The sequence below is a fragment of the Lepisma saccharinum genome, chromosome 18 (assembly GCF_977018435.1).
Source record: "Lepisma saccharinum chromosome 18, izLepSacc3.1, whole genome shotgun sequence".
Taxonomy (NCBI): domain Eukaryota; kingdom Metazoa; phylum Arthropoda; class Insecta; order Zygentoma; family Lepismatidae; genus Lepisma; species Lepisma saccharinum.
In genome coordinates this window covers 53,058,698-53,202,876 of record NC_139246.1, presented here as the reverse complement: position 1 = coordinate 53,202,876, position 144,179 = coordinate 53,058,698, and the positions used below count along the sequence as shown (strand labels likewise).

The 144,179-nt window shown below is 38.2% G+C and overlaps 3 protein-coding genes across 3 annotated transcripts; all 3 read right to left on the bottom strand.

The window, feature by feature from the left end:
• Positions 1–20,407: 20,407 nt before the first annotated feature.
• On the bottom strand, positions 20,408–28,340 carry LOC146002078 (uncharacterized). The gene is made up of 2 exons (XM_083139793.1): positions 28,268–28,340; positions 20,408–22,835 (listed from the first exon to the last, which is right to left on the bottom strand). Exons 1-2 carry the CDS (start codon positions 28,277–28,279, stop codon positions 20,547–20,549), a joined length of 2,301 nt encoding a protein of 766 aa, XP_082995919.1. The 5' UTR covers positions 28,280–28,340; the 3' UTR covers positions 20,408–20,546.
• Positions 28,341–66,664: 38,324 nt separating this feature from the next.
• On the bottom strand, positions 66,665–78,368 carry LOC146002077 (uncharacterized). Its single transcript, XM_083139792.1, has 2 exons — positions 78,301–78,368; positions 66,665–68,533 (listed from the first exon to the last, which is right to left on the bottom strand). Exons 1-2 carry the CDS (start codon positions 78,313–78,315, stop codon positions 67,352–67,354), a joined length of 1,197 nt encoding a protein of 398 aa, XP_082995918.1. The 5' UTR covers positions 78,316–78,368; the 3' UTR covers positions 66,665–67,351.
• A 6,764-nt stretch (positions 78,369–85,132) lies between these two features.
• On the bottom strand, positions 85,133–126,199 carry LOC146002076 (uncharacterized). Its single transcript, XM_083139791.1, has 3 exons — positions 126,126–126,199; positions 100,183–100,272; positions 85,133–86,094 (listed from the first exon to the last, which is right to left on the bottom strand). The coding sequence occupies exons 1-3, from the start codon at positions 126,171–126,173 to the stop codon at positions 85,216–85,218; spliced, it is 1,017 nt and encodes a 338-aa protein (XP_082995917.1). The 5' UTR covers positions 126,174–126,199; the 3' UTR covers positions 85,133–85,215.
• Between the last annotated feature and the right edge of the window lie 17,980 nt (positions 126,200–144,179).

The window sequence follows — 144,179 nt, the reverse complement described above, 5'->3', positions numbered from 1 at the left end:
ACACTAATGATTGATAATTTTTTATTGGCACCCAACTGGTTAGACTGGAAAAACAGGCACTTGTATGTCTTCTCTAAGAGCTTAGAACAATTAAAATATCAGCAGCTGATGAAGCTATATGATGGACTGGATATAGCCACTTTTGAATCAGATGTTAAGCCACTCCATGAATGTCTCGATAATTCTGTTGTTGTATTTGATGACATTATACTGGATAATCAAAACAAGGTTAGAAATTTTTTTACACAGGGCCGACACAAAAACATAGATTGCTTCTACCTGGCACAGACGTTTTCTAAAATACCGAAGCAGCTGATCCGAGACAACTGCAATTTTATATGTGTGTTTCATCAAGATCATACCAACCTCAAACACATACATGATGAATATGTAGGTGGGGACTTGAGCTACAATGATTTTTCCAAGTTTTGCAGTAGGTGCTGGAACCAGGACAGCTATAGGTTTGTCACAATTGATATGACAAGAAAACCCAATAGTGGCAAATACAGAAATAAAATCAACAATTTTCTAGACATTGAAACATATATAAATAACCATGAAAAGGCCAATTATTGATGAACTTAAATTAAGAGATTATCTTGTAAAAAGATTTAAGGGATGGAAATCAGAGAACCGAGGAATCTATGAACAACACAAGCAAACAGAACAGCCTATTATTGATGCTATTAGTGAATTAGGTAAAAATATCAAAACTGTTACAGAGCAAAATCAAAATTTGATCACAGAGCTTGTACCTGTAGCTGCTAGGAACATATTAGATTATCCAATCACCCCACTATCTAGTATTCATACACCTAGTCCTGTTCCTCCTCGAAGAATTGAAGCTACTCAGGATCCTATTGAATTGGGTCTTCTTGCTCAAATATATTTAAGCACACCTAAAGACAAAAAAGATGAGGTTTTTGGCTTATATGCTGACACAGAGCGTCATGGTAGCATCATACATAGAATTGGCAATTTCAGAGTAACATTTATGGGAGATGATCTGATTGTATATTCAGAATCTCATCTTGGAGAAAGAGGTGGTTTTGTTAAGTACCCTGGCACACCTGGATTGTGGGAACTGATGACTAGGAAGAGACCTGGCAGCTATACAGATCAAGATTATGAGCATTACAAAGAAATATTAATAAAATCAGATGCTCTATACCAGAACAATGATCCCACACAAAAAAGAGTCAAGTCTAGCAGTGGAGCAAAATACAACAACTTAATCAAGCCCATATGGTCACAGATCAAGACAGGTAGTGGAATCAAACAATACAACACCCTGCCTAAAGAATTCGTCTGGGTTGATGATGTCAGGAAACTTGTAGATAGGTTGCTGGTGATAGCTGGGGAGGTTAATGCTGGCAACCACAATTTTTACAATGAAAAGGTTGGAATTATGGACATGATAAGCACCAAATTGTCTAATTTTATAGTGAATGACACTAAGGGGATTGGATATCTTATAAAAATTATTAATACTTTACCACCTAAATTTTGGAATATCTCTGAGGGTCGGGGCTGGTTAATGACATCATAAACAAGCTGCCATTTGAACTACACATTCCAGGCTTATCAGTATTGTGGTCCAGGCACAAAATTGGACCATAGATTAAACAGAGGGGACCCTGGTGTTAATCCCCTAGATGCTGCTTGTAGATACCATGACATAGCATACAACACACATTCTGATCTTGATAGGCGACATGTTGCAGACAAGAAATTAGAAGAGACTGCATTTGGTAGATTTGTAAGCAAAGATGCTTCTTTAAGTGAGAGAATAGCAGCATTGGGAACCACCATAGCTATGAACACCAAACAAAAACTGGGGTGGGGGTTGTGATAAATTAAATAAATTTAAGCCACTTAATTAAGCTATGTAAACCCAGAATATGTATATAATAAACCTAGGATGAAGGCCAAGGGTGTTATGTATCAGATACCTTATGCAGGTCTTAAATCTCTTAAAACTATTGATAGTCTTTTAACCAAAAAGCAGCGCAAGAAAAAAAATTCTTGTCTTGCCAAGGGCCATGGTATGAAATTATTACTTAGTACCCCTCAATTAAAAAAATTACAGCAATCTAGAAAAAAATTGCATACAGGTGGCTTCATATTTACTATCCCGGCCATCTTAGCAGCACTTGGTGCTGTTGGGAGCTTGGCTGGGGGATCAGCTGCTATAGCAAAAACAGTAATAGATGCCAAAAAGAATAATTCAGAATTAGATGAATTGAAGCGCCATAATCTGGCTATGGAAAAACAAGGCAAAGGTGTTAAGAGAGCCATGAATAAGTTTAAAAAAACAAGAGCCGCTTACAAACCAAGATATTGAAGCTTTAATCAAGCCACTGGGCATCAAAAATTTTAGAGGTGTGTACATGTCTGATTCTTTACCAGAACAACCACTCAACAAAGAGTGTGGCATAGTTAATTTGGATAAGTACAAAAATCAGGGCACTCACTGGATCTGTTATCTTAAATATTTAAAAGATGAGGCATTTGTGTTTGATTCATTTGGAGGTACTCCACCTGAAAATTTAGTAAAATATATAAAATCAACTAATCTTTATTACAATAATGCCCGTGTTCAAAATTTCAAAGATGTTAATTGTGGACATCTGTGATTATCTGTTCTTAGATATCTGTCTCAAATAAATAAACCATCAATTGAAGATTTTCAAAAGGCCCTGTGGTATCTGAAACATCATGGGAGTATTCCATCTCACCAGCCAAAATTCAATATTGAAACTTAGATTACATGATGATATAATGTATCCTAGAACAATAGCTCTCAGTGCATTTTAAGGCATGTACTTGATCCCTAATATTACACACCACAACAATACAATTGCAGTTGGTGATCAAAAAATTGTTATCACTCCAGGGTAGTATAATCTTTCCACTCTAAATGCTCAGTTACCCAGAGGTATAGTATTAACTCAAAATTCTGTCACTCACAGAGTAGAGATTGTGTCTGCTACAGAAACAGTGGATCTGGGTACTATAGGAGAGCTGTTAGGCTTTGAGAACAACACAAAACTTGAACCAGCCATCAAACACACTGCTATTAATATACCCAAATTCTTAGCCATAGAAACTCTAAATATTCACTGTAATGTGGCCGAGGGTAAGATCACCAAATCAAATGGCATAGGCACTCACAAACAAACTGGCATCATTGCAACATTCAAACCTAACTCTGAATTTATGGAGCCCATCATCTACACTCCATCACCAAAATTATATTTTCCTGTGTGCCATAATAGAATAGATTACATTGAGTTGATGGTCACTAATGAAAAAGAAGAATTAGTTGATTTTGCTGGAGCCACAACAACTGCAATCATAGAAATTAATATTTAAATAAAAATACATACAAAAAAAATGGAAAATATTGAGAGTTATGAGCTACAATCATTCCCCCCAAACAGGAGGACCTTTGCAAATTTAAATCAACCCAACACAGAGATTGAGGTTGATCTTGATGTAGGGGATGGCTTTATACACCCCCACAGAGCAGATCTATACATCAAATTTGATGTTGTAAAGCTCGATGGTACAGATTATCCGGCAAATTCAAATATAAGATTGGTAGACAATTTTGTGCCACATCTGTTCTCTGAAATTGAGATCAGAAAACATGGTGTTGTTATAAACAGAGTAGATTACCCTGGCATTACCACTACAGCTTTGGCCACACTAAAATTATCCAAAACCGAGGCTTCTTACTAAAAAATAGGTGGATTTGAGGCTGGTGATAAAATATTATCCAAGAGCCATACAGTATTGTTCCCCATTTGCCTGTTGCCAGGATTCTTCTCAGATTACAAAGATATTATGTGGAAGGGTGGTTTAAGAATCACATTTAGAAGAGCTGCCAATGATAATAATGCTTTGATGAGGTACAGTACATTAAACTCCACTGGGGAAGCTCTGCCTAATACCCTACCTGATGAAGGCAAATGCCTTATTCAGACTATGGAGCTAAGAATCCCGGTTGTTGAATATGAAGCCAGTTATGCTCTTAAATACAAAGCAGATATACTAAAAAATCCACAGGTGCCTTTACAATTTTATACATATCAATGTGTGCAGAAGCCTGCCACTGGTAGCTATTATGAGTTTGATGCTACAAATTCATTCTCCAGTATACAATATGACATGCCAGATTTTGTGGTGGTACTGTTTCAGACTGGAAGACACAATAATCAGGAAAAAAAATCAAGTAAATTTGATAGCTGCAACATCAAGAACATATATCTTAAAAATGGCAGAAATGAGGTGTTTCCTAGAGAAAATAATAATTTAAACATGTCCAAGGATGATTTCCTTAAATTATACGAGGCATTTACAGCATACAAAAGGGTCACTACTGGCAATACTGACATGTATTACTCACCAGATGAATTCAAAGCACATAGACCCATGTTTGTCATCAACACATCAAAAAGGAAACAAGTTGTGGTTAATGACAGGACAAACATTAAAATTATCTGTGAATTCCATGATACACTCCCTGATGATACAATATGTAGTGTTATTCTTATAGGTGAAAAATCATATGTATATGATGTAAGAAATGAGAGAGTCACAGAGCAATTCTAGAAGGCTTCTGCTTATTACATTGTTTTTCGTACTAGATATGCAAGTTGAGCCTGGTGCCCAATTGAACTTAAACCGGAAGTGGACCGGAAGTAAATATGTGTGGGTGTGGGTGGGTGTGGGTGGCTCTTTGCTCTAGTTTTAAGTGTGGGCAAAACAATATCAAGAGGGGCATATTTTTGACAAGCTTATGGACAACAATCTGGCAGATGTAGATTTTGTAAATGTAGGCAAATCAATCTGAGGGGGGGTCATACTTTCTCGGGTTTATAATAGTACCAATTGAGGCGTTGCGGACACGAAGGGCAAACGTACATAGTGAGGGAAATGCGTTTCAAGTTGTCAGGCACAGTGCGAACTTCACAAAACTATGGAAATCACGCATGAAACATTCCGATCTACTGTTACCAAGTTTTCGTGGAGTTTGCACTGTAGCTGACAACTTGAAACGGATTTCCCTCACAGTGTACGTTCGTGGAGTTCGCCCTTCGTATCCGCAACGCCTCAATTGATTTCATGCAGGCGGTCTTTAACCCTACCGTAAGACAACTGAAAAATACACTTGTTGCCGTTGGTTCGTGGAAGAGATAGGACTATGTTAAATTAAATCGAAAGTTCATGAAAACTATTTAAACACTGCACAACTTTCTGGAATATTAAATGTCAGGAAGGAAGTACGATTTTCTACCATCACCAAATAATTTTCATTGTTCAGAATATAATTAGCACCGGAAATACCGTTGCCTTTGAAACTTAACAGTCGTGCCTTCGACACCTAATTGTTAATAGCTAACAATTATTATTCAAGGACATGCACTGGTTTATATAGGGTGGAATGCCTTTTCTGGCTTTTAATCCAATATAATTTATAAAGGAGAAGGCTGTGGTGTCTTGTGAACCATTGGCAGCACAATGAATCCTTTGGTATGTTTGTTCTTATTAATATTAATATTATATTAATCATTTGGGGACACAAGTGTATTATCGAATCCAAATCCACTATTTTGTGGAAGAATTATATTCGTGCTTAATACAGGATATTTCACGTTCTTGGAAACAAAATCAATGAATCGTGTAGAATTTGACATCAGAGTGTGGTCAGAATCCAAGAATAATATTGAATGGCTCAAAATTTACTTAAATTAATTCAATCAATCTGAGTGGATTCAGAATTTTATTTTGCTATTGTAACAAGTTACATCATGCATACGGTTTGAAATTTTGATGTTATCTATTTCTGGAAACTTCTTCAATGGCTTTACATTGAGATCAAAAGAATTAGAAAACCTACAACAAATCCAAATTAGGATTTATTTGAACCAATCACGTAACTGAAATTCATAATCATTGTAACTTTAAAATATCAGCGTCTTGATCCAACTACATCTGTGACACCTGTACAAGACGTTCTTGGATTTTATGAAGTGAACATGACAAAATATTTCATTTTCAACTGGATGGTAAGTCTAGAATTAATATTATTATGTACACGTAACTGCTATACGCATTTAAGAATGATAATTGTTATGATCTATATCGCTTTCACCGATATTTTCCCATGTTAAATTAATCGAAAATTATCTTTCCCTAGCTATATTTCAATGTTTTAATGTCAAAAAGTTTGTTTCAAATCTACTCTATGCTCAGAGGCTAATCGGGAGTGTACCTACTGTGTGATCCGAATGATTCCAAAGCTGCAGTGCTAACCGCTACGCCGTCAAAGAGGTCTATGTATTTATAAGTATGCAACGTCCCTCTAGTGCACTTCTTAAAATAAACTTATACCACGGCTACAGATGTATCTTAATCTTAGGGGATAAATTCTTTATTCGAGAATTCCAAATAAGAAAGCGTTTTATAGCCAAGAGGATATAGTTAAATGCGGATCTATATTCTGACAACTGTACACAATACAGAGAAAATATATAGCGAAGCTTGTATATACATAGAAATATATATATATATATATATATATATATATATATATATATATATATATATATATATATATATATATATATGCTGATTCGAAATTTACGTCGGTTATATTCTTCTTATAAACATATGTATAATTGAAAGGAAAACTTCTTCTTTTCTTCCTTCTATTTTGTTAAAAGGCTTCTTCTTCTTTTCTATCTTTGATTAGGGAAAAAGCTTCTTCTTCTTTTCTTCTTTATATTTATGGAAAAGGCTTATTCTTCTTTTCTTTCTTCTAATTTATTGTTATTGCCTTTAAAGCGTAATCTCATTTATTACATGTATGCGCTCATTTTCCCCGCTTCTTTGGCATTATACAAACGACACAAGCTATACTTATAGAAAGATTAGGGGCGACTAAACTGACAATAGCGCCACCTCCTATGTAACGACCAAAAGGGAATAGCCCAGGATCGCTAACAGCAAGCGCTGCCTATGGCCCAGTGCGTCTAATAAGGAGCGCAACCGTAAGTGCTTCGGGGCGTCTAATTTGGACACAGCGCCACCGAGGGACGGACAAACACAAAAGCTGACGATGTTCTCCTCGTCAGATATATTAAATCAAATTTTGATCACTAGGATCAAAAAGGAGATACATTTCTGAATTCCTTTGGAAGCGGTCCCGGCGCACACCCAGCGTCGAATAACATGGGTACCTGGGAGAAACCCGGGGGGGGGGGGGTAAAGGCGGTTACATCACCCCCACTCACGACCGGATCAAGAACGTGTGGGGCGTTACCTCCACACCCCCTATACGCCTTCATGGCGTGGTGCTATGCACAGGGGAACACTTTTTTATTCCTTTGCTCACTTATTAACTTTCATAATATTTTCATATACGAGCATATTCTTATTTATCTTAATTGGCTATTTACAATATTTTATTCACTCCTTCTATAATTTTTATACTCTTCCTTTATGTATTTTTCATTTACTATAATATATATAACCACTCTTCTCCGCTCCTAGTTTCTACAATGAACTCTCCTCTTCTTTATATGTCATGCTGCCATCTATCGTCGCTCTCGGGAAACATTTCTTCCTTGCATTTTTCATTGTGACGTCGGAACTGGCACGTGACAAGTATGTCACTCGTGCTTCATATTAATATTTTCTCTGCAAATCACATTTTTTCTTTCGCGTCTCAATTTTGAAATGCATCGAAATATCAATGAACTTTAGAAGAAAGATACAACCGCAGGGAAGATAATAATACAGAACTTAGTTTTGCGGGAGGGACAAGAAGCGAATGTGGGGAAGAGAAAAATACTTGTGGGAAGTATTTTTCTTACAAACACTTTTCTGTTCTGGGTACTAAATACAAACTAAGCAAATTTTAGATTGGTGAAACAGTAATGAGATTTTCCATCACAACTTGAGTTGTTACTTCTTTCCAAGAATTAGCAGGAATGTCTCTTAGCAGCTCCGTAGCTACATAGTTGGACTGTAGTCCCCCCCCCACAAGCACCGACATTTTATATGCGTCCTTCGATAGTTTTTCTTATACCATCGTTTATGATTTTCATCGTACATATTTAGAAATGAGGAAACAACGAAAAACTCATTAAAAAAGCATATGATGCGCTCGGGTGTAAAACATAGTAAGTGACATTTTGGTCATTTTTGAGTTACAAAGTAAAATGTTCCATCCTTCAATTTTTGAGTGAAATTGCCATGTCATACAATTCGCATTGGACTCAGTGAAGCCTTCTGATATTCGTAAACACAACACAAAAACAATTTATCTACAGTATAGTTTCTAGTAACCTTTTTTCTTAATGAACTCAGAAATTACCAAAATGTCACTTAGCACGTTTTACTCCCGAGCCCTTCATATAGGTTATTTTAAATATCCATAGTTTGATTTCTATTTTTTATAAAGGTTTAGCATATTTAAGAATATTTCAGTCATGTTTTAGTGTCTGAAGAACATCTTTTAAAATGTATTATTAGTACTACTTTGGGAGACAGAAAATTCTAACAGTGTGTTACAGAATGTAAAGCGATTATGGGGCTCAACCAGACTCAAACCTGGGGTCACCCTTGTTGGGGTAAGGGAGGCCGAAGCGTGGTGCTGATCATATCACTTCCAAAAATGGCAGAGATCGAGAATGTGTGGGGCCCTACCTCTACATGCCATAAATGTGTCTTCATGGCATGGAGCTATCTATATGCACGGGGAACTTAACCTTTTAACACCTTGTACGTTATCCTTCTCTCCTTGCCTCTGCCAAGTGTAAATTTCTTTGAATGGTGTACTCTGTACGTGCGCCCTAATCTTCAGCCCCCCCCCCCTTCCCGCACCAGCCTACACCTTGCTACGGGCATGTCTCTTAGGAATTCCAAAAATGTATGTTCAAGTAGAATTACATTAGCTGTAGAGCTAATACCGATACCAATGTCGATGTATCGGTATTGACCGATATCAGTGGTATTGGTATTGGAAAGGATCGGTTGAAATTCATCTTCCGATACCAGCCGATACTTTCCCGGCATTTTGGTATTTCACGGGGTCCGCAAAAATGCCGCGTGACACTTTCGCCGAGTCTAATTATGCTGGGATTTACGCAAAATTGAAACTTTCTTTATATTTGTACCAATTTTGCCCAAAAAACTATATTATGTGATTACGTAGTATCTATTTTAACCCTTGAACGGACGGGCTGGGTCTGTGAGACCCAGGTGGTAATATTTCTCTGAATCCCCGATAAAGTTTTGCAGATACTGTACTGTCGTTTTCAGTACCTTTGGTCTACATTCTGTAGGTGTCACTAGTTGCATCATCGAGACCGGTATTGTAACAGCCATTCTGCTACATGCGTTGAAACTCTGTCCGGGTCTGGGAGATCCAGCCCGTTCACTCTCGTAACATTTTTTTTGTGCGTTTTGCGAAACCGACATTGTTCTCAGCCCATTTGTTTCGTACGTTTTGTCAGTGATATTTTGTAAACATTGCGTGCTGTAATCTGTGTTTACGAGATCACCTGACAGAAAAAGAAATTTATGAACTTTTGTCGAGTGAATTCTGGTGAAAAAGAAATTAACGCAAGCGGACGGGTTGGGCCTCTCAGACCAAAAATGAAATTTTCGGTTCAGAGATACTAAAAACTTAATTTTATTAAAACATATATTCTAAAACAATATTATGCTCTATATTATACACTTGTAGTACTAAAACTGAAATCAAGTTTCTTATAACCTCTGAACCAAATATTTCACTTTGGGTCTGAGAGACCCAAGAGGTCTGCTAACGTTACTTTTTACACACGTCCGTTTTGGGGTTAATATTCTGATCCAATTCTTGAATATTCTAAAGCAAATTTCTTGGTAAATTGATGAATATAATTGAAGAAGAATATTGACACCAATATTGATCAATACTTTGAACAAATTTTAATCATTGCATTTTTCAAGTATCGGTATCGGAATCGGTGGGAATAGGTAAGAGTATCGGCATCAGAATTGGTATGGATTCAAAGTGGAATCGGCTCAGCCCTAATTAGCTGTAAATCAGTGAACACAGGCTAGTCTTAAAATATTTGTGTGTAAACTGTGATCATGAAATTTCCTGTGAAAGAAAATTTACGGTATACGTTATTCTGATTGTGTTTTCCATTTCGTTTCAGATTTGCGTGCTTTTCTTGGCAGTAGCTGCAACTGGACAGTACTACGCTCGTTCGAGTGGAAGACTGTCAAGCACAAGTGGCCAATCGGGGACTGGCGGCAATGCTTCTGGTCAAGATGTACGATCAAACACAGCGTCTTCAGCAATCGGCACCAGCCCGTCCATTCAACTCGGATCCACCCAAATAGGCATTCGAGGAATTTCCGGCAACGTCCCGCCATTGCCGAGAGACAGCACCTTCGGCAGGGATTCTAGCGACGTCTCCGAAAACCTCGGGAGGTTAGGTGCAGTGACTTCCGGTGGTAGCCCTGTTCTCGTCCTCATCGTCGACGGTCCGAGCGCAAGTAGTGCTGGAGGGAACATCGTAGGAGCCGGAGGGCAAGGGCAGGACATCCTGCGGACCCTTGGCGGTGCTGTGCGCAGCAGCAGCAGCACAGGAGGGCCTCAGGGATCGTCCTTTGGGGCCGGAATCAGAGGATTTCGTGGAGGAGACGGTTCCCGCTTCAATTCTGATGACAGAAGTGGACATCCAAGAGGTTCCAATTAGAACTACAGATGAGCTTGCTTCCTGAGGAATGACAAAAATAGTTATATTGTTTACAAATACTGTCCCCTTATCCCATCTATATGTTTTTAGTGCTAAAAATTGAAAATAAATAATTGTTTGTTGATATTCTGGTAGAGGATTGTTTCACTGAATCCAGTGCTGCTCATCGTTCACTGAGACTGTCACTCTTGTGTTGAAAATCTGATTATTAGAGTTGAGCCAATACCGATGCTGATGTATCGGTATCGGTGTCGGATAGTATCGGTTGGAATTCATCCACCGATACCAGCCGATACTTCCCCGGCATATTAGTCTTTCACAGGGTTAGCCAAAATGCCGCGTGATGGTTTCGCACAGTCTAATAATTATCCTGGACATTATGCAAAACCCAAGCTTACTACTAATTTCAGCACCAATTTTGCACAAAACTATATTTTGTGATTACGAAATATTTATTTTAATATTCTGGTGTAATTCGTAAATATTCTAAAGCAAATTTCTTTGTAAATTGATGCATATAATTGGAGAAGAATATTTATACACGAATATTGATCAATATTTTGAACAAATTTTAGTTATTGCAATTATTAAGTATCGGTATCGGTATTGGTTAGAGTATCGGCATCGGTATCGGTTGGAAGTGATATCGGCTCAATCCTACTAATTATTTTCTTGCTTCTTATAGTGGGAATGCCCATAGGGGCCAAGGAGGCTCAGCGCCCTCTCCCTCCCTTAGATCTGTGCAAGGCGATCATGAGGTGAGATTTGATTTACCCATTCTTTCCAAATCTCCTTCCATAGTAATCCTTCATTATCTCTTCACCAAATTTAAAGAAGTGGGAATTCTCCATTCACTGATACAAGACAAATTAATACCAGAACGCGGGATGTTTTTCAATCAAAGGGAGACAACTAGGACTAAAAGGTATCATCTCTTTTCTCCTCAGGCATCTTCATTTGTTTCTCTGGTTTTTATATTGAAACAATTTTCGCAACTTTTATAAAATTTATGTATGTATGTATATATATATATATATATATATATATACAGGGTGTCATTTTCGTATACATTACAGATTCGTATAGAGGACATAAAAACAAACAACATTTCCCAGTAACATTTTTCTCGTTGGTGCGTCGGTTCGACGCTACAGCCGTTCAAAAAAGACCGTTTTGCCGCCTGGATGCTGGCAACCCAACACAACATTTGATCGCACCTGTGACCTCATATCCTGCGGCGAAACAGCGCACGGCAGGGCTGCAAGGAACACACAAATTTTGTGAAAAATGATAAACTACCAACCACATTATTAGCTGTAAAACGAAGCGAGAAACGCGTCCAGCAGACCGAACACCATAGCCTACCAGCCAAAGGTTCAGCAGTCATCTCAGGGGAAGAGGGAAGTGAACCAACGATATGAGAAATGGTAAAAATGAAATGTCAATGTCGGATTTTGTCTCAGTCTACATCTAAAATATCAACAACAATAAATTTTATTGGACTTGCAGCTTACACGTGGCTGTTTACGCCCAACTACATGTCAAATATTTGCAAATCTCGTTGCAAGGTTGATATCTACAGGTTTGTGTCCAGATGCCATGCGGTACTTTTGTGCTGATAACGGAAGTATCCGAGGTTCACGTTGTTACATTACGGCTAAAACAAGTACAACCACAGTAACAATCTAATGATGAATCAGTACCGAATATACTGCCCTGTTCACATTTGCAAACTATTACATGTGTATCCGGTGCATAGATAAACACATAGTCGTCTTAGAGCTTGTATTACTAATACTACTTATATCCCTGTATTTTCAATCATTTTTGACACTTGCCTCATAATGCTCTGAATATACATTTGCATTATGTGTTGCTTACCTTTGGAATTTTGAGTTTTTTCATTTCTATTTTGTCATCTGTTCAGTGTGTCACAGACAACTAGTATCAGAAGAACGAAGTGGATAGACTAAATTGTACATGCGAACTTGGTAACTATATTTGCAAATATTTGACATGTAAGCTGAGACAAAATTCGATATGACCACTTCCACTTGAATTCTATTTCCTTTCTACTATTTTTCGTATCGTTTGTTTACTTCCTGTTAGGTTACAGAACGTGTTTTCTCGTTTTGTGTTACGGTACATAATGTGGCTGATTGTAGCTATGTCATTTTTCACAGATTATGTGTGTTCCTGGCAACCCTGGAACGCATCGCTTCACGACGGGATATGACGTTACAAATGCAATAAAATGTTGTGTGTGGTTGCCAGCATTCAGGCGGCCAAACGGGCTTTTTTGAACGACTGTAGCGCCGAAACGACGCACCAACGAGAAAAATGTTACTGAGAAAAGTTGTTTGTTTTGATGTCCTCTATACGTTTCCGTGGTCCGTGGGCGCCATTAAAATGACACCCTGTATGTATATATATATATATATATATATATATATATATATATATATATATATATATCCTTAATTGATTTAACCCTAGAACACTAGCGTGTTTCCATATTAAAGTGTAACTAGCGCTACGTAAATTTTACGTACATGAAGCAATCGATTCACGACACAACCTCTACATCATGAAAACAAAATGGCGATTCTTTTCTAAGATTATTTTGTTTATTTTCCATATATTGGGGTTTTATTCTTCATTTTAAAATGTATAAACATGTTTTTTTTAAACATAGAATATTTTAAAATAATGTCTTGATTGACAAGCCTATACGTAGCTACATTAAGAATGAAGGCGAAAAGTTCAAACAATGAAAAACAAACAACAATAATAATCATAAAACTGTAAGTAAGCAACCAAGGCAGTTTAAAAACCTTACAAGGAAATAGTACATGCTTCTAAACTTCTTTTTCAAAATATAACTATCCAAGTCGAATTTGCGAATGTCAAAATTACGTGAAAGATTTTTCTCGTTTTACTAGAGCTACGTAAAATTGACGTACAGTGCACAACATAACAAACAATATCAAGACGTTCAACGCTTGCATTCTCTATACCACAATGCTGACTTACGACTGACAGACTACTCGAGGCACTGCTAGGTGGAGGAGTGAGTAGGTGAGAGGTGGGAGGTAAGGAAATTTTACGCAAATTTTACCTACACTAGTGTTCTAGAGTTAAAATTGTTGAATATCAGTGTATTAACCAAAAATGAGAACTGGAGAATTGTTGGGTGAACTACTTGTAGCTGCATTTAGTACGCGATATGCCGCATGTGTAAATTGGCGTAGTACTTTGTTGATAAGTTATGGAGTTTCCAAGAAATAATAATGAAGATAATTTATATCATTAAGGCTAGAATGTACAATATAAAGAAAGTCTCTAATTCACTTCATACTTCTTATACTTACTTCTTATGCACTCCTAGAGACGTATCTCGAGTTACGAGACGGGGGTCGCGTGTTAAAATTGTATATTTATTTGTAGAAGTTGTAAAATAACATTGTTAATTACCGCGATAATTATCCATAAAGAAACACGGGCACCATCTTCCATGTCAGAACAAATGACGTTCGAAATTCCTTGCGCCGTCTACAGCGTTGCCACACTGTTCAGAGCATTGGTCGTTGAAAGTGATAATTTAGGCGGGAGAGAAAATTATTAACGTGACATAGCTACACGAACCATCACGGGGACGAGGTATGCCTACTAGGTTAGGTTAGGTTCCATTAGCACTCCTTTCGTTCAATTTAACATATACGGACAACTACAGGTAAGTTTGGCAACAGTGTTTTTAACGTTGATTTCAGGAAAGTATGGCGTCTCCTGTATTGATGAAACGTTGTTGGTCAGTTACGTGCTACAAAACTATAAATTTCTTATTGAAAGTGATCAAATCCACAACTCATTCACGGATAACCATTTCAGGTAATGTTAGGTTAGCTTTAGTTATGTTAGGCAAGCATAGTTATAATATTTCGTTTGTAAAAATACGCAAATACTCCACCGCTGATTTTAGGAAAAATGGCGTGTTTTGTGAAACATTGTTCGTCATTTACGTGCTACAAAACTACGAATTCCGTATTCAAAGTGATTATTCGCCCAAAAACCATTCACGGAAGGTTCGGTTAGGTTAAGTTAGGTTAGGCAAGCATACTTATAACATTTCGTTTGTAAAACTTATAAAATTTCGTTCGTAAAACTACAGATATAAACCTTCATAAAAATTGGAAAAAAAATATTATTTTTTTCAAATTTCCGACTTCGCCGCCGATTTTTATTAACACATTCCTGATTAGGAGGCCAAAATTAGTTAGTAAACCAAAAATTAAAAAAATTGGAGACTTTCTCTATATTGTAAATTCGCTCCCTTTGAATAGATATCAGAGCTAGAATAAAGGTTTTTAGAAAAAAACCAATTATGGAATATTGTTACTATGGTTATTATGAATAAGTTTGTAATTGTAAGTTTCTTCATATGGCTTTTAGTTTTGGTTGCTATCAGGTTTTGTTTATTTCCCGAAAGTAAGGTCGAGTGTAATCTTTCCCTTGTTGGTCTCATCGATTCAATTATTAGTAATAGTAATCATTACTATTTGAATCAGATTCATTACACCAAATTGTTTATTTCTAGTATTCGAAGATACATAATTTCTTGAATGCGTAAATCAAGATAACTGAGTTTTTAAAATTATTATCATATCGACATTTTACTCAAAAAATAGTTTTTATTATTAGTTGCAGATAGTTTGCAATAATGTCAATTCGATCCATCTATTAAATGTCACGATCAGGGCCTGGTATTTCTTTCAGTAAACGAACTTTTATCTATCTGTAGTACTTTCTGAGCAATCAACAGATGTCGAGTGGCTCGATTGTTGGCATAAACAGACATATGGTATCTTTCTAATCACCTAATTACAAGTGTGTTACCTTATTTACTTCTGAGATATCGAAGGAACCCTTGAATGCGCAGTTTTTGAATTAAGCTGATCATTTTTATGTTAATTTTTGTGATGTTGGAATGACTTAAAAAATAGTTAAAAATTTATATGTTGTAAATTTAATGTTTTATTGACATTTAATTGAACTTTGCATATGTGCAAAGCTACGCGTTTAGGTTACTTTTGCATATACATTGCAGTTCAACATGTAGTGTAGAATAAGATAATTATTACATATTTTTGATAAGATTCACTACATATGATATTCTGTCCACACATATTAAACCCTGCTCACTACTCATGGAAACCCTTAAATCCGGTTTTTTCTTTGTTGAATCATAAATTAACCTTAAACTTTTCACAGGCTGCATATGTATATCCTCTGCAGTTAGTGTATTTACAAGTTGTCCTTTTCTCTTTCCATTAAGGCCAGTGACCATGCAAGTCCTTTCTAATTTCTTTACTTGGTAGAGTTACTTTGTATTTGACACTCAGTTCATCACCAATGTCAGTACTTCTAGGTCTACCTCTTTTTTGACTCTTTGGTCCAATTCTGCAGAGTGTTTGCTAATTTGACTCTGAAATGCTTCTGTTACAATATTGCCATTTGCCTTAGAATGGATTTTCCGCTGCAATGTCCAAGCATTTATAATTGTAATGTCCACAAGGTGATAAAATAATCGAAAATACCAGTTTCTAGATTTCATTTTGATATGAATTCTTCCTATGTTACTATCCAGGAGATCAACATTTCCCATGTGCTTGTTGTAGACACAACTGCTGGACATTCTTTCTTCTTTTTGCCATACCTCTGAACTAATTGCTTCGGTTCTTCACCAGCGAATGTTGAAAGCAATGAAACATTGCTATTATCCTTGAACATAACTGTGGAGATCTCTACAGAATCAACATGTGCACATAACTCCTGAGAGAATCCACGAGGATGCTTCTTCATATCTTCGTCCTTTGGAAACTTACAGTTAGGTATTCTGTTACTTTGAAAAGTGCCTACACACTGAATTTCTCTTTTATGAATGTACCTAGTCTTACCATAAATACTGTCCCAAAGTTGTAAGTAAATAGACACAAAATGGTGAGAGATATTTTAATATCAGAATAACATGAGGTGCATGGATGCATTATGAACCAAAATCACAAATAATTATTCGAAATGGCCACCTTTAGCACTGACACACTTCTGAAGTCTTCGTGGCCACGCATCAATTGAATTACGCAACACATCAACTGGAAAATGAGCAACTGCCTTCAGAAGAGACCGACCACTTTAAACTTTCAATATTGGGATGTCTCTTCTTACAAGCCATCTCCTGAAGCTTGGACCACAATTTGTAGTCCAAAGGGTATAGGTCCGGACTTGCAGAAGGTCAATCTGAAGTGGAAATGAAGTCTGGAACATTTGCTATGAGGGCACGCTCCATTTCTGTGAAAAAGGGGTAAAAACATCAGCCAAAGTGTACCAGCAGACAGTGCTTGAGAAACTATGCAAGAATCTTACCGACACCATCTTCCATGGAGAGAACTGGAGCTTCCAGCAGGACTCAGCCCCAGCACACAAAGCACGCACCACCCAGCAGTGGTTGGAGGCAAATGTTCCTGACTTCATTTCCACGTCAGATTGGCCCTCTGCCAGTCCAGACTTAAACCCTTTGGACTACAAATTGTGGTCCAAGCTTCAGGAGATGGCTTGCAAGAAGAGACATCCCAATATTTACAGTTTAAAGCGGTCTCTTCAGAAGGCATCTGCGGAGTTTCCACTTGATGTGTTGCGTAATTCCATTGATGAGTGGCCATGAAGACTTCAGAAGTGTGTCAATGCTAAAGGTGGCCATTTCGAATAATTATTTGTGATTTTGGTTCATAATGCATCCATGCACCTCATGTTATTCTGATATTACAATATCTCTCACCATTTTGTGTCTATTTACTTACAACTTTGGGACAGTATTTATGGTAAGACTAGGTATATTGCAAGGACCAATGAAGTGTAATAACGATCAAAGTACAATTTATAATTTTTATAATTTGGTATTTATTTTGCCAATCTTACAACAACATTGCCACTTGCACCAATGTCAGGTTCAGACTGAAGCCTAAACTTTGTATGACCTTATTTCCAACACCAACATGCCTTGTTCTGACAAGAAAGCTGAACGCGCAGCTTTGCAGATATGCAAAGTGCATAAAGATAGTAAAAATCAAAAACAATGAACAATAATGCCCTGCTCTATAAATAATTGGCGAGGTAAACAGCAATGTTGCCCATACAAAAATTGCCAGGATTGCATGTTGAATACTATGCCGACAAAAGCAGCACCGTGTACATCAAAGAAAACAACAATCGAAACTTTGCACATAAAGGTAAACATTGTTTAATTGTTGACTCAGTGTGTGCTTTTTGATAAAGTCGGTAACAACTATTGAATGTCGACATCTTCAAATTTCTAACACTCTCACGTGAAGAGAACTGGACGAAAACCGGAAGTTTTATGGGTATTTAAAGACAGCTTTGCATATGTGCAAAGCTGTGCATTTAAGGGTTGAGCATATATCGATTCTTGGCATTTGATTGTTTGCTGCAATGGATTGACAATCAGATTCAGATTCTTTCTGTCACGTTAGGTAGTATTGGGTACATGTTTCTGCCACTGATTGTTTTTGTTTCCATTGTTAGTAGCTTCTGATAAATATATATATATCGACTTGATTTCATTTTTCGCTATTTAGCCTCGAATTCTGCCACATTTGACTAATCCCATCGATAAGGATGAATGATATGATAAAATTGATGAAGGGACACTCACAAAGAACACTCATGCACAGGAGTTTTCAAATTCAGATACAGGGTGATTCAAAAAGTATATACGTATGTCAAACATATTTGAAAGAATAGAAGTAGTACAACTCTGAAAGTTTTGACACTTATGAATATCTAAAGATGCTGAATATGTCCACCAGCGGCACGAACAACATCACAGAGGTACTCAAATTCATTTCAAACTCGGGAAAGCAAGTTCATCATCACTGACGCTACAGTAGTAGTGATCCGATTGTTCCGCTCTTCCAGGTCATTTGGTAGTGGTGGTACACCCAACGGCGAAAGAAACAGTAGGCGAATTGTCCACCACCATTTTCATTCGGTCTGAATTTCACAATGTGTTGGCAATGAATTGAAATAATGACTTCAATAAGCGGAGAACAATGCCTGCTTCGAACCAACATAGTTTCATTCCTTAAAACAACACATGATGTAGAATAAAAAAGTAATGAAAATAGCGGTGTACAATTTGCTTACCATTATATTTGCTGTTGACTGTACAGAAACGGTTTCCTTAATGTTTCCCCCATACGCGAATGTCACAGGGATACAAATCCGGTGACCGTGGAGGCCAACTGAAAAGTGCCACATTTTTAGCTGCTGACTTTGCATTTTCATTCTGACTGAAGTAGTGGGATCGTGAAAACAAACAGCGTTCCACGAGCGATCTAGCGGCAATTGATTGAAACTAGTCAGGGATAACTGTTCAGTGATCAGTAGTTTCGACAGCTTACTGGTTTGGAATACGTATATTCTTTTTGAATCACCCGGTATATCGATTGAATTTCATTGTTGACTACAACAGGAAATTCATCGATCCGAAATGGAAAGTGTATATCGTCTTTCTACTCACTAAATCTCATATTGGAGTTTGAGTTGTTTCAATATCTAAAATGTGTTAATTGTCGATTTTCGGATGTTTATCTCCCATAGACAGACAGAAGGGTCAATTGTCGCGTTGAACTAGCACTTAAGGGTTCACTTACAGAAAATTATTAGATCTTCACACTTCCTAGTTTCCGAGGTACCGAGAAATTTCTTTCGGTCTATTGTTCTCTCTCACAGCAACACGGAAAGGGCTGATCGACTTGGTTTTTGTTACTTGGAGTTATTTTTTGTATATTTATCAGTCAATCAAAATTTGTTTTCATACTCTCTGACGTATTAGTAATTAACACGATTAAGTGATTAATATGCTTTACTTCGCTTTTTGTGCCACTTTTGGCTAATTTGCGAAGTTGGGGATGAGTGATGAATGTACACTCACAAACATCCATGCCCAGGCCGAGATTCAAACCCGGGATCATTATCAGATTAGGAGTAGAGGAGTACGAGGAGGAACCTTTTTAGAATATTAGTAATTCCAAAATTAAAAACAGAACTAATCGCGAAAACTAACAGTGATTCCACAAGTTCATGAAGCTAGTCTGCGGTTCTACCCTGCCGAATTAAACGTTGAGTCCGGAATAGGTGACTGTTTTCGTTTGATGTACTTCTTGTTCATACATACACAAGGTGAATCACTTAATATCCGTTTCGGAAACTCAGCGAGATATTGAAATTCTTTTTTGGCAAGAATATAACCACGAGAGGAGAACATGACGCTCAAAATACAATGAAGTGATAATTTGAAAGGTGTTTCCATCTCATTAAAATTTGATTAACTTAAATTCAGACATTTATAGTTTTATTACAGATGTCCACCTTACCTTGCAGAGAAAATTATTACTATACTGCAAAACCTAATTATGATTATAAAGTGAAATAATTTATTAATCTTTATTTCTTGTCATAATGGTACTTTTTAGATAATCTGAAATCGAACACATAAATAAATTCCTACTATTAGTACAATAATTTAGTGACAAAATAGGCTGAAAATTGGAGTAAACTTTATTAACAATTCTGCTCTTACATTTCCACAAAAGCAAATATTTGATAACGTTAATAATCAAGTTAATATGTTTATATTAACGTCAATAAATTTAAAAATACAGATCTTAATTTCTATATAGATGTCATAAACAAGGTGTGCATCCAGTCTCACCAAAATCTGTATAATTCTTGGGGATTAGCAGGTGACGAATCAAATGAAGATATTCTTTGGTCAAAAGTTAAGCCTTCGTTCTTCGTCAAGTCTTCAAGTTGCTGATAAAGGGAAGCTATCCGTCCGTCATAGCTTGAACTATACGCTTGTGCCCTACCTTGTGCATGAATTTCAGGATTTCTTATATCATCCGTCAGCACATCAACAGGAAAAATTATTTCACCAGCTGATGAAACTCTACGTTGTGCATTAGGAGCAGGTGGAATTCTTACGTCATCAGTCAGCACATGAAGAGAAGAAATTCTTCCACCAGCAGATGGTACTCTACGTTGTGTATTAGGAGCAGGTGGAATTCTTACGTCATCAGTCAGCACATCAAGAGAAGAAATTCTTCCACCAGCAGATGGAACTCTACGTTGTGTATTAGGAACAGGTGGAATTCTTACGTCATCAGTCAGAACATCAAGAGAAGAAATTCTTCCACCAGCTGATGGAACTCCACGTTGTGTATTAGGAGGTGAATTTCTTACGTCATTAGTCAGCACATCAAGAGAAGAAATTCTTCCCCCAGTTGATGGAACTCTACGTTGTGTATTAGGAGGAGGTATTCTTACGTCTTTAGTTAGCACATTAAGAGAAGAAATTCTTTCACGAGCTGAAGGAACTCTACGTTGTGTATTAGGAGAAGGTATTCTTACGTCTTTAGTCAGCACATCAAGAGAAGAAATTCTTCCACCAGCTGATGGAACTCTACGTTGTGTATTAGGAACAGGTGGAATTCTTACGTCATCAGTCAGAACATCAAGAGAAGAAATTCTTCCACCAGCTGATGGAACTCCACGTTGTGTATTAGGAGGTGAATTTCTTACGTCATCAGTCAGCACATCAAGAGAAGAAATTCTTCCACCAGTTGATGGAACTCTACGTTGTGTATTAGGAGGAGGAATTCTTACGTCATCAGTCAGCACATCAAGAGAATAAATTCTTTCACGAGTTGAAGGAACTCTGCGTTGTGTATTCGGAGGAGGTATTGTTACGTCTTTAGTCAGAACATCAAGAGAAGAAATTCTTCCACCAGCTGATGGAACTCTACGTTGTGTATTAGGAGAAGGAATTCTTACGTCATCAGTCAGCACATCAAGAGAAGCAATTCTACCACCAGCTGATGGAACTCTACGTTGTGTATTAGGAGGAGCAATTCTTACGTCATCAGTCAGCACATCAAGAGATGAAATTCTTCCACCAGCTGATGGAACTCTACGTTGTGTATTAGGAGAAGGTATTCTTACGTCTTTAGTTAACACATCAAGAGAAGGAATTCTTCCACCAGCTGATGGAACTCTACGTTGTGTATTAGGAGGAGTAATTCTTACGTCATCAGTCAGAACATCAAGAGAAGAAATTCTTTCACGAGCTGATGGAACTCTACGTTGTGTATTAGGAGGAGGAATTCTTACGTCATCAGTCAGAACATCAAGAGAAGAAATTCTTCCACCAGCTGATGGAACTCTACGTTGTGTATTAGCAGGAGGAATTCTTATGTCATCGACAGGAGATATTCTTCCACCTATTGATGAAACTCTGCGTTGTGTATTAGCAGGAGTAATTCTTACGTCATCGACAGGAGAAATTCTTCCACCACCTGGTGGCAGTTTATGTCGTGTATAAATAACAGGAATTGTTCCATCTACCAACAGCACACCAACTGCAAAATCTCTTCCACCAACTGACGAATTAGCGGAAGGCAATCTTCGATGATCAGGCGGCGTCGTTGGCTGCTCATTTGAGAGTACTTTCTGTCTCCTGGAAGGTTTTACAATTGCAGGACGGATTGTGGGGATTGGGTCAAATACACTACCAGGAACTGCCGGAACAACCAATGGAACAGCGAATGTGTTAACCTTTTTTCTAGTCCTCCCTGTTAACAAATTACCTACTGAGTCCGCACAAATTGCAGGGGTACCTGCATCTTTACCTGTTGCCATAACCGTCCCTGGAGTAAAATTGCGCACGAGAAGAGTTGTTCTGGTTCTGGGATCGGCACGCTCTGGACTTGTCACGCCCAAAAAGGATGCCGCTTGCTTGGTCTGGCATATTATGCTCTCGCCAAAACTTGGATTGTCGTCAGATAAACTTAAAGGTACTCTGAATACTCTGTTTCTTACTTCACGAGGCTGGATATTTCCTTTTCTAGCAGGGGATCCAGTTGACAGTCTCAATGGAACATCTGGTAGAAGGTTCTGTCCTGTGACGCTAGGTATCGCAAGGGCTAGGAATAGGCAGACCTGCAGGAAAATATAACACAGACTATACTTTATTTCCTCTGAGTATAAAATCTTTTCTAACATATTTCTTGTATATGATAAATTGATACAGTATACGAGGGCTATTCAGAAATCAAATTCCGATTAGTTCGTACAAATGTTATTGAGAAAAGTTGTTTGTTTTGAAGTCCTCTATACGAATCTATGGTCCGTGGGCGCCATTAAAATGACACCCTGTATAACCCCAGCGACATGGCAATGCACAGTAGCCTGCAGTAATGTGTAATCGAACTCCATACACAACCGCAGTCCATTTGCTTCAACAGTGAGCGAGTACGAACTGACGAACTGATCAGATATATTGGTGCTACTACGGTAATTATAGAGTAAGACTGTTGTTACTACAGCAGTGGAATTCTGTGTCTTTTAGGGTTAAGCAATCAGCCAAAGGTTTTGTTTCAACAAAGTGCCACTAATTCAATCATGTGTGTAATTTATGTTATTGTCTCCGTATTTCTTGAAGAAAGCAATTCGTGTGTATCGTCGTGTGAGAAAGAGAGGGACGTAATTCCAATTTATCAAATTTACAGGGAAGAAAATACAATGTATGTACACGTATTCTTAGGAATATAACTCTTAATAAGAGTCAGTAAATTGGAAATGCATGACTCCACCTTAATATTAGGGATGAGAAGTGTAGATATGTCGACCTGATTTTAAATATACCTCTTCACAGGAGTTTATTTAAACAAAACTGAAAACCGTATTTGTCTGGTTCTCATACGAAGTATGAGAGTATTTCCTGTTTTAGGAAATAAAATGTAATGAAAATTCTCTGGTTTGTTTCTCTGATCAGAGAACTCACAACTCATCATTGCCATTTTTTTCATTCTGATGTATTTTTAAATTTTCTATCTTTTATTTATCTCTGCATTAGGCTTCAGATTTGTCAGTTTAATTTGTGCCGAATAGAACTACATTATATTAGAATAATATTTCAAAATAGTTAAAGGAAATTAATTACTTAATATTGGTTCCCCAAACCTACTACTAGAGGTCGAGGCACATAATGATTCGGATCCCACAGTAAACTGTAGGACCAGTCCCGATTAGTCTTTCTGTGCATAGAGTGGACTTAAAACAACAATTCAATCAACAATCAAACCCAATTGTATACTCTAGACTCTTGATATTTTAACTTAATAAATGTATTCATAAAGACATGGCTTTATATTATTCAAAACAGTACAAGAAAATCTAACATATCCATAGTGCAGAACATGAAATGTAATATTTATTCAATAGTTATTCAGATGCTTTCGGCCTTCAGAGCATGCACGAGTAGGCGTAATATAAATGTTTCACGTTCCCAGTCTTTATCACTAAATATACTTACTATTAATCCATTTCGGAGAACAGAAGATGTCCAAACCTACTCTGAGTCTACCTCAGACGTCAGAATCACTTCACGTTTTCTTCTTTTATAAAAAAATCTTAATCCACAAAACTTATGTTGATCTTAATTCACACAACTGCACTCACAAGTGAACTTCTTGTGAGAGATAAAACTCTATTAATCCTGAAATTATTGCTTGAGTACACTAGCAAAATCAATTTTGAATTAACTTACATCAGCCATCCATCAAATCAATAATCTACATCGCCTAGCAACGAAAACTGAAATCTTAAGGTTAGTCAATAATCATTGGAAAATATTACGAAGTTACGTCAAAGAAATTGTGACATACTATGACACAGTTATTTCTTTTATAATTACCATGTTAAACACTGAATTAGTAAATTATGTGGGCGCGTAACAAGTGACACGAATATGAACAAATTTGTAAAAAGCCTGTCCGGTAACAGACGAAAGTGCTTTATGAATCACTCTCTTTTCTTATCTTCACCTACGTACAATTTACGCGGTGAAACGTGGTAAAAGGGCGCCACATCGGCGAGAGAAGGCAATTAAGAGTTTACTTATGGAATTAGCCGACATATGTATTGTCTATTTAAAATCACAATCTCATTGTGTTTATTATATGAAGTCAGCTCGGTTCCGATAAAACATGATCCATGCTTGTTTTATCTAGAAAATAAGATGCCTCAGTGTGCAACATATGCTTGGAGCACTGGTGTTTTATACCATTTTTAATTAGATTGGTCAAGTCAGAAACACCATACACCATTCGGAGTATTTTGCTCCACACATAACACATGTGTAGCAAAACAATATTTTATAATCAAGGAAATCTTTCGGCATGACGCAAGTAATTAAAAAAACCTACCTGAATCACAAGCGCCTTTAGACACTAGACTTCATTGTTGTGGATGAAACAACTATTGATTGATTTGGTTTATTTTACTTCGCTTTCTACCACTTTTGGCTAATCGCAAATGTGAATATGATTGACGATATTGATGAAGTTAATGAAGAAACATTCACAAAGAACAAACATGCGTGGGCCGAGATTCGAACCGGACATCTCTGCCGTCTTAGCGCGCTGTAAAAAACACTCTGACACGAAGGTGGATGATCCAACAATCGTACACTCTACTGACGTAACAGTGCCTATTAGTAGTAATTCAGAATTTCAGACCACTGGTTATTGTATATTGAGAATGTTGATAAACATTTTGAAATAATTTTGTCAAGAGATCATACGATGTTAAGAGTTTTGAAACGAATGCTAAACATTTCCACTGGCACAATATTAGGCAGTTAGATACTAACGAAAAAATATTTTTTTAAATAAATAGTTTTGCGGGTTAGGTGGTAGAGCCAGCCACGGGCTGAACTTCTACCACGAGGACTTTATCAACTTGTTTGACAAAAAACTGTTTTGTTATTTTAGTTTTTAATGCACTTCACTGTTCTTGCGATAAATTACACAATGCAGTAGTCATTAATGGTACGTCAGTCAATATTGCGTATTGTAGCATCACACTGCACAAGCAGAGGCACGAGGTTTGTCTATGGGCACGAGCGCGAAAAACTGGGTAGGAATTCTAATTCTGTCATGTGCATCGGAAGTACAGCGCCTTGAATCGAAATGCAGGAAAGGTCACATGGGCCCTAGAACCAATCAGGTGTTCCGTACGCCAGCGTATGGAGAGAGCATTTCGCCCGTGCTGTAGAGATCCAAGCCACAAGCTTGGTCCTGTACGCCAAACCTAGTCCGTATTCGGCAAGCAAAGACATTACAGAAATCCTACAACGAGAGCTGTTAGTGGAGGGTTGTATACGGATCGAGAAAATAGCTTTTATAATGCCACAATGCTCAAACATGTATATAATTAGTCACGTTTTACTTTATATTTACGGCATTTACGCATTTTTAAAATTTTAAATCAGGGAACGCCGGGCGTATGGGTGTACTAGGGCACTACACTACTGATAGAATGCCACCAGAGAATCACATGTCTCATTCACACTGAACCATTGCATTCAAATAGGAAGCACGAAGCAATCCAGTGTAAAATAAATCATGGATTTCATAGAGCATTCAAAAAAATAAATCATGTAAATATTACACAAAAAAATTGGAAAATTTTACGAAATTGCGGCTTGATTCACTCACTGGAGACAAAACAGAAACTAAACAATGCCCATTGATTAAAAACTGTCCTCAACAATGACGTCATGAATGAACTGAAATAGTATCACACATACAATAAAACGACAGCTGTTGAAAATTGTTTTGTTCGCCTTCTAGTATACTTACCGTCTCAGTGGCCAATGTTGAGTGCTACATTCACGGTCTCCACTAACTAACTAACTAACTTCTTAAACCCGAAGGTTTATGGCTGCAGCAAAACAAGCCTTCCATCTGTCCCTATCTTGGGCAAGATCAATCCAATCTTTTACATCCGTAGCGATTTCCTTTAGGTCCATCTCAATGATATCCCTCCATCTTCGTATTGACCTTCCCACAGGACCCTCGCGGACTCCACCGGAAGGATTTAGGTTTGAGTCCCTTTAATTTCATCTAATCGACGTTAATATTTTTCGTCGTGATTTATTTAAGGGGGCAGACAAGCAATGTAAAATCAGTAAAACAGAAAAAGTGCAAAACGCGCCGAACAGAAATTCCTGCCAAACTATTGAAGAGAATGGAGAGACTGTAGGCTTTTGTGTTACCTTAAACTTGTGCACTTCAATCTAAACTACCAACAAATTTAAATTGATTGATTGATTGATTTGCTTCATTTTACTCCGCTTCTTGGTCCACTTTTGGCTAATTTGCGAAAATGGCGATGAGTAATGACATGATGAAATTGTTGAATGGGTGCTCACAAACATCCATTCCCAAGCCGGGATTCGAACCCGGGACCCATGGCGTCGTAGCGCGATGTGCTAACTACTCCTCCAATGGGGCCGGAAAAAAAATTTAAAATTCAATCTGGAATTCATATCTCATTTGATCTGTCTTTGTTTGACACTACTAGTTTTGAACAAATTTCAGAGAAGTATATTTATACTACTTGAAACGTAGGTGCATCGTTAAAAGTTTGTTCAACAAACGGCTCGTGAGGCAGAAATTGAGGGTTAATTAATAAATTATGTCATGTACCTAAGAGATGTTTGGGGACCAGAAGAAGTTTTATTTCCAGCAAGATGGAACACCTCCTCATAACGTGAAGATCAAACTTGATGAAAATCTACTGAACAAATAAATTAAGTGAAGAGGTAACACTGAAAACAGTGTCTTCATCAGGCCTCCCCGATGGCGCAGTGGTAGCGTCGTCGCCTTGTAATCAAGGGGTCCCGGTTTCGATACCAGGTGCAGGTACATATTGGTTCGGATCCCACTTTAAACTGTAGCTCCAGTCCCGATTAGCCTTATTGTACATAAAATTGACTTGAAACACAAAATCAATCAATCGTGTTCATCAGATCAAACAGCACAGAACTATTTATGGGGATACATTCAAAATGAGGTTCTTGTACAATAACGGTGGAAAGCAATAGTCCCTTCTATTTCGCTGCACTTTTTGTCTCTCTCTCCACTCGCGCGTCTAGTTGGTTACACGGTGCAACACCGACTCGTCTACTTCGTTGATCTGGTGTCAAGTAGTGTATTTGGTGTCTGCACCGTTTGCACTACGTTCTGCAACGGTGTAGCGTGTAGTTTATGGTCACGTGGTGTGTGCTAACTAATCAAATGAACGTTTAAAGCAGCAGACAGACATTTGTTGAATCTTCTGAACTTGAACACCGCTCTTCGACTACTTGGTTAAACGTCATTCCCCTGCACCAGCCTGACACCGGAATAAACCAGCAATACACTAGCGTCAACAAGTGCATCGAACTAAACGGGGCCAATAAATTCACAACACGACAACGAATAGAACAATAACGTCACTAATTGGCTCAGCATGCGACACGCATCTTGTAATTACACACACGAACGCACCACACCACACACACACTCACAAAGTTTATAACGTACCACTGATCTCATTGCGACATATTTTTTATCCTCACCTCACACTTGTCCGGTAGCGACTACTGAGACCTTTTCTCTGTTTACGCTTACATCAACATAATTTCCTGCTTTTAACAGGTAAAAATGTAGTATGGTATTCCTGGAATATTAAGAAAGTACAGGATTTCTACTCGGCAACACAACAATTATATTTCCAAATCACAATCGCTGAAGTTTCCTTTATAATTGGCCAAAGATCCTTGCCATTATAGTGACATTAAAAAGTCTGCCAATCAACCATTTCATCGGAAATGCATAAAAATTTGAATTTATGCCAAGGAGTTACGAAATGGTCAACCAAACTAATTTCCATATTTTCACAAAGCCAATTAGCACGATGCAATGGTTAGCGCATCTCATTATGGAATCAGTACTTTCAATCTGGTACAAGGTCAAATGATTGAATGCATTTTCACTGAAACCAGCAGGTGGAGAAAATTTATACTAGTGCACTCATGCATGAGCTAAGAAATCAGTAACCACTCAGGCTCGATTTCTCATTGCACCGCCAAGAATAACACTCAAGCCCGTCAAACCCGAAAAAAAGGCAGTTACACAGATACATTGTAGATCTCATTAGGCCTACCCAATGGCGAAGTGGTAACGTCATTGCCTTGTAATCGAGGGATTCAGGGTTCCGTACCAAGTCGATGCACTTTAAACTTTAGGTCCAGTCCTGATTAACCTATCTGTGTTTAAAAAAGCTAAATAAAACTCAGATAGAACTCATTACGATGTAGAAAATCTTCTCTCGTATACTTATATGTATCCTTTCGTCATGCTGAATACCAGAAACAGAACAATGATCCAATATTAATCACGTGATTTCCTTCGAATTTTGCTAAAAAAGGATGCAAATGACACAGTTCTGGGCCAAAGTTACCCCAAGTTTTGCTACCTTAGTTTTCATATTTACTTTAAAATCAATTTCGGTTACTCTTTGTGCACTAGAGGCACTATATCCAGGTTCTACTCATTAGTTACTACTTGATTCCGAAAACAATAGTTGTTAAAAAGTAACATGTGGACACTAAAAAGCACCTAATTTAAATTATTAATATTTTATGCATTATTCTGGAAGGTTTTGTTTTCTGAATTGCATTAGATATGCCCATTCAGGGTAACTAAAGTCGTTTTCATGTTCAGAAGACATGGACAATGCTTTTCTTATGGGAAATACAAGCGCGCTGTTGTGAAATTTCTCGATTTACAAATTTAGCTTACGTAAAATCGGTACCTGCAGTTTTGCAGGAAATTTTGTAGTGAATACGATGGTGAGCACACAAAACTGGTAACTTGCTTACATATTTTTAGATAAATTAAAAACACAAATTTTCTGTGAAAACAAAATTTTTACATTGTTTTCATTCCTAACGTTGAAACATGCCGCAAAATTGAAGCATTCATTATGAAAAAAATTGACACTGTTTTTTAATTGTCATAGGTGATGGTGGTGCTCAGAATTTATCAATACTTTAAAGCATATTCGCATTAAAAAATATTCAAATAAAGTATGTGGAGATTTTTTATATACGTGCAGTAGAAAATGTCGTCGCTGGCAATTTTTTGTTCTGTAATTCCAAGTAAAAACTTCCAGCGACAAAGTTGTGAAGAAAATAATGAAATTATTTTTTATAACCACTCAAAGGTTCCCAGAAATATTACTTCCATGCATTTGGAGTTTTTTTTTTTAACCCGAACCGCGCGCGAAGTAAGGGGACGTTGTCTGGCCATCTTGAGCCGACTCACCGCAGCATTCCGGCTAATCACCACCAAGTTTTCGAGTTGTTATTTTATTTCCATTCAGTAAAAATATTAACTTCATTCAGTTTGTTATAATAGAATTGCAATTACTTTAATTTAATAATTGACAATTATTTCCAATGCTGCTGTTGTGAGCAACATTAGTGCTGTCGCAAATACACGTTGTTTTTGTTAACATTACTGTCGACATTAATACTGAAATGAAGATCACCTTTAAGTTTCCAACGTACACATAAATTCATAGACAATAATGAATTTATATATATATATATATATATATATATATATATATATATATATATATATATATATATATGTAATACATTACCATATCTCAATGTTATTCTATGAAATAATTACAGAGAAAGGCGAATGAATATTAAATGTGCCTGTGTATTAAATTAAATCTAATGGGAAAATGACATGCTAATGAACTGTAATGTTCACAGTATAATATTAATATTAATCATTCCATATAATAATCATTTTATATAAAATATGTAACACCTACATTGTGAAGGAAGCTTTTTATTTCCCGGCGACATGAGCTAGCGCTGTATTGGCAACACTGTACGGTTTCTCCATAAGCGCCGCTGTGTCTTCTGAACGTGAAAACGACTCTAGTTTTACCTTAATTAAATGGCGAATAGACACTTTACAATTGGAAAAGAACTTAAGAGATTTGATACGATAAGTTACCAATTCGACATTGCTTGAGCAACCCTACAGCTAATCAGAGCAGAGTAACTGAACATTAGCTATAAGTGTGTGTACATCTTCTAATACATGCTAGCTTCAGTACAATAGATTAAAAAATGAAATATCCTTGTCCTGCATCTCCTAGCTCGTAATGACGGGCCAGAAGAAGGCGGAAATATTTTCTGAGGGGGCAATCTCATTTTGTATAGATGTAACTGGCACACAAAACATGAATATTTGGACTCATAGACCATTTATCATTTATGTTTCTTGTTCGCACGCAGATAAGCAGTAGGTGTCCCGCCCGCATGTCCCTCTTTGGCGTCGTCACTGTTTGTTTGTAAGTTGTTTTAAAAAACAAGCATGTTGTTGATATTTACATTAGTAAAGAATTTCAACTTTAAAAGTTTAGCTTACATAAATGTTAACAGATGGTGCTAGGGTCATGTTTAAGTAAGACATCTGCAGGATTTATATAAACAAAACCTTTGAAAACAATACCTAAATATTAAAAGTCAGTCATTGAATTGTTAAAAAAGTGATCAGAAATGTAACTTTTATTCACTTACTAATTAGAATTCAGAACTAAAGATCATCATTCTGTAGGTGTATGTTTATGTGTAGATCTTTTACTCTTTCGGCAACATAAGCAATTCAAGGTCACGTATTACTACAACATCCGAAAAGAATCCCGAATAGAAAGAAAATTGCAAAATCTCATTTTGTAATTCAATATAACTTTAGTTATATATCAAGAAATCTCGAAATAATATACTAACAGAATTCGACGGAGTGTTCACATTAACGTAATTACAGTTCTAATTGAGAACAGTGGCGGTTGGTGGTCTGACTTTATGGGTGTGCACTTCAGCATCACGTCCAGAAGAAGTGTTTTATCACTCCTCTCAAATACTTGCTCCCTTTTTTGCGTCCATAATGATGCTAAATGTATTGGTAACCCAAGTTATGAACACGTTTTACTGAAAATGAGGCTATGGAAGAGTTTTATTTCATATAAAATATTAATTTTTACCAATTTGAAATACCGCGGCGAATTTTCCGTCGATCACAAGGAGCGATGTTATTGGGTATAGATAATTCAACATTCGATAATCTGACAAAATCACTATAAACATGGAAATGCCGATCTACAATATTCAATATTATTGTCGATTTGCTAAATATTTAGTAAAAACTTTCCCCTTCGCTGCGCTGATAAATGTGAACAAGAATAACAACATTTGCATACATCAAACAAGCAGGATCGGGCGACTACCCAAGGCGCCAAACAGGGGCATCCTCCTTGATAGAGCCAAATCCTAAGAGTGAGTTTATTTTTCTGTTCACTTTATGCACATAAAAGCAAATAGAGACAGACGATCTACAATTTAAAAAGGGATCTGAACCACTATGTGTCTCCACCGGCTGCGTGGCTATTTGTTTTAAGACGAGTTGTATTTATTGTTGAAGAATTAATTGAAGCTACTGCTGAATAACTTACTACTGCAAAATCATCTAAGCTAAGAGATTATTGTTGCTTTGATGTCATTATGTAGGTATAAAATAATCATATACCTACAAAAAAAAGTGTTCTTTAACAGCATTATAGTATTTTTAAAATATCATTAACACCGCATATATAACATGGTTATGATTTATATTGGAGGAATGTGGAAAGTAGGGCACGCCAACATTTCATCTCATCCGGGTGAAAATTTTATCTTGAGCCACTCCAGCAAACAAGGTAGCCGCTTCAAAGTGCAGAAAATCAGTTGTAATCTCTCTAGCAGTTGTTTATTTCTAAAGAACAAACCAACAAACTGAAGAGAAATCAAGAAAATGAATAAAAAATATTAAAGATAATGTCAGCACTCACTCAGCCCACACTGCCCTGCTTAGTATTTCAGAATTTGTCTTGTCCTTCCACCTTATCTGTCTTATTACTGCAGTCGCTGCGCGCTTTGTAGAGTCCGAGTACATTCGGAACATGTCCAGCCGACTGCTCTAGTCTAGCCAGCGAGCCTACGAGCAGTGTACAGCGCGAGCAACAGAGTTAGCTATAGGCGCAGAGTAGAGATGACGTCAGCGGTTTCCTTCTTGATTGGAGGCGTCGGGAGTTATGACTCGCTCCCAAGGTGAAAGCGCAGAACGGCCAGAGCTGTTACGGAAATAATCTCACTCTACGTACGAGTAGCTAACTTCCCTCCAAATATTCAACAACGTTAAATATTACGTCTCTGCTTTCGCTATGTACAGTTTCCCCTTTCATCATGCTCACTTTGCAATGAAACAGGAACGAGCATTTGGAACAATTTTGCCACACACTGGAAACAGCTGATTGGTCCACGTCTTCCTTCTTCCCCCCTGGTGGATAATTCGACTACAGCGCCACAAGAACAGTTTATTTTGGCCAAGCAAAGGCAACGCAAGACATGCGTTTCGCTTTCAGTTGTCCTCCCCTCCCTCCTGTCTTCTTCCTTGCCCCTGTCATGCTCGGAACAGGGTGGGCGAAGATACCATAGAAATGTCCCTTTTCAAAAAAAAAAAAAAAAAAAAATCCCTCGATTTACGATGATGTGTGCACTACCTCTACTCCGCCACATGATCTCGAATGGAATGGGATTGTAACACTGCTGTGTCGTGAACACAGATATTGCAGTGTGCGTAAAGCCTATAAAACTGCAAGCTACAGGCGCCAATCTCTTGCTTGCTGTAAACAACGGCAGACGAGCACACGACAACTTGTGTTCAGAGCGAACGTATCTCAGCGGCAGGTGCTGGTAAATCGAAAAATCGAATCCGATGGGGCGGTAGGGTGTGGGAACGTTTGATGTGAAGGAGATAGTATTCAGTGAATAAGTATACTAAAAAATAACTGCATTGCAGATTTGTTTGGGTGTGCACGTGCGAATGTGCGAAGAGGCAGAAGCCGCTACTGATTGAGAGTACGAGGAACCTTACAAAATTAGTAAGATTTTCTATCTATATGTGAATACAGCAATAACTGAATCCATTTTTAAGAATTGTTCCCATGAAGTAACTATTTGAGCAAGGACGTTTTCGGCAGTGATCAGGGAGGATCAAATAAATATTTTAGCGTTCCACCCCCGCACTACCAAGATATTTTATGTGGTGTTCCCCCAGAGGAAGTATGAAGGGGTCACTTAACCGCTTAAAAATCTTCAATGGGAACAAGGGTTGAGTAACATCTTGTGTGTTTTACTTTTCCCCTTACCTCTGCAAAGTGTACATTTTTCCATTGCATATTCTGAGTTTGTTGTCTTTAACATAGAAAAACTTTCAATGGCTCCCTCTATGCATGGTGCTCTAGGCTTCAGCTCAACTACCCTCGCTACTCCACACAGAATGTAAGTTTGTGGGCGGTGCAATCTTTAGTATGCAAAATAATCTGTGCTTACACATTGTTTAGGAAATCTTTTCTTTTTCTTCCTAGAAATAGCTTTAGTAATCTAATATGAGTCTCTGTCAGACAATTGATTGATTGGTTTGGTTTCTTTTACTTCGCTTTCCTGTCATTTTTGGCTAATCGCGAAGATGGGGATGAGTTATGAAATTGATGAAGCGACACACATAAAGAACACCCATGCTCAGGCTGGGATAAGAACCTGGGTTCCTTTGCGTCGTAGTGCAATGCGCTAACCACTCCGCCATGGAAGTCGGCTGTGTCAGACGAAAATTACTGAGACATTCGTCAATAGGGTGAAAACATACCAAACCACCTTACTGTTTGTTACCCATTTTTTATAAAAGAGTGGATAAGATTCTAGTGGAGAATAGAATAGGGTGAAACAAAAATTTAATTATCATAATTAATATTTGCATGGTTGACATGTAGAGAGAACTGGGAAACCTTGTCACTTCGAGAGACGATATCATGTATTAAAATAGTTTCCTTCAATGACTGTGTTTTTTATTTGTGTCAACAATTTGCGAGTGTTGCAGCAATAGATTTGAAAGATAAGAGTTATTATTTGTCCATATCTTCAGAACGATTAATACCAACCAATTAAATATGTATTTCTTTAATTCATCTAAAGTTGGATGCTTTACAGATTAATGAATAACTGTAAAAAGTTAATTGTATTGGTCATACACACAACAGCAGCAATGATGATGTACATGTCTCAGATTACTTATGATAAAAATGTTGATTTGGAAGAAATTTTGACTGCAAGTAAAATGTGTACAACTTTCGCTGCACACAAAGTATGTACTTTAACAATACAAAGAATATATGTTCATAATTAATATCACTTTACTATTAAAATTATTGTCTGGCATAAAATAAATTAAAAGGTATAAATAAAACTAACTACTTTTTACAAATGTAATATACATGTATTGTTTCATTACAAAAATTAACTGAAGTTAAACGTACATCAGAGTATAGAAAACACTTGTCTCTGTAACTATTAGCTCTTGTCTACATTCAAATTCACAAGAATCAGTTGTCATGAACACAATTAATACCAATTTAACGATTGTGGAAATGGGTGATGATGTGTGAGGATAATGAGTTCTTGGTTAACTTCTGGATCTTTGCCTTTTGGCGCCGAAGCCTCCACGGTTGGAGGTGGTGTCATCTGTAGGATTATCAGAAGCCACAGTCCTGGACGCTTCTCGTTCCCGACTCTTTGAAGAAATCCTACCACGTAATTTTCGGGGTGGTGATCGATCCGTTCCTGAAGGCACAGGGGTAGTAGCCGTGGAAGGTCTCCACCTTCCCTTTTCCACGTTTCTTGACGAACCTGATGAACTGGATGAACGGGTCTTTGAATTCTGGTTTCTGGCGACATCGTCATTGACGTTTGAAGTGAGCTTCGGTGCTTCATTGACGAATTCCGAATGTTTTCCTCCTGGGTGTCTCATTTCACCTCCTGGTCTCTCAGTAATGCTGGTAGGTGTTGGAGCGTAAGATCCAGCAATACTGAGTCTACTGGCATCACTATAGCTGTCACTATACTCCTGCGTTCTGCTGCTTTCGTCTGTTTTAATAGGTGCGTTACTGCTGTCCGAGAATCTGTTTGAATTTCTAGGTCTATCCGAAGACGTTGGATTGGTTTCAGAACTTCTACCTGCACTGGAACGCAACCTGTTTCTTCTTCTTGAATTTCTAAGCCTGCCTGTTGAACTGCTCTGGTTGCTAGGAGATGGTGTGGCATTTGAGCTTCCTCTCCAATTGTTACTTGACGTTTTGCCTGGGAAATACTTACTTTCTCTTTCGTCTTCAGGTTGTTTAATTTTTAGTGATTCATCATTGCTTCTAGCACTGCTGAAACCTTCATTTTCACCGTCCTGATTTATAGGTTTTTCTATAAAAGCATCTTCATTTCCATAAATTGGTGGGGCAGCGGGGGAAATTCGTATGTTATCAGGGTAATTTCCTTCCAACTTCGATCCATCTTGTGGTTGGTTTACTCCAGTACTGTCAGCATTGATGGTGCTTTTATGTCTGTTACCACCAGTTATAGATCTTCCTCTTGGTATATCATCATTTTCAGGATATGCAGGAACATTAGAAAGTCGTAAAGCATTTCTGGTTACTCCTGGGTAGTTGTCGTTAAGCTGTGGTATATTTTCCGGTGATTCACTTTCAGATTCTTTCGGGTAATTTTTACGAGGGCTATTGACTAGAGCACTCGATATACCTCCTTCGTTTTCGTACTTCACCCTTCCGTTTGAACTCTCATCGATATCAGGAATACTAGAAGCTTCAGTAGTACTTCTTAAGTAGTTGCCAAGCTTTCCAGGGTAGTTGTCGACATACCTTGGCGCTTCGCTAACTGGATCTTTGAAATTTCTAATGTTTGAATTGTCTCCAACACCTCTGCCTACGCCATTTCTGAGTCCAGACTTTGATCTTCCACCTGTGACGTAATCACCATGGACAGAATAAATATCCCTGAAATTATTATTTCCAGTTGAACCACGATAACTGTAATCTAGACCTTTGAAATCTCCAGTTTCATGTAAATTACTACTTCCAGAATCACCCCCAAATACATTAGATCTTGTATTCGTTTCAACGTTTCCCAGGGATTTCGATGAACCACTGTTTGTTCTTGAAGCTGTATCATATTCTACAGCTTCTGGTCTAGTTCTTGAACGCACATTAGGAAAATTAGTGATATATTCCGAATTGTCTATTGGTCTCTCACTGGCAGGGTGTCTGACATTACTGTTATCGATATTTATCCACTCACTACTAGGATAACTAGGTTTTTCATTGTCATTTTCAACAACATGTTTAGAATAATACTCAGGCCTGTACGGCGTATCAAACTCATCAGAAGAACCTATCAGACTCGGTCTTCCGATTTCACTTGGGTAGTTTTCACGTATTTCTGGTGCATTTCTGGTAGGTGCCAAGTTGATGATCTTCCTGGTTCCTTTAGATGAGATAGAATTTTCGAAACCAGCTGGAAAATCTTTTGTATGTCTTGAACTTGAGACTTCAGCAACTTGCCCCCCATCAATTTCTCGATAACTATCTGCTGTCGAAACAAATAAATCGGGTCGCCTGTATTCGTTGTTGAAGTTCTTGTTAGATCTTATGGTGCCTGATGACAATTCGTGGGCAGATTCTCTGTAGTCAGTGTTGGAAACTGGCTTCGAAGCACCACTACCGACGTTGTTTCTTGGTGTTTCAGTTTCACGAATGGATAAAAGATTATCACCCTCTCTTAGTCCTGAAGCGGTTTGTTTTCCATAGCTTCCTGATGTTGGTGTTGTACTATCTTGGTTTAATTTTCCACTTGATTCCAGTGGCACTTTGTCAACGGATCCTCTAACCTTATTTTTAATTGAATTGCTAACCGGATCAGCAGATACAGTATTTCTACCACCAGAATTTCGCGATGGCTTTTCAAAACTTCCAGAAACAATAACAGGTACAGTGATATAATTTTGTGAATTAGGGTTTCTACTTGCTTTAAGGGAAAGTTCGTTCAAATTTCCTGCATCTGTCGGTGATTGCTGACTATTGGGCTCCCTTAGACCATGAGTGTTGTACTGTACTCTAAAATCCCTACTCCTACCGTCGGTATTTCTTAGTGTATATCTTAAATTATCCTCACTACCAAAAGGTTTTATGGGTACTTGATCGAAAGATTGTGAAATTGGTCTGTTGTTTCCATTCCTTAGGTTTTCACCTGAGTGTAATTCATACTGTATATTGAAGCCATTGGTATCGGAAGACCTCACGTTGTCGTAAGGAAAGTTTTTTGTATTGCTTGATTGCCCATGTTCATTACTAGGAATCACACGCTTTTCCGAATTATATTCCTGCTGTACTGTTGATAAACCTGGAAGAGGATTACTTCTTTCTGGGTAATTTTCTCTTGAAACTGTTGTCTCCTCCTTTATTTCCCCTGTTAAACCTTTGAAATTATCACTATAGCTGTTAGGAAATGTATTTGTATAAGCACTAGCAAAAGTATTGTCGCGTCCATGTGTGCTGGAAGATTGTGTGTGAAAACCTTGTTCAATAGGTCTATTTTCAGATGCATGATTGGTTCTGAAATCTGAATTATATCCCGAATATTGAGGAGAAGATTCCCTGGAATTACTGTTAGCAGAGAAATTGTTTATGGTTCTCAAACTTCCAAGACCACTAGGTGTAATGATGCTACTTCTAGATGAAGTTGTTTCTTTAGTCGTTGAAAGTTCTGGCACAGGTATTTGTCCTGGAGTACCATATTTTTTTCCACTTTCGGTATCCTCTTCATTTGTTCCATCGACAGATTCCGTGATATCTCTAGTCCTTTCAGGTAAATTTTTGGGCACATTATCAACATTTTCATAATAGTAAGCCACTGTTGAACTGCTGATGATCTCCGGGGCTACTGTAGTTGTCACAGTGTGCAATACGCTTGCAGTCGTCGATGTCCTAACATTTTCAAGATTTTCGTTGGTTGAGGCGATACGTGATGTTTTACCACGTCCTCTCAAATTACGAGAATCAGTTCTGAGACTGCTGGAATAAGGATTTCTGTCGCCGGAAGATCTGTTTGAGCCAAAACCTCTTCCAGTAGAAATTGCTTGGCGTGAGGTGGTGTACACTCGTTCAGGCAGCTTTCGTCCACCATTTGCAACGTTCCGACTGAATTCGAATGCAGCTTCTGGTATTTCTTCCTCAATTTTATCTTCATCGTCGTTATCAGGATTACTTACAAATCTAGGAGGGATAGTTTTCTCAACTCGTCCTCTTAAAGGTACGTTTATTGGATAGTTATCTTTTGCAGACGGTGTATTGGAATTTGAAACAGGAGTGATTAAATCTTCGTTTGTTCTTGGAATCAGTGGTGGTACTTGATATAAAGATTTTGGTGAATCTTCAACACTTTTAGTACCTGGAAAATTAATGATTTGCGAACTTTCTGTAACTTCTCTATACTTACTTGTTGAGCTAATAATACTGGGACTTTCTGTCGTCGATGTTATTAGCGGCACTGCTGTAGCTCCAACATTGTTGGAAAAACCACTTGATTCATACTGATTAGCTAATGACTCTTCAGCTGGTCCAATTGTTGAACTCGATTCTGTTGTAGTTGCCATATTACCAGGTAAACTGTTTCTGAGATTTGAGATACCACGTCCTACTGATGGACGAGGAATATTTCCACGTCGTCGTGAGTACGGTCTTCGTCCTCTGCCCTGGTTCTGGCTAGTATCGAAGCTTGACTTCCCTGCTTCTTGGAAAGAATGCCTAGGTCCGTTGTTACTAGAAATACTCTCCACTCTGTTGAAGAAACTGTCTTTTCTCATCACCGTAGGTGATGAACCACCTTCACGAAGAGATGTGCCCGTGGCAGTCGACGTAGGTCTATAGTTTCTGTATTCACTACCTAAATTTTTGTCTTGTTCAACTGATAGTTCAGGCTTCCTCTTACCACTGATGTGTTGCCCCTTACTGGCTTCACTGATTTCACTAAAAGCTCCTTCAGTTACACTGTAGACAATATCTTTGTTGACCAGTCCCCCACCTTCAGCTGTTGATAAATCACCGTCTTCTGAATTACTTGACTGCTGAACAGGAACATAACCTGGTGCGAGAGAACTTTTGTTTAGATCGTCAAAAGTTTTACTTCCTTCCGAAGAAACTAGTCGTGTAGCAGCAACATTTCCTGTAAATTCTTTTCTTGCAGGGTAATTTTCAGCAAATTGTCCCCTATTACGTGTATTAAAATTGCTTTCTCTATTATTTGATGTTCTAGGAGCTACTCCGTCAATGATGAATACAGCAAAGGGACGTTCTGCCCTGTTCATTGTGAAAATTTCCGAACTCATGGCACCACTACCATCCTCAGAATATGTCGACTTCCCGGAACTTGTTGATGTCGGTTGAACTGGAGCTTGAGGTGATTTATTATAACTTGATGCTTCTGGAACAATTCTTGTAGAGTCATGATTAGATTCTGGGGTGTTCTCAAGAATACGAGTATTATGGATAGATTCAGCAGAATACGAGGGACCACTGGGTACACTTATATGATCTTGATCAAATGACTGAGCTTCAGGATTAAAAAATGTACCTTCCACTTGATCATCAATTATGGGTGCAAATTTAGTTCGCTTAGGCGCTGTTCCGATGGATCTGCTAACATGGTCAGCCTCAAATGATTTGACTTGAGGTTTGGGAAAGGTATCTTCTCGAAAATCATCATATACTGGCTTATGTTGAGGTTTCTTAGATGGTGTTGCGATAGATCCTCTTAAATTATCTGAGGGAAAGGACTCGACTTGAGGATTGGGAAGGGTATCTTCTCGATAATCATCAATTACTGGCCTAACTTGAGTTCGCCTGGACTGTGGTCTGATAGATCCCCTCAGATGATCAGTATCAATGGACTCGACTTGAGGTTTTGGAAAGGTATCTTCTCGATAATCTTCAAATACTGGCTTTTGTTGAGTTTGCTTAGATGGTATTGCAAGAGATCCCCTTAAATTATCTGAAGGATAGGACTCGACTTGAAGATTGGGAAGGGTATCTTCTCGATAATCATCAATTACTGGCCTAACTTGAGTTCGCTTAGATGTTGTTCCGAAAGATTCTCTAAAATTATCAGTAGCAAAGGACTCGACTTGAGGTTTTGGTAAGGTACCTTCTCGATAATCTTCAAATACTGGATTTTGTTGAGTTTGCTTAGATGGTGTTGCAAGAGATCCCCTTAAATTATCAGAAGGAAAGGACTCGACTTGAAGATTGGGAAGGGTATCTTCTCGATAATCATCAATTACTGGCCTAACTTGAGTTCGCCTGGATTGTGGTCTGATAGATCCTCTCAGATGATCAGTATCAATGGACTCGACTTGAGGTTTGGGTAGGGTATCTTCTCGATAATTATCAAATGCTGGCTGTTGTTGAGTTCGCTTAGATGATTGTGCAATAGATCCCCTTAAATTATCAGAAGGAAAGGACTCGACTTGAAGATTGGGAAGGGTATCTTCTCGATAATCATCAATTACTGGCCTAACTTGGGTCCGCTTAGGTTGTGTTCCAATAGATTCCCTTAGATGATCAGTATCAATGGACTCGACTTGAGGTTTGGGTTGGGTTTCTCTATAATCCTCGATGACAGGTTTGGTTTGAGTTCGTTTAGGTGCTGTTCTGGTTCTGGTGTTTTCTCCAACAAGGACGTCTGTAACACGGCTCCTGTCCGGTGCAAACACCTGGTCTTCAACCCTGCTTTCGGCATTGCTGTACTTTGTAGATGGGCCACTGGACACTTTAGGAACACCGACGTATCTTCCATTCTCCGTCCTCACGAATCGAACTGGAGTACTCGTGTGAGCAGGTGAAGGACGAAATCTGTTGCCAAGTCGAACATTTGGTCTCTTGTCCTCGTATTCGCTTCTTCCCGACACGCCAATGGCAAATAAGAGGAGGCAGGTCTGCAAAGATAGAAATCTCTTTTTATCATATTTGCATTATCTAGAGGCGCATTAGATATAATTTCACAATACAGAGACAAATAACTAAATGACCAAGATAGGATTTTGTGTGACTGTGTGGCAACGATTTATGTGGTCAATAGCCTAATGTTGATATCTTTTACTTGCAAAGATTCGTTCTTAAGCAATTTGATTTAGTCGTAATGAAGCGAACCATCTTTAGGACAGGTTAGACACTTTCTATCCCCTCTCCAAAGTAACATGTGGGTTCAAATAATTCCCACCGTATTTACTCTGTGTTAATTTTTAAATAAAAACAACTAGAGAGAAACTACAGTGTGTACGAGGGGGTATCCAAAAGTTTTAATTATAATAAAGAAGTTATAGAGATATTTACATGAAACTTTTTGTACATAATCAGTGTCATTGCCACATGCATACTTGTGCAAATATCAAATCTTTGTCTAAAGTAGTTTTATTTTCACAGGCTGTAGAAGACATCAACCTGCATGATGAACAAAATTGAAGCCCGAAGTGTCATAAAGTTCCTCCATTTGAAGGGCAACAACGCACGCCAAATTCACGACGAAATGAAAGCTGTCTATGTGGATGAAAGCCCATCATACGACACGGTTGTGATGTGGAAGAGGAACTTTGAAAGTGGTCACATGTCCCTGACAGACGAGCCACGAGCGGGTAGACCCTCAATCAAGGATGCTCTTTCCATGGTGAAGAAAGTGGAGGCCGTTATCCTCGACGACAGAAGATCGACCATGGAAAGAGTGATGGCGGAGACTGGACTAAGTTACGGAAGTGCGTGGAGGATTATTCATGAAGGCTGCACATGAATAAGGTGTCTGCACTCTGGGTACCTCGCTTGTTGACACCTCTTCAAAAGCAAACTCGCCACGACTTTTCCCAGAAGAATTTGACTCTGTTGGAGCGGAATGAAGACGATTTTTTTGCTCGTCTCGTCACTATGGACGAGTGCTGGGTATACCTACCTCTACGATCCGGAGACCAAAGAAATGAGCAAGGAGTGGAAACATCCATCCTCTCCCCTCCCAAGAAGGTGAAGGTCCAGAAATCTGCTGGGAAGGTGATGCTGCATTGAAACAAAAACGTTGTGGCATGATCAGCAAAGGCGTCCGTCTCCTGGCCTACAATGCACCCGTCCATACGGCCCAAGCATCCGTTGTCGCCGTCCACCTGTTAGGCTATGAACTTTTGCATCATCCACCTTATTCGCCTGATCTTGTGCCAAGGCGACTTCTTCCTCTTTCCCGAGAAGAAGAAACCACTTCGTGGTCGGCGATTTGACGACAGAGAGGATGTCATTTTCGAAGTGGAACAGTGGTTTTCGAGCAAAGCGGAGGACTTCTACAAAGAGGGCTTGAAACAGGTGAAGAAACGCTGGCAAAAATGTGAGACTCTGCAGGGAGACTACGTGGAGAAGAACTAACTTTGACCACTGCAAGTGACTATTGTATGTTTTTTATTTCATGGTGATAATTAAAACTTTTGGATACCCCCTTGTATATATAAATGTTTTGATAAGATTTAAATTTCTAAATCATCTGATCATTTCGTAGATAATCTCATTGAAGGTCAGTCAGACAAAAGGCTACTTAAAATAGAAAAGTGTAAGAGGTACGCGATGCTAATTAAAGAAATGAGTAAAGAAAGTGGGTATACTGTTAATATCTGGATATTATTCAAACGAGAATAATGTTTTCCTTCATTGAATTTGCTTTTTTCTTACACTTCTTACTCATCTTCCACTTTTTCCGGAAGAAGAGAAACTGTCACAGAGACAATTAAAATGTTTCGCACGTGTGGTAAGAATCGACGAAGATAGAAAAGCAAAACAATTTATGGAAGCTAGAACAGAGGGAAGGAGAACAAGAAGTGGACCCCGGAAGACATTCGAAAAATAAATTGAAGAAATAGGACCAAAGAAAGGAAAAGGAATAAGAGAATTGAAGAGGATGGCAAAGGAACGGGAGAGATGGAAGGGGTGGATAGAGGAAACCACGACGTTATGAGGCAAAGGGGAAAGAGGTAGAAGAAGAATTTACTTGTCATACAATAGTGTGTATGTGTTTGGTAAAGGTAGAGCTATTCCATGTACATTGCAACGTGGTGTGAAACCACAAGGATGATGTGGAGGTAGGGCCCCACACATTCACAATCTCGACATTTTGGAGGTGATGTGATTAGCAACACGTTTCGGTCGCCCTAACCTAACTGCATCAAAGCACATCGTCCGAACATTACGTAGATATAAAATATTAGAGTAAGTTCAATGTTGAAATAAATATCCCGATTTTGTTCCTTTTCAATCTTCATACTTTTAGTCAGTACTAGGTCCTTGCATATCACACCATAGACAAATCGTGTGTAACATACGTTTTTTCTTTACGAATATGTATTGCCCAAGAGACGAGACGAGACGAGACTTTGGCCTGTCTCGTCTCGTCTCGTGGAAATGCTGTCTCGTCCCGTGTCTCGTCTCGAAAATATTAGTTCGTCTCGTTCCATGTCTTTTGAAGAGCATTGTCCCGTCTCGTTTTGTCTCGTCTCGTCTCGTAGAATTAATGTAGGATATCGTGCCAACAAATTTTAAGAGTGGGAGAAACATTATTCCCTAAATTGTGTTAAATCTTTATAACATTTTGTTCACTGTACAGTCAGAATAAATAAGGTTCGTTAACTACAAGGACATTAATATTTATTCTAAAATACAGTTTGTCGATTACCAATAGCTAGATAATTTATGGAATCTGCCTTGTATTTCTGACGTCCATCCACTCTTTATCCATCGTACACTAAAGGAGCTTTCATACCGAGGAAGCACGCGACAGGAGACAATTCGCACGGTGGGGTTGTAATCTTACAAAGTTACAAGCGACACGAACATACCCGTTCCGTCTAGGTAAGTATTCACCGCATATGCACCAGCAACAGACCGAGGCGGCACACCGAGTTTCAGCTACACGTGTAGCTTGTCGTATTGCTTCGGTTGGGAAGATTACATTTACTGAAGTTTCGTTTCCAAGAGCCTTTTGCTTTGGTCTGCAAGCTCCCTTAAAGTGAGCGTTCAGAGCGAAGTGACAAGCGTCACGGGCCTCTTCAATTTATAAGCAACTTTCATCGCGCATGCACAAACAACAGTAAGAGGGTGACACTTTATGCATAGTAGCACCTAGTTGTACGGATCCCACTTTAAACTGTAGGTCTAGTCCTCATTAGCCTTACTGTGCATAAAGTGGACTTAAAACACCAATTCCATCAACAAATCAAAGAGTCAATTTCTAGCTGGTTAGTGCGAAATCCTTGGAGTTTGCAATCAGTATACTTGAAGGGGGCGAGGGTGTGTTGATTTTGAGAAAAGGGGTTGCAATGAAAGAACTGTTTGTACGAGCAAGAATTTTTTGACGATTGTCCCCAGCATGGCTGGACGTAGACCTATAGTAAACAATGATAGTGTCTACCTCTATATCGTTTTGTGCAAGGGTGAATGGAAGGAAGCGCCTTGGGTAGCAGATGGTTGGCAGATTTAAGGTATTCGGAGGAAATTTCTTTGGAAGTAAAGATATCGGATTTGCGAGGGAGAATCTTGAAGAATATAACTACCAAGAGCTTGCAAAAAATCGAAGATGTGTTATAGAGATATGAGAGAATGCTTAACCGATGAAAGAAATTACATGAAAGTGAAATATTGATATGGACAGTGATGGAAAAGAACTGTTTCCAGCAACACGCAAGCGACAAGCGACACGTGCAGCTTGTCGTGTTTCTTCCGTTCGGAATGTGGCATTTATTAACGAAGGTTCGTTTCTAAGCGACAAAGATTGTTGCTTTGGTCTGGTAACTTCTTTCTTCGGTCTGACCTATGCGACAAGCAACAGGCGACAGGCGAAAAGTGAAAAGCGAGAAGTGTTGCTTGGAAACGAACCTACAGTACTGAATGCAATCTTTCCAACCGAAGCGACGCGACAAGCATGAGAGGATATCGATCACCCAGTGAAGATATGCCACAAATCAGTCCCTTACTTTTAATTTATTCAGGCGTTCTTTTGCTCCATCTTTAGTTCCTGACCGCGAGGGGGGGGGGGGAGGGATTACAAACAGCACGGTAGAATACAGACCTTGCTTTTGGTCAGTTTCTTAGATGACACGATTTTATGTGGAATTTCTCTAATTTCTTATGTGGGAATATATCGTGTTGTGACGTTCACAATTATTATATGCCTGAATTACTATAGCTTACGCGTTGTAGCAGCAGTTTTTTTCCTTACTTTGAAATCGTTAAAAACATTCCAGCTGTTTTAAGGATAAGCAAATAATTTCATTAATATGGAAAAGCAAATAAAGCCCGCAATTTTCTTCGTAAGGTTTACAAAATTTTCATAAATTTCTCACTCAAAGAAATTATCGAGAACAGTTCTCTTATCATAATATTTTTACAAATAGATGTCTGAATCTGTCTACTATTAAAACAAAATTATTAAGCTTGAATACATTGAAGGAAGTAATGCTGCATTTAGAAATAGTGTTAAAAATAAGTAGGATAAGTACTTTATTCAGAGGAAATAATTATTCCAACTGATTAATTATTTTGTTGTATTTTTTTCGAGACTTCCGAGACGAGACGAGACTTTTCATGAGCCGTCTCGTCCCGTCTCGTGGTTCGTCTCGAAAACGAGACGGGGCAGATGGCCAGTCTCGTCTCGTCTCGAATTTGTAAATGCCTGTCCCGTCTCGTGTCGTTTGCAACACTAGAATAATCATGAACTTGGTGTGGCTGTTATGAAAAAAAAATCTGCATTGCCAGGGAAGCAAGTAAGAAAAAAATTGAATCTATTTCATTGCAAACTAGCAATAACGTTAATTTTACAGAACATTAATACCTAACAGGGTGTCGCCATGTTTTCTCGTTTCCAGTTTTTTTTCTCCATAAAGGAAATTTAAATTTGTTCCTGTATATTAAAGGCCTTGTTTGTTGTGACGTACGTTTGGCTAGGAGAGAACCAACGGGTGCATCCTGAATTGAGGGGCAAAAATAAATAATAACGCAATCTCAGAATTAACTTCATTTTTCAAAAACGAAAGAGTGGTCGTTTAACATGTTTGATTGATTGAATTAAAATTTTGGGTGCATCAGAGCTTAGGAGGCTATTTGAACCCGTCACATTGCTGTTACTGGAATTACTATACGGGGAAGTGAGGTTCACTTTTTGGTGCCTTATCAGAATATCACCCCTTCATTTTATATGTTAAAATGGGCTAGAATCTTGAGAGAAACAGCAAACATGAGAAAGTTCAAAGTAACTTTAACTCCTGTGCTATTTGGCCCGCTATTGTTTCCATTGCAGATGACTTCATTGGCGATGATGCTAATTCAATATGGAGATCGTTCCGATTGTGTGGTGTTATGGCAGAAGACTAACGACAGATATAAGTGCATATGAGATACAAAAATCATAGAGGTTAAATGTAGGTTGAACTTCAATACACAATGTTGTTACTCGGGAAAGTTTTGATGTGCCACATGACAAACTTTTAGTACTGAATTTGACTCCAAGATGGTCAATATGTTGTGTTATGAAAATAGTTTTTCCTCCTCCCTATGTAATGCATGAAAGGATTTGATTCTTTTTCTCCATCTGCATTTGTTTTAGAGATTTAGACCAAACTTAAGGATCAATCTGTATGTTTTCCGCAGCTTCTAATCGATAGATATCTAGAAGGCTGCCCTGGCAAGACAAAGGTGGCCGAAGCGTAGTGCTGATCATGTCATCATCGCTATCACCGAGATGTCAACACGCTTATGTCTCGTCATTGCACAGTGAAATGCATAGAGGAACGTTTTACCTTACAATCATGCCCGAGAAAAGTGCCACCCTCAAATATATTTCCCAATAACAAGCGATGGCTTGTATTCACCGAACAGGAACTGCGATTCTGTCAGATGTACACTGCAACGTTTGTGAACATAAGCAATCTTATTTTGTAACCACTCACCAACAGGAGATTGCAAAGTTTCTGCGTACTGTTCAGATACCTACGCCGTCGTTTAACCTCCTGTTGGAGGAGATGCTGCCCAAAGACAGCACTTGTTTCTTCGAAAGCGAAATATAGCGCAACGAATACTTTGTGTTATAATATACACTCACAATATCATTTTAGTTGGAACATTTTGGACATAAATAATTTATTCGATCTCCGATGTAATCTTCGCCTCGCAACCTTTGGAGTACAAAGGGAAAGGAGAGGGGTCAGAGGAGATGATGCCTTTCCAATGGTTCCCAGTGTTTTTTAATCCATTGTAAATGTTGTAAATGTGGAGAATTGTGAAGAATTCTTGCCAGGATTCTCTTCTGAGGTACTCTGCTCCAAATATCAAGTGAAATTACTACTTCCTAGGCATTCGTAGGGTAATCTGTGGATGTGAGCATTCATTGATAGCCTGAAACATTCTTCCCTTGCATAAATGTTGTGTAGTTTTACAGGGATTGGTACAAGGGTCGAAAAAAATGTAGTTTGTGCGTGTGTGTGACGGTGAATATACTTGTTACAACACTATTCATGCATTTCTTTGCAATATGTATGTTCTCATAAGGACTTGGGTTACCAAATCAAAGACAATGCAATGTGTGCTATTCTACTGAATGGGATTTACACGGAATGTTAGACGTAGATTTGCACGTTCCGTTACCAATGCAATCAGTCTTAAATGAGTAGAAACTTGGATTAATATAACAAAAATTCGATACTTCAAAGTAAGATAGTGTGCACATAATACTATTGAAAAATATTTTATTTTAAAAGCATAATAACCATAGACAAACTTCATCAAAAATATAAATATTATCAATAAATTAATAATTTATTTTGAATATGTTTATCCATTTATATGAAACAGTGTGATTCGCATTGCAGAATAAAGTAAATGAAAATTACATCAACAACATACACACTCACGACCACACACAGAGTACCTATTGTGGATGATGTGAGTGTGTCCACTTTCCCCTAATTCTGTGAATACAACTATAACCAGTGGCGTGTCAGAGATGTTCGGTGTCTTTTCGCGATACAAATATAAGGGGAGGTTGACCATTTATTCATGTATGGTTTATGAGCGCAGATTTGTACAAAGATGTGGTTTAATTTGCTTAGTTCAGTTTAAATACGTACGAGAGAGCAAAAAATATCCCGAGGCACGGAGGAGTTCATCATAGCATGGTATAGCATACATCATGAGGAGTATATTTAAAATGCCCAAGAAACAGTAGGACAGAAACCCCCTCAAATTTTAGAAATGGATACAGTACTCCTTTAAAGCTATCAATCCATATTATACCCCCCCCCTGAAAACCTTTGTCTGGCAAGTGCAAATATTCAAATAGTTACAGCTGATAGACGTAGATTTTAGTGATATAAAACATATTTTTTCGCCATATTATGCAACTCTCATTAGGAAATATAAAAATGATTCTGGCATATTTTCAATAGTGACTTTTGTGATAGATTACAAGAAATCTTCATTTCCAAAAGGCTTGAAGTAAATCCAAAACGTTCTTCAATATGTTCCGTAGTTTTTACCAGCGTTTTTAATATTATCAATTTTCAATTTATGCATAGTATGTTGATACTAGAAACAATCACATTTCACAGATTTGAAGTGGATTTTGTACAGTATACCTCCTCAAACCAGAAATGTTCCTTCGCCATGGCTGCATGACGCAGGAAAATGATAAAATGTCAAAAGTTTAAGATTAAAAAAAAACAACGCACAAGAATAAAGACTTCTGCTTTCTCACTGTGTGCCTTCTATGAGTGCAATGCTGTGTGTGTGTTGAGAAGGTGTATTACTTTTAATTCCTGTACTTTGTAGACATTTTAACATTTTACCAACATTTATGTTGTGATAGATTCGGTACTCCTGATAAAATTGGGCATTTGCCGAACGTCGACACCTACAAGAATATCATCATAATAAGGCACGTTTGAATTTTATTTCATTCAAAATTAATGAAGGGTGTTATACACTGGTAACTTTGAGGAATTTAACTTTATCTCTGTCTACTTGCTTCTTCTCTTTTCTAGTTATAAACAAATATATTAGATTATGTCTTCATAGGGTATGTTCAGTAATTATCCTTACGTTATTGCAGAGTAGGTTAAGTAGCGGTAGAGGCAGTATGATTTAACAGAGTAGATTTTTAATAATTAAGTTTTCTTTGAAGGTCTTTAAGCCTGAACGTGTGTGTCTTTTTTTCTTTTCTGCGCGTGTGTCCGCACATATGACAATATCCTTGGAGTCTAAAAATTCCCAAATCAACTAGGTATCAACGTGTTCGACTCATTAAACGCCACTGAAGGTTCTGGGTAAGGTTCCCTGTCTGAGCATGCATATTCATCATTCATTCATTCTCATCGTCGCGATTAACCTAGGTGGAATACTGATTGAAAGTAATCAAAATACAAATACATATTGAGTATCTAGACTGTTTCATATATTGAGCATTAGAAACTTACCTCCATGCCCCATTCAATAACCTACAGACTTAGTCAACTTAGTAGGAATATTTTGCATCCATTATTTTAAAAAGTCCCTCATATGTACTATATAGAAAAAAAATTAAATCCCTACTTGTGGATACATGATTGATTCATTTGGTTCATTTCACTTCGCTTTTTGTGCCACTCTAGGCTAATTTGCAAAGATATGGATGAGTGATGACATGATGAAATTGATGAATGGACGATCACAAACATCCATGTCCAGGCCGGGATTCGAACCCGGGACCCCTGGCGTCGTACTTGTGGGTGCATGTTCGTAAGGTTGGCTACACTGTGGGACTTTCCTAAACACATCAGTGCATTGATGAATAAAGTCCCTTATTTGTTAAAATTTCGTTTTATTCACATAGAGAAAAAGTTTGTTTGGAATAATCAAAAGAAAAGTTTCTTGTAAACAAACACATTTAAATAAGCGACAAGCAAGTGATTGTTCAGCATAATCAAATTCTTATTGTTATGTCGACCACTTGCTTAGAGTCACCAAAACATTTTGTTAAAATTACCAAATGTGTTAAGATTACAAATGTTTTTGTTCATGTTTACGAGAACCGTAAAGAAGCGTGTTTTGTTAACTCAAGCAAGTATTTTTTCGTGTACATACAAGCTAATCTAGACTGGACCTACAGTTTAAGGGGATATCCGGAACCGCGTCGGGAATAAAAACCGCGACCATTTGATTTCACAGTAAGTGTGCTAATCATAGTGAAGAATAAGAATAAGTCTAGTTCTCTGCACTTCTTGACTCCCTCTGCATTCGCGTTCCTAGTTGGTTACACGGTGCAAAACCGGCTCATCTACGTACTTCGTTGATTTGGTCTTAACTAGTGCATTTGGTGTCTGCACCGTTGCACTACGTTCTCGAGAGTTGCAATATATGGTGTAAGGCCACGTGGTGCGTGCTAACTAATCAAATGGACGTTTAAAGCTGCAGACAGGCATTTGTTGAGTTTTCTGAACTTGAACACCGCTTTCCGTCTACTTGGTTGAACGTCAATTCCTTGCACCAGCCTGACATTGGAATACACGTGCACTACACCTAGAGTCAAAAAGTGCAGCGAACTAGACGGGGCTAGAATGTCTCTCTACTCACCAGAAGCTTCATGATGAACCTTGTCCAACCCTCCCTGAAGCCTCACTCACTCACTGTTTCTCATTTCCTCCAGCCTTCACTTTATATACGTCTATTACCAAGTCAGGTATTTAAGACCGGAACTGCAAGTATCCAAGAACGCTAAGAATCGTCCGACTATTTAAATTCATCAATTCGTGAACGTTCCAACGCCTTAATGGTTTGCTGGGACGGTTTATTCAACTCGGAAGAGCCCGTGCTCGGCATGGTTGCGATTGGTGTGTCGTTTCTCTCAGCAATGCCGGACATCCGTTGCATTATTAAATGTTGTGATATGCAAAATAGAAGGGTCTGGAATCGGGATTTACTTTTCCTCGCAACTTCCAGGTTCATAGGAAGCATAAAAATTGCTTCGTTTAATGAACTCCCTCGTGGCGTAGAGGCTGCCTGGAATGATGTGGTGCCGGATTCGAGCCCCTGTCAAGGCACAGTACTTAAACTGTACCTCCAGTCAAGACTAGCGTTTCTGAACATAGAACCGAACCTAAAACAACGCTTTTTCATATTATTGGATGGAAATATATCGGGTGTTCCAAACAAAAGTACTATACCCAAAACAAAAGTGGTGGTAATTTTGGGTATTCTTTTGTTTGGGACACCCTGTATAATTAAGGCTTCTTGTGCTTAATTCTGATTCTAATCATGTCCAATCTCAGTAGAAGAAATATACTAATAGATTTCTTTGAAGATGTAGCAAATTGTGGAAGAAAGAAATGTTTGATCTATGGAGAAAGAGAAGGAAGCAAAAGAGTAAAATGCAGAAAACAAAATATACAGCTTGCAAAGTACTTTATCAGCTAAGATTGTATGTGAAATGTTTGTTAACATTTGTGCATAAAAGATCTATCTTTTAGTTACATTGTGGAAGATTGAAAGGTATACAAATAACCGTCGAAAGCCTTTAAGAACTTATAAGGAAAAGTTTTGAAATGTCATCTAATTATATAAATAATGTTTGGCTTCTTTTGATCATTTTCATAAAACTTTAATTTCGTTTCCTGAAGTGATAAAGTCGAAAGATGGCTGATATTAGGTATACAGTAATTGACAGAATAGGAATTCACAATGATGATAATTTAGTTCCAGGAAGCCAATCTGAGAATAAATGGAGACAGCCATTGATGCATGTCAAGAAGGAAGAAAAATATACTTGTATGTAAGATTTCAATGTCCGAATATTTAAATTTAAGCCCAGAACAATTTTAGAAGTTTAATGTTTGGAAATGAAAATGTTTATGAAATGTAAAACTTCATGAGGAACAAATTGAATAATGTTAAAAAGCTCAAAGAAAATATGGAAAGGTTGGCGAAGGAGAGAAAACAAGTTCCATATGAGAAGAGAAGATAATATTTTGCTTAATTCAAATAAGGTTCTCGTATAGTGACGAAGCCATAAAAAAATAGTTGCAGAGAGACCAGGAATACTTTATGGGAACCAATACATTTATTGCCCTTAAATACAGTACACACTTGTATATTTGGGATAGAAGAGAATTAATTAATCTAGTTTTATTGTTTGCTGAGGGGTGGATGTGATATTAGCGAGATTGTCGACCTGTAGGACATCAGCCTCCCCCAGCCCCCTTTGATCCGTTGCTGTTATCCAATCACATTCAACTTATTAGCAAAATAAATTAACTCGAATCCCGAGAATCTATGCAGCATGGTCGTGGAGAAGGATAGGAAGGAAGTGGGAGGAGCGAAGCACCATACGCTGATAGAAACAGCTGGGAGCTGCAGTCGCTTTCCCCCTCCACGCAATCCTGTTCCCTCGCACGTGTTCACTGGTTGAGCTCTCTCGAGTCACTACTTACGCAGAGACTTGCTTTCGTTCGCTCGCTTCAGGGATGCGCTGACAGAGTGTGGTTGATCAAACCAAGGTAAAAATAACTTGAAGCATCTTTCTTGCTGTCGTATAAGCACAGGCTGCAGTAGGCTTACCTATTACACATACTTGCACTTGCAACAAAACTATCCCTATTGTATACAGGTTCAATCTTGGATTCTTCCATGTATCAACAAACGAACAAAAGCATAACAATGTTTAACACTGAACATCCCCCCCCCCCCATCTTCCTTTAAAATTCACAATCATTCCGTGGAATCTATCAGGCGTCAACTCTTCTTGTTAACCTTCTGGCTTCTATGTTAATGCTGTGGTTTCTCAGTTCAAAACGATGATCTACAGACTCCCTCAAGATCCAGATTCAATTGCCCCGTCTACTTAGCTGCACTTTTTTTTACACTGGGTTTAGTGCAGGTGTATCCCAGTGTCAGGCAGGTGCAAGGAAATGACCAATGGCGTATGCTGAGTCTTAGACCTGGATTAGCTCACTATGACACCTGGTCCTAGGTTATGGAGGTTCATTCTTGCTTGACGTCTTCGAGGAAGCCACGTTGCCATCCTAACGGTAGTCAGGTTGCAAACTTATAAAAAATCAGGTTGCCAACTTTAAGAAATCAGATTTCTATATCCTAAGAAATCAGGTTGCCAACTCCTAAGATATCAGGTTGCCAACTCATAAGCAATCAGGTTGCCAACTCCTAAACAATGATGTTGCCAACTACTAAGAAGTCAGGTTGCCAACTCCTAAGCAATCAGGTTGCCAACTCTTAAGAATTCAGGTTACCAACTCCTAAGAATTCAGGTTGCCAACTCTTAGGAATACAGGTTGCCAACTCTTAGGAATACAGGTTGCCAACTCTTAAGAATTCAGGTTGCCAACTCCTAAGAATTCTGGTTGCCAACTTTAAAATTGCCATTATCTTCTTTTTGAAATCAGGTTTCTAATTCACAGTTTCTAATCGGTTTTTTCTTCAGTATTTTAGTTTCTAGGTTTCAGGCTTCGCAGATAGTCTAGCCAGCCTGGAATATACGCGCCTGGAAATGAATTTCAACCAAGTAGACGAATAGCGGTGTTCAACTTCAGAAGATGCAAGAAATGCCTGTCAGCTGCTTTAAATGTCCATTTGATTAGTTAGCACGCACCACGTGGCCATACACCACGCATTGCACCGCTCCAGAACGTAGTGCAAACGGTGCAGACACCAAATAACGAAGTAGCCTAGTAAGTGTTACACCGTGTAACCAACTAGACGCGCGAGTGCAGAGAGAGTCAAAAAGTGCAGCGAACAAATCACCTCAAATGTAGCATGAACAAAATTAGAAGCCAACTTTAAACATGGCCTCCAAATGACTTTATGTTTGTTTCTTTTCTGGGAAGATGATGTATGTAATGCGTTCTAAGGTCTCGTGTAGATATATCAGTAAGGAAAAATCTTCCTCTTGCTCTGTTCTTAACACGATGCCATGTTAGGGGATGTTAAGGAAGTGTGGTTCCACATACCTTGAAAACTATACTTAAGTATTAATGTTTGTGCATGTGCAAGAAATTTACAAATAGAACAGTGTTCGAAAATGATTCCTAAGTTTTATAAATGGACTATCTTATTACAAGGTAACGAGGATTCATTTCTCCCTGAAAAAGAGAAAAAGGGTGTGTGATATTTTTTCAATACCCTGCTGCAGTGCGAATCAACCTTGAAGTAAACCATAGGTGTGATGACATAGGTATTTTGTTTATTCCAAAGACGGCATGTGTGTGCTTGTATGTGTTACTGTAAATCACAGTTTGTGTATGTGTGTCTTTTGTGTGTAGCTCGGATTTTGTACACCCGTAATTAAAAACTTTCCTGCGTCGCTGCCTGCAGGTAGTGTCTATCAGAGGCAAAGCATGTCACGTATACTCGTCCGGTTCCTTTGGACACCAGAGGTATCATTACTTTTATTTTATCGGGCTGTTTTTCTTAGGCAAAGGGTAACACCTAGTCCGTTGCCAGAAGATACAGGTCGGAATCTATCCGTCCTATACTCGAACAGATGTGTATTCTATTATCGATTGATTTATTGATTTGTTTTATTTTGCTTCGCGGTTTGTGCCTCTAAGTTGCGAAGATGGGGATGAGTGATGAAATGATGAAATTGATGAATGGACATTGACAAACAACCATGCCCGAGCGGGATTCGAACCCGGGACCTCTGGCGTCGCAGCGCGATGTGCTAACCACTCAAGCACGCGGTCCGGCATGTATTCTATTATCAAATTATTCCTCACGATAATTTTGTATTAACTTTTCTGATTAATTCGGTATCTTGACGTCACCAGCTCACGTAATATCGCTATTCCAAGAACGTAGCTCCTTTTAGCTTGCTTAATTTTCCTTGATGATGCTGATTCCTGTAGAAAGATTATATATATTTTTAGCGGTGAGAATTAGGTACCTGAGTTAAGACCCTAGGTCGACTTATTGCTGACTACGTTGGTGATTATCAAACGAAAGGTCTTGGTTGGGCTTAGTTTAAGACCTCTCCCCCTTTGAAGTTTCCGAAGTGATCCTCAGACAGCGAGGTCTTCGTCCAATGGGTTAAGAACCAGTTGTACGGACTGTTGAAGCGGAGAACACACGGGTTAAGACCCTATATGTCTCCACGTTTCTGTCAAAATGGCTCGCTTTTATAGCAGGAGTTTGTTGATTTGGTTGCCATGTAGTCTTCAACTGTCTGAGCGTTGCTAAGACGATAATTTAGATTTTTGCCCATCTGGCTTTTCATAAATTATAAGTAATATATCAACATTATTCTTTAATTTTTAGTTATCCTTTGAAATCATAATGTTCTTTAATATCTGGAGCGTTAATTATTTAGCAAAACATAAATAATATTCGCTTCTAATTATGTCCACAAAATGTCCAGTTGGGAAAGAGGCCGTCGTATAGGAGCATCCTGAATATGATAAGGTGGTGTTCCTATAGGAGGGTCCTATATTGCCGATGATACGGTCCAGGTATTAAGCGTATGGCTACAAGGCTTGGTCTTCACGGCCAGAAGAAGATAAATCATAAGCAGATGTATTCTATGTGTAATTCTGGCTATATCATGGGTTCAATGTATTTGAATGTTTTCGGACATAACGTCCAGTTTATATTAAATATGTTAATTGTTCACCGTCTCGTTTTTATCTTGTGCAACTTATATTAATCTACATTACCATGTCCTTCACTCCGAACCTATCAACTTGGTGCTGTGGACAGGATTCTATTCAAAATCTAGTGAAAGTAGGGTTATGGGAACCGGTCGAATATTCTGATTGGGCCTCACCACTTGTCGTTGTAACCAAGAAAGATGGCTCGATCTGGTGGGCGGCGAACCCTGGTAGACCTTCTCGGAGATGAGTGAGGTGTGCTAGGACCTGGTCCTGGGTATCCGGCTCTGCCTGGGGTAGGTTCTGGTACTGTTCCACCGGGGTTTGTTGAATTTCCATTTGGTATTGTAACGTTGAAGTCGTCGTCATCTGCAGTGTCACGTGAAACACGTCTCTTCAACCACCTGGGATGTACCACTCGTTTGATTCCATCTTCCAACATTATCTCGTAGAGGATGCTATCCCCAATTCGACGAATGACAACTCCTGGGATGTAATTTGGAGTACCGTGCTTAGGTGATTGAACCCAAACTGCTGAGTTGATGGCGAAAGTACCATATTTCGACGAAGAGTCGTTCCGAAACTTTGCTGACTTCCTCGGCTTGAACGGAGATTCACTCGACAGAGGCACATTGTTTGGTTCCCACCAAAATCTGGGTTGGTGTTTCAAGACCGAAAGTGCTGGTAGGCTTCCTTTTCCACCCAGTCGCGTGTTCCGAAGGATGAAAAGAAGGTTGGCAATCCCCATATCAAGTTCAAGCGTGCTCAGATTTCGTTTGTCAGTTATAAGCTTGACAAGAGCGGTTTTGACAGTACGAACGTATCGTTCGGCTAAACCGTTGCTAGGGCTGTGATAAGGCGGTGAAGTAACATGTTTGATACCATTCTTAAGACAGAAGTTACGAAATTCGAGAGAAGTGAACGTTGGGCCATTGTCGGATACGATAGTATTTGGTATCCCTAGCGTGGCACAAGATTGCATAAGCTAGCGGATCGTTTCCTTTGTGTCCAATGTGTGTACAGGCCATACTTCTGTCCACTTGCTGAAGGCGTCTACTATCAGTAGGAACTTACGCCCTGCAAAGAAAAAGTGGTCTATATGCCATCTCTCGTTCACGTACGAAGCGAGAGGCCATGAAGAATCGGGTCCGTTTCGGACCTTAGGAGCGTTTGCTCGGCATGTATTGCAGCTCGCTACAAAATCTGTAATCTCTGCTGACATGCCTGGCCACCAAAATCTGGATAGACACAACTCTTTCATACGAGTTGAACCTATGTGTCCATCGTGTAAAACTCTAAGAACTTCATTCCGTTTAACTGCGGGAATGATAAGTCTACCCGACCACATGAGCGTTCCCTGCTCGTACGTAAGGTGAGCTCTTCTTTCGAAGAAAGGTGCGAGCTTCTTCCGTTCGGCGGACGTGTCGAGTTGATCTGGCCAACCATTTACTACACATGAGACAACTAATGAGAGTAGTGGGTCTTCTGAAGTAGCGTTCTGTATAGAGTCACGTGAAAGAGGAGCTACAGCGTCTTCAATGGACCCGAAATATGCATGAAGTTCTTCTTCCCCAGCTGGTATTGTGTCATGTGTTTGCGTAGGCAACCTGCTTAGCATGTCAGCTACTTCTACCTTGCTGGAATGAATTATATTATATTGGTATGAAGATAAAAGTAGAGCCCATCTCATCAATCTATTGGATAAATGTTTTGAAATGGCTCGATCCGGAGAAAATATAAACTTTACAGCACGTGCGTCTGTAACAATCTCGAACTTGGATCCGAGTAAAAATTTGTGAAATCGCTTGATACCGTGAACTATGGCTAGAGCTTCTCTCTCTACCTGGGAGTATCTCCGCTCCGTCTCACTGAAGGTGGTAGAAGAGCAGGCGATAGTCTGTAGACCGCTTTCAACTCGATGACACAATTGTGCGCCACAGCCGAAAGGAGAGCCATCAGTGATAAGTACAACTGGCTTTGTTGGGTCGAAAGGCACAATAGGATTTACCTGTCGAAGTTCCGCCATGATGCTGTCGAACTCGTGTTGACAGTTATCGTCCCAGTTCCAAGAGACGTTTTTCTTGAGTAAAGAAAGCAAAAAGTGAAGTTTCGAAGCTAAGTTGGGAACGAACGTTCGATGAAAGTTGATCATCCCGATGAAAGAACGTAATTGTGATTTGTCTTGAGGTGGTGGAGAATTTAGGACGGCCTCCAAGTTCTTGTCTGACGGCCGTATACCAGTGACGTCAATCTTGTATCCTAGGTACTCGATATATGAGGTTATGAATTGGCTTTTGCTGGCGCTCGCTTTGACATTGTATTTGGCCAGACGATTCAGGACATCACACGTGCGTGTGAAGCATTCTTGCAATGTTTCACCTCCGATGATGACGTCATCAAAGTAGAAAGAAACTCCGGTAATGTCATCTAGAATCTTCGCTAGGACCATTTGAAACAGATCTCCACTTATGTTTATGCCAAAAGGTAGTCTGTGAGGTTTATATAAGCCCCAAGGTGTGTTGACGACAGTGATGCGTTTGGCAGCTTCAGAAAGTTCCAATTGTCCGTAAGCCATTTGAAGGTCAATTACCGTAAAGTATTTACACCTGGCCAACTTAGAGAAAATATCCTCGACTCTAGCAATGGGAAACTTGACGTTTTCAGTCATTTTATTTACCGTTCCTGAGAAGTCAGTGCAGAGACGAAGTGAGCCATCTTTCTTGGTTACAACGACAAGTGGTGAGGCCCAATCAGAATATTCGACCGGTTCCCATAACCCTACTTTCACTAGATTTTGAATAGAATCCTGAACACGGTCTCGAATACCGTAAGGAACTTCGTAATGTCTACGAAATATCGGTGCAGAGTTGGATCTCAGTGGTATATCGACCAAATAAGGTGCAATTGGCTTGGACAAATCACCATCAAAGATTTTCTCGTATCTAGAAGAAATTTCTCGCCTTAGGTCGTCGGTACCAGCGTTAGTAATAGTACCTTGTACTGTGTTAGTTGAAAGAACACTGGCTGTAACTAATAATCGCCTCCAAGATGGTTGAATAATGTCCAACCACGTACGACCGATCAATGGATATAAAAGTTTCTCCTGGCAGAGAAAGACAGGTAAAGTATAATCCTTATTGTCTAAGTATAGTTTGACGGATGTTTGTGCTGTAACACGTACATATCCTTCGTTTACACCTCGTAATCGTAGGCTGGAATTAGATTTAACATAGTGTGGAAACAACTGATCAAAATACTTTTCGTTGAAAAGTGTAACAGCAGACCCAGTATCTACTTCACATTTAACAATACACTTATTGATTTCGAGATTTATTATGAAGCTATCCGAACTGAATTGTTGCTCCAAAATGTGTTGAGTAGAAGTAACCAGTGTGGAATGATGACTGAGCGCATCAGTGTTGAGATGGTTGAAGCTGAACGTAGACAACTCATCGGATGTTGTGCTCCGTGAGGTTGAACTGGACGTTCTATTCACGGCTCTATCTTTCAGCTTCTTTCTGCATCGTATATTCCAATGGCCTTGTCGTTTGCAGTAGCTACAGGTTGCGTTTCTTGCCGGACATAGACCTTGTGGGTGATTCTTTGTGCAGTTACCGCACTGGAAGTGTGAATTTTGCCTGGTATCTGTTGATTTCTGAAGTTGATTGCGGCTGTTCTGCTTCATTTCGCCCGTGCGTGAACTCGTCGAAGGGCCTGTGTGGTGATCTGGAATCATCTGTGTCAAATTTCTTGAGTTGGTGGCAAAAGTCACAGAATCTGCATTGTACTTATTCGAGAATAATTTAACTTCCCGTTCTAATAACTCACAATGTAAAGCAATTTCTTGACATTTAGCAAAGGAAAGATCACTTTCAGATAATAATCTTTTCCGAGCAGAATCTGAATGTATACCAACGATGAATTGTTCAACAAGTGCCTCATCTAAATACTGCTCATACACACACTTGGCTGCTTGTTGTTTGATTCTCACTACGAATTGAGCAACTGATTCTCCTTGAGACTGAAAACATTTTCGAAACTTGAACCTTTCTGTAAACTTGTTGGTTTTGGGCCTGAAGTGCTGAACCATTTTGTCGTGAATGACAGCATATGTTAGATTATATGGCATATCAGGAGCCGTAATATTGCGAAGTACTTGGAAAGCCTTAGGACCAATGACTGCTAATAGAACTGCTGCTTTTCTTTCATTTGCCACATTCTGGGCAAGACAGAGTTGATCAAAACGCATCAAATAACTCTCGATATCTTCATTTTCTTCAGCAAATTCGCTGAATGTAATGTTGAGAGCCATGTTGTTGAAACGTCAAATTACGTTAACTGATAGAAATAACTGGAAAATATAAAAGTTACGATGTGTAACTGAAACTTGCTTTTGCTTAAGCGTGAACAAATTAGCAAACTGAATGTTACCTGTAAAACACCGTCTTGTTCATTTGCTACATGAAATCGTACTTGTCACTATCCCGTGCCGATATGATTAGAATCCTTCAAATCTTCTGTTCACTGTCAATCCTCTGTCCACAGCGCCAAGTTGATAGGTTCGGAGTGAAGGACATGGTAATGTAGATTAATATAAGTTGCACAAGATAAAAACGAGACGGTGAACAATTAACATATTTAATATAAACTGGACGTTATGTCCGAAAACATTCAAATACATTGAACCCATGATATAGCCAGAATTACACATAGAATACATCTGCTTATGATTTATCTTCTTCTGGCCGTGAAGACCAAGCCTTGTAGCCATACGCTTAATACCTGGACCGTATCAGCCGATGACAGGAAAGTCACGCTCGTAGAGAGGTACCTATCAAGCAAGAGGAAATGAAACATATAGATGTGGGATAGATTAGGGAAGTAAGAGGAAAATTGATATATGGACGAGAAAATCAGTTAAGAAAGAGATTTCAATAATAGAAAGAGAAAGAGAGAAGGAGAAAGATAAGCCGAAGCTTTCCAGCACCTTTCTGGTGTAGGTCTACGTCTAGTGTCGTCTAGGTACAGTCACCGGCAATAAAAGTGGGACACCTAGATCCTGAAATGAGCGCTTCCTTCCAAGGTATTATGTGTGTTGCTGTACGGCGATCGTAAAACTTGCCAATGAAAATACTATTTAAATCCATTTATCGCCGTAGATTTAGGCAACACACTTAGCGCATTGCAGGGAAGCGTGCATTTCAGGACCTAGGTGCCTCATTATTATTGATGGTGACTGTACATGCAATTAATTTATTGTTAAGGTTTTTATATTTTTCTAATTTTGAACTGCTTCTCTACTATCGTAGGTGAATGTTACAATGGTGGTAAATAATGAGAGATGAATGATGAAGGCATCACTCAGAAAGGAGCACTCCGGTCGAGGTTGAAATCTGTACCCTGTTCCAGCTATCTCTAGAGCAAGCGAAGGAAAACAATTCTCGGCTCAAGTAGTGACGCGAGACGGTTCTACCAATGAACACGAGAGAGGGAAGTGGTTGCGTGGAGGGGGAAAGCGACTGCAGCTATCAGAATTCGCAGCAGCATGTACTGCTTCGCTCTGCCCACACGATGCCTCCTCTTCTCTGTCGCTATGCCCAGCATTGCTCCAGAGTTACCCAGGACAGTATAGAATCCGTGATGGACTGTTGAGTAGGGTGGATCGAAAAACCGTTTTTTTCGAAATCGGTCTGCGGCTAGTGCGTAAAGTTTGTGGTTGGTGGTCCTTATAACCCATATAAAATTCCAACTTGATCGGATAATATCTTCAGGCTGCGCTTTTTAGTCAAAATTTTAAATTTTTATGAAAAAATGTCAAAAATTTGCAATTTTTCCTGATGGTTTCTCGATTTTTCTGGTGTGATTTAATGGCAAAAAATTACATATTTTGCTTATTAACGATTTAGTGTGTTTGAATCAGGGAAAATGGGTTCTTAGTTCTCCAAAATTCGTCAAAAAATGCCAAATATACAGAAATGTTACGGATGTTGGGTAGGCAATAACCCGCTATAATTACTCGACCCCACCGACTTAAATTTACCAAAAACGATAAGGTAATAGGAAAGGAAGTAAACTGCAGCTCTTAGTTCATCGACTCATCGACTATCCAACACTTACCATGAAAAGTGTGTGAACTACAGTGCCTGCAAATGCTCTCTCAAAATATCTGAAATGGAGAAGGAATTTTTAGAAGACCAGAGAACAGACCAAAAAATGTACATTCTTAAACGAAAGGAAATCTGAAAAAAATAAAAAGGAAAGAAACCGGGCAGCTTAGCTTGGAAAAACGTATAGAAGAGCGTTCGTCGTCAGAAGTGCGGCAAGTGGACGAAGCTGAAAATGTCGAAGACAAGGAAGACTTACCTGGCGATGATGAAGATGGAGAATTCATTCCGCAAAAGAAGATAACTCAGGAACAAGTAGTCAGACCAGGGTCAATCTGAGTTCGTTTTCGCGTGCATGTGAGGGGGGAGCTGTGTCAGACAGAGTAGCTGCACATTTGGCGCCAAGTCTTCTGAGTGATATATATAAAACACTACCTCAAAAGGAGAAATTTAACATTGTTATAGACAGAAACAATTTCAGGCTACAGCGCTCACGAACGCTACAAACACTACAAGAACAACAATGTCCCCAGAACAAGAAAATTTTGTCGTTGTACTTCGATGGAAGGATAGATTCTACTTTGGTGAACGAGACATGTGAAGAGACTGGAAAAACGTACCAACGGACTTGTCAGAAGAGCACATTTCTCTCATCGAGGAACCTGGTTCCTTCTACCTTACCCATGTTACGCCCAAAACAGCCGACGCAGAAGGAGCAACTGCCGCTACTTGGAACTTTTTCTGCGAAGAAGGCATATATTTGATGGAATTGTCGTGCATAGGATCCGACGGAGGGAGGAAGAACACGGGGAAGCACGCCGGCATCATCCGGCGTTTAGAAGAATATATCCAGCGTCCTCTCCTACGGATTGTGTGTCAATTGCATTCTAATGAACTGCCCCTAAGACACATTTTTTAGAAAATTGACGGCAAGACATCCGGCCCGAAGGGATTTCATGGCGACGTAGGAAAGAGCTTGTCTACCTGCCAAGACCAGCCCATCGTCCAGTTCGAAAAAATTGAAGCACTTCTTCCTGATATTGACGTTGATGTTCTCAGCAAAGACCAGGCTTACGTCTACAAAATACCTCTACAAAATGTGCCAGGCTCCAAACAGTGGAGTGTGTCCAAATGATCTTTCGATGTGTCTTCCTGGGCCCATACACCATGCTCGATGGCTGACTCTTGCAGGGCGCATCCTTCGACTGTATGTAGCAACGTCAAATCCATCACCTGCTTTTAAGACATTGACAGAATTTGTCGTTAAAGTTTACGCTCCCATGTGGTTTTACATCAAATGCAATGGAACTATCAAGGACACGTCAAAAAACATGTGGCTAACATTACAGAAAATGGAGTACTTACCAAACGATTTAAAGACTTTTCTCTATGAACGTATTCAAAATCATGCTTTCTGGGGCATTCAGAAAACATATTTGTTGGTATGTTGGCAGACAGGCGCCCAAATGTGCGTCAAAACACGGCGAAGAAGATCGGAAGCAAGAAAAAGCCAACCAAACAACACCATTAGAAAATTTGCACCCCCAGTGATTAACTTTAATGCCAAAGATTACACAGATTTAGTGCAGTGCGGAATAGAAGAAATAACATCGCTTCCAGTAGCACACTTACTTACCAATGAAGACTTAGAAGAGATCGCAGCAGGAATAGACGATTCCCTAGGAAAACTGCAGACTTTTTTTTGACCTGCCGTGCCATAGCCAGGCTGTGGAACGGTGCGTCAAAGATGTAACTGCTGCATCAATTGCTGTATGTGGTTATGACTCCTGAGATGGCTATATTAGAGCTCGATTGGAGGACAGGAAAATATTACCAAAGTTTTATACCAATGCGGACTTTAAAACCTAAATAGGCCAGTCTACCTGGGTGGGTGGGCGGGCGGCACTCGTTTGCAGCCACCTCCTCGTGGTGAGTGTTGGATAGTCGATGAGTCGATGAACTAAGAGCTGCAGTTTACTTCCTTTCCTATTACCTTATCGTTTTTGGTAAATTTAAGTCGGTGGGGTCGAGTAATTATAGCGGGTTATTGCCTACCCAACATCCGTAACATTTCTGTATATTTGGCATTTTTTGACGAATTTTGGCGAACTAAGAACCCATTTTCGCTGATTCAAACACACAAAATCGTTAATAAGCAAAATATGTAATTTTGTGCCATTAAATCACTCCAGAAACATCGAGAAACCATCAGGAAAAATTGCAAATTTTTGACATTTTTTCATAAAAATTTAAAATTTTGACTAAAAAGCGCAGCCTGAAGATATTATCCGATCAAGTTGGAATTTTATATGGGTTATAAGGACCACCAACCACAAACTTTAAGCACTAGCCGCAGACCGATTTCGAAAAATACGGTTTTTCGATCCACCCTACTGTTGAGTCGACTCCTGGACGTGCTCTGCCAGTGAGACGGCTAAATTAAGTTTTCGTAATTTTGTGTGCACAATAAGAAAATTTCAACGCTTTTATGTACAATCCAGATTATCTTAAGAATTCTTGTACAAACATTAAATCTTACCTCGTGACCAGAATTAGTTGAATAAAACATCTTAATATCTTTCGGCCCAAACACCACTGCAAATATCATGGGTATAATTTCAATTCAGGAGTCAGACCACTTTTACGTAGCCATTATCGCAAGTTTCATATTCAACACAACAGTGTAAAAAATTTGTGTAAGCTCCATTTATATTTTTCCCATCAATGGCGGCTCTGGGGTTCATCTAGTCTCTAATGATTTTGTACATGGTGGCAACCTTGGGAGTTGAAGGCGGCCGGAGCGTGGTATTGATCACATTTCCTTCATAAAAGGCTAAGGTTGTGAATGTGTGGCGCCTTTATCTCCAATACTCCATATACCATATGCAATATGCAACGGTCAACTTTAGGATTATAAGTTAAAAAATTATCTGTCTTAGCTATGGATACGTAAAATAAATAGACTGTTAACTTAAATGAACCCATGGAACAATATAATATTTAAAAAATAAATTATTATTTGAGTATCCATTGACTTCGTTCCTTCTCAGAAACTATCATAACCAAAAATACAAAATTTGGTGCATTTTGAAACTTGCAGTACTACAAGGCTTGATGGTACAAATTATACTACTATCAATATCGGCAATCGATAGTATTCTGTGACTTATGATGACCCAGAATTTATAATATTACAATTTCCTCTCTACTAGTCTACAATAACACAAGTTTAATGCGACAAAAAATAATGTTGGTGTCTCTTCTATGTCTATAATTAGTGTCTGAATTCATATGTAGTGCTCATACATAAGGCATACGAGATTAAACGCAATATAGTCAGTTCCGGTTTGTTAAAATCAAAGATCTCTAAATACTTGTTACGTATAACCTTTACTGCCTTGCTAAGAACTGCACTTTCACTCATTTTTTAAAACTATTTCAGTGCATTTTAAATGACTCAATTATATATTTCACTACAATACACTATAAAAAGTTAACTGGAGAAATAATAATATAAGACAATGAATTTCGGCTACCATTCAATTACCGTAAAAAATGACCGTGGCAGTTTTTTTAAAAAGTACTTACAGTTATCACATAGTTAAAATGAATCGATGTAATTTTATTTATCTCTTTGTTTAATAAGTACATTTCTCGTACACCCAAAAATAATTTATAATTATTATCTATATTTGAAGACAAAAATTGGTAAACGCTGTAAGTGCCACAATAATTCAAACACCGTTTTCCACGTTAAACTGTGAAATGTGCCATGCTTGATAATGTGGTAAACGTGAAATGTGGCTGGTAGCCCTCTAAGTAGTTCAAAGGGCGTGTAAAGAGGCACTAGTGTGTTCTTACGGGCTGATGTGCTGAACGGTGTAATGAGAAATGGGATGAAAAAAATATGTTATCTATCTACTGTTTCTGGCAACACTGTACAGAAGACGCTACCGTCAGTATTCTGTGCCTCTACACTACGTTAAACCAATATCTCATTCTTCTCCAATGATAATGTGGCATATGTCGCTAAATATCAAACTCTTTCTTTTCGTATGGTAAGTGTTTACTTTCTGCGTCTTCATATATATATATATAAACATGATTGAATTATTTTACTTCGCTTCTTGTGACACTTTTGGCTAATTTGCGAAGATGAGGATGAGTGATGATATGATGAATGGGCACACACAAACATCCATGCCCAGAACAGGAATCGAACCCGGGACCCCTGGCATCGTAACGCGATGTTCTAACCACTCTGCCACGGGGGCCGGCATATATACGTATATATATATACGTATGTGTGCGTAAATATATATTCTCCATCTGTCTATAGTATTCCAAGCGGTTACTAACTCCATGCTTATCTCTAATTGTGTCCCCAGCACAGACTGGTGAAGAGATTAATGCACATGCGCTCACGAAAAAACGGCTAATTTATCAAACAAAAAAATCATTCCACCAAGTCCCGCAAGAAACTTACGGATTTGAAGGAATTGAAATCCAGGATGGAGGAGTGAATTCATCAATATACTTGATATTCTGAAAGCCAATGAGGGTACCCATGTGGATGTTTATTAATAATGAGAATTATGTGCACTAAAATTATTTGAGTCAATGAATGTAATGCCATGTCTGTAGTTTCGGAGAACTCTTTTGCAGTAAAGGTATTTTGATCTGTTATGGGGTGAATAATTTAACGGTTTGATTCTAACTTACGATTTGTTCTGCCGAAATAATGGAAAAGTGCGCATGAAAAATTATAACTTTTATTTCTGCTACCAACAAGAAAATGGAACTGTGGAATATTTTAACAATGTATTGTTTCATTTAGATGTACACAAACAGCATCAATGTTACATTATTGCCCTCCTGGTACGTGTATCCTTTCAATTCTCTCTATCCTCTCGATTATCCTAGGAGCTTTTTCGGTGGTTGCTTCAGCTTCTGTAGCCGTAGGTCCTCCTGCTGCACCGGAGCCCAGAGAAGCTTTCCAGCAAGCAGTGCATTTGTCCGTAAGAGGGATCGTTGTGGCCACAATGACTGCTTCCCCCATAGAGCGTCCGTTTGGATTAGTAACAGCAGCTTCAGATGGCGTTAAAGGTGAGTCAGTTGTGCTACGGTCAATACTGGTTCTGCCAGCTACGTTTCTGTCTGGTGTGGGTACATTACCTGCAGTTCTTCCAAGATCGCCATTAGTACCACCACTCAGTCCTCCAGTAGTAGCGGAGTGTCTGTCGTTTCTCTCAGTGCCTGGAGAAGATTGTCTAGCTCTTGCAAAGACCCCAGAGGTAAAGGGAGGTGGGCTTATATCGGTGGAGGAGGGTCCAGCCACGTTTCTCTCAGTGCCTGGAGAAGATTGTCTAGCTCTTGCAAGGACACCAGACGCAAAGGGAGGTGGACCTATATCGGTGGAGTCCACCCTTCGTAAAACACCAGTATTGCCTCGAAGAGACGGACCAGGGCCTAGTTGTGACACATTCCGAGTACGTTCAGCACCAGCAGCTCCAAAGGGTAGACCATTCCTTTGGAAGTCCCCAGAAGCGAACGGAGGAGGGCCTATGTCGGTAGAGTCTAGCAGTCGCACTATGCCACCGACGCCCCCAAGAAATGGCCGTCCACCCTGTGAAACATTCGGAGTGCCAGCAACGGTAGCAACCTCAGTTGGTAGATTGAAAAGAATCGCAATACCATTGCCTCCAGCTGTAAAACTTCCGCTACCATCCCCACTAGTTTGGGCTTCCTGATTGTGATCCCGTGGAAGGACTGTGCCGCCAAATGGTAGCCTATGTCGTGTTCTTTCGATCGATGGAGAGTTTTGCCGATTTCCACCACCAACAACTTGGATGGTTTCAGGGTCACCCTCAGGGCGCCTAAAGAGGGCGTCGAACGGAAACCGTGGTGCAGTTATGAACCGAGGACCTCCGAATATGGGTAAGGGTGCCAACCGGAAATCTGCATCTTGTATTCCAATTCTTGTTCCAAGGTTACCATGAATGGCGTCAATTAGAGTAGCCGTCAGTAAAGAACACAGAAGACATATCTGGAAATAGAAACATAATAATTTAATGGCGTACAAGATATATGTCCAGTGTATGATTGAAGGGCATTGAAGGTGATTTAAATTACAGTCTAGTAGAAGATTCTGTTTAATTTTTCCACTAGCTGATTGCCCGGCATTTCCCGGGTATTTATTTATCCCAATCTTCTATTAGACAGGAAAATAATGAATTCAAACTATAGTGTAAAATGAACATTGAGTTGAACGGCATTGGCAGTGCAACTATTCATCTTAGCGGCCAAGAAAACTATGTATTCCACACTAATATCGGTCGTTTTCGATTATTTTTACATGTCAACCTCTTCCCACACCCACCCCTAGGGGTGCCAATGGTACTAATTTTATTTACAGGTAAATGTCAACGTGAATGTCAAAAATTAACTTGGGGACTCTTTAAAGTATGGATTCGACACTAATGTAGGTCATTTTTGACTTTTTATTTTTCACCTCCTCTCACCCCCATGCCGGTAGGTGATGAACTTAAAGCTGAACGGCATTGGAAGTTTCACTATTCATCGTAGCGACCCCGAAAACTATGGATTCCACACTAATATAGGTCGTTTTACATGTCACCCCTTCCCACCCCCACCCCAAGAGGTGGCAGGGGTGATGATATGATGAAATTGATGAATAGACACTCACAAACATCCATGCCCAGGCCGGGATAATTTTGTATTCAGAAACCAGTACACCTAAATGCACCTATTTGGGAATTTTTGGCACCTAAACGGTCAAAGGTTTGCACCTATAGATCCGGAATCTACTTATAATAAATTAAATACATATTAAATACATTACATTATTACAATACATTATTATAATAAATACATATTAAATTATGTATTTAAAGCATGCTTTAAATATTAAATCCTACCTGAAAAACTGTCACTAAAGCATGTTAACACTCATTGTCACTATAAAGTATCTTGTTGTAAGATTCGTCCCATATCTGTTCGGTAAAGGAACAGTGTGTTTGTATGAACTCATGTTTCTGTATCTGTTGTTGCTACGATAGGAATGGGATTATAACAGAAATTTTATTTTTCTAGATTAGTAGCAATATTTTTTTTAAATTAAATACTTTGTTCGAAACGTACTTTGGACAGATGATTATTAATTGTCCCTGTGTACAATACCATACTAACATGTTGATATTAAGAGGAGATTCACATATGCAGTTTCACAGGTGAGCTACAGTTATTCAAATCTCTTGTATGTGCGCCGATAAATTCGAGTTTTAAATAAGAATTGTCTCCACGATATTCCTAATAACAATGTGTAACTAGCTTTTATGCAGATCTATGTCAATATATTTTCAAGCTAAGGTTGTAAATTATAATTTATGTAATTAAACTTAATTATATTCATTAGTTATCTACGACGTAGAATTGACAACTTAATGGAATTAACGAAAAAGAAATAGCAATATTTGAGAGCCATCTATCATTGTGCTTTCGTATCTTTCAACTCATGTTGTCGACCATAACTTGCAGTGTTCATTACGTGTGGCAATTTATGTTTATTGTGTCACAGTTAACAAGGAACACTAAATTAATTCCATGGTCCTGTTTCTCCATTTCCTACGTGCACCTCAAAAACGTTAAAACTAAACTACTATTATCTCCGTGGCTCAAACGGGCCGTTGATGGCCAAGGGACTTTTCCATGAGATGACACGTGGTCAGCACATCAAGTCCCATCGCCGCTGTTGTCTGGCATTCTAGATTGGAATCCGCTACTATTGCTATATAAAAACTGATTGCAGGCTTAACTGGCGGCTGGCCTACTTTTTGCTACAGAGCATCTGTCCACCAATCGTCGTGTGTGCCTCGATGAGTGTCACCAACCTCAGTTGCGAAGTAAAAGATGTAGGGGTAACATCGCTCTCCCGTTACAACGTTGCAAAGCATACGTCTGCTTTTGTCAGGGCTTTTTGTTAGCTTGCTTGTGCACTGTTTGGGTGATTTGTGTACAATTTTTCCGTGCTTTGTGTACTATTTATTGTAAATCTTTTATCCAGTAACGACGCTGATCAACTCGCTCTCTTTCTCTCTCTCTCCCAGTGGCGCAACCACAGAGGGGGACATCCCCCCGCAACCTTGGAAGGGAATGAGTTCTAGGGGAGGCAAGGGGGGCAAACATTGACGGCCAAGTGTACCTGCAGGGGGCAATTACCGCCCAGAACTTCAAATTTGATGCAAATAAAAATACTTTTCGCAAAATTTTCTTGCTCGCTTCGCTGGCAATCCCTACTTTTCTTAGTCTCATCAAGTTCAGAACCGTAGCTAGTGGACGGCGGGAGACGGCCCTGGACGCCGAATGATCTATATGAAAAAAAGTTGTAAAATTTATTGATTGATTTGTGTTTTGTAAGTCTACTTTATGCACAGAAAGGCTAATTGAGACTGGGCCTATAGCTTAAAGTGGGTTCCGAACCACTATGTCCTTCCACCGGGTATCAAACCCGGAACCCCTTGATCACAAGGCAACGATGTTACCACTACACCATCTTAGAGGCACAAAAGTTGTAAATGATATAATGCCATGGCGTTCCGTGAAATTATTTGCACCCTATTAAATTAATATTGATTTCAGCCTCCAAAATAATTGGATCCAAAAATTTTCTTGCTCGCTTCGCTCGCAATTTATGTTTGTTCACTGTATTATGTTGTGAATCACAAGACAGAGAAATACGACTTGTCATAATTGATTTTTGTCTTAAATGCATGAACAATTGTTTGGAGGGAAGGGAGCATGAACATTTCAGAGACAATTTATGTAATTTTTGCTGTTGGTTTATTGTGAGATGGATGAATTGGTTGTGTAATGTATTTAAATAATATATGCTGTATATAATATTTATTAAAGAAACTTTGAATACGTACACAATTTAGTGTCCACTCCAATCCACATTGCATATATGTGAAACATATAAGGTTATACATTGGTCTATGTATATATCGTGCATGAAAGTTATGTTAATGTAAAAAAGAATTATATTTGAAATGCATTTATCAAGCATTTTCTGTCTATCAAAAATAGTTTATGTGCTTGTTTTCCGTTATTAATGTGAAATTGAACGTGTTAAAAAAATAATTCAAATCGTTTGTTCGAACACAAATGCTTTAGCACCAACTTCTACCCCCTTTTTGCGTAATTTACGAGGAAAATAACGTCTTTGATACTACCACTACTAATAGTAATAATAATGTTGGTCCTGGGTTCGAATCCCGGCCTGAGCGTTGATGTTTGCGAGTATCCATTCATCATTTTCATCATGTCATCACTCATCCCCATCTTCATTAGCCAAAAGTGGCACAAGAAGCGAAGTATAATAAAACAAATCAATAATAACAATAATAATAATGTTATAATAACATTACTAGTATTAACATTATTTTATTAACATTATTTTTATCAACATTATTATTATTATTATTATTATTATTATTGCTACGTTTATCCTGGTACTTGCCCCCCCCCCCCCCCCCGAGACAAAAATTCGTGATTGCGCCTCTGCTCTCACCCGTCCAAAAGTGCATTTGGCAACATGCTGTGTATCCGACGCTCAATTGTTTCGTCCCGCCAGGAACTTTCGGTGTGTTGTGACTCGAAAATGCCCGATGTCAGTCGAAGAGAATTGAACGGATCGCTGATACGTTGTTTCCTAGCCGCCGGTTGGAAATGCGATCATTTATAACAAGCAGCGCTCCAGTTGTACTCACTATGTTCGGTCAACACCAAAATTGTTGAGCTCCCACAGGGAATCGAACCCTGTACCATTCCTGCCAAAGACGAGAGCACCAAATATTCGGCTATGTGGAAGCTCACATGTGAGACACTACCATATAACAGAAAGTAAACAGGCAAGTGATTCGCTACAAGATCCATCAATGTAAATGTGTGTTTATTTCACCCTCTATTTAGTCTTCTATTTACTGGAGCTTCCAATGAAATTCTTCCTATCTAGTCTTTATGGATTCCACTATCCAAACTTTATGCAGTCATTTTGAATACTGGTTCGAATATATGGGTATTCTTTGTGAGTGTCCCTGCACCAATTTGATCATATCACCACTCATCCTCATCGTCGCGATTAGCCAAAAGTAACAAAAAAGCGAAGCAAAATAAACTTAGTCAATCAAGTAACTCTGCCGCTCTGTGTCAAGTACATGAGGGAAACTGGATAATATTTACACTAAAGAGATCATGAAAGATTTCATCGAACGCTGTTATAAAGGAACCACGTTCGGAAAATGTGGAATAGAAGCTGAAAATGTTCTGTTTGTATGATGGCACTGTTCCTTTTAATCAGGATTATTATTAATTACTATTATTAATACTGCATTGCTGTGGATGGAAGTTGCATTGTCATATATTTATATGGTGGGTAAACAAACTTTCGAAATATACTTGTGTGTGTATGTGTGTGCATGTGTAAGCATGTGACAAGATATTAAACTCCAATAAAGGATTATGGGAATAAGTACTATAAACAACATGTGATAGAACAGCCGCAGGCTGACCCTCGCCCTTTAATAAAGGAAAATTGAATTGAATTGAATAATCAATTCTGTGTACCCTGATGTAGCCTATCTATATTTTTGTGTATTCAGAGCTAGCTAATTGTTGGTAATTACAATGTTTCAAAGGTTAACTCAAGAGTGATTTTCGTTGGGTTCCTACTATCGAAAACACTTACCCTCCACGCAAAAGTAAACAAATCCATATATATTCTTTGCTTTGCTTTGGACGCCCCCAAATATCAGAAGAAATCGGCTTCTGTGGACAGAAAGCTCCATAAAATACCAATAGTCTTAGTCAGCTCCTTCATATACCGGATTAGTCTAAATGAAGGAGCAATTTTCAAAATGTTATTTCCAACAAACCATACACGACAGGAACATGATCCGCGCATCATTGGATAGACGAAGGCACAAAGTTTTGTTGTAGGACAATGTGTTTCGTTGGTGAACTAACAATGACGTTCTGTGGATACTATTTGCGTAGTGTGAATACATTCTGTCATGGTCGTCCCGTTTCGCCTTATCCCATTTCGCCTTATTGCGTTTTCACCTCCCACAATACAATTTCAAATGATTTATGTGATACGAACTTTCTAAGGCGAAACGGGACATCCCATTTCGCCTTATCCTGTTTCGCCTTCCACACAAAAAATTTTCCACCTGGGAATGTTATCGACTTGAAGGGTAATTCATAATGGGAGCGCAGAGCTTTTGATGTTGCCTACCTTGGCTTCCATTGTCCTGTCGGTTAGGTTAGGTTAGGTTAGGTTAGGTTAGGTTAGGTTAGGTTAGGTTAGGTTAGGTTAGGTTAGGTTAATAATAAAAATGACCCTTCATGTAGATAATATTCCCTGGTGGGAACTTTTTGTGTGTAAATCGAAACAGGATAAGGCGAAATGGGATGTCCAGTTTCGCCTTAGAAAGTTAGTGTCGCATAAATCAGGCGGAATTGTACTGGGGGAAGTGCAAACGCAATAAGGCGAAACGGGCTGTAATCGCCAGGGTGCAAGGCCTGCATTAACAGCGACTTGTACGGCTGTATATCCACAACACAGTCAAGCCTAGAACTGTTTCAGATCTTGAAGAGTAGCAGCCATACTGTTCTTTTACGAATGCCCAGATTTTCTAGTGCTCTCGGGTACGATCGTCATTTTTGGAAGTTGGGACCAGTGATTTTCCCTTTGCATATGTAACCATCTTCGACGAGGCGGCTCTTTTTTTAATCCACGGCGGAATTCACGATGCACTTGCACAATGGATTCACACTTTGCAAAATTTAACACACAAAACAACTTTTCCTGAGCCGTCGTCATTTACGTGCAAGAAACAAAAAAAAAAAAACATTGTTGCTAGTGCACGAACGAAATTTTTCGTATAACAGAAAGTTGAACTTAAATCTGTCCAATGATGCACGGAATATGTTCCTGTCGTGTATTGTATGTTGGAAATAACATTTTGAAATCCGCCCCTTCTTCTTGACTAACCAGATGTATTCTTATCAATAATAGAATATATGATTTTATTGTGAAACAGCAAAAAGTATAAAAGTAAAATGCTGTAAACCGACTAGGTGCAATATGAAATAACCTATTTCTTCAGTTTCAATCTGTAAGCAGAGATATGCCAGGTTGCCTACTCTTACGCAGCATATAATGTTTACATAGTAAATGTAGTCCCAACCTATTTCATTATTTAATTAAGAACAAACGCCCATATCTTAGAAAACATAACGAAATATTAAGCTTTAAATTAATCGTGCGAATCAAGAGTTTATTCAGAAATACACCCTACCCTGTAAGGATAATTTAAGAAGCGTGAAAAGGCGAATTTGACGACAAAGTGACTATAAATTAGGCCTTTGTGAAAAAGGTTTGGTAAATATGCGATATCGCCCGAACGGATTTCTTCAAATTTACAGGAGAAACTACCTATCGAAATCAGTTTCTGTAGCATTGTCGAAGTTCTTTAAGGTATTTTCTTTCGCGGAAACTGAAAAGTTCACCATAGAATGCTGCAGAACAAGAAACAATCACTTTTCTTGTAAGGAACTTGCATTTTCTGTAAAGCGACAACATTATGCCGTTTTTTCCATTATGTACCTGCAGATGCTGCGAGCATCGAAAGTCATGCCGTCTCGTCAGTGTTTCCAAACTTGCCTTTTTTATACGATTTTTTTAACTATGCTTACCTAACCTAACCCAACCTAACCTAACCCAACGTAACCTAACCTTGCCGTCAATGGTTCCTGGGACTATCGTGAATGGTTTTTGAGGCTATCTGTCAATGGTTCGTGGGGCTATCGTGAATAATTTTTGGGGCTATCCGTCAATGGTTTGAGGGGCTATCGTGAATGTTTTTTTGGGGCTATCCATCAATGGTTTGTGATGACATAATTAACACGAAAGTAGGTATTTTTCGGATAAGAAGGTTGAATCACTGCAAACCCACTCCAAATCGACAAAAACACAAGCAGGACGCTCGATGATCCATGACGAGTACACGCCATATTGTCTGTTACCCAAGCTGAACAAGGAAGTCAAATAATAACTCGTAACATGAAAAGTTGACACTATTTTATGGAAAAAGGCATAACTTCACCTTAAAGAATCTTCAGCAATGCAGAATAGGTAAGTATCAATGCAAAACTTAAAGAAATAAACGAGTGAGAGGTGTTCGGGCGATATCGCATAATTCCTAATGATTTATGTGTGGATAAATCTCAGACATAAATTTCTTCATTTTCTCCAAAATGACTTAATGCTGTATTTGTAACTATTTGTTAAGCAAAAAAAAGCCCAGCACTCTCTATGCTTACAGGTGTCTGATTATTTGTTGAAGATTATTTCGTACTTCATAAACACGTATGCTTTAAAAATTCTTCCAAAAATTAAAAGTTTGGTAGATAACTAATATTATCGATTTACCGTTATAAGTTGTCCTGGCATACTATAAATAATTGTACGTAATCAATGTGTGAACGAATTTACAGAATTCATTCATTCAAAACTCTGTACGAAGTGAACTTCAATCTAACACTCGTTAAACTTTGGTTGGTTGGTCCTAGGTTTATGCGGGGCCTATGACCAATTTTTTTTTTTTTCAGATGTCTGAAAAATCTGAGTTTTTTGTTCCTTAGTGTGAAGTAAAGGTGCACAATTTAAACATTATTACAATTAATTAGGAATTAATGTATATATTTTGTGATATAAGCAGAACAAGTTGAAGGTTAAAACGAGGAATTATAGGAGGCTAATAAAAAGTGTCCAAATTAGTGTTTATTTTCATTTGCGACCTACCAATGATGCAATGTTCATTACCTGTATATGTAATTGTAAAATTATGTATGTTCAATATCTGTGAAAGTTGCCCTTTTTTAATCATATCCAATAACGTTCTTTGTCACAGTTTTGTTTACTTTTCAATGAATTTTGACACTGTACTGAATTTACATTGTTCCATGTAAAATATTTTCACGTCACGATTCCATTTTATAATGAAAGGAATAGTGCACATTTACTATTTCTGATTGAAACATTTGAGCACAATTTTTATGTACTACATTGTTTAGAATATGATTTTAGAAATTATGTACATGCAAATAATCCTCGGTCAAGTGCTGTGTCCTATGTGTAGTTGTGTGTTGGGGTGTACATATTAATGGAAAAATAATACAAATATTCCACTTTTGGACAGGCCTCACGGCTTTCAATTTCTAAGAAAAACTTACATAATGTTGTAGTGTCAGAAGAGAACAATTTTTACAAAATGAGTTTTAATATTTTACTTTTTAAAACTTTTATGGATATGTTCACTTTATATGTCATATTTTTTTACGTACTATTGCAGAACAGATAAAGGCCTAGACTTTTATTCATAATGTTGCCCTCATCTAGTACCACAATGTTGCTTGAAATTATTTTGGATACTGAGATAATGTATATAAAATACAGATTTTGAGTTTAGCTACGAAAATATAGTTTTTAAACGACAAGAACTTACGTCTGTCAAATTATTTGAGGGGGTGGGGTACAAGAATTACAAATTTCGATTGAAAGATTTTAAAAAATTGGGGGCATAGAGTACTTCTGTACCCCCCTCCCCCGCACGCACACACACACTGTTCCCACGCCCTGGATAAGACAATATGTGTGCCACATACCACTTGAGTATGCAGACAGTTGTTCTTTTTCAACAAGGGTGTATTGATATGATTTACAGCGTGTACAGATATTATTCACCCCATTAAAGTTCTCCATAAAAACGTTATATGCAAATGAAGTGGAGTGGCCTCCTCGATGGCGCAGTGGTTAGGTTCCCGCTTTAAACTGTAGGTCCAGTCCCGATTAGCCTTACTGTGCATAAATTGAACTTAAAACCCCAAATCAACCAACCAAATGGAGTGTGTGAAGTGGAGGTCGTTAGTATTAACATGAAGAATATATCCAAAAAAAAAATTTCATGTACTTGGCAACACTTGGTGCCATCATGCATTGCGACAAAACAGTAAATTGGCGACGTTGCAGGAAAAGACAATGTATGTTGTGGTTGTGGGAAACAAAATCTCCTGAAACTGTTCAGCGTCAATACAGGAAAGAATACAAGAAGGATCGGCCAACATAACAATATTATACATCAATAAAGTTACGGCCTTGGCGGAACTGAAGTCCAGGATCGAGGAGGGTGTGGCATCAATCACCGTGGATATGATCCGCAACACGTGGAGTGAATTCACCAATAGACTTGATATTGTGAAATCCACTCAGGGGTGCCCATGTAGAGTTATATTAATAATGAGAACTATGTTCACTAAAAATTCTTTGATTTGATTTGCTTTACTTTACTTCGCTTTTTGTGCTACTTTTGGCTATTTTGCGAAGATGAGGATGAGTGATGACATGATGAAACTCGGGACCAATGGCGTCCAAAAATTCTTTGGGTCAATAAATGTAATGCAATATCTGTTGTTTCCGAGAAAGTATAGCTATACAGTAAGGATATTTGGATCTGTTATCGGAAGAATAATTTATGGACACCCTGTACATGCCTGGTAAAGGACTTCATTTCCTTTGATATTTAATCCTTATAATCATTCGCTATTACAATGAAACTAATCTGAGGAAGAGGTGATATGAGTTTATGGAATAATTAAGAAACAAGCACTAGAATTGAAGCTACTCGCAACACAAACATAAGCTACAAGTTTTTAAAAGCTGAATTTACTTACCGCTTGCTTCAACATTACCTCTAAAGTTTCAAAACCTTACGTACGTAATTACTTCATACTTTGCTGAATCTTACATTATCAAGAAAACTCCTTTATATAGTAATCCACTTTCCAAACCTTGATTAACTCCTCCTGTGCTGGTGTTCGCAACGTCTCTGAAGGATAAGGGTTACGTCATCGTCTGCTAGGAAATGAACAATTAAAAGGAAAACAAGGGTTTTTGGATTGAACCGATAGCATCAGTATCGGCATATTTAAGTACTAAAACACGATTAGCAGGTTACTTATGACGTACTATGCTGAAAATTGCAAAAAGACTTAGTACTTATCTGTGAGAAGATACATTGCTGGATGTAGTGGTAATTTAAGTACTGTAAAAATCAAGTTCTTTAATAACTTCCTTCAATAATATCCTTTTCCCGATAGTAAAATTTAAAAATTAAGTTTATCACAAGCAAAAGTGTCTTCCGAAATTTTTGTAGGGGTATAAAACCGTTGACATAGAACTCAGTAGGAGAAAAATAATCAAATAATATTTGCTATTATTATCAAGTAATAGTAACAACATATTACAATTTTATTGCCAAATTGTTATTATCATTATCATTATTATTATTGAGGAGACTTTTGTACTCGATCCATCATAAGTATGTAATTGCACAGCTTAATCATTTTTTTCTTGTTTGTTTTTTTAAGTGCACAACTAACTATATTATATTTTGTAATTAACTTTTACACGAATCATTCAATAAAAAAATTAAACCGTAAAAGTTACACTGCTGGAAGTTGCACTAAACTTTCAATATCCTAGTGTTACTCTCCAAAAATGGAAAGCAACACTGAAACTGAATAACGAAAATCACAAAATCGTTGGACTGTTTAGTTGGCGAAGAAAAAACATTTTGTTGATTATTGAGTAAAGTTAACTTGATCAAGATATTTTAGATGTTATGCTGGACAGAATATAAATAACGAATATGACACAAATTTCTAGTAAACCATCTCAAAATTGTAGACGGATGGTTCAGAAATTTGAAGGTATTGGAAGTGTGTTAAATCACTGCTCGAACACATGCAGAGTGAGATAAAATTTTCTCTGCCAATTCAGGAAAGGACTACTTTGAAGCAATAATTGACCAACTTAACATAGTAATTCTTAGATTATGGTTACGTTTCTTTCTACCGTTTATATTGCACTACATTTAATCATTACTTTTGTCGCAAGCATAGTTTCATAACAATCTGGTCGGGCAACTGTTCAATTATTAACATTGCTAAAACTCAGCTACTGCGAGTTGTGAATCGGTATAACAATGGCCTATTAATATTAATGTAGTTTATTTTATAACTTTATATTGGCAACGATTAACTCAGAGAAGAAAATGAAAGTAAGGTAAATAAAATTACAAAATATATAATATGGTTGTAGATCTTCATATTCACCATCTCGGTTCAAGCGATTCTTCAATTGCTAACATAATTATAAAACATCGACAAACAGAAGTTCCAAAAGAAATAATTATTACATAGTAAATATTGTATATTAATAACTTCAGAGAACAGGTAATTGGTTTTCAAATATTTCATAAAGAATGGGAGTCAATCTTGAACAGAAGCTGTAAGTTCAATACACAACATTAATGATTTCTGAAAGTCGTGAAAAATCGTTAACTGATACAGTACGTAGATAACTTTTACTGTGTCCTCTACGTTTGCTGATTCGTGATCAGATTGGTTATCGTAAACTGTGCTCTCGCTGGGTGCCGCACTTGTTAACCGACGGGCACAAAAATCAACGTTTTGATGCTGCGCTGTCATTTCTTCGGAGTTATTCCACGGATGGTCCCCAGTTTCTGAGCAAAATCATCACAGGAGATGAGTCCAGGGTGCACCAATAGACTCCCGAGACAAAGAGGGCATCCATGGAATGGAGACACAAGGATTCGTCAGCACCAAGAAAAGCGAAAACCTGTCCAACGGTTCAAAAGGTCATGCTGACGATCTTCTTCGATTCCGAAGGAGTTGTTACAGTGAGATTGTGCCCCGAGGAACAACAATCAATGCCGCAACATACTGTGAGACTTCAAAGAATCTGGGAAAAGCCATTAAAGATTGAAGTAGGGACGGCGACAGGGGTGGGCACGGGTGGGCAAGCACACACACAAAAAATCCTGTGCCCACCCGATTGCCCACCCAATCAAATTCTCTAAGTACATATACTTGGGGATATGTGAGTGTTTCAATAAATAATTGTATTCCGGTATTCATTACATGTATATTTTACTCATGAATATTATCTATACTAGAAATGTTCACATATCATCATCCCATAAAAAGCTATCTTAACTTTGTCATTAGAAACCAAAAAGAATTACTGGAGAACTTGAATCAAAATAAACTGTCATTCAATTGAATACTTCTATGATTAGAAGCAGGTAGTAGGCTTAGGAGGTGCAAAATTATGCAGGGTATGGTCAAGATGAGATCAGGATTTAGGGTGACCCTTAGAGCTGCAGCTCTGGGCCTTCACTGGAGAAAACTGCTTGGAAAAGTACTGCATAAAGAAAAACATGAGGTACTTCGGATGTGATGAAAAATGTAGAAATACGTATAACTAACCACTTCATGTAGCTTAGCGAAAAGTTACAACTGAAACTGTGGAGGGGATTGCAGTGGGGTCTTGCTCTTGTAAGCTCCGGGCCTTCACATATAGACCCGGCCTGCGAATGGTTAAAATAATCTCTAAATAAACAAATAAAAAACCCATCTTAGCGTTGCTTCCTCCAGAAACAAAATAAATTATTTCGACTTTTTAATTAGGTCTACATTGAAATTCCAGAAGTGTCTTTCTTTTTCTTCATTACAATTTTTATATAGATGTCATCTTCAAATATCTACGTGGTATACAAACAACAATTTTGTGTTCGTCCTACTAATAAATACTAATAAGAAGTAATCACAATAATCACTACAATACCGAGGTGTATAAATTTTGATGAAACAGTTATGTGTGTTTGGAAGATGCTACAGAATTATTGAAAGTAATTTATTTCTTCACCATTGTCTACCACAGTGACGACTCGTGACTGCTTTCGGAGTGTAGGAGGAAGTTATGGTTAACTGAGGAAGCTTTGAAAAATTCGTTGAATTACAGTCGCACAAATCGCTCGTACTATCAATTGCATTTAGAATGTTACTTGCAGGTCCACGCACAAGGTTGGGCAAGGGGTCCTTGAAACTGTTTGAGAAAATGGTTTGTTTACCCCCAACCTTCTATCGATTTACTGTCGCAAAATCTCCTCAGAAACAAAATCGACAGGATAAAGAAAATATAGAGGATGGATCGTGGCATGGTTGTAAAAACAAGCGTGTCGCTGTGTATGCATACTCCCTTTTATTTGAAACAAGTCCGCTGGTGAAGTATAAATGAGACTTGGACGTAATTTTATTTCTATTCCCTGAAAACTTATTCCTTTGAATTCGATTTCCCTCTCCCAGGGACTCACGCTTGCAGATGATGCTAGATTTGACCATTATGCCAAAAGCAGGATGCAAGGGGCCAACGAAAATCAAACTGTGCTACGTTTAGTACCATTTTGATGGGGTTGGCACCACTGATTGAGGAACCCCTTGGTGCTTCCTCGCTGTATCTTTAAAAACCGCAACCTTCCCCTGCCCCTTTTCCACTCGTCACCCATCTGTCTGTAGGATGAACGCCGATGTTCCTCAGCGAGCGGCAGCCAAGCCTGTGTGTCCATCGTCTTTGTGCTGCGGCTGGAAGGAACGGCACCAGTAGCTACAAACTTAGTCAATTGTACGTACATTGCGCTCATAATTTTATAACGCGCATTATTATTAAACTCCTAAAAAGTAGATAACTGGAAGCAAGCATAAATGAACTGTAGGAAGTTCCTCACTTCCCACATGGAGGAATCGCCCTTGGGGCTACCATCACACGTTCTATCACTGTCGCCGGATATATAAAATTGATTATGTGCCTTGTATTTTTTTGCACTTGAAGGACCAAATGCAACCGATTCACATTTATTTCACTACATTGGCATGAAGGAAAGAGTGTGATTAGAACGTATGGCTGCGCACACACAAATACTTCCTTGAAATAATTGTATCCATCGGAGACAAAGAAGTGGAACAAGATGCGAGAATATATTAGAAAAGAAAGAGGAAAGACACCAAACACACACATGTGTGTGTGCCAGTTAAAAGAAACATTTGAAGAATGAAACGAGAGAAAGTGAAAGGGAGAAAGAGATAACAAGTTAAGAAAGAAAGATATAAGAAGGCATTAAAGAGTAAAAAAGAAAAGATATAAAGTAAAGGGAAAAGAAGTGTAGGGAAATCAGGAGTGTAATAGAGGAGGGGATACATATACATATATACATACATATATGTCATACATATATATGGCCTTACATTTATACCTGCCCACCCTAATCTATCAATATACAGCTTCTGCCAAGCCGGTGAAAAATTTCTTGCGCCGCCCCTGGATTGAAGGCCAGGAAGATTGAGTGATGGGGTTGTTCTTCTTCACTACAACGCTACCCCCATACAGCTGGTGTCACACAGGATTTACTGCAGAAATTCAAGTGGGAAGTGTGGTCTCACCCTCCCTATAGCCCCTATGTGGCACCCTGTGACTACCACCTTTTCGGTCCTCTCAAACAAGACCTAGGTGGTCAGCGTTTCGCGTCAGATGAAAAAGTGCAGGAAGCAGTCTCAAAGTGGTTCAAGGAAATTGGACGGAATTTTTGCACACAAGGAATCGAAAAACTGCTGCTTGGAACACCTTGGTGACTATGTCGAGAAAAGTTAAATGTTCATGCGTTTCCGTCCAATATTTTTTTTCTTTCTAATGTGTTTTGTTTGTTTTTTACAGGGGGTGTAACTTACTTTTTGATTCACCTGATTTCTAGAAATATTTGCACAAGAAATATGTAGGGTTGAGCGGGGCTATTCCGCTCACGGGGCTTTTCCGCCCGAAATAAGAGGACAGTGATACTGCGCAAACGCTATGCGCAGAGGAGACCTCGTCCTGCTTTCAGTCGGAAGCTTGGTGCATGTGCGACAACATCCATTGTTTGGTTCCGGCTATCCGATTCCTGTTTCAAGAAAACCAGAAGAATATATTTGTGAGGTACGTGATGTTCATTGTGTTGCTACCCTTCATAAGAACATGCTGCTTATATCTTAGAAGCTAGCATCTGCAAATATTGATATATTCCCGTGAAAATCATTCTCTTGGTAAAATGTACGTTAGTGTATATCCATGCACAAGAGATGGCGCGTTTCTTTATCCACAGTCCTCACGCGGCGCGCGATTACAAATTTCTGTATTTGGTGCTATTTCGCCCGCGAAAAGAGGGGCTATTTCCGCCCATATGCATAGTCAAAGTTTTTTGATATTAATAATTCTATTATTTCATTTAACTAAACATAGTGTTTCGTTCTTGCATTTCAGATGGTACGGACGTACAAACGTAAAGGTTCGGGCCAAAAATGGACGGAGGAAGATATGAATCGAGCCATTTCCAGGGTACTAAATGGTCATGTAAGTATGAGAGGAGTAGCAGGTATTTTCAGAGTGCCTTATTCAACACTGAAGGATCGTGTTCATTTACATAAACGTCAGGAAGCATTAGGAGAAAAAGTGGAGGCTACATCAGTTGGCCACCCCACAGTTTTCAGTTTGGAGGAAGAGAAGGATTTTGGTTCCAGGTTAAAGAACTTGGCTGCAAGAGGTTTTGGGTGGACACCGAACCAGATACGAAGGGCAGTATAGGTATAGTCACTATGAAGAATATAAACCATCCTTGCAGTAGTGAATCAAAATCTGCTGGCAAGGATTGGTTTACAGGTTTTATGAAGAGAAATAGTGACATCTCGCCAATTAGGCCTACTAAACAGCGTCGAGGGAATAGTGAGTCAAGTGACGAGGTACTGCCAATCCAACTCGAAGACGTTGACGAGGAAGATGCACCATGCGGATTCTGTGGAGTGGTGTATTATTCTACGAAATCAACATCAAAGGGTGACTGGATAAGGTGTGAAAAATGTGGAACATGGTTTCACGAGGTGTGTGTTGGTGCTGTTTGCAGGAACAACTTCATTTGTGGCAAGTGTTTGTAATACAAATCATGAAACATTTTTAGCGAAATAACCCCATGTACCGGGAGTAATAGCCCCGCTCATATTCAGATTTTCAATTTTTGCATCACTTTATGTTTTGTTTAAACAAATCCGTAGTTTGTAAGACATTTTTAAATTAGTATTTGTATGCTTGAAGGGTGTTTTGCTCTTTGATCTTTACAATAGCTCAATATTTTATTTATTTTTTAATGCCTTACATTTGAAATGGGCGGAGTAGCCCCACTCTACCCTAAGTAAATTGGCCATTATTTACGTTTTATCAGTAAAAAAAAAGGTAAAGTGCTCCCCTGTGCTAAGTACCACGCCATGAAGGCCTATAAGGGGTGTGGGGGTAACGCCCCACATTTTCTTGATCCGTTCGTGAGTGGGGGTGATGTGATCAGCATCACGGCCCTGACCGCCTTTACCCCCCAGGGTTTGCGCCAGGCGTTTTATCAGTATTTTTTTGTTTACAAATAACTGAATTTTACTGATACTAAAATTGAATATATCCTTTGATATGCGGACTTTCTTATATAGTTTCTTCAACTTCATATGCCGTAAAACAAACTTTATGAATACAGTCATGGACAAATTGCGTACACATATCTCTGTGAGTGACATTATTGCATTAAAATTTTAGTTGCATAGCATGCAGTAGATGGAGAAAATAAAATCACTGTTTACAAACAACAACAACAATAACAATTTATTAATAAAAATAACAAATATATATATATAATATATAGGAAGGAAACAGGAGTATCAGATGTGCATTATTCTTTGCTGTGTCCTATACCTCATGGGCCTTCTTGTTCTCATTCTCAACGGCTGCAACCTTTGCCTGTTCGACTTGTGGAGATTCTTATTGTGGTGCTTCTTGAAGCCGAATCTGTGGAGGGATTTCATATGGGACGCTCTGTTTCTTTTAACGTTGGAGAACACGGAGCTTTTTGGAACTGATCCAGAAGATTTGGGGTTGAAGTAAGGCTTTGTCTTGAAGGAAGAAGGTTTCTTCACCTTGTCCTTGTGCTTGTGCTGGTAGGCGTCTTCATCGTCCAGCCCCGAGAATCCTCCGGGGGTGTATTCTGGGGTGTATTCTGGAGTGTATTCTGGGGTGTATTTGGGTGTGTATTCGGGGGTGTATTTGTGCTTCTGCTGCCCTGGCTTGATGACACCTGCATCGTCGTAGACCTTGTACCAGTCGTCGAAATGCGCCTTGTACTTCGGACGTCCCTGGACCTTCAATTGGGAGAAGTCGTACACTTTCGGACCGGTCTCGCGCACCGGTTCCGCCAGGGAAGGGTACGACGGGTTCGGTATGGGTCTGAATCCGTGGTCAATGATCGGTTTCGCCACGCTGGCCGTGACGTCACTGTTCGCCACCGATTTCGGACCCCTCAGAGGGGGAGGGTTGTCCGGGTAGTCGTAGGGAGGGCCCTGCTGGTGCAGCTGAGGATGGAACTGGTAGTGGTAGACCTCTGGATGGTACCTGAAGACGGTCTCGGTGTTCTCGGCATGGTGGTCCGTATCTCGAAGCAGCGACTTCTCGTGCCGATAGTCCTGGTCTCTTGACGCCTCGTATTTCTTCACGTCGACATTGCTGCTGTCGGCATAGCTGTACGTGAAGAAAGGATGGTCTTGCTGCAAGAAAGAGAATAGGTCACTGTCAGTTGTGTGCAGCAATGTTCTCAGCAGAGAAAATGATTATGCTAACTTCGCATGGTCAAAATACCGCGGTCATTAAACAAACGTCACTGGGGAGGTTATACCTCATATAAAATAATGAAGACATGTCTTTGATAAACAGGCGAGAATACATTTTTGCCTAGTTCCTTTAATTAATTAATTAAATATACTAATAGAATCATAATTTCTAAATAAAACCAACTAAAGTAAATAATTAGTTAAATAAATAAAACTTAAATACATTTTTAATAAAAACAAATAAATTATAACAAAATTACAAAAATTCGAAATCTATCATGTGAAAGAAACAAGGAAATAAAATGTGCATTAATTGCTTGTTTGTGACTAGCGGCTGTTTCAGATTTTCCTCCTCTAAGGTTGAATTCAATTGAATTGTTGTTTTGAGTCCACTTTATGCACAGATAGGCTAATCGGGGCTGGACCTACAGTTTAAAGTGTGATCAGAACCACTGTGCAATATGCATCCACCTGGTATCGAACCCTGGACCTCTTGATTGCAAGGCGACGACGTTGCCACTATTCCATCAGAGAGGCCCCCTCTTCTAGGGAATTGATTGATTGATTTGGTACATTTGACTTTGCTCTTGTGCCACTTTTTTGGCTAGAAAAAGTTGAGGGTGAGTGATGATGTCATGAAATTGATGAATAGCACTGACAAAGAACACCCAGGCCGAGATTCGAACCCGGGACCGCTGTCGTCGTAGCGCGTTGCGCTAACCACTCCGCCGCTTAGGTCGGCTCTTCTACTGGAGCATAAGCACCTGAAATATCGTCTTTTGTTTCAATCTGAACTCAGATAATTAATTAAAATGAAAAGTGTAAATACTTTTAATTTGTAAGATTAATAGTGAAGATAGAAGGTAAAGCAAATTTTGCAAATTTAATGTACAATAAAAATTAAATAAATTAAGTAGGCTACATATTCTAAGTACAAGATTTATTCACCCACAATTAACATATCAACCAAATTCATTGCAACACAACCCTCAAGGACGTATTTAGGGGGTCCAGAAGATCTAGACCCCTCCCCGAAAGACTTACCAAGTACTAATATTAAATAATGAAAAATACTTATTTAGCATTTATTGTATAAGCGATGGTTATTAATGTCCTTTGAACTTATTGGAAGGCAAAGATTAGCAAAGATTTGTGTTTGCACACTAGTATTTATGATAATATGCATACAATAATAATCATGAACTTTACTTATCGACAACTGAATCTAACGTCCTATTTTTATTCAATACATATTCAATTCTTCATCTATCTGACGTTAGAGCACTTGTTTTTATGCAAATTATGCCGATCTTAACTACAGATAAGCTAAATAATGAATACGTGTTGTTATATGTATCTATTCTTATTCGGTATTTTTACCGAATTTAATAATAATATAATATTAATTAATTTATATATTTGTATTAGTGTTAATTGAATTTAATATAATTATAATAAAATTATTTTAATTTAAACATTATTACTATTATTATTATTTTTGTTATTATTATATTATATTATCAATGATGTTACTTTATGTTTAAATGTAGCACATATTTACTATATGCAGATGATATAAAGGTTTTTAAGAGTATTTTAACAAATAATGAAGTAGTTCAACTTCAGGCTGACATTGATAGAATGGCAAATTGGTGTAACATTAATGAAATGGAAATTAACTTTAAAAAGTGTAAAGTTTAAGATGTACTAAGAAAGTTTATAACATCGTTTCCAACTATTATATTTATCAAAATGAAACCCAAGTGTATGACAGCCATAAAGACTTAGGAATATTACTAGACTCCTGTCTCATATTTGATGAGCACATTTCAGAAATTTGCAAAAAAGCAAGGAAGATGCTTGGTTTCATATTTTTCTGATGGAAAGTTTTTCAAAAAGAAGATACCTTAATATACCTGTAAAAACGATAGTTCGTTCTATATTTGAATACGCTAATGAATTATGGTTTCTGACAGCCACGAATCACCTTCAAAAAGTTGAATCAGTTCGAAAACTTTTTATCAGGGTATTATGTACAAAGTTTAAGAAAAATTACTGTGAGTAATATTATTCTGAGTGGTTTACACAGTTGAATATGTTAACCTTAGAAGAAAGATGAAAAATGAAAAGGATAAATTTTGTACAGATAGATAGTGATTACTTTTTGAGTAATATATCTTATACAATTCCCAGATATTCTCAGAGGAATATCTCAATTCTGACATGTTTAAATTAAGCCAGAGGTTTAGTAACTGAACTTGTAGAAACCTACAATTTGAATTTATGATGTTGTATAAGATTGTATGATCCACTGTTATATTTTATAACTATGTATTCAATTCTGCAATTTTGTTTGACCAATCTAGACATAGTGATGATGTACCTGATTTCAAATTGTGCTCATCACGTAAAATAAATTTATTATAAAAATATTATTATTATTATTATTATTATTATTATTATTATTATTTCTGACACACTTGGTTCAGACTCCCAACAAATTTATTTCGAGATACGTGCCTGATAAATCACTTGATTTGGTACTAATTTGCTATAAATCACCTAAAATTGTATCTCCTCCTAGATTGCAATCTCACGATAAACCCCTCAATAAGTATGTTTTCTATTCATTGCTTGTGAGAGGGAATTTTAAATTGGAAAAGAGATACGCAGGGAAATTTCCCTATTGGCCAGGAACCTCAATGGTGAATGACGGCAGAGGAACAAGTATCGAGAACGCATCGCCCCCGGTAAAGGCAGTCTCTTTTTACAATACTTTCACCGCGACAGCCGCTGGTGAGGAGAAATGCACTGACACAATAAGCAAACGCTCCCGAGCTATGGGACGCAGAAGAGGAAAAAGAGGAGCATCAGCGTTGCCAACCTCCAGATAAGAAAAAGTGGTGTTTAATCTGTGAAATTATGCTAAATATTGATAAATTGTACTAGGATCTATAATTATAATAATGATTTATTATTATTGATAATTAGTAATAGTAATTCATTATTATAAATCTTTTCGTCCGAGATGATTTCAACATTGACCTTTTGTTTACCAAGCCCATTTTTCCACGTACGCTTTTTGCTACCGGGCCAATTTTAAACAAAATGCAGAGTTTCATTTAGATGACTGTAGATCGGAAGCTAATTGTCCTAGACAGACGAATGATATATCGTTATACGCGGAATGAACCATACATTCAGACTACATACAATTTATGTACATTGAGTGTATATATGGATGCGGGGGAGGGGAGGAATTCAAAATCTCAGAAAAAATGCCCCTCCGCCACTGGACCAAAAAGTACAGGACATTGTCAAAATACACATGGAAATGATCGCTAGCATGTATGGAACAAGAAAATAATTGCACTATTATGATATGAACAATACAACACGACTTGTACCTCCAAAACGATATGTCTGTACGCCACTGAGCCATTCAGCAAAATGCGCAGTTACCTTGACACGACTGTAGGTCCGAAGCTAATTGCCCTAGACGGACGAATCAAGTACCGTTATACGCGGAATAAACCATAAAATCGGACTATATAAAATGTATGCACATTGAGTGTATATATGGATGCGGGGGAGGGGAGAAACCGGAAAATTCCTAAATGTTTGAAGAAAAATGCCAGTTACCCCCTCCGCCCCTGGACAACAAAGTACAGGACATCGTCAAAATACACATGGAAATGATCGCTGGCATGTATGGAACAAGAAAATAATTGCATTATGATCATACGAGTAATAGAACACAACTTGTAACCCCCAAAAGACATGTCTATGCGCCACTGATTTAGTTTCAAAGGAAGCCGCCATTTTCCTGACATTTTCCCCCCCTTTACGGTGCAGTATATGCGTTAACAATAATATAAAAGAAGGAAATCGCAATTGCAGCGAAAAAAAGCGACATTATGACGTATAAACTACGACCTTGTCGAGGTATCTATACATAGATAGCTGGTAAACAAAAGGTTGAACTAGAGAATGTGTGGGATGATTCGTCGACTGCACAGAAGAACATTAGTTTCATTTGGGGCCTAGAACTTTCTGCTCATTTCTTTCCATGAAATGTTCCTCACGAGGTAAACTGGGGCAGGGTGGCTACTCACCGGGAATTCCTTGAATTCCGGGAATTATGCATGAATTATTAGCTCCGGGAATTATGCGTGGATTCTGCTTGAATTTTGCACCGTAGACGTGAAAAATTGAAACTTTTATTAATCCAATTCCCGTTGAATTTCTACATAATTATAAATGCCCTGAGGCAAGTTTTTCACAGTTTAGATTTAACTTTTATCGACGAAGGAAAAGAAGGCTGCTTGAAAAATAAAACAGAATTGTATCAATAATGTCTACTTTGTTATTGACCTTTCCACAACAATAGCCTATATGTGACAAGCGGTAGATTATTGCAAGATAAGATATCTTGAAGTTGATTAGGCAAATTTGAAATTCTTATACAGTTATCAATTTTTCATAAATTACTATATCCCCTAACATTTGAGACTTGTGTTTGTAGATGCATTTCTAGTCTGAGTACGCGAAATAGCAAATGCAAACTCCAAACCTTATACCTTATATACCGTTCAATTGAATTGAATTAGAATTTTTGGATACATTTGAATCGCACAAACCTTTACATTGTTAATATATTTGTGTGTGTGTGTGTGTGTGTGTGGCGGTAATACATAAGATTGAAATAGAGAAAACATCTCCTTGTAGCCTTGAATTTTTGGGAAGTTCGCCTTGAAAACCGGGAATTATGCTTGAATTTTATCATGGTCCTAGAGTGGCCACTCTGTGGGGAGAATAAAGATAAGATGAACAGAAAAAGGTGTGATTAGACCGGAAATGAAATCTGGATATAATTTTGTTTCTAATTTCTCCAATTGTCGTCTTTTAAGTGAATTTCTCCCCCCCCCCCCCAGAGAAGCAAATTTACAAATTATGCTAGATTTTCCCATTATGCAAGCAGGATGCTAGGTGCCAGCGAACCTCAAATTGTGCTAGGATTAGCATCATCATGCTAGGGTTGGCAACGCTGCTGAGCATCTGAACACCTCTGGGCAAGGACACGGTGAATGTGAAACGATGAAACAGAAGGCCACGCCTGGGAAAGTCAATCTTCCTCTATCTTTGGACAACAATCGCTACAGCCGTGAGACTTTCAGTCCTCAATATTGAGGTTATTTGGTCATGGAATTACTTCAGAGATAATTTATTAATTACTAAGGTATACGTTATGAATTATAATTATATCTTGTAGCAAATTCGTGTACTTTTTGACGTCTTCGTGCGAGGTTGTTCTTATACCAGGTTCTCTGTCGGCATAACTTTTTTTTTTATAAATAAAAATGAAAATGATGTGCTAAATATTCGAAGACCTGAAAGTACTTCTTAATAGTTAAGATCCAGTGCGTCTTGGCCGGTTACAGCAGCGACATTTTCTAGAAACCATAATGAATTTTTCAAAAATTAAATCTGGTTTAGAATAGGCATCCTTTTCCAATAGAGCAACAGACAGCAAAATTTTATATGGATTGTAATTTATCAATAAAGCCTAAGTTCAACTACAGATGTTTCAGAAAAAAGTGTTGCAATCCAGTGGCAGAGTGGTTAGACGCCAGGGGTCCCGGATTTGAATATCGGTCTGGAATGGATGTTATTTGTGAGTATCAATTCATCAAATTCATTACATCATCACTCATCCTCATGGTCACGATTAGCCAAAAGTGGCAGAAAAGCGGCGCTAAATAACAAAAATCAAATAAGTGTTCCAAATCACACAAAGATTATAACAGGACGTTTAAATTAGAATATCAGGTAGGTACTTTAAAGTTAGACTTATTTGCAAAATATATATGACACGACCAAGCTCCACCTACAGCATAAGTAAAATATTAACATTATGTAGTCCATAAATAAGACCTTTATAGTAATTTTTTGGATGTTGTTCGTGTTCGACACTATTAAAATTACTGGCACCAAAGCGTTTTTCAACAAAGATTTAAAATCAATTAAAATCGTATACCTTGAGAAGTGTATTACTGTATTGCTATCAGTTAATTAATATTAATTTTACTTCGAGTAATATTAGTAGTTTGTTACGCTATAGGCCCTAACACAGGTGGAACTAGGAATATATTTTATGGAGGGTCTAAGTTGATTGAATCTTGTATGTATACATATAATATGTAAAGTGACAAATTCCAAAACCAACGGCGCGGGTTCGATACCCGGTGGAGGCACAAGTGGTTCGGATCACACTTTTAACTGTAGGTCCAGTCCCGATTAGCCTTACTGTGCATAAAGTGGACTTAAAACAAATGGCTATTTGTTTCAATATTACCAACGGTAAACTTAGTTTCGTCATTATGTTTTTCTATTTGTTTCTTGGATAAATATTAAAATAATTTTACAGGAAACTGAATTTATCCTCTATCAAACCAGTCCCCAGGCACACATATTTGTTTACCTGAATGAAATCAGTTTTTTCAGTACATTTGACGTAGTGAATACATACACCAAATATGATGTTTGAAGAATTCGATTCATCCTACTAACTCGTAACAAAATATTAATATTGCAGCATTTATCATAGTACAGGGTGATTCAAAAGTATGGATCCACTCATACAATTTCAGATATTACAAAACATAGATGGAACCTTATGCTGTATCTAGGAGACCAAGTACTGCATCTTCGACACATGAAACACGCTGTCAGCCACCTTAGATTCAATGTAGTAACGAAAGAATAGCAGTTGAAGCAAGTAACACATCAAAGTTTTTGGAATTTTCTTCAAAATGAAATGGTGAGGTCACTTGCGTACACAGGATTATTTTTCGGGAGGGAATTGTACAGGCGGATAGTACATAGTGTAGCTGCTTGCTAGGGGGCGGTATGCACAGTAGATATTTCGTATGTTTAGAACCTTCGACTCTCTAAATACTAATCAGGGAGTCATTTAAAAGGGGGGAGATTGCATTTAACACTGGTTTTTCGCGAGTTCTCAATTGCTTTTATTAAAAAATGTTGATTTTCTCAAAATATCGAGGGGTGATAGCCCTAACAGCCCCCTCTGCGTACACCAGTAGGTGAAACCCATATATTATCAGTTAGATAATAAAAAACATTGCATTGCATTCTGTAAAATTTTGCGAGTCACTTCTTTGCCTACTTTCATTGTAATAGGGTATTATTTCGAAATATGGTATACGGAATATATCTTGAAAGTCATTCAGCTGAAAACATTTAAAATTCAGTACACATTTTGATATTTTAAATAGATATTTTGTAATATTTATCCTTGCAGAGGCATTTCAGGCAGGGCTCAAAACTTAATCCTTTACAACAATACGACACTCAAAGCATCACTTACCACGCATCAGACTGAAAGGTCGTTAGTCAACAATGATTTGTTGGTGATTGAGTATCGAAAGTATGCAATGACGAAACATATTCGAAGATTCTGCTTTACATTTGAATTTGACTTTCCTTTTATTTCATCGTTGCGGTTAAAAAGATGTAAAATGCTACGCAACGTTAAATAATAAACTAACAATTAAATTATCGCAAAAATTCACAAGGTGTGCATAAAGCGAATGCCATTTTCATGAGCGGCAATCTGCTCGAAAGGGAAGACAGCAGAACAATTAATTGTGAGATAAAAATCAGGCCTACGTTACTGAGCAACGAATAAATTTCATTTAAATTTCGCACCGTATCCATTATCGCAATGCATTAGTGTGCGTGCTTATATCTGCAATGTCTTTTTAACGCTCGGCTCCAGAGCAATTCTGGGTGCCACGAGCGGCAGGCGGTGAAACACTTCTTCCCAAAGCTTACTTCATCGCAGTGTTGCATGGGATTCCCCTCCCCGTTCCCTAAGTATTGCAGTCGTTATCGCAGAAAGAAAGTTTCTCACCGCCTTTATGTGGGAACGTATGATTGCCGACATCTTGGGAGAGCGTTGTTTTCCCACATACACGCAAGTTCGGTTGTTGGAGGGGCGGGGTAGGCTGGCAACGAGGAAAGAAGTTGAAAAATTGTGCTTCCTAGCAGGGTTGCCAGGCTCGGGATATTTTCCGATTGCAAAATTTTCCTTTTCTACGTCCAATCTATGCACAAGTAGTATAATCGGGAGTAAACCTGCCGTTTAAAGTGGAATTCTGACCAGTTTGGCCTCCACAGGTGAACGAACCCAGGACCATTTGACTACATGGTGATACCACTGGTCATTATGCTATCGGCGAGGCTCTAGGAATACATTGTGTCCACATAGAGCCTTGCGGTTTGCGGCATCATGTAAAGCAACTCCAAATTATTACTTCTTAGGTGCTGAGTAATTAGCAACAATGACGAGAGCACAAGAGAGAGCGCACTGCGTGGTGTGGTATGTAGAAACGAAATCGAAAATTTCAGCCCAAAGACATTTCAGACGTTTGTTAGGACGGGAGCCAATAAAATTAAGGCTTTGTATGACAAGTTGCTAGCCACTGGGAGTGTTAATCGACAGTCAGGTCGACAGTGGTTCGAAATCGACATTTTAAGGGTTACGCTATTTTATTTATTTTTCTTAAAAATAACTTTTTGAGTCTTTTTACATGAAGCCGCAAACCGCAAGGGTCTAGGTTAGGTTCGAACAGTTTCCTCACAATTTTAATTTGAAATCAGGGAAGTTTCATGTGGGCACCCTGTACATTATGCGCCATTTTTTGCGATTGATTTATTTCACTTCTCTTATTTTCCTCGCAAAGGATAGTGTTTAACGTTATCGCCTCCTAATCTAAGTTTCCAATATTTCGATTCCCGCAGGTGATGCATTTTTATTTTTAATATCGATTTAAGCATTTTTCTCTTATTGAAATTTGACTTTTGCAGTACTATGAGGAATTTATTAAGAAGAGAACATTGCCTTATAAAGCATTGTTCCGATAATATGTTTAATTAGACACGTCCATTGGTATGGTTCAATGAATTATAATTAATGCTATTCTTTAGTTGTTTTTATGTGTAAAAAATAAAGAAGAAAACTAGTTCCCTTAATATTCTCTATAATTGGAAATGCAGGATCATTGGTGTTTGTATGTTACTGTCCCCATGATTAATTATGGCCTCCCGATGGCGAAGACGTAGCCTTGTAATCAAGGGGTCCCGGGTTCGATACTCAGTGGAGGCACATTGTGGTTCAGATCCCACTTTAAACTGTAGGTCCAGTCCCGATTAACCTTTCTGTGCATAAAGTGGATTTAAAACAATGAATCAAATAACCACGCAATATAATTTTTTATAGAAACTGCAGTAGCATTTATGTAGCCCTAATTCTTCATCCTATCAGTTTGCTAGAGTTGACGAGCTGTATCTTTGCGGGTGGTCTTGGCTTCTCCGCGCAGAGTGAGAGAGAGATACGTTTATGTAGTTGCCACCTTCTCGCCGTTTGGGTGGTCGACAGCAAGGACAGAACGCAAGAATAATGACCCGCAGCCGGTAGCTCCTCCCCCTTGCTACTGCGCAGCCGGGCTTGGACAGGGTTCGCCCGCAAAGATACAGCTCGTCAACTCTAGTTATTGTATAGACCCCTGCTAGTCTCATTAGGCGAAGATATTATAAGTATTCAAATACATTATGTATTTGCCTGCAGCGTAAGAATGTTATTGAATTGTGAATTTGAATCCATTCGAATGTTTTGGTAAATTATTTTTTAATGCAATTTGTAAGAAAACTGGTATCTACTTCAAGTAATGTACTGGCAAAGTACTTGAAATTCACGTAATATATGTATCAAGTCTAACTCTATTGCAATTGACGAACAGTGTTAGCGATTCATCATCATCGTTGCGATTAACTTAATTATACAAAGATGAGAATGAAAAGTACCTAAACAAGAATGCAAGTGAAAGAAGTACTACGAGATGCAAGAAGCAACAACAAGCAGACAATTTTACCACATCTAGTGGCAACCCTGCTTCGTAACCAATAAATTATCTGATATGCAAAGAAAACAAGTGAATTGCGCTCACACCAGAATCTTGTTAGGTTGTCTAACCGTTGTCGCAATATTGTTTCTTGAAAGATCATTGCTTGTCTTCTCAGAGGGAGGAAAAAGTACTTGCGTTTTCCTTACGGACGCAACAATTACTTTCCACAATTAACAAGCACGTGTATTGTTATTCAGAGAGATTTTATAACTGAATCTCTGAATAATTATGGTAAACTTGCGAGGATTGGTTCATGTTTCAATAAAATTTACCTACAGTAGCTATCTATCCTGAAATGATTATACCGCCGTTAGTGTTATTAGGGATTCTCGAATGAAGAGAATTCCTAAAGGCAAATACTCAAATTTTAGATATAGCCCACATAAAGTTTGTAAATCATTCAATTTAGAATTGTGAAGCGTTCGAAATTACTGACGTGAAGAAAACAAATGGTTTAATTATTGTCTGCATTGTCGGATATAAAATGAACCCTGTATTGTAACGGTTCCATTTGTTGCATGATTTTTTTTTCAAATTCTCCTAGAAGAAAGACTAATCGTCGTAGAATTTTGGCACACGAAATTTTAACCTTCATTAAAGGAATGAGCACTGTTTGTATTTCGAGAAAAGGCTATTTATGTTGAAGAATAAAGCATGCGCGCTTACCACTGAGAAGGCATTGTCCGTCAATAGAAGAGACAATAAGTATCGTTGGATAGCGGGAATGAATGTAAAAGTAAATTTAAACATTCCTGAAACTAATCAGAACTCCCCGTTTCGTAGGCATGATGCGCTTCATAGACTACTACCACTGTTCTTTAATGCTAAGAGAACTATACCTGACCCGCCTAAATAATTGGATAGAAGTCTATGGAAGTGAAAATTAAGTGTCAAGGAAATATGCAATATGCTAGAGCTCTGCAGTGTGTGTTAACCAGCGACGTGCCCAGGAAAGGGAGGGGTAAGTCGTAAATCGAAATCGAACCATGTAAAAGTTGCATACGTAGCATGATAAAATAGCAATAAAACAAAATGAACTTGGGCCCTGGAATTGAATCCCATGTTTATATCAAATGTTAATTTGAAATAAAATTTCCATCTGGAATCCATGTGATTCCTCACTGTTATTTAAAGTAGAAAACAGGTATTCATGGAATCTACTTTTCGAATCACCTGTTTTCTAATCACCCGATGGGAAGTGTGTCGTGATGTGTATGGTGCACATGTTGTAAGTAATGTGTAAAGAACATATACCATGAAAAACATTGTGAGTAAAATCACAATTTCGTATCATTCTACTGAATGATGGGATCGAATTATGGATTAATACGATTTCAACATAATAGATATTTAATTTATGGACACCCTGTATGTGGTTCTTTATTCACTGTACACCACTGGCCCGAAAATCTGATTGCTTTCTGTGGATCTCAAACCATTAATGTTAATATCTCCATAACTTCATTCTTTAAAAGGAATGTAGTATGTAGAGCAAATGAAGAATTTACCTATTTTTTTTCTTCTGCAGATTGCACAGTCACGGAAACTTATGGGCTGTAAAGATTCAGATAAAAAAGCAAGCAAATCTCTTGGAGCCTTATATCACTTAAATGATATTGTAGGCGATTAAGAAAAAAATGTGCGATAGTCTAGTATTATCACGGTTAATCTATGGAGCCATAGTTGCTTTCAATGCAAGCAGCTCCATACCTAATAAGTTACAAGAACTACAGAATGCATGCATGAGATTCATTTACAAACTAAAGAAACTGATCACATTTCAAAATATTTTCACCGTTTGAATTGGCATAATATAAAGATTGATTGATATATTGATTGATTGATTGATTTCCTTTATTTTACTTTGCTTCTTGTGCCACTTTTCGCGAAGATGGGGATGAGTGATGATATGATGAAATTGATGAATTGAGACTCACAAACATCCATGCCCAGGCCAGGATTCAAACCCTGGCGTCGTAGTGCGATGTGCTAGCCACTCAGCCACGGGGGCCGGCACATAATACAAAGAATTTCGCTACATAGCGGTTAGTAACTTTAACACATAAGGTACCAGCCCCGTTCGGTGGGCCAGACAACTTCAAGTCGGCTTGAAGATCTTGCACGCGTTCGGCGGACAGAAGTTAACGTCCCGTCTTACAGAGTGAAAGCGTCCGGCCATTCAGACGGCTAACAGCCATCTTGCAGCCGGAGCAAGTTAAGGAAAGTTGACTTGTTTCGTCTGCACAAGATCTGGCAAGATGGCGGCGCCCGTGGAGATATATGCGGTTTGGGATAATGTTATTGCGGGAATGACTAGCCTATAGTTATACTTGGCGATGTCTGAAAACATTCATTGTCTATGTTTGTACTCATGATAAATAAATGATACTTTGAAAATGTTGAAATATTGGTTTGAAGTGAAAGAAGTTCAATGTTTTATATGAAGACCACTTCGACGCAAGATTTGATTGATTGATTTTGTGTTGTAAGTCTACTTTATGCACAGTAAGGCTAATCGGGACTGAACCTACGTTTAAAGTGGGATCCGATCCACTATGTGCCTCCACCCGGAATTGGACACGGGACCCCTTGATTACAAAGCAACGACGCTACCACTGCGCCATCGGGGAAGCCTCGACACAAGATTTGAACAATACAATCTACTTTAATGAATGAGACCTTTTTGATTGAACTCGGAATATTATGAGGCTGAATATGAAAATGAACTCAAAATTGATTTTAATTACTTAAATACAATTAATCGTATGACCAAAGATGATATACCATATTTATCCCCTTTTCGAAAATGGTAGCTACTTTTTTGTTTCTTTCCTAAATATATTTATTCTCAATCACTTTAAAGTTATAACTTTTTAGAATCCTACAAGACTTTTAAGACACACTGCATTTAAATCCTGCAGTTTTGTATGTTGAAATACTATCACATTTTTAGTGTTACAACCTTTTAAATTTATAGATACTACAGCTTGTAATTTAGCTCCTACATCCCCTTCCCAGCCAAAAATGCAAGAAAGGCACATACATTTTAAAATTATGATTGTAATTAGAAAACTAAAAAACGAGTGTGTTTAATCGTATAATTTTATTCCATAAGGATATTCTTTTAAAATGGATTTTTTTATATCGGAGTATTTTCACTGTTCTCTTCAGAGAATAGACAAGTAGTCAAGTTTCAGGATTCTTTCTTTTGAATGAAAGAATTTCTCGTTATAGCTCCATAAAATATTTTCATAGTAAAATTCTACACTTAAATCACTCTTCTCATGTCTTCATAGCAACAAGATTATTATTATAATTAGATTTGGAAAGAAGAATGGGTATGTATAGTGGGTTTCGAAAGTCGAGCAGCTTAAACATTGATTGCTTATTACATGAAACCGTAAGATATACTTAAACCGAATTTTCTGCAATTCATAATGTTGGTCTTGAGGTATTTAATACATATTACATAATATTATCAATTTACTCCATGCAGGGAATTCAATAAATTAATCGATAACTGAGGTCAACGTTAATTTTATCAAGAAAATACCTAGAAACTATAGAATAGTCAAGATTAAAAGTTTGATGACTAATGTCATGTTATTCTGTCACTTGGGATAAATATGGGCCATGTGCATCATTTTATGGGTTTGGGACTGACGATTCTAAGGGTTAAGTAAAGAAAGTGCCATTTTATGGGCAGATTACATTAGCTGGCAACACTACAAGTCGAAATTCTATCAACAGGCACAGGCTTACGGTTGTCATGGTGTAAAGTTTAGGTTGTCGACTTTTGATTCACTCTGTAGAATGACTGATAAGATATGAAGACAATGATTAAGTTAAGCAATAATGTAAAACGTTACACAAGGATCATATGAAGATCGTTATTATAATATTACAACTAATAATTCTCATGATTTACAAAAATATTAATTCAAAAATCTAATACTTGAATAAAACAAGTATTCGTATTTTTCTATTGTATGTAGTCTTAAAAATGAATAATCAAAATAGTGAGGAAAGTGTTGCTTACGTAGAATTCCAGTGGCACAACCTCCGTAGGGATGGCGCCAAGTATGTCCGCCGTGTGTGCGGGGATCAAGACAGCCGCAGTGACCAGGACCTGTGGGGTAGGAAACATAGTTCAATTGACAATGACCTTGAATTACGTTACAGAATATATTCCAACTTTCAACCTTAAGTTTAGAGCCTAATTGTACAGCCAACCGTGTAAGACATGAAGGACAGAATTTCTTACAGCATGTTTTAACAAAAGATGAAATTATATGGATATATACATACATACATACATACATACATACATACATACATACATACATATATATATATATATATATATATATATATATATATAATTTATTTCGTAAGATTTTTCCTTTAGGTTAGATGATAAAACTTTATCAATCCTGTAAATTCTGTAAATAAATGTATGAATATTATTCTGTACAAATTATCTTTACAGCTGACTGTATTTACAGGTAAAATGTAATTTGGTGACAAATCTTGAATAAAGGTGATATATATAGTATGTAACATTCTTATTCGTACACACGGATTTTCAAAGAAAATGCTTTAATATCTGAAAGGAAATACACTCTTTTGAAATTATTTCTTTACAATTCAATAACTAATATCATTAGGAACATAAAATCTTACCCAATTCTTTATAACCAATGACAATAATAAATTAAATGAAACTGAAAGAGAAACATGCAATTTTTTGTACAACTTTTCTATTCGTACGCTCAATAATATAAAAGAAAAAGTATATTCAGAGCAAATTGACTGACAGTTCTAATACTTTGATGCGTATCCTTTGGCTTTAATTACTGCTTGACACCTGTTCTTCACAGAATTAACCATTTGGTTTTAATTACTGCTTGACACCTGTTCTTCATAGAATTAACCAGTTTCCGACATGTTTCAGAGCTTATTTTATTCCACTCGGCTTGCACAACAGTTTTCAACTCCTGTTTGGACTTAACGCCTGCTTTATGGACTCCTCGCCTCTTCAAAATTGACCATAAAAGCTCAATATTATTTAAGTCTGGACTTTGAGCTGGTGTTTGTAGTAGCTTGGGCACATTCCATATTAGCCAATTCATGTTAACTCGCGCCTTATGCTTACTGTCATTGTCTTGTTGGAATCTGTAGATAGGCGGCATGTCCATTTTTTGGGCACTCTGCTTTACATTGTTCTTCAATATGTTCAAATAGACATTTGCATCCATGATACCCTCAATAAACTGGATGGTACCAACACCTTTGGACGACATACAGCCCCAAATCATTAATGACCCACCACCGTGTTTAACTGTTGGAACTGTGTTAATGTGATCATTGTCTTTATTGATTTTCTCCAGACCCTATTTATCCCATTTGACCCGTGTATATTAATCTTGGACTCGTCTCACCATATGACACTATCCCGAAATTCCTGGCCCTTGTGGATGTGCTCTTTCGCGAATGAAAGTCTATTCCTGCGATTCATCTTATTTACATACGGGATCTTTCGTGGTTTTCTACCATGATATCCATGCTTCCACAAGGCACGTCGGACAGTTCGATCGGACATCATCTTGCCAGCAACATTTTCTACTAACGGTCGTAACTGAGGAACACTTAGTCGAGGGTTTTCTCGCACTCTTTTTAAAATAAAGCGTTCATCACGTTTATTCAACCGTCTCTCTTTTGGTTTTCTCAGCACATTCTGTGTTGAACCTTCCACTCTAAATTTGTTTACTATGTATTGAACTGTGGAGTGTGATTTATTGATTGTTTGTCCAATTTTTCTTAACGAATAACCTCTAAGGGCCAAATTTATAACAACATCCTTCAGATCGGAACTAAGTTCCTTCACCTTGTCCATTTCGAACACGCTGATAGATAGTCGACAGGTCTACAAACAATACCTACGCCAGCATTCCGCTTGACGGGGAGCGCGCCTGCATGTTCAAACTTGTTACGAAGTTGCAAACTGCACGAAATCGCCCGAATAGCGGTGGCACTGTATGCGAGGAAGATTGAAACTCTTGCCTGTACGAATAACAATGTTGCATGAAACAGCGTGTTTTTCTCTTTATACACTTTTAACATACATTATTATTGACATTTGTTGATGAAACCTTCATTAACATTAATTTCCAGGTACATATTAAAATGATTATATTTACTAGTAGATATGACATTTTTTCCTCGGAAATTCTATGTGTACGAATAACAATGTTACATACTGTATCTGAAACATTGATCCTCGCATTTTCAAGAATAATATATTTTTTTCTTCAGAAATGGAAAAAGAAGTTAAAAGGTAAGATTCAAATAAAATGTGTTGAAGATTTTCTAAAAACAATGCAGATCGTTGTATTCTCATGTAAAGAACGACTATTGTCTCTTTAATTCAAGATTTCATATTGGGGATACTAGGAGTGAATTATATGCATTTTTTATATTCTTAGAGAGTTTATTGTTTAAACCGGGAGAGCGGGCGTGGCGGGGATTTGACCCCAAATTTCTTTATGTGCTTGTCTTTTTGTGCAAACGTGTTGGTTTGGCTCTTATACCCCCACCTTATCTATGCTGAACATGTGGGAGCCGCGCTGATTACGTGGGAGGAACGCACGCATTCACCTGCAAGGAAAGAAAGAAGAACATTTGAATGTGCGCTTCACCCACGATCTTTTTCTCTTTGTGCGCAGATCACACCGTGCGCTCCTCGCACCTGCGCTTCTCCCACGAAACCGACTCGCTGGCCAGCCAACAATTTTAACAGTGGAGTTCTACCATCTAAAAGGCACAATTTAATTTCATATGCGGTGCTTTTTACCGCGCGCGCTTTCTCGTGTTATAGATTTAACAATAGATGTTTATTGGATTTTCCCCTATTATTATGAACTCAGAAGAAGAAAATCAAATTCATATGGTTCACGAAGGAGAAACAACGTGATAAAGAGCTTGGAAGGCAATATGAAAGAGTAAGATGACCTCTTTGGCGATGAAGAATGTATATCAGAAAAATAATAAAAATGCATCCACTGTTCACTCTATGTCTGCCATTAACATATACCGTGCGTCCATTTCGATCTTCAGCCGAGAGATCGGGAGAAGCGTGGCGGGCGGCGCTGATGGAGTTGCCGACATTTGCGGCCTGTAATGCTCGCTCCCGTTCACAAGGCTCTGGAAGAACAATGGATTTTCTGAAGGACCTAGGGTTTCAGTGCATTGACCACCCACCTTACTCACAAAACCTTGCGCCCTCTGATTATTATCTCTTCCCTAGACTGAAAAAAGTTCTGAAAGGACAGAAATTTAGAAGTGATAACGAGGTTATAGCAGCTGCCGAACAGGTTTTTGCAAACCAGGAGGTTTTTTTTTTTTTTTTTTTTTTTTTTTTGGAGGGATTAGAGAAGTTGGAGCAACAAAGTGCCAAGTGTGTAGACCTTCGGGGAGAATACGTTGAATAGCCTGAAACTTTCGTCCCTGTAGCTAAAGTCCTTCTGGGTAGGGCCGAGAACTTATCAGCCCCCCTCGTAACGTGAACCTTGCGGCTGGCATTCCAATCGTCTCACTGACACAATACACACACACACACTGCAATAACACAAACAAGTAACGGCAAGTGACCAAGAATAACACTCTTGCGCACAGTACGAAATTAACACGCTCTTGGTTTACATCTGCTCGCCACTTTATTCACAGCTCTGTCTTCATCTAGTCGCGAAGGAACAAAAAACTCGAGCTGGGAGATTACGGATTGCAAGGAAGCTCACGAAAACCATTGACTTTTAAAGGTTTTGTCTACAGCGTAATCTTGATACAGTGTTGCACATTCGAAACCTCCAAACGATCCCCATCGACACAAAACTCTTTCAAGGATATAAACTTAAGCAGGACGTTACTGGTCAAAATTATGATTAAAATGTTTTATTATCTGTGGTTCTTAACATCGTTTCTAAAGTGTATTTTTTTGTGTATATAAGGGCAGAACTTGGATGAATTACAGATGAAGAATTATAACACAGGTTAGTGCTCGTTTTGCAATATTTATAAATATGTCTGCATATGTCCATAAAAATAAGCGGGCATTACAGGCCGCAAATGTCGGCATCTCCGTCAGCGCCGCCCGCCACGCTTCTCCCGATCTCTCGGCTGAAGATAGAAATTAACGCACGGTAGTTTCCTTAATGTGTGGAATGTGCAAATGGATATCTTGATGGCGATGAAGTGGATGTGGGGTAAAGACATAAGATATATATTTTTATGAAGACTGTAGTAGTTAAAGTAGAAAATATACTGCAATTGTAAATACCTTTTAGTATCATAATTTTGTTCTCTCTAAAACTTTTGCATCAAACTTAAGTAAAATCATGTTCCTTTCATAATTACATTGTATTCTTACAATGATAAAACTGAACAAGAACAATAAAAATTACCTATTAAAATTAATAAGATCGTGTTTGTTTTGCCTTTTACTTTCTTATAAAAAAGAGAACAAAACATTTTATTTAAAAAGTGTATAAAACTTTTGAAAACTCTCACCAGTTTTATTTTTTGTATTAAAAATAAAAAAATACAAGAGAAAGAAGGAAACAATAAAATACAACAAAACTAATTTTGAAATATGATGAAACAAACAAAATAGACCTAAATATTCATGCGCGGATATTTTGACCACTCCCTCCTCCTCAGATGTCGCGCGCGTTCTCCCGGGTTAATGTACGCGTATACCATTGTTTTGGTGACAACATTTATCTCTCAGAAAGTTATAAAGTATGCAATACTGCTCCAAACTGCCGGTATCAAGATTAGTTTGCAGCGTAATTGAAATGCGTAATAAAATTATAAATGTCCTGTTTGCAAAATAAAATGCAACTTTCTTTTGAGATGACAACATTCTTGCTCATGTGGCAATACTATATGTGTTATGCGCCTCTAATGTTAAGTATACATTCCTGTCAAAACAGGGCACCAATATCTTGGTTCATTTTTTGAATGCTTTTCTGTGGGTAATAAGTGATTCCAGTTGTATAATGCTGCAAATGTTCGATTCCTTTTTATTATTATAAACTTTGGCACGCTATTTTAAAATTTCTAAAATATTTCAGATAAATCTAGCAGAAACCTGCAAGTGTTGCCTAATACATCTAATATATATCACTCACCAACACAAAAACCTCTCCATATTCTTCATAAAATTACATTTGCTTTGTCACTTCGCTACTATTAATCGCAACGAGGAGGGCGCTTGATTTCTTTTATTTGGTTTCGCTTTTATTCCACTTTTGGCTAATCCCGAAGATGATTAAAAATGTGATAAGATGAATTGGTGAACGGAGTACCACAAACATACGTGAACATGACACAATACGACTCCCACAGATTATCATGCCTCGTTAGTAGTTAGTCTACAAAATGCAGTCCAGGGCGTAATGCGTGGAAGAGAGGTTCACATGTGTGTGTGCCTTCAGCCGTTACTATTTGGGTAATAAATTGAATGGTCAGGAAGGGGAACACTAGGTAAGTCAATTTTCTGTTGTAAGCAAGGTAATTGTGTCATTTCTTGCCGTGTGGTTACTTTGCTGGACTCTACAACATCCTTTCTTTCGTTTCATTCATCAAAGCATATGATTTGTACCTTTGAGTAACGTCTTGCAATTGTTACGAGAAATAACGTCTCATGGAGTTATCTTGTATGCAGAGGCGTCTCGTGAACTCATTCGGTGCATGCTGCGCGTGCGTCAATTGTCGGAAAAAAGGACAGCTTGCTCTGCGACGACATTCATGAGCATTTCTACATTCTAATTTCTTGATATAGGAGAAGTATTTATTTTACACTTTCTTTCACTTCAGATCCAAGAAATGTAATATAAGCTTAGTTCAGCGCTCTCGTGCAAAATAAATACTTCTCCTATATCAAGAAATTAAAATGTAGAAATGCTCATGAATGTCGTCGCAGAGCTAGCTGTCCTTTTTTCCGACAATTGACGCACGCGCAGCATGCACCGAATGAGTTCACGAGACGCCTCTGCAGTTTATTTACACATACCTCCCCTACTCCGTATATACATTTTTCCATTACAGATCCAATAACACATGGTCTAAGTTGCCTCTTGCCCCATCTCACAGAGAAATACAATTATCAAGACTTCACTCAACGAGCGCACTATTTAGCTTAGAGCTAACACGCCCCCGTAGTTTATCACGCAGAGGTCCCTACACATCCGGCGCTTACTCTCTGTGTGTCACGATGCATCCATAAAACTGTCTTAATCCATTGAGGGACGGCCACTTTCTGATCTGAGAGCCTGAGAATCTGTGTCTGAGGATATGAGAATATGAGAGACCGTTACAAGTCGGAACCCGGTATTTATACCTCCGCCAAACGACCCGCCCCAAGCACCGGGGCAAGATCCTATTGTTACCTTTCAAATACGCTGGTCTAGTGAACGTCACTTCCGGCGCTGTTGCCATAGCAACAGTATACCTGGCAATATACAAAGCGCTGTCCGTATTTTTCCCATGCAGTGAGTATTGGAAGCGGACCGCAAGGGATACCTTTTGTTTTTAGTGACAGGGGTTTTCAACGAAAATGGTAATATGTATCTTACACCATTGTAAAGATTAGATTTAGAAGAATACGTACATAAAATACAGATTGCATACAGGTGACAAGTTAAAGAAGAAATGGAAGAACTAAAGCAGGCACTTTCCATGAAAGTGACCGGCAATTTACGATTTCTTCGGTTTCCGCTACACAGGCTTGCTGCCGGGTAAATGAACGTAAGTCGCATGGTTCTTTGTCTGTGGTCAGATAAGTCTTATTGCTATGCGTATGATTACAATCATTGTGCACGTTAGGCATATTACGTGCCTTTGCACTAATGGGTATTCAAAAACTACAACGCATTTTCTCGATCGGAAGAATACATATGTGTTGTACATAGTCATAGACGTCGAAAGAAATTCTTGAAGGGGTAGTCTAAAGTGATTTCAGTCAATAGCCGAAACAGCAACCACAAATGAATAGGGACGAGGGACGAGTACTGCTACTACTAATATCAACAAGAATAATAAATGCATATGAAGATAACAATGGTTTATTATTATTATTATTATTGATTGGTTGATTTGGTGTTTTAAGTCCAGTTTATGCACAATAAGGCTAATCGGGACTGGACCTACAGTTTAAATTGTACTTCGAACCACTATGTGCCTCCACCGTATTATTATTATTATTATTATTGCATCCAAAGTAAATGTGTAAACTCAAGGTGTATCACGTCTGTTATTTCAGGAAATTAGGTTCGAATTTACATCTTAAACGAATGGCACTTTCCAAAATATATTGTGTTCTTGAATTTCCAGAAATTCTGAATAATCGTAACTTGTGAATAAGCGATTTCTAACCGAAAATATTTTACTCCCAATTATAGATTATGAGGAATTGAGATAATACGAAAGAAATCTCTCCCCTAGAAGCTTATCTTCCCGCTTCTTGGAAATTCACCCCTTTTTCGAGTTATGCATATCGCTGTGTGCATTAAGGACTATTGAACGAAAGATTGAACATGTGATAAATGCAGTGGCGTAAATAATACCCCCGCGGTGCGCGGGTGGGGACGCACGAGCTTCGGGGCGCAGTAAGAATGATAAACTAAGAAAGACCGATACTTCACTTTCGGCGTTAAAATAGATTTTCAACCGAACATATTATATTTTATGCCCCTAACTGCAAACAGAAAATGTTAATCACAAGTAGAAAGTGGATTACCAGATTAGAAAAAAAAAGTCATTAGCTGAATAGTTTACGTAGCCGAAGGATAGACGACAGGCAAGAGAAGACACTGGCAACGCTAATTTTTATCCTACTTACAATTTTTACCAAACGGAAAAGAGAAGATTTGCCAAGTTAAAATTCATCAAAAATTACTTGAGAAGCACAATGCCAAGAGTGAGAGCGATCGAGTTAGAAAACTAGCAAAAGAATTTGCTTCCATGAAAAAATGCAGAGGACTGCTAATGATCTTTGACAATCTCGTAATTTTTGTAATAACAGTCTGTTTTCATATATAATTATCATATATAATTGTTTACAGCTTCTCTGTTGTCTTAACCTTTCGTATCAGTTTTTACATTGATTCAAATTACATGTATGCATTTTCATGTCTTTATATACCTAATATAAATGTGGGCGTGAATTAATATTTTAGAAAAGAAATATATTTGTATATTTTTAGACGAGTATGGGCGCACAACTGAAAGTTGCGCGGGGGGGGGGGCGCAGAGCATGTTAGTTACGCTACTGGATACATTTCTGGCGCCTGGAGCCTACTGATCGACCTGAAGGTGTTTTCAGCTTGGCAGCCCATTATTAATTACAACAAATTGTTTTCATTCTAATATTTTTGCATAAAAGAACATGATAAAGTGATAAGTTGAAATAAAAACAAGATAATGATGGACAGACGAAAGGGCACATGTTGTGTTCAACCCTTTTGTCCTCGTAATAGGCTCGTAACAAAGGAATAGAGGCTACATTGGTTATGTAAAATATTTAATCTGGTTTACGTAAATATAAAGAAAGCAGTGGCGGCGATTGGGTTCCAAAACCGGGGGGAGGGGGGCAAGGTGTCAAAACTGGGAGGCAAAGACAGTATATTTCCCTTTGTAGATAAGATTTAACATAGTGCGGGGGCAAAAGTGGGCGAAAAAGTGGGGGGAATTGCCCCCTCGGCCCCCCTAATTGCCGCCACTGAAAGAAAGATAATAAACATCTCTTCGCACATACACAAAGCTAATGCAAAATTTTCGAAGAAGTGCTAGTCACAACACGTGCGACATCTAAGTATCGCTTTCCTTAACATCATATTCTTTCCTTCATGCTTGCTTTCACCCTTACTTTGACGACGCCATCTTATCTTGTGCATCTGAAACTACAAAAGTGGTTCTCCTTACATGCTAACCCTCCCTCCTTCATTGTTTTCGGCTCATCTTTCCAAAACCTCAGCAACGCTCCATAGCCAACGCCATGTTACCGACCTTAGCAACGACCGTAGCAACCGGTTGTTTATTGCCAATATGGCCGCACCCATGCGCGGGACCAGCAGACGACTTGACCAGCGTATAGGGAAGCCGTTGAGGGAAAGGAACCGTTGGCTTCCCCGGCTACTGGGCAAAAAGTATCCTAGGCCAGAGCATTTACAAATATCCAAACTTTTACACATACAGGGTGATTCTTTATGTAGTTTACAACTACAATAATTTATAATTATTTATTGGAACCACATACAGACTTGGTTTATATGTCATTACGCAGCAAAAAACTTCAAGTTTTTTATTAGAAATCTGTTATGGTTCAATGTGTGCATCGTTGGTCATCCTGGACACATCCTAACGAAAGTCAATTTCCTGCCAAACATTAACCAGCATTTCAGGGGTAACATTAGCGATGGCTGTTGTGATGCGATCTTGAAGTTCATGAAGGTTATGAGGTAGGGGAGGGGTGTACACCCTATCTTCCACAAACCCCCACAAAAGAAAAGTCGAGTGGAGTGTAATCTGGAGACCGTGGCACTTAGCTCTTTCCGCACCAGTGAAAGTCGCCATTTTCAATGATAGACTGGTGGCGCCGCATGTGATCAACTCCGCAACTACACACTACGTGAGTCAAAACGTGAAGTGTTTTGCTGCATAATGACATATAAACCAAGTCTGTATATGGTTCCAATAAATAATTATAATTTATTGAAATTGTAAACTACATAAAGAATCACCCTGTATATACTTTCCATTTTGCAGCTGTGTGCGTAAAAAACACACAGCACAATTAAAATTCATTTTTCTGAACTTTGACGAAAGTTGACGTACCTGCTTTCTTCCTTGGCCCTTCAATTGATAGAGCGAGTGAAATAACAATCACAAGGAAATCAGTTAATGCTTACAATACCTATATTCGAACATAGGAAGTTTAATGTAGCAACGTACAATTATTTTTTTATGAGTTTTCTTTGAGTTCACTTCATGCACATATAGACTTAACGGGACTGGCCCTACAGTTTAAAGTGGGATACTGTGACCTCCACAGAGTATCGGAAAGATTGCAATTCTACACACTATACTCTGTTTCAGTTATTTCTGGAGCAAGCGAATGAAAACAAAACTCTGAGCAAGTAGTGAGGCGAGACGGTTCCACTAATGAACACGTGAGAGGAACGGGTTTTGCGTGGAGGGGTGAGAAGCGACTGCAGTTACCAGCCTTCACTCTGCCCACTCGATTTCCCCCCTTCTCTGCCGCTATGAGCGTCCTTCCTCCAGATATACCTGGATCAGGGTATACTTCTGTTATTATTCTGAATAGGCTAAGTTTTTTAGTGTAACGGAGAGAATATTAATTCGATCCTGTCAGGCTATCTAACGTAAAGTAACCAATTTCCTATTTGTAGCTACAACAGTCTTTTGTTCGTGACTGAACAGGCACAAATGTGCCCTCTGTACTGACCTTATGCGAGAAACACGCACAAATTCTCTTGCGCGACCAGGTCAGGCAAACCCGTTAACAAGAAAGCGGAGGCAAGAGTCATCCTGCAAACAAGTAGTAATATGACTTCTTGGAAGCTGGTTATGGCTCTTCCTGCAGCCACTTCCTGCCAGTTACTGCTAACCGCATCCATTACAAGAAATCGGCCCATTCTTCCTTCCACAACCAGAAGCAGTAGAAGACAAAAACTGACAACCTGGGGCGTTTTCCAGACCTCATTTAGCAAATTAATTATTAAGAAGCCTCAATTTTTCCGCCGCAGGCATAATTGACTCCCACTTTGATTATTCCAACACTCTACTTCAATGTAGAAGTTTAATATAATTAGTTATTAGTGGAGACGCGAAACGGTAAATGACGGGTATCTCGTAGAAAAGGTTTATCGCCTCATTAATACAATACAACACTTGCATAGCTATCCAGCAATCAAAATCAATTGTAACTTCTATTGAAACAATTTTTTCAACAGTGGATACCAACGTTTCTTAACCTGTTGCGCCGGCCTTCGTGACGGAGTGGTTAGCACATGTCTCGGGTTCGAATCCCGACCTTGGCGTGGGTGTTCTTCGTGAGTGCAGCTTGATCATTATCATCACTCATCCTGGTCCTCGCGATTAGCCAAAACTGGCAGAGAAGCAAAGTGAAATAGACTAGACAAAATCAATCCATAAATCATAAACGTATTTAGTCGCCATTCTCTCACAGGGCTTCCGCTATGTTTTGAATATTACTACATTTTATATTTGTTCCAAATGTCCAAGGAAAATAGATTTGTCTCTTAAATAAGCACATCTAAAAATTAAATATATTGCTAGAGGTAAGAACTTTGCAATATTTTTTTTTCTTTTTAGTCGATTTTTTTTTTGCGATACAAAACTTCTTAATATAAACTGCACTATTACAAAATCAACATTTGGGATCGTCAAGAAACCAACATAGCTATTCTCATAAAATATGAGTATTATAATAAATTAATGTTAATGGTAGCTGTTTTAAATCTACCCGTCTTCAGAAATTTAAATATAACGTGCCTTGCTCTCGCGTCGAAGTCGGAGCATAACATGCAAAACTATGACTTCTTAAATAATTTGGAGCTGACATACTGAATAACATGATTTCCTCCATGAATAGTACTAAATAGAGTGGGAAATGTTGAATCGTTGAAAGTTTCCATATCCCGACTTAGGAGAATATTTTATATGATATACAGGGTGTCATTTTAATGGCGTCCACGGACCATAGAAACGTATAGAGTACATCAAAACAAACAACTTTTCCCAGTAACATTTTTCTCCTTGGTGCGTCGTTTCGGCGCTGCAGTTCTTCAAAAAAGTCCGTTTTGCCGCCTGAATGCTGGCAACCCAACACATTTGATCGTATTTGTGATGTCATTTCCTGCGGCGAAATAGCACACGGCAGTCTTTAAAGAAACACACAACTTTTGTGAAAAATGAGACTACTGACCACATTATGAGCTGTAAAACGACGCTAGTTACGCGTAGAGTAGACCGAAATATCATCATCATCAACAACAAATTTTGCTGGATTTACAGTTTACATGTAGATGTCTACGCCCAGCTAAATGTCAAATATTTGAAATATTGTTGCAAAGTTGATATCTGCAGGTTTGTGTCCTGATATGTGCGTTGTGGTATTGTGGTGCTGATAACGGAAATATCCGAGGTTCACCTTATTACATTATGGCTAAAACACGCACAACCACAGTAACAACCTTATAATGAATCAGCAGCGAATATACTGCCATATTCACAGTTGCAAAATTACATGTGTATCCGGTGTATAGATAAATACAGTCGTCGGAGATATTCCCGTATTTTCAACCAAACTTGTCCCTTGCCTCATAATGCCCAGAATATATGTACAGGGTGGCTCAAAAAGTCACCTAACATGTCCGGTACAAGGCCACTGCAGCGCGCAACGTGGAAATGGTGATGGTCAATCGTTGCCAGGCCAAGGGGGAACCACATTCACGGTCGGCGTCCATCTTGATGTCCGCCATCTTGAATTCAACTTCAGAATTTTAAATGGGAAGGGGATGATATGATATATCAAATCAGTCTAGAATTTCACGAGAAATGCGATGGTGAAGGTTTTCTTGATGTATCTTTAACCGGTAAAAAGTTATGACTGAATTCTTGCACCAATTTGCTCCTTTTCGAGGTGTTAGAAAAATGCCTTAAAATTTGTTTAGCGCATCGGTAACGCATCGAGATCAAAGTGACGTCTGGGGAGAGAAGTTCGCATGACATTGCATAAGATATTAATCAGATACATCCATGAAGAGCTGCGCATTATGAATGGTTGTCGCGAACAATTACCATTAAATGAAAAGTCCTTCACAGTGACAAGGCTAATGTTTATGTTCATCAGGAAGTTCATAAACAGAATATTCGATGCTTTTATCAGATAACCCATTTTCGACAGATCAAAGCTGAATGGTTAGTGCTGGTAAGTTAATGGTGTGGTGTGTTGTGGAACACGATTGGTTAGTCAATTTTCCATCAACGGAACCTTAAATGATTAGGGCTACTTGGATTTGTTAAATAAACAGGTTTTTTCATCCTTGCTCATGGAAGAAGGTACTTTTTACAGAGTTTGTTTTTCAATAGGGAGGAACAGAAGAACACTATGGGAACGTTGTGAAGCAGTTTTTTGTCCAAAGTTATTTTATCAGATGACAATGGTCGCATATTCTGTTTATGAACTTCCTTATGAACATAAACATTAGCCTTGTCACTGTGTGGGACTTTTAATTCAATGGAAGCGTCACACTGTAAATTGTTCGCGACAACCATTCATAATGCGCAGCTCTTCATGGATGTATCTGATTAAAATCATGTGCAATGGCATGCGAACTTCTCTCCCCAGACGTCACTTTGATCTCGATGCGTTACCGATGCGCTAAACAAATTTTAAGGCATTTTTCTAACACCTCGAAAAGGAGCAAATTGGTACAAGATTTGAGTCATAACGTTTTACCGTTTTACCGGTTAAAGATACTTAGAAAAAACCTTCACCATTGCATTTCTCGTGAAACTCTAGCCTCTGGCCACCCCCTTCCCATTTAAAATTCTGAAGTTGAATTCAAGTTGGCGGACATAAAAATGGACGCCGACCGTGAATGTGGTTCCCCCTTGGCCTGGTAACGATTGACCATCACCATTTCCACGTTGCGCGCTGCATTGGCCTTGTACCGGGGGTGTTAAGTGACTTTTTGAGCCACCCAGTACATTACATTATGTGTTACTTACCTTTGGAATTTTGAGTTCTTTCAATTTTATTTTCTCAATTGTTCATTGTGTCACAGGCAACCAGTATCAAATGGACGAAGTGGATACACTAAATTGTAGATTCCAACTTGGCAACGAGCTTTCCAATTCATAACCGTTTAGATACATGTAATCATGGGGTCCCGAGTTATATACATTGTAACATTACATTACATTGACAAGGGTTGGGTGGCAGAACAGCCCTAATCTGAAGCTCGCCCGCTTAATACAGAAGATGTATTATTATTTTTTTATTATCAGAAAATATAATTTCAAAGAAACCAAAATTACACGTATAAGTGTGTCAGTTGATGCATCTAAATAACATCAAACTTGATTTCATGCATTTCAAGTAGAGTTCTGTGCAATATGTAATATTTTTGACTGTGTGAACTAATTCATAATCCTTTATTCTGCCTAATTATCCAGTTGGAGAAAGAAAAGTTGGTCTTTGACTTTATGTTGTTGAACTGCAATACACAGATGGACTTGCCAGTTTAGCTGCTTTTGCCACCTTTAGAAGTTCTTTCAGATCATCACAATTTATGTTTCTGAGTTTCTGACTAATCGAGAAGTTGTAAAATATTTCGATTATTGCCTCGTTCAGTAAAGTTAACATTGATTGATTGATTCCGTTTATTTTACTTCTCTTTTTTTGCTACTTTTAGCTAAACGCGAAGATGAGGATGAGTTTGGTTTGGTTTGAGTTGATGTTTTAAGTCCACTTTATGCACAGTAAGGCTAATTGGGACTGAACCTACAGTTTAAAGTGGGATCCGAACCACTATGTGCCTCCACTGGGTATCGAACCCGAGACCCCTTCATTACAAGGCGACGACGCCACCACTGCGCCATCGGGGAGGCGCAAAGATGAGGATGAGTGAGGATGTGATGAAGCACAAGGGACACTCACAAAGAACACCAATGGCCAGGCTGGGATTCGAACCCGGCGTCGTAGCGCGCTGTGATAACCACGAAGGTCGGCACAATCATCCAGTGAATCTATATCTCAGGAATTTTTATCAATCATTATACTTATATCAGTAATAATCTATGAGAGTGACAATTTTTATGTGGTACCCATTTTGTTAAAATGAAAACTGGTAATTTAATACCCAATGGGTCAAAGCATATACGTCTCACGCACATATACAGAGGTTGTTCGCTTTATATCCGACCATTGTCGATTCGGTGCTGCCACCTGGCGTATCATGCTGGAACTTTGGGTCTGCTGGCGGGAGCAGTGTTGTGTCTGACCTTGTAAGTGCGTGAGTGTTGGTAGTGAATGTCATCAAATGGCGCCGAAAATCAACCGGTATTGGGAGGGTTACGTAATGGCACTTTTCCATGCTAAGTTTTCATACGTACCCATTGTGAAATAGTGTCGGGAGAATGGGTTAACACTCGGGGTGACTACTGCGAAAGCTGTTGTGGCCCGTTAAACACAACAGGCTCTCCTTGCGAAACATTCGCCCACGAAAACCACCAGGAGAAGGGCTGCAAGCAAAGTGTCACCCGTAGTGCGAAGAGGGATCCGTCGATTGGTGTGCCAAGAAAATCCCCCGACTCAACGTGATATGGCCCACAGAGTTCACATCGCACCGTCAACTGTGAACAAAACAATTCGCAAGAGCCTCAGGTTGAAGTGTGTGCGGAAGGCCCGTGTACACCACCTTCTACCGCGTCACATTGCCGAATGTAAGACGAACTGCAGGAAACTGTATGAAAAGTACCTGGCGGGTTCCAAATGGAAGAAAGTTGTCACAATGGTAAAGGTAAAGTTTTCCCCTGTGCATAGCACCACGCCATGAAGGCGTATAGGGGGTGTGGGGGTAACGCCCCACACTTTCTTGATCCGGTCGTGAGTGGGGGTGATGTGATCAGCATCACGCCCTGACCGCCTTTACCCTCCAGGGTTTCCCCCAGGTACCCATTTTATTCGACGCTGGGTGGGCGCCAGGGCCGCTTCCACCGTTAGAAAAGTTCCCGGATTTGAACCGGCCGGGGATCGAACCCGGGACCTTGAGCATGGTAGTCAGACGCGTTACCGACTGAGCCACCGCGGCCACAATGGATGAATCATATATCCATCTCACTGCTGGTGGTCACATTCGGGCAATCACATACCGTGACATTGACGGCAATGGGCGCAGCAACTTTGTTCGTCAGTGCAGGGAAAGTTTCCCTCGTGGCTTTATGGTAGTGACGGGTTTCGGATATGAGGGAAAGTTGATGATACGCAAGGTGGACAAAAACGTGAACGTGAATGCCAGATACTTCCAAGACTCCATTCTGACACCTATCTATCGGAAAGACAACCCACAATTGTAAGGAATGGACGCGAACCAGGTGATGATCCATATGGACAAGGCTTCGAGTCATACCGCCAGAACATCACTACGTTTTTATCAGGAAATGGCAGAGGAATTAGGAATTCGTGTCATTCCGTTTGAAGACATTCCTGTGAAAAGCCCAGATGCCAGTCCAATGGATTTTTGCGCATTTGGACTGTTGAAACGGCGTCTTCAACATCGCCGCCCGCGCACCCTGGATGGTCTATGGAAAGCTTGCAGGGAGGAGTGGGACAGAATTCCCATACCTGTCCGGCGCCGGAGCTTGATGCAGACAAACAAACCGTTGATTCCATCTTAATCACATGTATCCAGTGCTGGATCTACAAATCCTGGAACCCCCACAAAATATTGCCAAAGGCCCCCTTCTATCTGCCTACCTTTATATACACACACACATTATACATACACACACATATTATATACATTATATTTAAATATATATGTATATATATATACAGGGTGATTCAGAATTCCTATTGCACACTTCTAGGGGTTGTAGCGGGGACTTATTAGATCAAGTTTTGATAAGGAACCCATGTCCGGAAACGTACCATTTTGGTACTACACAGATGACAAGATCACATAATTTCACATCTCCCGCTTCACGGTAGGCAACCCTATTTGCAGAAGGGCGACTTCTTCAGTCACCTGATGTCATGTGTGTGGCTTCCAACGTCCTCTGTTTACAATCTGTTTACACAGCACATGTGGTTCCAACATGATGGCGCCTTATCACATTTTTCCCATGACGCCCGACAACATCTTATTAAAAAAATACGGGGACAGTTGGATAGGTCGCGGTGGACTAATTCCTTGGCCACCACGATCGCCTGATCTTGCTCCTCATGACATTTTCGTATGGGGCCACATGAAGAGTCTTGTTTATGAGACTCATGTAGTGTCGGAGGAAGACCTTGTTTCACGAGTTCTGGTTGCAGCAGACACGATTCAGCACACATGAGGTATTTGTGAGCGTGTATATGCAAACATACTTTGGAGGTACACTGTTTACAATGAACTTCAGGGTCGCCATATCGAGCAGCTCTTGTGATGCAGGTAAAGCGGGACATGTGAAATTATGTGATCTTGTCATCTGTGTAGTACCAAAACTGTACGTTTCCGGACATGGGTTCCTTAATAAAACTTGATCTACTAAGTCCCCTCTACAACCCCTAGAAGTGTGTAATGGGAATTCTGAATCACCCTGTATATATATATGTACACACGTATATATGTGCACATACCTGCACATACTATATAATGTATGTGTGTGTGTAATTCTTGATCTCATGTTGACAAAGTCACCTATAAGGGCTTATTAGGGTGATTCAAAAGTCCCTTAACGTCCCTTATAAAAAGTAAGGAAGTTAGGCTGGATACAATTGGTCATAATAGAAACAGATGTGTTTCAAGCGGATTTCCGCATATTGAATTCAACTCAATTTTCTTTTAAATGGAAAGTGGGTGATACTGTTTTCTCACACCTGGAAAATGAAATATTTGTTACAATTATGGAAACGTAACTTTTCCCTGATTGAAGATAGGTTGAAGAAACCTTCACCTCTGCATTGCTCGTGAAATTATAGCCTCATTTGATTCTAGTCTGACTGCCACGTGGGAGACCCGGGGTGGGTGACCTAAGGTCGGATTTTTTCCGGCTTTGTCCCTGCATAAAGCGGCTCTAGGACCCATCCAGCCTCAAATCAAATGGCACCCGGGGGGATAAAAATATTTTGGTGACCTATTTGATTCTCGCTAAGTCACGTTACGTACAATCAACGGCAATAAAAATGGAACACCTATATCCTGCAATACTTGCTTCCCTGCAAGCGTTATGTGTGTTGCCTGACACTACGGTGTTGGTAGAAGCTTCCATTGCAAATTTACTATTACAATTCACTTATCGCCGTAAGGTTAGGCAACACACATAACATCTTTCAGGGAAGCGAGCATTTCAGGATCTAGTTGTTCAATTTATATTGCCGGGTACTGTACATTAATTTGTAATTTTCTATTTTCGTCGCTTGTCGTGAACTACAGTTGACGAACTGTATCTTTGCGGGCAGCCTTGGCAGCTTAGCGCAAGGAGTAGCATTTTCGTAGCAACCACGCACAACTCTTACAAATTAAGAGTGAAGGGCGGTGGCTAAAGCAGCCTGTAACTTCGCCCCCTTGTTATTGTGCAGCAGGATTTGGTCATGGTTCACCCGCAAAGATACAACTCGTCAACTGTAGCGATTGTCACAACGCACAGCAAAACCATTTGAATCAGGAGTTTATGAAGAAATGTATCATTGCTATTTTTGTCATTTACTTTCCTCATCCTTATGGGGCTTGGTGGTGGTGATTAATATAGAGAAAAGAACAGAGCAACTATTGAAAGGAATATTGCGAGTAGCAGCGGTAGCTCAGTCGATTTCGACCTCCGTGGCGGAGTGGTTCGATTCCAGGCTCGGACATGGATGTTTGTGTTCGTCTGTCCTGATGAAAAGTGAGAATTGAAATAAATTAACATGTATGAATTTTATGTGTGGGGAAGGCTGCCGCTTAGAGGTTTCTCTATTTAAATAAAAAAGTCGTTAAGGCGTCCGACGACCATGTGTGGCACTGCGTTCGATCCGCAGCGACAGAGAACCGGGGTTTTTTCCACCTGTTCAAGCGTCGTATAAAGTGGGTACCTGGAGGAAACTTTTGGGGGTAAAGGAGGCCATGGGCGTGGTGCTGATCACATCACCCCCAACATTCGGCCATGATGAAGAAAGTGTGGGGCCCTAAATCCACACACCCTATACGCCTTCGTGGCGTGGTGCAAAGCACAAGGGAGCAATTTACTTGTTTACACTTTTAATACACCCTACAGACACATTCCCACCCAACAGCGCCACCTAGAACAGAATGCAAACAACAGCAACATGGGCGTCCGGAAAGGGGGGGCAAGGGGGGGGCCGTGGCCCCTCCTGGAAAATGAAAGTCAACCAAACATTATATATTTTTGACATATAATTTCATTTCAGCCACAACAATATTTATTAATTATTGTATGAATATCATAAATTCAAAATTAAGCAATGTTTTTGGAGGGAACAATACTATTATTGGGGAAACTATTATTGGGGAAAATGTGCCTTGTTTGACCCCCTAGAAAAAATACCTTCCTTGCCCCTCCCTGGAAAGAATCCTGCTCACGTCCATGAACAGCAACGTAAATGCTTCACGAGTCTACGTGCCCATTTCTTGCACTAGAGAAAGTAACACCTTTTCTCCTTTTCAGAAAAGCTTATTTCTTATTCCTGGTGCGTAGGTCTCTCGATTTCCCCCGAAGGAGAAGCCTTCCTTTTCCTTTTCTCTGAATCATCGGCCGTGGCTCCTTCCCTCGGTCAAGGCTTCGGGGGGTCAAGGCCAGTCGGTCTGCTCCCGCGGTCTCGCTTAATTAATTTATTGCCAGGAATTGAGCAATTAGTAGCGAACGGGTTTACATTAATATTTTTGTACATCTGGGGATATGAATTCGTAATTCCGTTGCAAATTCTGAACATTCATTTTACAAAACAACACACGCATTGTCCGCTTCAAAAGATCTCGACGTTAATGTTATTTGCACCCTGGAAGCTACCGGAGCTACAGAGCATTCTCTGACATTCGCTACGAGACTCGGCGGCAAGCGGCCCGGCATCAGCGCTTGTCTTTCCCGGTGAACGGGTCCGCGACAGTAGCTTATATTAAACCTCGTAAAAAAGTTTAGAGTAACAGGGTCAGTTCTGAATAAAAGTGGAAAGAAAAATGTGGAAATAAAGTATACAAAGACAATCCACACACCATCCGTGAGTTAAAAGAGAGTATTGTACGAAAAATCGGGATAATTACAGTAGACGAACTTGCACGTGTAAATGCCAATTTCCTTCGGAGATGCCAGGAATGTGTTGCAGCAGAGGGACATCATTTTCAACACCTTCTGTAGTCAAGGTTAGTACTAACTAACTAACTAACTAACTCTCTAGCCTTCTTAAACCCGAAGGTTCATGGCTGCAGCAACACAGGCCTTCCATGTTTCCCTATCTTGAACAAGTTCTATATACTCTTTTCCATCCCTACCGATTTCCCTTAGGTCCACCTCAACGTTGTCCCTCCATCTTCGTCTTGGCCTTCCTACAGGTCTCTTACCATCAGGTTTCCCAACAAGAATCCTGTAAACTCCTCTTTCCTCTCCCATTCGTGCCACATGGCCTGCCCACCTAAGTCTTCTTGATTTCATTATTCTAATAATATCTGGACATGAATACAAATTATGTAGTTCTAAATTATGTAACCTTCTCCACTCACCTGTCTCCTCATCCCTTTTAGGTCCAAAGATTTTCCTAAGGATCTTATTTTCAAATACTCTCAATTTATGTTCCTCTTTCAATGTAAGGGACCAAGTTTCACACCCATACAATACTACAGGCAAAATTACTGTTTTGTATATTTTAACTTTTAGTTTCTTAGATATTAAACGAGAAGACAAAAGTTTATGAAGAGAGAAGTAACATGCATTTCCTGAATTAAGCCTACTTTTTATTTCTTCTTTAATATAATTTTCATTTGTTAATATTACTCCTAAGTATTTGAATTTGGAAACTGGTTCAAACGAGTTGTTATCAATAATTAGATTTTGATTATTACCTAACACTTGGTTTCGGCCTGTAAGCATATATTTAGTTTTCTCTTTGTTAACTTCCAAACCTATCTCTTTAGCAGCTTTGAAAAATATTTTAGCATTATTCTTAATTGTATTCACATCATCCCCCAGTAAGTCTACATCATCTGCATATGCTAACAACTGAGTCACACCATTTAATTTTAGTCCTTCTTTAGTTTCTTTTACCTTCCTAACAGCATATTCTAAGGCAAAATTAAAGAGCAATGGAGATAATGCATCTCCTTGTTTTAACCCATCATGAATTGTAAATTTGTCAGACATATTAATACCCACACAAATTTTACTTTCTGTTTCACTGGTGCATACTTTTATCATACTAACAAGCTTCTTAGGTATTCCAAACTCTACTAATATATTATATAATTTATCTCTTTTGACCGAATCATATGCTTTTTTGAAATCAATGAATAGCTGATGGACATTTTGATTATATTCCCACTTTTTTTCAAGTGTGTGTCTGATGTGAAAAATTTGATCTGTAGTTGATCTGTTACGTTTAAATTCACATTGATAATCACCTATAATTTCAAGGTTAGTACACAATATGAAAACTGTAATTTTAATAGCCGACTCTAGCGACTGTCGCTGACCCGTTCACCGGGAAAGACAAGCTCTGATGCCGGGCAGCTTGCCGCCGAGTCTCGTAGCGAATGTAAGGGAATGCACTGTAGATATACCAAATTTCATGTATGGATAGACTTCCCAGAGAATAGCGCATTACTGTAATATTACAGTAATAATAATTACTGTATTTGCCGGCGTGTAAGACGCACGTTTTTCATTTATAAATAGGCCTGAAAAACAGAGTGAGTCCTATACGCCGATGCTAATGTTTTAATTACCTTCGTCTCTGGAAATGTTCTCTGTTCTAAGTTAGACAATTTCCTTGCGGTGTGTGGCGAAGAGGATTAATAATGTATTCTTTCCTAGTTACGTTAGGTAAGTTATTTGTTGAAAGTAGTCCTTCACATTACTTTAAATTTGAAATACTGTACATTAATTCCACTATTAAGTGATAAAGCTTTTTCCTCAAACACATGTCTTATACGCCTGCAAATATGGTAACTGTTAATGTCTGACTCCTTAAGAGACAACAATTTGTCTAAACTGATCTGCCGATAACTCAAAAAGTGAAAAATCTAAAGTTGAAGGTTAGCAAATGATAGATTAACATGTAGGCCTACTTAAACTGAAAGATTTACAACTGCTACTTATACTTTTTAAATTTTTAACCTTGTCATAGTTTCGAATGATGAAAAAACTGTGAATTATTAACTCCAATTATTCAAGTTCATTATTAAGTTCTCAGTTGTTGAGCTCGCTTGTCCGTTCTAGTTAAATAAATTCAATAAACTAGTCCCACAGTTTATTCGGATTTGATTTGATTTGAATATTTGGGTCCGTCAGCACTTAAAGGTTATTTTGCACCCGTCACGTTATACGGGTCCACGCCCTTGCCTTACCTAAATATAACTGTAATGTTGTTAACTAAAATATTAAAACATTCTGACTTCGGTTAAAAGCTGAGGCTGTAAAAGGGCACTCAGCTCACATAAGGACAAAGCACAGACGCCAGAGCCTCGTTAGTCTGCAAAATGCAGTGCAGGGTGTACTACGTGGAAGTGAGGTTGACTATTGGGTGAACTACGTGGAAGTGAGGTTGACAGTTGGGTGTCCTATGTGGAAGGATCATCCCTTACACTCCAGTTTTTTTCGGAAACCACTAAAGACACAATGATACAATTTAGTAGGGGTGTAAGAAAGACACCAAAATGTCAACCTCACTTTCATATAGTACATCCTGGACTTCAGTTTGCAGACTAACGATGCTCTGGCGTCGGGATCCATGACCAGTTAATCCTCTATGGGACTTCGTTGTGTGTTGTCCATATGTATTCGTGATTGTCCCTTCATCCCTTTCTACTTTCTACTGTTCTCCGATCTGGTCTATGGCATGCCCCTCAAATTCAGATAGACTAATTTCCGTCCTCAATTTCTTCCTGGCCATTGTTCATCACCGCATTCCGTCCACAAAAGACTTGCAAAATTCCACCCTCCTGCAAATGTTAAATATCCAAACTCCTCAAGAGAGACATAGACTGGCTGACCATATATTTCTACATAAAATAGTGAATGGCAACACCAGAAGTGACCGCCTTCTTCAGGAAATTCACTTTCGTGTGCCTGCCCGCTCAACAAGAAGCACTCAACTTTTTGCTTCTCAGAAGCCGAGATTGTGCCTCATCCAGCGCTCTCTGTTCCATAGACTGCCCAGTGAATATAATAATCTAGGAAGCCAAATAGACATTTTTGAAAATCTTGACCGCTTTAGAAGAAAGGTAACTAAAAGTATGTAAGTCTCTTAACCACATGTCATATTTGTATGTTATTATTTTTGTTGTATTATGTTATTATTTTGTCCTCAGATTTCGTTCCAATGTAAAATGGCTAACGCTGTATTTGGAATCTTCTATTAAATAAATAAATAAATCATCCTCATCTTCACAATTAGCCAATAGTGGCACAAATGCGAAGTAAAATTAAGTAAATCAATGAATCATAACATTTAGCAGAAGGAGAAGCCTTCCTGAGACGAGATAAACAATTTGAATCAGTGCGTCCATCTGTCCATGAGAGCCAAACAACTTTTTAACTATTAATTCGATATCTTTCGAGTAAGTAGCTACATCGACAAAATGCAACCCAGAGACATAAAGACTCAGCAGTAAGTTCTCATTGACAATCAAACCAATCGATATAAACTAATGGATATAATTTTAACAACATATCCTTAAAAAAAAGATGCAAAATTTTAGTAAAGGATAAGGAAACGGACGTCACGAAGTATATTTTCTTTAAAAAGTAGTTACTGGATTTCGTTTCAGAATTATGTAAAAAAATTGTATTTATATTTGGCATGGTCTCCATGTGTAAAACTATAAAACCATTTGTTCAACTTTTTCTAATTCAAGCAGTAATTTATCTCGCTTTCCACCCTACGTCCTCCTTCCACTAGAACCATATAAATCATGGGAAACAGGTTATCCTGAGTTCGTAACCCTTGTAAAGCCTGGATAATTACTAATTCATCTCAGCCTCATTTTCTTTTGCGAAACATATCTGTCAGTAACCAAGCCAAACCATTGTTGTTTTTTGTTAGTTTTGTATGTATTTCTCATTGTTACTGTTTTTAAGACTTGTATGCCTCTTTAAGCTAATCGTGACGATAAAAATTATTGATTAACGACTTTGTTTACATGGCGAAGTTAAGGCATTAATGCCTTCTCTTCCACTTAAGGCTCGGCTGGACCTTTGGCATGCAAATGAGTGATTTTTTTCAAATTTTCCTCTCCATTCGAAAAACTTCTTGGATATTTCAAAATATGAAACATTACATCAGCTTAGAATTCCTTCTAGAGCATTGACGTGAATTTTCGTGTAGTTTTCTTTCATTGTTGTCTAGATATTATCAATAGTTTTGTGATTACATAAGTCTATTAAAGTATTGATAATATCTAGACATCAATGAAAGGAAACTACATGAAAATTCACGTCAATGCTCTAGAAGAAATTCTAAGCTGATGTAATGTTTCATATTTTGAAATATCCAAGAAGTTTTTCGAATGGAGAGGAAAATTTGAAAAAAATCACCCATTTGCATGCCAAAGGTCCAGCCGAGCCTTAACCATTAATTACAGGGGTCAATTGTTTTCTGTACAATTAATTGTATATAATTAAAAAATGAAAAAAATATAGATGAAAAATAAAATAACAAAAGGATAATAAAGTAATGAAAGTAGAATGAAAATAAAATGAATTCAATACAGTTTGAATACGAGTAGCCAAGTCGTGGATTAACCATTAATTAGGTACATTGCTCATTATTTTTACTAACACAATGAAAAATATTACTGAAAAGTAAAATTAAAAATAAAAGCACTACAGTTTCTATGGACACACAAACACACACATATTTCCACACTAATACCTACATAGAAAGCAGATTTCGTGAGCTAAATGTATAATCTAGGCCCAATTGTTTTGCATGTATACTTTTAATTGTCTTTTGAATGTTACAACTGAGGAGGAGGCTTGGATTTCGGGGGCGTCAGTCTGTTCCAGTGTCCTGCAGAGGTATCGGTAAAAGAATTGGCGTAGAAGTTAGATCTGTGGATAGGGATGGATATCAGAGATTTTTCACGTGATCTGGTGTTGCGGGAGTGAAAGTCGGAAAGATATTGAAACCGCCTGGAGAGATATTTTGGGTCTTTTATTTCTAGGGCTTTGTACGGTAGGACAAGGTTGCGATAAATCCGTTTATCACTTAATTTCAGCCACTCGACCTTCGCATAATACGATGTCAAATGTTCAGAATATTTTATGTCGAAAACGAAACAGAAAGCTGAAGGCGTCTATATTGTTCGTGATTAACGTCCGAATAGACAGTGTCACAGTAATCAATTATAGGGAAAACAAGAGATTGTACAAGTTGTGTTTTTGTACGTTCGGGGAGGAAGCTTTTAAGCCGGTAAAGAAAGTGTAGTGCACCGAAAGCTCTTTTACACACGGAGTTTACGTGTTCTCTCCAGGTAAGATTATTGTTGAGCGTAATTCCCTTAACACAAGTGGAGAGAGGCAAATGTTTATCATTGACCGTGAGCTTGGGGAGATTGAATTCGTCAATTTTGTTCAGAATCTTCGGGGAGCCTACGATGATTCTATGAAAGGGTAAACACAGTGAAATATCCATGATCAGGTCAGGATTCGTACCCAGACTATTCGATGTAGAGTTTGTGGGTAGGTGCAAGACCACAGAGGTGGCAGTTGGTATTGTTTACTGCCATTTGCACTTCTTTTCGAGAGCGATTTGGCTCAATTTTTATGTAACTTTAGAACAACTGTTGGTAGTCACTATGCAAAACCATTTCACTAAAATAATTTGAAGAAATTAACTTAGAAACCACATCGTCAATTGTCACACTTCATCTTCGGCGACCGATACTGCATTCGATTGCACAGGCGAAAGTCCTCAAAGGTTCGTTACTCTCGTCCTACGATAAATCACACAACAGTACTCACCGCTAGTATCTTCATTCCTAGCGAGTTCAAGGTCTTGGTCCAACTCATGTATTGGAGTGAGGCGAACGGCGTGAGAAAACAACTTTATATATGTCGGCGGGGCAGAGAAAACTCGGAGCGGCCCCCCCGAAGCGCTTTAGGCGAACAGGTTGGCCAAATGCAGGTCAGTTGCTACGCTGTGATCTGCTTTTTACTTCACCTGCAGCCACGCTGCTGCTTTGAAAGGGAAGATCAGTTTTGCCAGGTTCCTGTTAGTGACTTCAACTAGCTCATCCACAGGAAGCCTCCTCTGTTTTTTGCTTCTTCCTTTCGTTTTCCAACATTGTTTTCAAGAAATGTTTACATGTTGCATTTTTCGTTTTCGAGTCGGATTTTTTTTATCAAAACTATTCCTGCGAAGCCTTGTCTTGAGGCATTCAATTTTTACGATGTTCATTTCACTTGGTAAGTGATACAATTTGTTCCTTCGAAGGCTGTCGAGATGGCGCTAAGCAGGTCAAACAACAGAGTCAGTGAAATGATTGTGCTACATATCGTGTGTTGGTGTTATTTCATGCTCATGAATATTAATCACACGAATAATATTATCAAGATGTTCGTGCACGCTGAATGCTTCCTCATATGAATTAAGGTATTATGGAAGTTGTCCTCGTGAAAATATACTTCCCTTCTCCAGTTACCATGATTCTCCCATCTCGTTGCCATTTACCATAACTACACAGCACAGGATAATTTACAAACTACCTTATCATAACTATGCGTTTCCTATTGTTTTCGGCAATATATAGCGGTTGGAATTAGTATCACAACTTTTTTCTTCTTCTTCTATGTAACTTAACCTAACCTCACCTCACATTGTCTGTGCTCACAGCAATGACGTCACGTCACGTTAGCCAATCGGATTGCTTAATCCTGTTGTAGTAGCCATAGCACTGCGTCTTGTCCTTGCGAGTAGCATTGGAATTTGAATTTAAAATTTTGGGTGCGTCAGCACTAAGGTTATTTTGCACCCGTCACGTTATACGGGGTCCAGACCCTTACCATAGTTGAATGGCTTATTGCAGAAAGGGACCTGAGTCACATTTTTGAGGTAGCGGAGTTAATTTTTTCATCTCCACTGTGTCTAGCAGCATACTGCAGGGGGGTGCATTGAGGGTTGCAAAATTAACTATTCATTATGTTGAATATTTGAGCCAACAACGGCACATTTCTTTCTTACACTATTAATATTATACGATTTTTCATTGTTTTTCTCAGAATTGTGCAAAAGTGACTCAGGTCCCTTTCTGCAATAAGCCATTCAGTTAAAATAACATAACTGTAATGTCGTGTAACTAAAATATTCTGACATATGTTAAAAGCTGAGGCTACAAAGGTGCACCCAGCACACATAAGGGCAAAACACAGGACAACACACAGAATTATACTGGCCAGACGCCAGAGCCTCGTTAGGCTGCAAAATGCAGTCCAGATGTACTAAGTGGACTTGACAATTTTGTGTACAGTCACGGACACAGTTGGGTTGTAATGATTCCATTGAAAGTCAATGTATTCATTTCAAGCCAGAAGTGTCAGAAACTGTACTACGTGGAAGGTCACCCCTTACACCATTTATTATATTCGAATAATACCATTCTATCCTAGCACATACTTAGCTTTCGGCATACACAGTGTTAGGTTTGTGTACTGTGCTGAGAGAAGTGAGAGCGTCAGAAAAAAATAATGGGGGAATATTCTCTAGCAGGATAATGAATGACATTTATAATGCACATAAATACTATACAAAAATTCAAATTTGGGCTAAATGAGCAATTATTTTATTATGACGTGAGTGCCATGTCGTCGGGAGTGGTCGTTCAAAGTGATTAAGTATACCCTGTCCCAGCTAACTGTGGAGCAAGGCGGCGCATAGCGTCAGAGAAGCGAAGGATATCGAGTGGCCAGAGCGAAACAGTAAACGCTCCTGGGAAGGCTGGTAACTACAGACGCTTTCCTCCACTCCACGTAATTCCTTTCCTCTCACGTGTTCATTGGTGGAGCCGTCTCGCGTCGCTACTTGCGCAGAGACTTGTTTTCGTTTGCCTGCTCCACAGTTAGCTGGGACAGAGTAAACACAATTCAAGTAATTTGAATCCAATAGGCCGAATCTAAAACCGAGTTTCCCCCAATAGGATTGACACACTGCTTCTTTTTAGGATAATTATACAGTTTTATTATTTTTCTCCAAAAGTAGTAAAGTATTTTTAATGTGACTTCGCATGATTGTATAAAGATTACAGTACTAAACAATATATTTTTCCTTCACTCCGGTTTTATTGTGGCCATAATGACCTGAAATTTAAAATTTCTTCAGGAAACACACATTGCGATGCAGGGCGTCGCCTTGTAATCAAGGTGTTCCGGGTTCGATACCCGGTGTAGGCACATAGTGGCTCGGATCCTACTTAAAAACCTGTAGGTCCACTCCCGATTAGCCATTCTGTGCATAAAGTGGACTTGATACAACAACAATTCAATTGAAAAAGTTCTAATAGGAACCCCAGTATCTTCAAATGAAGGACGTTCTAAGTGTCCGCCATAATATTTAGATTTATGTAGAACATTTGTAGCAGCCGACATCCTACCGAAGAAAATTTATATTCCAGTTCTGAAAACTTCCTGTCAAAATACATAAAATTTGCACCACCCGATGAATCACCATTACGCAATTAGAAATGTTGATCCTCTCAAGAACCCAATTTCGGCGAAAAATTATGATTTTTATGAAAATTCATGGCCAATAGATCGGCACATGTTCCCTGCGCCTGTTGAGAAAATTTAGACCTGATAGTGTTGCCAGCTAAGGTAGTATGCCCCTAAAACGGCACTTTTCCGACGTAACCCATATAATCGGCAGTCCCAAACCCATCAAATGCGTCTACATTAGTAAAAAATGACAGATTAACGTGGCATCAGTCATCAGACTTCTAATTATAACCCTTTGTTATGTCCTAATATTAATGACATAAACAGAAATAAACATCTCAAGATTGGAACTTGATAATTAAATATATTCAAACTTGTAACAAGGTGGATTACATGATTAAAACTTAAACATCCATAAGACACATAAAACAAGATGCATAATCGTTGCCATGCACAGACTATGTACATTGGCCATAACTGCTAGTTCACCACATACAATAATGTATTTTATAATATATATCAATCTTCTCCCCTTCTAGAGAAAACAAACTTATGAGGGGTAAAACACTCTTGGCCTTTTTGCTCTTTCAGATTTCCTTCTTACAAAATCACTTCCTCCCTTCGAAGACAAACTTGTTCCTGGACCAAGTCTGCTCGCTTCCTTCGAATATGATCTACTTTCTAGCTTCGGAGACGAACTGTGAGCATTGTGTTCTTCACTGTCGCTTAGTTCCTGCCGATGCATTTCATTTTTAATCGGAGGATATAAATATGCATGATATGCACTATCGTCATATTCCTTGGGTATTTCTGACTGATTTGAATCTCCTCCTGTTTCATGAAGAATCTTTAAAAATGAATAGTGTACATTTCTGTACCTGCCACTTTCTACATCTCTTACTTTATACACAGCAAAACTGCATCTTTCAATAATCTCTCCTTTCCTATATATCTTTCTTTCAGGGCAGTAATAATATACTTTACTTCCTATTGAAAATTTCTCACATTCATAATGAACATTTTTAGTGTCATCTTTAATGATTATATTACTTGCAGTGTTGTAACAAAACATTAATGAACTTGGAGATGTTCCAGTTGATGGCAATGGAGTGTTGTTATGCCAGTGTATTACTGTACGCAGTAGTGATTCTACTTCAGTATTTAATTTTCTAACATCCCCTTTTGGAAAATCTCCTATGAGTTAGATACCTCTTCACGGTATTGACTGTTCTCTCAGCCAACCCGTTTCCCGAAGGTTTATATGGGCAGGAATGCTTTAGTTCAATGCCCAACCTTTGGCAGAACATCTTAAATTGTTCACTTGCAAAGGGTTGTCCATTATCTGAGACTAACTCTTTTGGAGAGCCAAGTATGTAAAATTGGCTTTTTAAATGTCTAATTGCTTCCTGAGCCGTTAAATTAGAACATTGCCAAACATTCAAAAATTTCGTGTGAGCATCAACACACAACAGGAATAAATAACCTTTGAAATAGAAATGATCGACATGTACACGTTCCATAGGTTGTGATGTCGGTGTCCATGATATAAATTGTCCTTTTGCTGGAGCTCTTGCATTCGTCTGACAAGCATCACATTTTGCAACAAAACTTTCAATGTCAGAAGTCATTTTAGGCCACCAAACTAAATCTCTGCAAATCTGTTTTAATCTCACTACGCCACTGTGCAGACCATGAATTTGAGTCAGAAACTTGCATCGCAGTGTCTCTGGCAATACAATTCTATTTCCCCACATCAACAATCGATCTTCTGTTGACAGTTCCAGACGTTTCTTCCATAAAGCTACTGCTTCCTCATTGCTTTGTGGATCAATTCCTCTTGGCCAACCATTCTTAACGTAAATTTTTATTTTAGACAACAATTCATCGTGTGTTGTATGTTCCTTGATCTCCGATATACGTAACGGTTGTAACTTTTGTTCTAAATCTGCATACGCTGTCAAAACAAAATCTGATTGCAATTCTTCTGGCAGTGGTAATCTTGACAAAGCGTCTGCTATTGGAACCTTCTTAGAATACACTATTTCGTAATTCAGAGATGCCATGAATATTTTCCATCTCTGCCAACGTGCATTGTGTTGCATTGGCACTGGTGTATTCGAATCAAGCAATGATTTCGCAGTCGTTGAATCAGTGTATATTGTAAATTTTTGACCTGCCAGATATAAGTAAAAATGTTTCACAGACGAAACAATGGCTAATGCCTCTCTTTCTCCCTGACAGTAATTCTTCTGAGCAGGTGAAAGTGTAGCTGAAAAACACGCCACTGTTCGATGTTCGCCATTTATCTTGTGCCCTAATCGTCCTCCAACACCGTAGCAAGAACTATCCGTTTCTAGGATTATTTCTTTTGAAGGATCGAAAGGAATTATAGCAGGTGTCTGAACAATCTTATCTTTAACAGCCTTAAATTCCGATATACATTGATTAGACCACAACCATTTTTCGCCTTTCCTCAGAAGTCGATATAGGTGTGGTATTGTAGATGACAAGTTGTGTAGAAAACGGCTTTGAAATGCAACCATCCCTAAAAAACTTTGTAGTTGAACCTTATCCTTTGGCTCTGGACTTTCTAAAATAGCACGCACATGCTTTTCAGTTGGTGTGATTCCATTTGCCGTGAAACGTCTTCCTAAGTAAATCTCTTCTTGCACTAGGAATTCAGATTTACTTAAATTGACTTTGACATTATAATCTTTAAAGCGTTCCAGAACTTGTTTTGTTCTTAGGAAACATTCTTGTAGACTATTTCCAGAAATGATAACATCATCAATAAATGCTGCAACTCTTTCCAATCCTGTTAAAATTGAATCAATTACCTGTTGGAAAAGCTGAGACGAAACATTTGTACCAAATGGTAAACGTTGCATTCTGTACAAGTGAGAATCATAATTTAAACATAATATGTTTTGTGAGTCTGGATGCAAACTAACTTGTAAAAATGCTGAACGCAAATCAAGCCTGGTGTAGTACTTTCCTATTTTAACTTTTTGTAAAATATCAGGAAAATCTGGTAGAGGATACACTAAACCATCGGTTTGAAAATTAACCGTTTTCGAGTAATCTACACAGATACGTATGGAATTATCTGATTTCTTAACTGGCACAATAGGACTTGCCCATTCTGAATGTTCTATAGGAGCTATAATATTCTGCTTACACATATTATATATTTCTTCTTTTATTTGATCTCGTAATGAATATGCTATTCGGTACGCTTTCCTGAACACAGGCCTAGCATTCTTCTGTAAAGGTATTGATACCTTGAAATCTTTAATGGGTGTACTAATATCCTCATTAAACAATTCTGCAAAAGATGTCAGTAATTGTGAACGACAGTCTTCAATGTTCATTTGTTTTACATTACTTGAATTATGTACGTCGGCTTTACGTTTGTTCATAATCATGGCTTTGCTATTTTGCCCTTGCACATTTGATGTTCGTGAACATTCACCTATATCATCAATCCTTTGCTGATGTACCTTTGGAGTATCCATTATGCTTGAACGCTGATTTTTCGAACAAGCATCTGGTAGCGAATCTTTTGATTCAAGACCTAAACATGCATGTGTAGAATCTTCCTTTTGAACATAATCAGTTTCAGGAAACTCATTTAGAAGTTTGCTGCGCCAATCACCAAATAATATGTTCATTCCAACTCTACCAATTAATATATTTGTATTAATCTTATCGCCAACAACAAAAGGCATCATGTACATTTTGCCATGATAGTAAAGTTTTAAGCTTAATTGGCCTAATAAACACAATCTTTCACCTGATATCGAAGTATATGAATTTAATAACGGACTCAGTGTGAAGTTGCCAATAATATTAGTTAACAAATCTTTGGAAATGAAATTAGCAAAACTACCAGAATCGACAATAGCTTCTAACGATTGGTCTTGTATTATAATATTAATGTACAAAGGTAAACGTTCGTTTCGCAATGAAATCTGAACAGCTGCGTGTTGCAAATTAGAAATAGATTCGTTTGCTTTCTTATTGTACATTTGTTGCGTGTTTGTAGTTAAAAAAGTATACGTACTATCTTCTTGCACAGAGAATAAGCTATGTTGGGAATTGCATTCTCCATAACCATTACATTTGGTATCCAAATTACTGTTTCTCATTTCACAATTTCCTTTATAAATACTAGATAAATTGACTGCAGGTTCCTTCCATTGTTTATTTCTTTCGAAACATGCAGTCAAGAAATGTCCTTTCTTCTTACAGAAACTGCAAATAGCATTGAATGCAGGACAGTTCTCTTTGAATGTACAACCTAACCTTGCACAGCGCTTACATTTTATATCATTTGCCTGATTTTGCCATGATACAAATTTTTGGCTAAATGCAGTATGTGGTTTAGATTGTGGCATGCCTTTGTATGCATTATTTGTTCCCAATCTTGATTCTCTTGTATCTTGTTGATTCTTTGAAAAATGAGCTTTATCAAACGAATTGTTTGTACCGAATCTACGTGAGCCTTGTATTTGCTTATTTTCACCTACCAAAAATGCATTTTGATTGACTTTATTTTTATTTGTGCGTATTATCTCATGTTGGAGTACTACATCACAAACCTTTTCGAATGTATTGGGCATGTCTGACAGTAATCGATCTTTTAGTATACTATCGGGTAGTCCAAACACGAGTTTTTCTCTAAGACGAGTGTCTAATTCATCTGTTGTAAACTCACAAGTTATTGCAGCAACTTTTAAACGATTTATGTACGATGTAGCTGTCTCACCTTGCTCTTGCTTTATTTGCATAAAAGCGAATCGTTGAATCCATTTATTTACCTGCTGTGCATATATTTTTCGCAATGTATCAAAGAGTTCCTCCAAGGTGCAATCTTGTGGATCCTTTGGACTTAATCTGTGTTCCAGTTCTTGATGTGGTAAACTACCGATTACAGAAATAAGAGTAAACACTCGTTTCCTTTCTTGTATATCGTTAGCCTCAATAAAAGCCTTGAATCTTTTAATATACGAATTTATATCCTGGCTTGGGTCATAAGCCTCAAATGCAGGTATAAAACTTATGTGTTTTTCCATACTGGCTCACTTGGACTTAATTACTATAATTCTACTTACAGTAGTAATTATTTATCTTCTTTAATCCTCGTCGCCATTTTGTTATGTCCTAATATTAATGACATAAACAGAAATAAACATCTCAAGATTGGAACTTGATAATTAAATATATTCAAACTTGTAACAAGGTGGATTACATGATTAAAACTTAAACATCCATAAGACACATAAAACAAGATGCATAATCGTTGCCATGCACAAACTATGTACATTGGCCATAACTGCTAGTTCACCACATACAATAATGTATTTTATAATATATATCACCCTTCCATAATTTCTAAATTATGTTTGTAATCCGAAATTGGCATTCTGGAAATAATTAACGCTGACTTCCGCCATTGATTAATTTGTAGAAATTCCTGTATGTAGTAACATGATAATGTTAAGCATTGAAAAATAACTCAATGAATGAGGCTTTAGAATGCAGAAAGCCCGGTGTAAATATCTCTTACGGTTTTCATGTTACAAGAGATCACAATTTGAGTTGCGTGACTTTTGAAACATTATGTAGATGATCGTGGATGCACAGGGGGAGAGAGGAGAAAGAGATAAACTAATACGGAAAGATAAATTATAAAGAGAAAGAAAGAGACAAAGGTGATTTCAAGAGAAAGGAAGAGAGAGGGACACATACAGATAATGGAAGAAAGCTGACTAGATAATAGAAGAAAGAGCTGACTAGATAATAGAAGAAAGAGCTGACTAGATAATAGAAGAAAGAGATGACTAGATAATGGAAGAAAGAGCTGACTAGAAAATAGAAGAAAGAGCTGACTAGATAATAGAATAAAGAGCTGACTAGATAATGGAAGAAAGAGCTGACTAGATAATAGAAGAAAGAGCTGACTAGATAATGGAAGAAAGTTGACTAGATAATAGAAGAAAGAGCTGACTAGATAATAGAAGAAAGAGCTGACTAGATAATAGAAGAAAGTTGACTAGATAATAGAAGAAAGACCTGACTAGATAATAGAAGAAAGAGCTGACTAGATAATGGAAGAAAGTTGACTAGATAATGGAAGAAAGAGCTGACTAGATAATAGAAGAAAGAGCTGACTAGATAATGGAAGAAAGTTGACTAGATAATAGAAGAAAGAGCTGATTAGATAATAGAAGAAAGAGCTGACTAGATAATGGAAGAAAGAGCTGACTAGAAAATGGAAGAAAGTTGACTAGATAATAGAAGAAAGAGCTGACTAGATAATAGAAGAAAGAGCTGACTAGATAATAGAAGAAAGGCTGACTAGATAATAGAAGAAAGAGATGACTAGATAATGAAAAACATAGAAAGACAGAGAGAGAGAGAGAATTATGAAAGGCAGAGACAGACAGAGGGGAAGAATAATAAGAAATACAAAAGTGAAAAAAGAGAGAGGGGATACTCGAAGAAAGAAAGAATGAACAAAAAGCACAAAAACTGTGTTAAATACAAATGCGATTTTCCTGTGAACAATATATTGATATTATCGTCAGAGTCGACAGCACATAATAAAAGGACTATATAAACCCTATATATGTGCAGTGAGTATGTAAGGACAATATATTTTGTGTAAGTATAACCATGCATTTAGCATTCAATAACCTTGGATGACCATTACCATGGTAGAGTCGGACATTTTTCATGTTTCAGGAACTTTCATATGAGGTCCTAAGAAGTGTGCACAAAATGGCTATTCTTGCATGGCTTACAGAAGGTATGTATTGTAAATTAATTGCATAAAACTGTTACAAATTATTCTTCAGAAAATCAAGTCTTCCACGCGATTTCATTTCACTGAATATGCTACACCAGTAGTTCTCAGGGCTACATTTTGAGTTGAGTTGAGTTGATGTTTTAAGTCCACTTTGTGAACAGTAAGGCTAATAGGGACTGGACCTACAGCTTAAAGTGGAATCCGAACCACTATGTGCTTACACAGGGAATCGAACCCGGGACCCCTTGATTACAAGGCGACGACGCTACCACCATCGGGGAGACTCTCCAGGGCTACTTGAACGACATGAAGAGGGTAGAGAGGGTACGCCTCCAACGTATCAAGAATGCGTCATAAATCAGGCAGCCAAAAAATTCCCCAGTATATTCTGAGAAAACCTATGGTGAGGGTACATTCGACGTTTAGTTACGACAAAAGGATATAATGAGGAAAAAGTTTCAGAAGCACTGTATCTACACCGATACACGGATTCCACCTATATAAATACATTTTGGACAAATACTACGGAATTTACCGATAGTTATAAAAATGTCAATAGATGGCACTAACGTTCTAATGTAATAATTTGAGTCTTCAAATATAATATCTCCAAACTAGTGCACAAGAAAACCACAGAATATGTGGAAATATCCTGCTAGCTTGAAAGATCTATAAAATATACGAGTACAATTATGTATACTAGCAGTTTGAATAATTTACAAAGCTAATGTATTCGAGTATAACTATGTGATATTTCTTAATACAGAAAACTTGAGAATTTCAGTAAGCACAAAATCACCAATGACTATGTAAGTTTCCATGTGATGACTCAATGCACCAAATGACCTGTAATAGTTATTTTTCAAGATAGAAGTGTTTTGACTTGATTTTCCAACCAAAGTAAGCAAACAAATTATTATAAAGCTAGAATGAGTCGATATAATTTGAACACTTTTTTCGGGAACAATTATTGACTGTGATTCGACAATAAAATACGCATAGCAACACACAGAACGGAATTTCAAGGTGGACAGTGTTGTAAAGCTTTTGCTGTACTCTAGGCATTTGTTTTTTTCCCAACGTTTCTTCCAATACGATAAAGTTGATTAATTCTAAATTAACGAATAATAATCGAAGTGCTGTAACATTGTATGTTGTAGCTCTGTACGTCACAAACTGTTGCATTGTGAGATCGAGCAGCCATGATGGCACGTCGTAAACAAACCTTGTTTACGATGGTACATTGTGCAGAATTTGGTTGTTTAAACAGAATCTCGCGTTATTTCACGATATTTCCTGGCACACGAGAAACAAAATTGGCCACGAATATGGCGGCTCTGCGAATCCTGACGTCACATAAAACCCACCTATTTGAATACACTGTTTCATTTCTAATGTTTCCATTTATCCGGGTTATGAAAAAAATCCTTATTAATGTGCATAAAATCAATAGAAAGTAGAATATAGAATAGTTTAGTGCAAATTTTAGATCAAGGATTGATCTTTCCATTATATTCACCATGATGTTAGTTCTTGTTCTAGAATAGTATATGCTGAAATATAATATTTAGAATAATCTACTTTAGAATAGAGTATTCAAAATTTACTATTCCACTAATTACTAAAAAATTAACTAACTGAATAACTGCATCAATTAACTAACAGCAATGAAACATTACATAAAAAAGTAACATCCTAAGTAAAAAAACAAACAAAAAAAACGTGAATGTGTGGCACAGTGTGAAGCACGTACTGTAGCCTGATTCTCATTTCGCATTTTTTGCCTTTTCGAGTGGCCTGGGATGGGGACGTGCGCATAACATGGTCACGTTTTTTACTTGTTTACTTTGCCTGTAATTATAGTAATCAATTCTTAACTTGTTCAGTACTGTATTTTATTGCAATGGCATACAATATTCCGGGTCAAGCATGAGTCATGTTCGGCTACCAATGAGGCTAGTACAGTGGGATGCACAAGTATTAACAAGCAAATTATACATAACCATGTTTATTTTGTTTGTTTTATACCAGAAAAGCTACAAAAATTGAGCCAAAACTCCCGACAACCTCTGCACCAGCATATGTAAACATTTCGTCCTTAAAAGCACGTAGGATGCAAGAGAAAAATTAATGAAAATAGTCACAGACAATTTGCCGATCAATATCTGTGCATCCCACTGTACTAGTGTACAGCTTCCAATGTGCAAGCTCCGTTGAAAATTCAAGCACTTTAAATTGAAACTCGCCTATTTCTAACAATTTTCATGTTTTCATTTTTTGGAGCCGGCCCCCGTGGCAGAGTGGTTAGCACATCGCGCTAAGACGCCAGGGATCGGGGGGTCGAATTCTGTCCTGGGCAGGAATATTTGTGAATGTCCATTCATCAATTTCATCTTATCATCACTCATCCCCATCTTCGCAATTAGCCAAAAGTGGCACAAAAACCGAAGTAAAATAAAGCAAATCAGTCAATCAATCATTTTCTTGCACTGGACTTTTGAATCACCCTGTATTTCTAAGAACCAGGAATGTAAATATAAGTTTCATGTACGATAATACAAACGATATTTAATTTTCATTGCTGTTATATTTTTACTTTTGAATTTTAGGTTTATGTCTAACAAAATATTTTATCATGCATTACCGAATCTACCCTACCCTAATCTGACCAAACCTAATCCAATATAACTCCGGATTCTATTGACGTCTCATTTCTAAATTTTGTACAGTTATTTGAGTAATACTGTACGCATGACATAATATTTTTGAAAAATAATGAAACACCCGGTTCTGATAAAATGGTAAACCACTTTTTTTTTTTCTTGCCGTAACATTTCTTGAATACCTTTCCAACGCCGTTTGATTCACATGTATAGGTGCCATGATTGCCGAAATACTGAAATTCAAATTTAACAAGATGTTGAGAAAAAAATGTAAAAATCGTACATTTTGCACTCCTGTAATTTCGGAAATACAAAAGATATGGATCTGCAACTTTGCAAATTTTCCTACCTCAGGTGGTCCTTCCAGTATTCCAAATTTCAATTGAACCAAAAAATGTAAGGTTGAGGACCTTGTTGATTTGCCATGGGATGACCCCATAGGACACTGTGATGTTTCTGAAAGTGAAATCTCTCATACTAAAGAATTCCACGTTTGGACAACTTAAAATTTAACACAACTTGTTTCATTCTATTAAAAAATCCATTACGTTTGAAAGTATCTTACCTCAAGTATTTAGATTTTTCTTACATGAGGAACTAATTAATACACGGAATTTCCTAATCTTCTTTTTTACAAAATTCTTCATGAAGTCCTTAGATTTTCAGAACTCAACTACCGATTTGAACGTCAGAACTTTGAAAGAGTGTTGTGGCAACACTGACTGAAGTAACGAGTTTGAACTGTGACATCTGTGTTCAGTAGTCTGTGGCAAGTTATCATGGAGAGATACACAATGCAACAACTCATAGAAATTAATCGAATTTATTATCAAAATTCTTGTTCAATTCGACAGACATTTCGTGCATTGAGAGGAATTTATGGTCAACATAATCGACCAACGTGAACTGGCCGCCAAAATCATGTGACCTAACTCCACTGGATTATTTTCTATGGGGTTATGTCAAATCTAAGGTCTATGAGACTAAGTCACGCACAGTTCGTGACCTGAAACAGAACATCGAACGAACCATTGAGGCTATACCGCTCAGTATATGTGCAGACGTGCTGGAAAATTGGACATTCAGAATCAATTCCACCCACCGAAGCAGAGGAGGACATTTGAACGACATATTGTTCAAAACTTAATGCCATTGTCTGCTCTTCAAAATAATAAAAAAGATATATCATTATCACTTGTGGTTTTCATTCTATCTAATTTTCTAGTTGTGACGTTCAAATTGGTAGACCCGTTACTTAGAACAGATTAGAAAAGGTAAAAGGGCATTGCAACAGATCGTGAAGGCATACCTATAGGAGAATGTGGAAGTGGGATCTGCCTCTCTCTTTTTTCTTTTGTATTTCTTATTATTCTCCCCCCTCTGTCTGTCTCTCTGCCTTTCATATCATTCTCTCTACCTCTGTATTTCTATGTTTTTCTTTATCTAGTCAGCTCTTTCTTCTATTATCTAGTCAGCTCCTTCTTCTATTATCTAGTCAGCTTTTTCTTATATTATCTAGTCATCTCTTTCTTCTATTATCTAGTCAGCTCTTTCTTCTATTATCTAGTCATCTCTTTCTTCTATTATCTAGTAATATCTTTCTTCTATTACCTAGTCAGCTTTCTTCCATTATCTTTCTCTGTCCCTCTCTCTTTAAATCATCTTTGTCTTTCTCTTTCTCTTTATAATTTATCTTTCCGTATTAGTCTATCTCTTTCTCATTTCTCTCTCACCCTGTGCATCCACGAGCATCTACAGGATGTTTCAAAAGTCGCGCAACTCAAATTGTGATCGCTTGTAACATGAAAACCGTAAGATATATTTACACCGGGCTTTCTGCATTATAAAGTCTCATTCATTGAGTTATTTTTCAATGTGTAACATTATCATATTACTACATACAGGAAATTCTACAAATTAATCAATGGCGGAAGGCAGCGTTAATTACACTGCTCTGCAACGGATTGCACCGTTGAACTCAGCGTAAAAATTACATTTAGGAACACTCATTCATTTGATATTCGATATTCATCTGAAAGGGCACAAACCTCCATGTAGACCAGGTATGGACGTGCTCGTTTCATTTTCATATTATTCATTAAATTACTTTTAGCAATTAGAAATTATTTATTCATGGGCGAAGTTCAGCCTGGTTACTGGTAAATTAGGGTTAATATTTTCAAGGATCTTATCAAATATCTTATCAACATAAAACTTCAATACAAAATAAACTGTAAGTGAAAATCTAATTTATTTTTAAGCAGCATTAAGCACATTAATAAATTTGGCAAACATAATAAAAGATTAATTATAGCAGAGAAAGTTTATTGATGTAGCACAAGAAAATTGAGTTAGTGAACATAAGAATAAATGCTCAAGAAATAAATAACAAGCCTGCTTGAAGATACAAAAATGTAGGTTTTAATCTTCACGCTTTTACATGAGTAGGCCCTTGGACGTGAAGAGCATGCTGTAGATATTGCTATACCAGCTAATTTTGAAATGGAGAACAGCAATATGATAAACGATAGGTTTGAAGCTAGGGCATTGGACAAGGCAACAGCTGGCGAAATTACAGGTTCAGCGTTCAAGTGTGGCAGCAATGGGCCTCAAACAATGGCTCGGTAAAATTTTATAGGGAAAGGTGCAGATGTAATTAGGATAAGCTAGTATCAAATTAAAAGGCCTTTAGAAATTTGCCTTAATGGCTTGTAGATCATAATGTACAGATCTACGTAGCCTAGCTATTAGCATCACAGGTTTTGCGTTCGAATTCTGTGGAATGAATTGTTTTTAAACCTTCGTTAAACACTGAATTGTTTCTATCTATGAATATTATAAGGGACTTGAAAAAAGTAAATGACTATACCATCCGTGTGTTATTATACGCTCTGTATAGCTTGTGATAAAACAAAGTAACGTTTCCATTTATGCACCTCATGTACTTTTGCACCAAATCTTCATTAAAGTATGGTAGAGTTCGGGAACTACTTTCTGACACGTCGAAATATCAATTATATGCTGATATTCTATTTATTCATCATGATGCATTAATAAGAAGAACAATCTGTAACATTTCGATGAGAATTCTCTACCTTCCAATAGGTATTTCTTGGTGTTATTTCATGTTCTGAAATATAAACAGTACGATGGTGTATAGATATCGAGCTCTGTCGCTCAGACACGTGGGCGTCGGAAGGGGGGATCGAACGGGTCGGTTGACCCCCCTTGAAATTGACATTGTTCAATTAAAGATACCAGAAAGCCGAAAGTTTGTTACTCTTATTGTTAAGAACAGAAATACAGTTCATTTAGTTAGTATTGGAACAGAATAATCAAAGTAAAAATGCATTGGATCGAAAACATTGAATGAAAAATGCAGGAATAAGGTTATAGTGTACAATTTCATCCAAAGACCAAATGGTTCCACAGTTTTCAAAATTATAATAATTACAGTTGTAGGTGAGAGGTCACACAACAAATTTTATGGAAAAATAATCCTCCCTGACATTAAAGCCTTTTTCTTGAACGAGACGTGCAAAAGTTAATATCAAAATGCATTTCAGATACTAACTGCATAAAATGCAAAAGAAATAATAGCAAATAGTTGTACTGGTATTTACTTGTTTGGTGAATCGAACCTCCCAATTTATATAATTATTATTATTATTATTATTACCTCGAATTAAATTTATTTTTGTTAGTTTATAATATTTATTATTGTATAATAACATTAATAACCGTTGTAATAATACTTATTATTTTTCTACAATTCAACTTTTATCATTTGCCCGACCCCCCCTCCTACAAACAGTTCTGGCGACGCCCATGCTCAGACAGGCTACTCTCATTGATTGATGATGATTCAGGTAAATTTGTTGGGTGCTTTGGCATATGGCTATTTTGCACCCATCATGCCGTGATATATCCCCTTATCTAACTTCCTTACTTAAACGTTAAAAAAGGTTGTAGAAAGCCCCTTTATAAATGTCAAAAGTGGAAGGTCTTAAAGGGATCTCCACAAGAATCACAACACAATAAAAAGTGAGAATAAACTAAACATTTCTCAGTGGAATAGACCAGATCTTAGATAGCTAGACACATTTGTGAAAACACTGTCATCATCAACCAAACAGAGATGATAAACAGTTCAGTTAGGAAGTTTAAAACTCACATGATTACAGATAAATAGCCTTTGTAGCATGTAAAGTCGAATCCTAGCAGCAGTGATGAAGCTGTCAGCCATCTGTAGTGAACACACAAACCACTGCAAAACACGTGTCCTCCAGTTCCGACTCTCAGCAATACAAGAGGCCATTTATCACAGCACAGAGTGTCAGACTAGCTCTACCCGTTCTTGTGATGAACCAACACAACATCCGTTCCAGCGCATACAATGAACAACTGCGTATTTCATTCATTGCTTCACTCAGTTGCTGTCATTCTTCGTGCAGGATTCTTGAACAGACAGATGGAAGACGTATTCAATGAAATTTCTTTCGGCAAAGTCAGTGGGTACTTCTTCCAATATCTGAACTTGCAAAGGAGCAACTTGAGAATTATATTTTGACACATTTCGATTTTTTTTAGAAAAGCAAAGTAATTGTGGTCGTTTCATTATAACAACAAGAGAAAAATCTTGTTACACATGCAGTATATATTTTTGAGTTTATATATAGATTTATGAATTATCTTGTTTTGAGAAAAGACACGGGAAGCCGTCAACAATGGGAAAGTCTAGACACATGACAACCCTGGGGCCTCCCGTTGGCGTATTGGTTACTTCATCGTGGTGTAATCGAGAGCTCCTGGGCACGATACCCTGTGGAGATACATAGTGGTTCGGATATCACCTTAAACAATCCCTATTAGCTTGATTGATTGATTGAGTTGATGTTTTAAGTCCACTTTATGCATAGTAAGGGTATGGGGGACTGGACCTACAGTTTAAATTGGGATCCGAAGCAGTACGTGTTTCCATCGGGAATCAAACCCGGGACCCCTTGATTACAGGGCTACGACGCAACCGCTGCGCCATAGAGGAGGCTCCCATTAGTTATCTGTGTGTAAAGTGGACTCAAAAAATTGATAACTCAACAACAACAACTTGACAACCCAGTTTTCAAGAATGACTCAAGGGAATTTCTACAACCTTTCCGTTTCCCCGAGAAGACTAATGAGTAGTATAACTGTTTGATTTCACAAGTTAGATTTTGCGTTTTCAAAAAGTATCTGCAACTCGGTGGACTATTGTATAAAACATTTATTTGTTGTAGAAATAAACTGGAATCTGAAGTTAAATGTTTATAGATAAAGCGGTGTGTGGAGAGGTGTGTAAAGTAAAGAACCATAAAAAATTGAATTAACTGGGAAGCTCATACTTCGAGCACTGGCATTACGAAAATATGTGTATTATTCTAGTAATCATGGATATTGTATGTTCATACATTAATTTTGCCCAGATGTTCAATTGAAACTATATAATTACTATGCAAACAATTAAAAAATGATCCAAGCAATAGAAAAAATTGTTTGTTTTAAAGAGAAAAAAAACTTGTATGCTGTTACTTTTCTCTTCATAAACTTTTGTCTTCTTGTTTAATAACTAAGAAACTAAAAGTTAAAATATACAAAACAATAATTTTGCCTGTAATAATATATGGATGTGGAACTTTACCTTACATTGAAAGAGGAACAAAAATTCAGAGTATTTGAAAATAAAATTCTTAGGAAAATATTTGGACCTAAAAGGTATGAGGAGACAGGTGAGTGGAAAAGGTTACATAATTTAGACCTACATAATTATAATTCATGTCCAGATATTATTAGAATGATTAAATGAAGAAGACTTAGGTGGGCATGCCACGTGGCACGAAGAAGAGTTTACAGGATTGT

Coding starts and splice junctions, on each gene's coding strand:
- LOC146002076 (XM_083139791.1), bottom strand. CDS start 126,173: ATGAGTTGGACCAAGACCTTGAACTCGCTAGGAATGAAGATACTAGCG. Junction 100,273..126,125: donor TAGGAATGAAGATACTAGCG/GTGAGTACTGTT, acceptor CCTACCCCACAG/GTCCTGGTCACTGCGGCTGT. Junction 86,095..100,182: donor TTGTGCCACTGGAATTCTAC/GTAAGCAACACT, acceptor TCTTTCTTGCAG/CAAGACCATCCTTTCTTCAC.